The 103,608-nt window shown below is 49.7% G+C and overlaps 2 protein-coding genes across 11 annotated transcripts; one reads left to right on the forward strand and one right to left on the reverse strand.

The window, feature by feature from the left end:
- The first annotated feature begins 3,481 nt into the window (after window positions 1-3,481).
- Window positions 3,482-78,513, forward strand: CAMKK2 (calcium/calmodulin dependent protein kinase kinase 2). 10 transcript variants are annotated; one of them, XM_058424750.1, is made up of 17 exons: window positions 3,482-3,591; window positions 24,185-24,714; window positions 27,832-27,879; window positions 29,199-29,252; window positions 30,016-30,067; window positions 34,695-34,828; window positions 38,283-38,319; window positions 42,841-42,862; window positions 43,006-43,094; window positions 45,258-45,457; window positions 46,025-46,078; window positions 48,671-48,744; window positions 48,831-48,918; window positions 49,984-50,112; window positions 53,520-53,620; window positions 54,145-54,187; window positions 78,283-78,513. In XM_058424750.1, the coding sequence occupies exons 2-17, from the start codon at window positions 24,244-24,246 to the stop codon at window positions 78,382-78,384; spliced, it is 1,698 nt and encodes a 565-aa protein (XP_058280733.1). In that variant the 5' UTR covers window positions 3,482-3,591; window positions 24,185-24,243; the 3' UTR covers window positions 78,385-78,513. The 10 variants fall into 10 exon arrangements, with proteins under 10 accessions (XP_058280733.1, XP_032024377.1, XP_032024380.1 ...); XM_032168486.2 differs by lacking the exon at window positions 78,283-78,513 and adding an exon at window positions 57,901-61,078; XM_032168489.2 differs by lacking the exon at window positions 78,283-78,513 and adding an exon at window positions 58,228-61,078.
- On the reverse strand, window positions 63,746-85,488 carry P2RX4 (purinergic receptor P2X 4). Its single transcript, XM_032168496.2, has 12 exons — window positions 85,269-85,488; window positions 78,552-78,699; window positions 73,836-73,907; window positions 73,653-73,725; window positions 72,811-72,907; window positions 69,553-69,633; window positions 69,300-69,441; window positions 69,067-69,203; window positions 66,238-66,331; window positions 66,069-66,134; window positions 65,661-65,756; window positions 63,746-65,229 (listed from the first exon to the last, which is right to left on the reverse strand). Exons 1-12 carry the CDS (start codon window positions 85,400-85,402, stop codon window positions 65,203-65,205), a joined length of 1,167 nt encoding a protein of 388 aa, XP_032024387.1. The 5' UTR covers window positions 85,403-85,488; the 3' UTR covers window positions 63,746-65,202.
- Between the last annotated feature and the right edge of the window lie 18,120 nt (window positions 85,489-103,608).

The raw sequence follows: 103,608 nt of genomic DNA on the forward strand, positions 1-103,608 counted from the left end.
TGTAAACATACAGAATTGTTTAACAAGTACCAGGAAAAGACAACCAGTAACAGGAAAGGACACCCAAATCTATTTTGGTTACCTTAGTAAAGCAGGGTTGCCAAACTCTGTATTGCCCATAGGCTAAATCTGTCATGCCACCTGTTTTTTATGGCCTAAGAATGGTTTTTACGTTTTTCTTTTTTCTTTTTGTCAAGATGGGTCTTGCCATGTTGTCCAGGCTGGTCTCAAACTTCTAGGCTCAAGTGATCCTCCCCCCTTGGCCTCCCAAAGTGCTGAGATTGTAATCACGCATGTAGGTGTAAGCCACCGCACCTGGCCTTTCACATTTTTCAATGGTTAAATAAAAACCAAAACAGTAATATTTTGTGACTTATGAAAATTATATGAAATTCAGTTTTCAGTGTCTGTAAATAAAGTTTTATTGGAACACTGCCGCATGCATTCATTTACTATTTCCTGTGGCTGCTAGGATGGCAGGGTTGAGTAGCTGCATTACAGAGCCTACGGCTTGCAAAGCCTAAAATATTTACTATTTGGCTCTTTACAAAGTTTGCTGACCCTGCCTTAAAATGCCCCAGAGAATCTCCACCAGCCCTGACACATATTTTTTTGGGGGGGAGGAGAAAATATGAGAATATAGAAAAATATGGGACTATGCATCCCCCATTCAGAATTGACTGTTGCTAAGTTTGCCATTTGCCTCACAGCCATTTATAAGTACTAAAAGGAATAAAACTTTACAACATTCCTTATGCTCCCTGCCCCGTTCTGTGCTTTTTTCCTTCTTTGTGGCAGACTGTCATGAATTTAATGTATATTCTTCCCTTTGACTTTAAAAATCTTGTATGTAGGCATGTGTCCATGAACAGTATCTACACAAATTGTGCATCATGTTGTATTCTGCAACTTGCTGTTTTACTCAACATTATGTTTTTGGGATTTCCTTATGTCAGTACAGATCCAATACACCCCTTTTAACTATTAGATGGTATTCCATCAAACAACTATAATGAGTTTCATTTATCCATTCCTTTGATGAAGACATAGGAAGTTGTTCCCAGGTGGGGTTTTTTTTGTGTTTTTGTTTTTTTGTTTTGTTTTGTTTTGTTTTGTTTTTGAGATGCAGTCTTGCTCTGTCGCCCAGGCTGGAGTGCAGTGGTGTGATCTCGGCTCACTGTAACCTCTGCCTCCCAGGTTTCAAGCGATTCTCCTGCCTCAGCCTCCTGAGTAGTTGGGATTACAGGCGCGCGCCACCATGCCTGGCTAATTTTTGCATTTTTTTTTTTTTTAGTAGAGCGGGGTTTCACCATGTTGGTCAGGCTGGACTCGAACTCCTGACTTCGTGATCCGCCCACCTTGGCCTCCCAAAGTGCTGGGATTACATAGGTGAACCACTGTGCCCAGCCTTTTTTTTTTTTTTTTTTGAAACAGTCTTGGTCTGTCACCCAGGCTGGAGTGTAGTGGTGCGATCTCTCTGCCTCCCGGTTCAAGCGATTCTCATGCTTCAGCCTCCTGAGTAGCTGAGATTACAGACACCCGCCACCACGCCGGGCTAATTTTTGTATTTTTGATAGAGATGGGGCTTCACCATGCTGGCCAGGCTAGTCTCGAACTTCTGGCCTCAAGCGATCTGTCCACCTGGGCCTCCCAAAGTGCTGGGATTATAGGCGTGAGCCACCATGCCCAGCCTCAGGTTTTTGCCATTTCCAACAAATGCATGCATGTTGAGTAACATCAGAAGAGGTGGATGGCCAAGCGTGTTGGCTCATGCCTATAATCCCAGCACTTTGGGAGGCAGAGGCAGGAGGATCACTTGAGCCCAGGAGTTTGAGACCAGCCTGGGCAACACAGGGAGAACTCTGTCTCTACAAAAAATAGAAAAAATTAGCCAGGTGTGGTGGTGTGTGCCTGTAGTCCCAGCTACTCAGGAGGCTGAGGCTGGAGGATCACCTGAGCCTGGGGAGGTCGAGGGTGCAGCAAGCCGTGATCGTGCTACTGCACTCCAGCCTGGGCAACAGAGAGACCCTGTCTCAAAAAAAAAAAAAAAAAAAAAAAAAATGTAGAGGGCCGGGCGCGGTGGCTCACACCTGTAATCCTAGCACTTTGAAAGGCCAAGGCGGTTGGATCACGAGGTCAGGAATTCAAGACTAGCCTGGACAACATGGTGAAACCCCGTCTCTACGGAAAATACAAAAATTAGCTAGGTATGGTGGCCGGCGCCTGTAATCCCAGCTACTCGGGAGACTGAGGCAGAGAATTGCTTCAACCTGAGAGGCGGGGGTTGCAGTGATCCGAGATCGCGTCACTGCACTCCAGCCTGGGCGACAGAGCGAGACTGTGTCTCAGAAAAGAAAAAAAGAAAAAAAAAAAAAGGGTGGAGCTCCCATCGCTCATTGCATGTGAGTGTCCCTACGACCTAGAAATACCAGAGAAGCTCATCGGAACAGGCTGGAAATCCACACAGTTGACTAGAGGGCTTTGAACCTTTTATTAATTTGAAGGTCGACTCTCCTCTCAACTCGATTCCCTTTTGGCTGTTTGGCAGGGTCAGTGAGACATCCCCTGGGTCGCTGGACCCCGTAGGACGGTTCAGGGAGCCCTCCAGGTCTTCGTTTCCCCTCTTCCCCGCACAGTGCTGTTATCCAGCTGGGGGACCCAACGCACACTTAAGGCTCCAGCAAAGTAGGTGCCAAAAAGGGGAGAATGGGAAGAATATGCTGTATTTCACAAAAAGCATTTAAGTAGCCATCTGGAAAAGCCAGAATGAACTTCAATGGTGCATCCAGGTGGGCTGGGGATGGGAGAGGAACGCCTTCCCTCAGCCTTTAGGGCCGGCCCTGAGCAAGTGGTCAGTCGGCAGGCAGCTGCGGAAGGGGGCTCCCCGAGTCGGTGGTGGCCCGAAGTCCAGGCCGCATCCACCGCCCGGATCCTAGCGCAGGACAGCAGACGGGTCGCTAGGAGGGGCCCCGGGTGTTCTCGCCGGCTTGGGGAACTTTCCCAGGGTCAGCCCGGAGGCGCCCTGCAGCCCCGGCATTTGGCTAAACAAAGCAAGCGCTGCCTGCGCGGCCCGACGGAGGGCGCCGCGGGAAGAACCTGGGCAGGTGCGCGCCGCGGGCGAGCGGGTACAAAGTTGCGGCGCCCCCTCCCGCGCTCCACGCCCCTCCAGGCTCTCCTCTCAGCCGCCTCCGATCCTCCCGGCCGGGCCTCTCTTCCCCCGTTCTTCGTCTCCTCCCTTTCTTCTCCTTGCCCTCCGCCTCGCCGCTACTTTCGTCTTCGCAGGCTCCCGCCTCCCCACCCCTCCCCGGCGCAGGGCCGAGCCGGCGGGGGCGCGCAGGGGGCGGTGCGCGGCGGGCGCGGGCCGTTCCGCGTTCGGGTTTCCCGCGGCCGTGGCCAATCCCCGCGCTGCCCGGGGCGGCGTCGCGCCCAAGCCGAGCCGGGCGGCTCCTCCCGCCCCCGCCCCCCGCGCGCCCGCCGCCCGGGCAGAGAAGAGGAGCGCGCGGCCGCGCAGAGCAGGCTGCGCCGAGCCGAGCCGAGCCGAGCCGAGCTGGGGGCGCAGAGCGCGGGAGGCGGCGGCGGCGCGGAGCCCAGGTGAGCTGGCGGTAGCCGGGCCCGGGGCAAGGGACGGAGCCGCCGCGGCCCCGGGCGCCCGCTCCGTTTCCCTCTCGAGGCGGGGGACCGCCGCCGGGATGGCACACAAAGCCCCGAGGCTGGCCTGGGGCTCCCAACACCGAGGGACCCCACGTGTGCCTCCCCACTCCCCGCCACGTGGAGGGACACGGTCCCCGACAGCCCTTCCCCCGCGTCCTCTGGGCGCCCTGGGCCTCGGGATGGCCTCCTTGGCTGGGCCGCGCCCTGTCCGGGTTGCAGGGGCGGTCCTGGAGTTTGGAACCGCTGTCACCGGGGGCCGGGTCCGTCAGGGTTCGTGGAGGCGGCCTAGGCCCACCCCCTCGCGTTTGACAGGTGGGGAAATCTGGAGCGTTCCGGGGAAGAGAGGACCAGCGGACTTTGAGCACCCCCACCCCGCAGCCTGCCTGTCTGGGGGCAAACCCAGGCCCTGGTGGCTTGGACACCAGGTGGCAGGACCCTAGGCCAGCAGTTGTGGGGACCTAGGGGACGTTTGGCTGTCTTCGGTTTGCCCTTTGACCACCCCCACCGCACCTCTTCTCTCAGCCAGAGCCTCACAGGCTTGGTCCTTCTGACCTAAATTCACCTCGGGGTTGCAGTATGCTGTGAATGCGGAGAGGCGTCCGCCTGACTCTCAGGGACACTAGACCCAGTCCCTCTCAGCATTGGGGCTCGGTGCCTGGGGTGCCACCCGACCCAGCCTTGAGCTTTTCCTGGCTTTCCCCCAGCCCCTGCACTGCCTAGCTGGGGAAGTGGGGTGCTTTCACAGCTCTGCCAGCCTGCCCTCCTGGCCACTCTCACTTGGTGCTGGACAGGATGCAGCTCAGCCCCTTCAATCTCCCTCAGAAGGCTGAGCTTTGGGGAGGGCGTCTCAGTGCTATCAGGAAGAGAGGGATACCTGGCCTCCAGATGGGACCTGCAGCGTCCATCTCCCTACAGGCAACTTTTACCTTCCCCAGCCTGGTGTTTGGAGTCCCCACGCAGGGGATAGAAACTTCAGGTGCCCTAGAGCTGTGCTGCCATTTACCACTCCCCCTCCCCTAGCTCTGCCCCCAGAGGAGAGAGAAGATGATGGCTTTATGTCCCCATAAGCTCCTTTGTTCCTTGGAGGAGGCGGGGGCTGCAACAAGGGGAGGGCTTTGGGGGAGTTAGCCACCCTCTTCCCTAATCACTCCACAAAAACATGCAGTTTCAGAATAAATAGTGTGCATGCCATGCAAATGCAGCTTTAGGGCAAGCCCCACATACCCCTTCCAGATTGCTGCTCATACACCCTTCCTATGGAGGAAGCAGGCATTGGTGACACACACCCTTCCTATGGAGGAAGCAGGCATTGGTGATGAGGATGCAAAACATATTTTTGTAATGAAGAGTAATAGCCATCATTTGATGAGCCCCTAACTTGGATAATAATAATAATACTTTTTTATTTATTTATTTATTTTGAGACGGAGTCTCACTCTGTTGCCCAGGGTGGAGTGCAGTGGCACAATCTTGGCTCACTGCAACCTCCGCCTCCCGGGTTCAAGTGATTCTCATGCCTCAGCGTCTGCAGTAGCTGGGATTACAGGCACCACCACCATGCCTGGCTAATTTTTGTATTTTTAGTAGAGAAGGGGTTTCACCATGTTGGTCAGGCTGGTCTTGAACTCCTCACCTCAAGCGATCCGCCTACCTCAGTCTCCCAAAGTGCTAGGATTACAGGCATGAGCTGCCACCTGGCCCTGGACAATAATAATAATAACAGTATTAAAAACTAACGTCTATTGAGTTCTTGCTGCCTGCCAGATTCTGTGCTATGTGTTACATGCATTATCTCATTTAATGCCTACTAAATCCTACAACGTAGGGAATTTTAACCCATAGTAGATATTAGGAGTTTGAGGTTTACAGAAGTCCTGCAGTGTTGCTAGGATTTAGCCCCATTTATATAGAAGGGCTCAGAGAAGTTAAGTAACTTGGCCAGGGTCACACAGCTAGTGCGGCATGTCAGACCTTAGAACCTTTGTGCACCTGTTCAAGAGCAGAGACCCTGGCAAGGCTCCTCTGAGCTTCTTGAGGAGCCCAGGTGTTTGTTTTGTTTTGTTTATTCACTACATCAGTGTTTGCTGATGCAGCTCTATGCAGGGTCTGTAGTACTGCCCATCCTTAGATGTGGCTAGTGGGCTGGTAGCCAAATATAGTCACTAATAACAATGCACTAGTTCTCATCCGGGGGTGGTCCCACCGTTCTGGCAAGGATTTGGGAAAGTGTGGGGGCGACTTTTGGTTGTCAAAATGATGCTAAGCACTCCTGGCTTTTAGTGGGCAGGAGTCAGGGATGCCTACTAAAGTGTCCTGTAGGCAGGCCAGGGCCACGACATAAAGAATCACCCTCCCCTGGCCGGGCATGGTGGCTCACGCTTGTAATCCCAGCACTTTGGGAGGCCAAGACAGGAGGATCACCTGAGGTCAGGAGTTCGAGACTAGCCTGGCCAACTTGGTGAAACCCCGTCTCTACTAAAAATACAAAAATTAGCTGGGCATGGTGGCACACACCTGTAATCCCAGCTACGTGGGAGGCTGAGGCAGGAGAATCGCTTGAACCTGGAAGGCGGAGGTTGCAGTAAGCGGAGATCACACCATTGCACTCCAGCCTGGGGCACAAGAATGAGACTTCCTCTCAAAAAACAAACAAACAAACAAAAAACAAAAAAGAATCACCCTCCCCCAAATGCCAGCAGTGCCACTGTTGAGAAACACCACAAGGAATGAGTGCTGTTGCGATCGAAGGAGCACAGGGCACTGAGGGTTCTGGAGAAATCTCCTCAGACTGGTGTGAATCTGGGAGACTCCCTGAAGGAGTTGTCATTTGTGCAGAGCCTTGAAGGATGGGCCAGAAATGGGAGATTGGATGGGAGTAGGAGGGGTAGGAGATAGGGTGGGGTGACCTAGCAGGGAACTTTGTGCAGTAGCTGGCGGTTTCCTCTTTGAGAACCTCATCCTAGATGGAAGATGAGTGGCGGGACACCACTCTCAGGGGAGAGGACCAGGCCAAGTGGGGTAGGCCAAGCCTGTTTTCAAGGCGTTTTGGCTCAAATTTTAACATGGGCCACAGAATCACCATTATTCTATCAACTCATTTTATGGAAGGGCTCAGAGAGGCTGAGTAATTTGCTCAGGGTCACCTGCGATCTTCCCTCCCCAGCATACTTTCTTCTGGTGGTTATGGGGAACATTTCATTTCCTGATCCTGGGGATTTGGGGCAAATGCTATTTCAGATTTTCCTTTAAATCAGAGGGTCTTATATTGCTTATTGCTTTGTTTTGTTTCTTTTCTTTGAGATGGAGTTTCGCTCTTATTGCCCGAGCCAGAGCGCAGTGGCGTGATCTCGGTTCACTGCAACCTCTGCCTCCCGGGTTCAAGCGATTCTCCTGCCTCAGCCTCCCGAGTGGCTGGGGTTACAGGTGCACACCAGCACGGCTGGCTTAGTTTTTTTATTTTTAGTAGAAACGGGGTTTCACCATGTTAGCCAGGCTGGTCTTGAACTCCTGACCTCAGATGATCTGCCTGCCTCAGCCTCCCAAAGTGCTGGGATTACAGGCGTGAGCTACCGTGCCCAGCATTTTTTTCTTTTTTTTTTGAGATGGGATCCCGCTCTGTTGCTCAGGGTGGAGGGCGGTGGTGCTATCACAGCTCACTGTAGCCTCCAACTCCTGGGCTCAAGTGATCCTTCTATCTCAACCTCCAGAGCAGATGAGACTACAGGTGCATGCCACCACACTTGGCTAAATTTTTAATTTCTTTATAGAAACAGGGTCTTACTATTTTGCCCAGGCTGGTCTCAAACTCCTGGACTCAAGTGATCCTCCAGGCTCAGCCTCCCAAAGTGCTGGGATTGGATTATAGCCATTGTGCCTGGCCTACTGCTATTTTTCTTCCAGGTTTTGCTTTCCCACTCACTTCTTCCCTTTGGATGGGGTTAGAGAACCTGGATATGGGGTTCAGGCCGGTTGGCTGCATGGTGCTGCTGCAGCCTCAGCCTTGCGTCTGTGTCTCTTTCCTGACAGTTGAGGAAATTGCATTTCCCTTTTGAAATTGACTTTCTTTCAGGCTGTGTTTGTTACCTTACTGACCTGTTAGTAGAGATTCATAAGGGCTTCTTTTTAAAAAAAATTGAGGAGGGCTGGGCACGGTGGCTCATGCTTGTAATCCCAGCACTTTGGGAGGCTGAGGCGGGTAGATCACTTGGGGTTAGGAGTTCAAGATCAGGCTGGCCAACATAGTGAAACCCCATCCCCACTAAAAATACAATAAAAATTTGTCGAGCCTGGTAGCTTGTGCCAGTAATCCCAGCCACTCGGGAGGCTGAGACAGGAGAATCACTTGAACCCGGGAGGTGGACGTTGCAGTGAGCCAAGATCGTGCCACTGCACTCCCACCTGGGCGACAAAGCAAGACACCTTCTCAAAAGAAAAAAAAATTGAGGTGAAATTCACATAATATAAGCTTAACCATTTTATTTTATTTTGTTTTATTTTATTTATTTTTTTGAGACAGAGTCTCACTCTGTCGCCAGGCTGGAGTGCAGTGGTGTGATCTCGGCTCACTGCAACCTCTGGCTCCTGGGTTCAAGCGATTCTCCTGCCTCAGCCTCCCGAGGAGCTGGGATTACAGGCACGTGACACCACACCCAGCTAATTTTTGTATTTTTAGTAGAGATGGAGTTTCACCATGTTGGCCAGGATGGTCTTGATCTCTTGACCTTGTGATCCGCCCACCTCGGCCTCCCAAAGTGCTGGGATTACAGGCGTGAGCCAGCATGCCCAGCCTAAACTTAACCATTTTAAAGTGAACAATTCAGTGGTATTTAGTACATTCATAATGTTGTACAACCACTACTTCTGTCTAGTTCCAGAGCATTTTCATCACCCCCAGAGGAAACCTTGTACCCATTAAACTATCACTCTGTCTTCCCAGTGCCCCTCCCCGCAGCCCCTGGCAACCACCAGCCTACTTTCTGTCTCTCTGGATTTGCCTGTTTTGGACATTTCTTAGAATCATGTAATATATGACCTTTGGGTCTGGCTTCTTTCATTTGGCATCATGCTTTCAAGACTGATCCACGCCGTAGTGGCTGTCAGTGCTTCATTCGCTTCTACGGCCCAGTACTATTCCATTGTGTGGATGGACCGCATTTTGTGTATACATTCGTCCATTGATAGACATTTGGGTTGTTTCCACCATAAGGGCGTCTTAAGGCTACTTTGTCTATTCCAGTGTCTCCGTAGCCCCTCAGTTAATGAACTTCTGGGCATGAGACATTTTTTTGTCACTCTGTTTGGAGGGAGCAGGTGATGGAAGAAAGGTTTCTTGAAATCACTCAGGAATCAGTTTCCCAACCCAAGGTTTTCGGGATTCCCTTCATTGCACCCTTACCTACCCCTCTACAAGAATCGTGGCTCCCCATTTAAACCCATTGCTGGCCAGATGCAATGGCTCACGCCTGTAATCACAGCATTTTGGGAGGCCGAGGCAGGTGGATCACTTAAGGTCAGGAGTTCAAGACCAGTCTGGCCAACATGGTGAAACCCCGTCTCTACTAAAAATTTAAAAATTAGCCGGGTGTGGTGACGCACGCCTGTAATCCCAGCTGCTCTGGAGGCTGAGGTAGGAGAATCGCTTGAACCTGGGAGGCGGAGGCTGCAGTGAGTCGAGATCAGTATGACTGCACTCCAGCCTGGGTGACAGAGTGAGACTCCGTGTCAAAAAAAAACCCCACAAAACAACAACAACAACAAAACAAACCCATTGCCTCCTGGATCAATTCATGGTCATTTCATTACAATTTTCAGGGACAGTCTTTATTTTATTCAGTTCCATTCTTTTCAGTTATGGTGACTTTTTGTTTGTTTCTGAGATGGGATCTCACTCGGTCGCCCAGGCTGGAGTGCAGTGTTGCCATCATGGCTCACTGCAGCCTCAACCTCCCAGGCTCAAGAGATCCTCTTGCCTCAGCCTCCTGAGTAGCTGGGACTACAGCCCTGCGCCACCACGCCTGGCTAATATTTTTAATTTTTTTTGTAGAGACAGGGTCTTGCTTTGTTGCCCAGGCTAGTCTCGAACTCTTGGGCTCAAGTGATCCTCCCGCCTTGGCCTCCAAAAGTGCTGGGATTACAGTTGTCAGCCATTACAACCGGCCATGTTTTGTTAAATGAAGGTCCCCATGTGATTTTATTACTATATATTTTGTGAGACTTTTTTCCAGGTAAGTAAATCCACAAAGTAGAGAAAACCAGACAGATAGTGCCATGGCCCTGTGGTCATGAGTGGAGTCAGCCCAGTCTGTCCTGATAGCTTTGCCAGGAATACCCGCTAAGAAAGCAGAAATGGAAAGCTGGCCTGAGAGGAAGGCCAGCAGAGATCAGCTCCTGAACCCTTCCATGTTCCAGACCAGGGAAGCGGAGTGTAGAAAGGAAGGGAGGACGTGATCTTTGCAGAACAATTACCTTGAGCCACGCTGTGTACTAGGGACTGCCATAGAGAAGATCAACTCTATAGCCACCCTCTAGGTAGGTCTGGCACCATTTCACAGATGAGAAAATCAAGGCTCAAGGTCCTCTGGGATCTGTATCCTTTCCTGATGCACCTTCTCTTCCTGAGGTCTCAGGCCTCCCTTGGCTCCCCCCCGCAACCCTTTTTTTTTTTAAAGACAGGGTCTTGCTCTGTCCCTCAGGCTGGAGTGCGGTGGCATGATCTCAGCTCACTGCAACCTCTGCCTCCCAGGTTCAAGTGATTCTCGTGCCTCAATCTTCCAAGTAGCTGGAATTACAGGCACGTCCCATCATGCCTGGCTAATTTTTGTATTTTTAGTAGAGACGAGGTTTCACCATGTAGGCCAGGCTGGTCTCGAACTCCTGACCTCAGGTGATCCACCCGCCTCAGTCTCTGAAAGTGCTGGGATTACAGGCGTGAGCCACCGCGCCCAGCTTTGGCTCCTTATACTGGCAAATTATGCTCGTTTTCTGATGGAGTGGAGTCCACCTTCCCCGGGAGGTTATGGGATGGAAAGCATTTCCGAATAGTTTTGGGCTCTGAGAAATAAGATTTAGAATTATTATTTGTTTTCTTCCCTGATTGGACCCCTTTCTCAACAAAACCAAAATAATAATAATAAAAAAGACATCTTTAAAATAATGTGAGTTCTGTTAGATTTTGTAGGGAAGACCCCTGGCTCCTGCTTTCCCCGTCGGGGACGTTACTGATCCAAATGGGAAAGGGATTATTGTAGCTGCCAGTGTTTTCGGTTTCAGTCCTGTTTGTAGTATTGCCACTGAAGTTTTTTTTTTTTTTTTTTTTTTCCAATTATGAAACATTTTAAGCATAGAGAAAAGCCAAAGTTTTGCTTTGTTTTTTTGGACTGGCTCGCTTTTTGGAAAGCTGGAAGGAGGCCCAGGAGGTGACGGAAACGGCGCAGAGTGAGGCGCCCTGGCTCTGCAGCCTCAACCGTTCGCCCAGCCCGCTCTTTTGGTTGGGGTGGGGTAGGGGGGTTGGTGCTGGTGACAGGCTCTACCCTGGGGAACCGAGAAATGCTGGGACTTGTTTCCTGTCCCAGGTGAGTGGTCTTGGAGCCTTTTGGAAAAGATGAAGAATTCTGACATCCTTTCCCTTTTGAAAAGGAATGAAAGAAAATGAGAAGATTCTGTTGTGCCCCCACCCCCACCCCACCCCATCCTGAAAGCTGCTGAGCAACTATTTTTATGTTGCCTCTTTTTATCCTGGTGGCTTCTGTAAATAGTTGAGAGATGGCAGTTGCAAAGATAAAAATGCTAATCCCAACCTGGAAAAGAGAGGGAGGGTGGTCCTCGGAGGAAAAGGGGGTGGGAGTCAGTGGGGAGGCCAAGGTGTTGCCCCTCTGCCCACGTGGCTTAGGCATGAGGCAGGAACCCAGCGGGTGGGGTAGGAGCATTGTGGGTGGTGCCTGAGAGAAGCTTCTGTTAGAGAAGTTTAAATGGGGAACCAGTGTTTTGCGGGGGCCAGGGTGCAGGAGGGAGAGCACACTCCCTTTTTTGTTTTTGAAATGTGCTTTGGGGTATTGCCTTCAAGGCTTCTGGCAGAGAAATATTTTATTAGGTTCATCCCGGACAGTTCTGCCCTCTAGGTCCAGGTGTGGGGACGTTGGGCCCCGCAGAGCTGCAGAGCTGGCTCGCTGCACTCTTCTTGTCCCTCAGCTGAGGAGGCTTGCAGCTAGATTTAGCATGATGTCCAAAAGGTGGGGAGGAGGGAGGGAGAAGGGCCGTGGGTGGCCCAGGCACTGATATCAGCCTGTGGGTTTCGAGCTGGCCCTGTCCATCTCTGATTTGCCAAGAGCATGTTGGAGCATGAGTTTCTTGTTCATTACAAACTGAAATTCCAGTTGTTTTCCAACCTCTTCCTTTGGTTCAGTGAAAGGTTGGGAGGGATGCAGTGGGGGAAGAGGAAGGAAGGAAGATGGTTTCTACATTTTATTTCCAAATACCTCCCTCCCCTAAACATATACCCAAACTCACCCACACATTCGTAAGTTCCTCACACTTCAACGCTGGGGCTACCTATGCACACCTGGCTTTATTTTTATTTATATTTTTTAAATTTAAAATTTTTCGAGACAGAGCCTTTCTCTGTTGCTCAGGCTGGAATGCAATGGTGCAATCATAGCCCAATACAGCCCCAACCTCCCGGCCTCAAGGGGTCTTCCCACCTCAGCCTCCGACGGAGCTGGGACCACAGGTGTGCAGCACCACACTTGGCTAATTTTTAAATTTTTTTTGTGGCGATGGGGCCTTGCTATGTTGCCCAAGCTGGTCTCGAATCCTGGCCTCAAGCGATCGTCCTGCCTTGGCCTCCCAAAGCACTAGCATTACAGGCGTGAGCCACCACCGTGCCTGGCCCACAGCTGGCTTTAGATGGCTGACTGCGTGACTAGGGCCATTCTTCAGTGATATTTCATTATTGACTAAGTAATAGCTGCCTAAGAACTCTTCAGACAGTCGGCCCTGGCGAGCAGCAAGACAGGGGAGCTGCTTACTCTTTGAGCATCCAGGGCCTCAGGGGTCACTGGGCTGCAGGGCCGGCCACCTGGATCTCCTCCTGGCTCAACTGCGAGCCTGCTGGGCTGCCTGGATGAGGTCATCTCAACTTCTCTGAGTCTCAGTGACTCCATCTGCAGCCTCTGTTGCGCTGATTGCAAAAGCCATGTGAGAATGTGCTCTTATGACACATGGAAGCAAGGATGTGAAATGATATGCATATGCTATTTTTAATTTTGTAAAATGTGATGCATATGGACAAGGGCTAGAGGGGAAGATGAAGAGTTAGCATGGCGGGATTAGAGATTTAAGAGATTTTGTTTTAAAATAAATTGAAACCGGCTAGGCACAGTGGCTCATGCCTATAATCCCAGCACTTTGGGAGGCTGAGGCAGGTGGATCACCTGAGCCCAGGAGTTTGAGACCAGCCTGGGCAACATGGCAAAACCCCGTCTCTACAGAAAATACAAAAAGTTAGCCAAGTGTGGTGGTGTGTGCCTGTAGTCCCAGATACTCGGGAGGTAAGGTGGGAGGGTCACCTGAGCCCAGGAGTTCGAGGCTACAGTGAGCTATGATTGCACCACTGCACTCCAGCCTGGGCAATAGAGTGAGACCTTATCTCCCCCTCCATCCCCCGAAAAAAAATGGAAGCCAATTGAGGGCCGTGAATTCAATAACTGCCAAAGTTCTTTCTTAGCAACAGCTTCTATATAGTGAGCATTCACTTGTGCCCTCCTGAAGCACTCAGTAGCTGGATGATTGTGGGCAAGTCAGCCAGGCTCCCTGTGCCTCAGTTTCCTCACTGGTGGAACAGGGATAATAGCAGGACCTATTTAGCTAGGTGTAGTGGTGCGCACCTGTAGTTGCAGCTACTTGGGGGGCTGAGGTGGGAGGAATGCTTGAGCCCAGGAGATCAAGGCTGCAGTGAGCCAAGATTGTGCCACTGTACTCCAGCCTGGGTGACAGAGTGAGACCCTGTCTCAACCAAACCAAATCAAACCAAACCAAACAGTATCTATAACTCATAAGGTGGTTGTGACAATTAAATGAGATGACACAGGCTTAGAAGAGTGCCAAGCACTCATGAAGGCTAAGCATTAGTATCACTGCATCTGCAGCAATGCAATTCTTGTGTTGAAAATGCCAGTTTCTTCTCTCCCTGTTCATCAGCCCTTCCCTGCCCCATCCTTGATGTTTTAAGATTAAAAGAAAGAAGAAAAACCGTGTTGGAAGTGCTGGTTTCTGCCTGTCAAGGTGAAGGCTGTCCAGGTTGCCAGAAGCCTTGTAGCTGCCTGGCAGTTTGGCCTGGATGAGAGCCCTGGGGTGTAGGGAGACAGCAGCTTCCCTGTCAATCAGCTCTGTCATTTGTAAGTCAGGGCCTTTGACTGTAAATGAGGGAAAACTAATCATGAACTAGCTTAAGCAAAAATGGAAATATGTTGGCTCATGTAGTTAAAAATTGAGGTACATGAGCTTCAGGCATGGCTGAATCCAGGTGCCTAAACAGTGTCTTCAGCCTCAGCTCTTTGCCCTCCATTACCTCTCTTCTCTCTTCTTAGACTTCACTCTGAGGCAGGGTTCTCTCCAGCCCCTGGCAGCTTCAGGAATATATCCTCTGAACTCTAGGTTCAACAGAAAAGACATTCTTTCTTTTCAACACTTCCACAAAATCACAGAATAAGATCCAATAGACTGACTTGGGTCACACATCTACTCTCTTTTTTGAGACAGGGTCTCACTCTGTCACCCAGGCTAGAGTGCAGTGGCGTGATCATGGCTCACTGCTGCATCAACCTCCCCAGCTCAAGTGATCCTCCCACCTCAGCCTCCCTTGTAGCTGGGACTACAGGTGTATGCCACCATGCCCAGCTAGTTTTTTTTTTGTACTTTTGTAGTGATGAGATCTCGCCATGTTGCCCAGGCTGGTCTCAAACTCCTGGGCTCAAGAGATCTGCCCACCTCAGACTTCCACAGTGCTAGGAGCACAGGTGTGAGCCACCATGCCTGGCTCACACATCTACTCTGTTTCTTTTTTAGATAAGGTCCTGCTCTGTTGCCCGGGCTGGAGTGCAGTGGTGCAGTCTTGGCTCACTGCAACCTCTCCTCCTGGGTTCAAGTGATTGTCGTGCCTCAGCCTCCTGAGTAGCTGGGATAACAGGCATGCACCACCATACCTGGCTAATTTTTGTATTTATAGTAGAGGTGGAGTTTCACCATGTTGGCTAGACTGGTCTCGAACTCCTGGCCTCAAGTGATCTGTCCGCCTTGGCCTCCCAAAGTGCTGGGATTACAGGCGTGAACCGCTGTACCCGGCCTCACATCTATTCTTGAGTTACCCACTTGACCAGAGCAATTGCTACCCAGCTGGCCAGGCTTGAGTCACATGCAAATCTCTGAAGCTGATGGTGGGGTCAGCCCTGTAGGGCCACCTCTCATATGGAGGGATGGCTTCCCAGACATAAATTGGGCTGCTATTATCAGACTAAAGAAACGTCAACTCTAGGCCAGCTAAAGAAAGCTTCTGACCTTCTGAGTGGCCATGGGACAGAAGAAATAAACAACTTCTAGCCAGTATTTACTGAGTGCGAGCAGTGTCCTAGAAAGTTCTAGGCCTGGGAGTTCAGCTGTAAACAAGGAGGGCAAAGCCACAGCTCTCATGAGTTAGTCATGTCCATGTCCCTGTGCCCGAATCCTGTGCATTTCTCCTCCAAGCACTTTGAGACCCTGTGCTTTCGCTCTCTTCTCTCTCAAACACAGGTCGAGGTCCCAGGAAGGCAGAGGAATGGGCTGCGTGCTCCCCCTTGTTAGAGATTTTGGCCCAGTCTGGACTTTATTCAGGATGCAATATGTGGACATGGCAAGGCTGTGCCTGTAATTGTTGGCCCCTTCCTGAAAAACTCAGCCCAGCCGGGTGCAGTGACTCATGCCTGTAATCCCAGCACTCTGGGAGGCCAAGGCAGGTGGATCACTTGAAGTCAGAAGTTCGAGACCAGCCTGGGCAACATGGTGCCAAAAAATACACAAATTAGCTGGGCATGGTAGCGCACCTGTAGTCCCCAGCTACTTGGGAAGCTGAAGCAGGAGAACTGCTTAAACCTGGGAGGCAGAGGTTGTGCTGAGCCGAGATCATGCCACTGCATTCTAGCCTGGGCAACAGAGCGAGACTCCATCTCAAAAGCAAATAAATAAAAATAAACGAGAACAACAAAACTCAGCCCAATTGTCGCCCTGCCTAGAACCACTGTGTGACTTTGGGCAAATCAGTAAATCCTTCTGAACCTTCATTTTCCTCATTGGTGGAATGAAATGGTCAGAGCAGGTGACCACTGATGTGCACCTGTCTTTGCACTGACATTCAATGGCTTGAAAGCAGGGGCTGCAGACTCACACACCTGTAGCAGAGAGGCAGGGCATGAGATGTGGGCTGAGGGGAGGGCGTGGGCCGTGGCAGGCAGCCTGTCCTCAGCTTTGGAGAGGCACTGGGGAGTGGTGAGGACTGTGGCGTGCTGGCGAGTGTGTCCCCTGCCCAGAGCTGCAGAGAGTGGTTGCCAGGATAGAACACAGGCCCACTGCTATCAGTGTGCAGTTCTTCAAGAGAATCTGTAAATTTACACTTTTATCTGATATCTCCTGGCTCTGAAATGTTGGCATCTCATTCAAATATTTATTTATTTAGCGACAGGATCTCATTCTGCCACCCAGGCCGGAGTGCAGTGGTGCAATCGTAGTTCACTATAGCCTCCAACTCCTGGGCTCAAGCCATCCTCCTGCCTCAGCCTCCTGAGTAGCTGGGACTACAGGTGTGACTACCATGCCGAACTAATTAAAAAAATTTTTTTTGTAGAGATGGGGTCTCACTATGTTGCCCAGGCTGATCTTGAATTCAGCATCAAGTCATCCTCCCACCTCGGTCTCCCAGAGTGCTGGGATTACGGCCATGAGCCACCTCTTCTTCAAATAGCTTTGAACCTGGTGTAAGGCCAATATATTGGTGGCCAGATGTCACACAGGAGTCACCATTTGCAACGTTTTTGTTCTAGGGACTGTGATGAGGATGGGGTCTCTGAAGCCTGAGATATCTCTATTGCCATCTGACAAGGGAGGGCCTTTGTTTTTGTGGACCCAGTTGTTTCAGTGGCCCCAAATTAAAGAGTGTTGAAGGAGAGCCGGTTGTAACAGTTGGTGTCACTGGATCTGATAACCCTGCTTAGCTGGGCTAGGGCCCTGGGTCTGAAAGCCTCTCAGGTCTCCCCCTAGAACTTTGGGAAATGCCTCAGAGTCTGTGGCCTCCAAGGCAGCCGGGTTCTCTGAACCCCACTGGTTGGGTGGGGTGCTGTATTATCTTCCCAGAGAAGCCATGACCAAGTCTCACATGCTGGGCGGCTTAAAGAACAGAGATATTAGGCAGGGCACGGTGGCTCATGCCTGTAATCTCAGCACTTTGGGAGGCTGAGGTGGGTGGATCACCTGAGGTCAGTAGTTCGAGACCAGCCTGACCAACATGGTGAAACCCTGTCTCCACTAAAAACACAAAAATTAGCCAAGCGTGGTGGTAGGTGCCTGTAATCCCAACTACTCAGGAGGCTGAGGCAGGAGAAGCACTTGAACTTGGGAGGCGGAGGTTGCAGTGAGCTGAAATTGCGCCATTGCACTCTAGCCTGGGGGACAGAGCAAGACTCTGTCAAAAAAAAAAAAAAAAAAAAAAAAAAAAAACCAGAGATATATTCTGTCATTTCTGGAGGCCAGAGTCTGGGATCAAGCCTTGGCAGGGTTGGTCCCTTCTGAGGGCTCCGAGGGGAATCTGGCTGCTGGTGGTTGTTGATAATCTTTGATGCTCCTTGGCTTCTAGAAGGAGCATCGTCTCCGCCTCCATCTCTGTATGGCCCTCCCCCTCCGTGCTGGCTGGCTCTGTGTCTACCTTTCCCCTTTATTGGACTAGGCCTGTTGGACTGGGGCCCACCCTAATGACCTCATTTTAACTTCATAATCTCTGTAAAGACCTGTCTCCAAATAAGGCCACATTCTGAGGTCCTGAGGGTTAGAACTGCCACATAACTTTTTTGGGGGACACAGTTCAACTCACAGCAGGGTCTGAGCCCAGTCCCTGTAGCATTGCCCTGGGCTGCCCTTCGCCCTCCTCATCATCATCTACTTCCCACAAAGCTGTAGCCCCTTCCAGCCCCTCCTCCCCAACTTCGTTCCTGCTCCCGGCCTCCAGACCCAGGGAACTTGTTTCTGTTGCCTCCACTCTCCTGCCTCTTTTCCACAGGGGGCCTTCTCAGAAGCTGTTTCCTCTGCTGGGAACAAGTTCCTGCTCCTTTAGTATCTACTCACCCTGTAGGTCTCAGCCTAATAGACGTTCACCAAGAGGGGCCTTCTTTCACCCACCGCCTCCCTTCAAATCTAAAATGGTCCCCTCTGGTATTCTCTTTGATCACATCCTGGTCTTCTGCCCCAGTCTGTGCTTATAGATTCACTTGGGCCCTACTTTTTTAAGATGGAGTCTCGCTTTGTCACCCAGGCTGGAGTGCAATGGCCCAATCTTGGCTCACCACAACCTCTGCCTCCCAGGCTCAAGCGATTCTCCTGCCTCAGCCTCCCGAGTAGCTGGGATTACAGGCACCCGCCACCACACCTGGCTATTTTTGTATTTTTAGTAGAAACGGGGTTTCACCATTTGGCCAGGCTGGTCTTGAACTCCTAACTTCAGGTGATCCACCCGTCTTGGCCTCCCAAAGTGCTGGGATTCCAGGTGTGAGCCACGGCGCCCGGCCTTGTGCACCTACTTTTAAATGTTGGTCCCCCCCACTGGACTGTCAGTCCCCTCGGGGGCAAAAACCACATCTGTTTTGTTTATCCAGCACATGATCATTGCTTTATAATTACTACATGAAAGAACAAATGAATGAATGAATGCATTTCCTTGAGGACCCCCGTGGGCCTCAGTTTCCCCATGTGAGACAGGGTGTGGCTGGCTGAGCCCATTTTCCCAAGGAGGACACTGATGTCCCGGGCAGGACATCGTCCGTGGCCTTGGCAGGATCCTCAGAGCTGTTTTGGGCCTTTTTGTTGTGCCGGGGATGAGGCAACCTCAGGGGAGCCTGCACAGGTGTGTCCGGGCTTGGGAGCACCTCTTTGGCACCCACTGGCAGCTTGCTGCGCGGGAGGTAGCGGATGCAGGTTGGAAACAGCCCCTAGGAAATGAGAAGGTGTTTCCTGGAGGCCTGCGCCGCTCAGCTTCCTGGCAGAGGAAGGAGCGTTTCCCTCATCCTGGCCCAGGTCCCGGGTCCATCTGCTCTGGGAAGGCTCTGGTGGCTTGTGATGAGCTGCCCTGTGAGAGGGAACAGGGTAGAAGCACGGCCTTGGGGGATGGCCTCTGCCTGGATTTCATGGGGAAGGATGCAGGGCCGGGGCTGACATTTTGTCAAATCCAAGCAACTTTGCGAAAAAGTCCTCTCACGCTCCGCCCCCTGGAATCGAATGCTTCACTGTCCTTCCCTGGCTGAGGGCCCGGTCTTGTGAGGGTGACATGGCAGGCGGTTATCTCGGTGCTGGGTGCCTGGTGAGAGCTCAGTTGAATGTTAGCCGTTGCTGTTTCCAGGCTAAACTATTGTTTTTTTGCATGATTTCTTCTGCACAGAGTGTTGGTAGCTTTCATCAGATCTTTGCAGGGTCTGTGACCCCCAAACCGTTCAGGACACTGGCCTAGACTCTGTAGGTGTCTGTGAGGCCAGAAGCCTCTGGATGCATCTCTTCCTGTCAGGGCCTGCGTCCCTGGGGCTCCTCTCTGCTGAGCTCTGGGGTTTCATGCTTGCCCTGCCGGCGCCGAGGTGCGTGCCCTGGGTCTGAGCCGTCTCTCCTCTCCATCCTCCTCCAGACCGCAGAGGCCGAGACTCCGTCAGAGCTGTGAGGGAGGCCCGGGCCAGATGCCAGCTTGCCAAGGAGGCCGATTAAAAGCAGCCTTGCCGGGGGCGGATGGCTCGGTGCCCTTGGCCTGGTGTAGAGTTCGATAAGCAATTATTTTCCTGTTGGTGAGAAAAAAACAAATCTTCATTGACTTTCCCAGGCACTGCCGGGCCTCATTTTCTTCTCAGGAACTCTTGCAGCCCTATCAGAGGCAGCTCTAGGATGGGGGAGAGACTACCTGCCTGCCCTGGGGGACGCAGGCCACGCGGCCAGGGCTGAGGGACACACTCAAGAGCAGGCCAGCTCGCTTGGACATCAGTCCTCGTGGGAACATTCCAGAGCATAGGCTACCTACCAGAGCAGGCCATGGGCATCTGTATTAGTCCGTTCGCGCTGCTGGTAAAGACATACCCGAGACTGGGCAATTTACAACAGAAAGAGGTTTAACTAGACTTACAGTTCCACGTGGCTGGGGAAGCCCCACGATCATGGCGGAAGGCAAGGAGGAGCAAGTCCCATCTTTCCTGGAGGGCAGCAGGCAGAGAGAATGAGGAAGACCCCAAAGCAGAGCCCCCTGATAAAACCATCAGATCTCGTGAGACTTACCACCACGAGAACAGTATGGGGGAACCCGCCCCCGTGATTCAATTATCTCCCACCGGGTCCCTCCCACAACACACGGGAATTATGGGAGTACAATTCAAGATGAGATTTGGGAGAGGACACAGAGTCAAACCGTATCAGCATCCAACGGGTGTTTGTTGAAGTAATAGTTTTTGAGCACTTAACCACGTGCCGGGCATGATTCTGAGTGCTTGGTTCATCTAATCCTATGACTATCGGATGGGCACCAACTTTACAGGATGTCAATGACCTTAAGCTGTTGAACTTCAGGGGATCTGAGTTTCCTCTTCTGGGACATAAGGATCATGAAAAGGAGAAGTAAAGTAGCAGCAGCTAGGGCCACAGAGAAATATCAAACTTGAGTTGTATTCTCTCATTGATGGGGAAGCTGAGACAGGGACAGAGTTGATGATTTCTTTCTCGGATACAGTAAGGGGGAATGGGGGACAGAGAAATAGGAGATAAGACCAACTGCTCCCCTCTCCCGACCTCCTGCCCCGTCTGATCCCGTAGCATCCTAGGCCTTATCATCGTAACTTCGATCATGGTTACAGGTATTTTCTTTCCTTTAAAACACTTTTTTTTTTTTTTTTTTTTTTTTTAGATGGAGTCTCGCTCTGTTACCCAGGCTGGAGTGCAGTGGCGCAATCTCGCCTCGCTGCAACCTCTGCCTTCTGGGTTCAAGTGATTCTCCTGCCTCAGCCTCCTGAATAGCTGGGATTACAGGTGCCCACCACCACGCCTGGCTAATTTTTGTATTTTTAGTAGAGATGGGGTTTCACCATATTGGCCAGGCTGGTCTGCAGCTCCTAACCTCAAGTGATCTGCCCGCCTTGGCCTCCCAAGGTGTTGGGATTACAGGTGCGAACCACTGCATCTGGCCTGAATTTGACTATTCTAGATACTTTATGTAACTGAAATCTTACAACACTTGTCCTTTAGTATCTGGCTTGTTTCACTTACATACGTCTGCACGGTTCGTCTGTTTTGTAGCGTGAGTCAGAGTTTCCTTCTTTTTTGTGGCTGTATAGTATTCTGTTGTATGGCTCTGCCACATTTTGTTTATTCATTCATCTGTTGATGGACACTTGGTTATACCTTTTGGCTATTGTGAATGATGCTGCTATGAACATTAGTGTACAAGTATCTGTTTGAATCCTTGCTTTCAATTCTTTTGGGTCTATACCTAGGAGTGGAATTGCTGGTTATATGGTAACTCTACGTTTAACTTTTTGGGGAGCCACCGGGCTGCCTGACTGTAGTTTGAATTTGCAGTTCTCTTACTATGAGGTTGAACATCTTGCCACATGATTGGACTCTTTGGCGTTCTCTTACCACACACTCTGTGTGCATGAGTCAGGCCCGTGTCAGGGCTGGGACATTGGGTTTTTCCCTTTTGCCTTTCCTGTTGGGCTTCCCCTGCCATATGCCTGGCATAGTAGCTATTCCATCAGTTCTTCTGGAAGGACCGTTCCTAGAGCACTGAGGGACATTTTCTGCCTCTCAGCCAGATCCTCCAGGGAGCTCTGGCTTTCCGCTGTCTGTACCTTCCTCTGTGTTACCCCACTACCACCCAGTGTCATCGGAGATACCATTTTATTCATTCATAAAATCTCTGCTGAGCCCCCACTGTTTCCTGGGACATCTAGAGAGACTCCCCCCATCCTTTTTTTTTTTTTTTTGAGACAGAGTCTCCCTCTGTTGCCAGGCTGGTATGCAGTGGCGCAACCTCAGCTCACTGCAACCTCTGCCTCCCAGGTTCAAGCAATTCTCCTGCCTCAGCCTCTCCAGTAGCTAGGATTATGGGCATGCGCCACTACACCTGGCTAATTTTTGTATTTTCAGTAGAGACGGGGTTTCACCATGTTGGCCAGCATGGTCCAGAGAGACACTTTGTGATGTGGGTAATTAGCATGGAGTGGCCATCATCCACAGGTGTCTGTCCACAAATGTACTCCCTGAATTCCAGCGGTACCTGTGACATTTGTCCAGCAGAATTTGTCAAACACGTTAACCAAAGGTTAATGTTCTGTCCCAGAGACGGTAAGAATTGACAGCTTAAGGGGATGTGTTAATCTTTTTTATTTTTATTTTTTGAGACGAGTCTTGTTCAGTCACCCAGGCTGGAGTGCAGTGGCGCGATCTCGGCTCAGTCACTGCAAACTCCACCTCCCGGATTCAAGTGATTCTCCTGCTTCAGCCTCCCGAGTAGCTGGGATTACAGGTGCCCACCACCATGCCCAGGTAATTTTTGTATTTTTAGTAGAGACGGGGTTTCACCAGGTTGGCCAGGCTGGTCTTGAACTTCTGACCTCCGGTGATCCACCTGCCTTGGCCTCCCAAAGTGCTGGGAGGATTACAGGTGTGAGCCACTGTGCCCAACCTCTCTCTCTCTCTCTCTTTTTGTTTTTTTGAGACGGAGTCTCGCTCTATCATCCAGGCTGAAGTGCAGTGGCGCAATCTTGGCTCACTGCAACCTCCGTCTCCCGGGTTCAAGTGATTCTCCTGCCTCAGCCTCCTTAGTAGCTGGGACTATAGGTGTACGTCACCACACTCGGCTAATTTTTGTATTTTTAGTAGAGATGGGGTTTCACCATGTTGGTCAGGCTGGCCTTGAACTCCTGACCTCATGATCCACCCGCCCTGTCCTCCCAAAGTGCTGAGATTACAGGCGTGAGCCGCCGTGCCTGGCCTTTTTAAAAACAATTGAGATAAAAGTTCATATAACATAAGTTGACCATTTTGAAGTGTATAGTTCAGTGGCATTTAGTACATTCACAATGCTGTGCAACCATTACCTCTATCTAGTTTCAAAACGTTTTAATCACCCCAAAAGGAAACCCTGTGCCCATTAAGCAGCCATTCCCCACACCCGCTAGTGTCACCACCCCCATAGTCCTAGGCAACCATTAGTCTACTTTCTGTCTCTGTGGAGTTACGTGTTCTAAAAATTTCATATAAATAGCATCATATATATGTGACCTTTTGTGACTGGCTTCCTTCAGTAAGCATAATATTTTAGAGGTTCATCCATATTATGGCATAGACTTGATTCCCCCCGACCTTTTTTTTTTTTTTGAGACAGTCTTGGTCTATTGCTGAGGCTGGAGTGCAGTGGCATGATCTTGGCTCGCTGCAACCTCCGCCTCCTGGGTTCCAGCGATTCTCCTGCCTCAGCCTCCTGAGTAGCTGGGATTACAGGCACATGCCACCATGCCAGGCTAATTTTTGTATTTTTAGTAGAGACGAGGTTTCACCATGTTGGCCAGGCTGATCTGGAATTCCTGGCCTCAAGTGATCCGCCTGCCTTAGCCTCCCAAAGTGCTGGGATTACAGGTGTGAGCCACGGAGTCCAGCCCTGACCTGCATTGTTAATGTCCAGCATTTAAAAATAAAAAGTCAGGCAACCTTATTAACCTCCTTAGGGCTTCTCTTGGGAAAAACAAAGGGAAGACCAGCAATAGTAGGCCCAAATTCCTGCCGAGCAACAATTGGCTTGAGCTGGAAGCAGCTGTCAATTCTGTAGGGGACATGTGTGCTCTACTTGGGGGTTTTCTTATACTTGTTCCTATAGGAATTGAGTTAGGAATTATTGTCATGGTGTGTGAGAAGTAGTTCCAGCTACTTGGGAGGCTAAGATGGGAGGATCACTTGAGCCTAGGAGTTCAAGGGTGCAGTGAGCTATGATTGCACCACTGTACTCCAGCCTGGGCAACAGAGAGAGAGAGAGAGAGATCTTGTCTCAAAAAAAAAAAAAAAAAGACAAAAAGAAAAAATAATAAAAGAAAAAATATAAGAAGATGCAGACTGTGCTTTTCTGTATAGACTCAGAGATCGGATCACACCATGTTTTGCAATATTTTTTTAGGATGTCAACTAGAGGCAGGAATTAGACAGCAGCCTGGGCCAGGAGGAGAGGGGATCCTTTCCTGTCTCTGCCTGTAGGAGCTGGGCCGGCTGATCCTTTCTCTTTCTGCAGGTGGCTCCGCTGCCGGATGGGAGTGCCCCAGTGTGCTGGATGAAGCTGGCGCATGCACCATGTCATCATGTGTCTCTAGCCAGCCCAGCAGCAACCGGGCCGCCCCCCAGGATGAGCTGGGGGGCAGGGGCAGCAGCAGCAGCGAAAGCCAGAAGCCCTGTGAGGCCCTGCGGGGCCTCTCATCCTTGAGCATCCACCTGGGCATGGAGTCCTTCATTGTGGTCACCGAGTGTGAGCCGGGCTGTGCTGTGGACCTCGGCTTGGCCCGGGACCGGCCCCTGGAGGCCGATGGCCAAGAGGTCCCCCTCGACACCTCTGGGTCCCAGGCCCGGCCCCACCTCTCCGGTCGCAAGCTGTCTCTGCAAGAGCGGTCCCAGGGTGGGCTGGCAGCCGGCGGCAGCCTGGACATGAACGGACGCTGCATCTGCCCGTCCCTGCCCTACTCGCCTGTCGGCTCTCCGCAGTCCTCGCCTCGGCTGCCCCGGCGGCCGACAGTGGAGTCTCACCACGTCTCCATCACGGGTATGCAGGTGCGTGAGCCGGTGGTGAGCCAGGTCCTAGGGGTCCCCGGTACCCTTCCCTGCCCCCAGCAGGGCCTCTGTGGAAGGTTGGGTTCCCCCAGAAGGATGTGAGTGCCACGGTTGAACTAGGAGTTGACTCCAGGGAACCTGGGGGGCAGCTGGGGCCAAAAAGGGGCCCTAGTGGGTCGTGAATCAGCATGGGGAAGGGAAGGCGGTTAGCAAAGGGTGGGTCATGGAGCTGGTTACCAGTGTGGAGTGTGGGCCGCTGGGGCTTGTTCCTTCTGGGGGACCCTGGGAAACAGCACAGAACAGCAGCCTCAGAGTCATCCCGCCAGGGGTGAGGGAGCTGGGGTGTTTATACTCATGGGTGAGGGCTGCTGGGGCGGTGTGTGTGACCCGCTGCGGGTGTGGACAGAGCAGCTGCAGGGCCAGAGGGAGCCTCCAGCAAAGAGACGGAGGTGTGGGCGAAGGTATGATGGAATGAGGCGGGTCACTGAGAGCCTGGCGACAACCCGCCTGGCCGAGTGTGCGTTGGCACCAGGCACTGGGTTCAGCACTTCCTGTGCATTTCTCACAAGACCCTTACCGTAAACCCTGGGGGGATAGATTAGAACTCAGATCCCCACCAGGGTTCACAGGGCGCTGTGTGGTCTGACCCTTTCCCACCCCTCCTGCTATTCTGCTGCCAGCTCCCTAAGCTCCCTCCGTTCCTGCCTTCGCATTCCTCGGAATCCAAGCTCTTGCCTTGGGTCTGTACTCTCGCTGTTCCTTCTGCTTGGAACCACCTCCCCCACCACCCCATGCCAACTTTGTAAGGCCTATTCCGTCTAACGTCCAAGTCTCAGTTCCAGTATCACCTCCTCCAAAAGGCTTCCCGGGCCACCCTCCCTAAAGCACCCTCCAGCCTCTCTCTGCCCCATGGCCCTATTTGCTCTCCTTCGTAACATTCATCAGCATCTGATTATCTGTGTGTTGGTTGAGTTGTTCACTGCCTGTCTCCTCCGAGCCAGAACGTAAGCTCCATAGGATCCTACATCCACCCCCACACCCCATCCCATCCCCAGAGCCTAGCACAGTACCTGGCCATAGTAGGAGTGCAAAAATATTTGTTGAAGGAATGAATGAATTTAATTGGAAGAAGACCCAACATCAGAATGCCTTTCTAAAGGGGCTTTGTTGTTGTTGTTGTTGTCGAGATAGAGGGTTGCTCTGTCGCCCAGGCTGGAGTGCAGTTATGCAATTTTGGCTCATTGCAACCTCCACCTTCCAGGTTCAAGCTATTCTCCTGCCTCAGCCTCACGAGTAGCTGGGACTACGGGTGTGCACCACCACGCCCAGTTAATTTTTGTATTTTTTTTTTTTTTTTAAGTAGAGATGGGGTTATGCCATATTGGCCAGGCTGGTCTCGAACTCCTGACCTCAAGTGATCCACCTGCCTCAGCCTCCCAAAGTGCTGGGATTACAGGCACGAGCCGCTGTGCCCTGCCAAAGAGGCTGATTTTGAAGGGGCTATAGGGACTACATTTTGAAGGCCAGGAAAAACTTTCATAATTGGAGACGGGGCCCTGGAGAGTTGAGAGGAGGGAGAATTCACAGCATGAACCAAAAACAGAGCTAGGACCTATGAGCAATGGCTCCTTTTTAGCTTAGCTTCTTTCACAGCATCATTATTTTGGGATTTATCCATGTTGTGGCGTATATCTGTAGTTCCTTTTTATTGCTGAATAATTTCAGTTATATGGACGTACCAGTTTGTTTATTCATGTACCTGTTGAAGGACATTTGGATTGCTTCCAATTTTTTATTATTACAACTAAAGCTGTTATTAATATTTATATGCAATTCTTTGTAAACACATTTTCACTTGTATTGGGTGAATGGTCTGTGGTACGGCAGATGTTTGTTAAGAAACTGCCAAGGCCTGGTGCAATGGCTTATGCCTGTAATCCCAGCTACTTGGGAGACTGAGGCGGGAGGATCACTTGAGACCAGGAGTTTGAGACCAGCCTGGGCAATATAGCAAGACCCATCTCTACAAAAAACAAAATAGGCTAGGCCCAGTAGCTCATGCCTGTAATCGCAGCACTTTGGGAGGCCAAGGCGGGAGGATCACCTGAGGTCAGGAGTTAGAGACCAGCCTGGCCAACATGGAGAAACCCCATCTCTACTAAAAATACAAAAAATTTAGCTGGGCGTGGTGGTGGGTGCCTGTAATCCCAGCTACTCGGGAGGCTGAGGCAGGACAATTGCTTGAATCTGGGAGGCGGAGGTTGCGGTGAGCCGAGATTGTGCCGAGCCGAGATTGTGCCATTGCACACCAGCCTGGGCAGCAAGAGCAAAACTCCATCTCAAAAAAAAAAAAAAGAGCCAAAGTTTTAATTTTGGTGAAGTCCAATTTATCATTTGTTTCTTTTGTCTGTACCTTTTTTGTGTTATCTAAGAAACCCTTGTCTACCCCAAGGTTGCACAGACTTGCTTTTCTTGTATCCCTTTATGTTTTTACAGGACAATGTAGCCAAGGATTACTTGTTTGATTTAAAATTTATGTTTTAAAAGTAGGAACAACCTTCTTTAAAAAATGGGTTTTACAAGAGTCCACAGTGTGTGGTTACATTTTGACAAAGTACAACAAGCAAAATCAGTGTTGTTAGAAGTCAGGAGAGTGGCCACCCGGAGGAGGGCAGAGGTGCGAGTGGCTTCTGGGAGCTGGGGATGTTCTCTTTCTTGATTTGGGTTCTGGTTACCTGTATGTGTTTAATTTGGAGAAATGTATCTAGTTGCAAACTTTTTTTTTTTTTGAGACACAGTTTTACTCTGTTGCCCAGGCTGGAGTGCAATGGTGCAATCTCCGCTCACGCAACCTCCACCTCCCGGGCTCATGCAATTCTCCTGCCTCAGCCTTCTGAGTAGCTAGGATTACAGGTGCCCACCACCACGCCTGGCTAATTTTTATATTATTAATAGAGACGGGATTTCACCATGTTAGCCAGGCTGGTCTGGAACTCCTGAATTCAAGTGATCCTCCCGCCTTGGTCTCCTGAAGGGCTTATAGGCGTGAGCCACTGCGCCTGGCCTCTAGTTGCAAACTTAAAATTCATTTTCCACGTGTCTCTGCTTACTCTCTAGGACTGTGTGCAGCTGAATCAGTATACCCTGAAGGATGAAATTGGAAAGGTAAATATCCCTGGGGCTAGGCTGGCTTTCTGCATTCACCAGGGGCATTCAGATACTGTGGAGGGAACGGAGTAAAGCTGGGAGCAGGAGAGGAGTCTTTGAAGGCGAGGTTGGTGGAGAGAGTTTTGTCATTAATGATCTAGGTTTTTGGTTTAGTTTTGTTTTCTTGTATCTTAAAATTAAATATGTTTCTGCAGAAGCTCAGAAAGCTTCCAATGAAATTCCATATCGCCTTGGTGATAGTTACATCCCCAATACATTTGGGGTTTTGTTTCACCCCGAGGTACTCTGACATCTAGTTTTGCTTTTGTTTTAGCCAGTGGGGGGTATCATCACCATGGTCAAAAATCCGAATGCCAATAGAAAACAAGTAAGTAATATAAACGAGTGAGGCATGCCAGCTGTAAGGTAGTAGGGAGTGGTAAGGACGGTGGCAAACCATTAACATATGGAAATGAGGGCTACCTATAGCTAGATCTTTCCATTTTCTCAAAAGAAACTAGGAATCTTGATTTTATTTTATTTTATTTTTTTAGACAGGGTCTTGCTCTATCACCAAGGCTGGAGTGCAGTGGTGCAGTCTCGGCTCACTGTAACCTCTGCCTCCTAGGCTCAAGCGATTCTCCTGCCTCAACCTCCCAAGTAGTTGGGAGTACAGGTGTGTACCACCACACCTGGCTAATTTTTGTAATTTTTGTAGAGACAGGGTTTCACTGTGTTGCCCAGGCTGTTCTCAAACCTGACCTCGAGTGATCTGCCCGCCTTGGCCTTCCAGAGTGCTGGGATTACAGGTGTAAGCCACCATGCCTGGCAAGGAATATAGATTTTTATATCGGACTTTCTGTTTTTTTCGAGACTGAGTTTCACTGTGTCGCCGAGGCTGGAGTGCAGTGCCGCAGTCTTGGCTCACTGCAGCCTCCGCTTTCGGGTTTAAGTGATTCTCAAGCCTCAGCCCCCGGAGTAGCTGGGATTACAGGTGCCTGCTACCATGCCCCGGCTAATTTTTGTATTTTTAGTAAAGACGGGGTTTCGCCATGTTGGCCAGGCTGGTCTCAAACTCCTGACCTCCAGTGATCCGCCTGCCTCGGCCTCCCAAAGTATTGGGATTACAGGTAGGAGCCACTGCGCCCAGCCCAGATCTTTCTGTTTTTAAATCTTGGCAACTAATCCAAACTTTGTAAAAACCTGGGCTCCAATAAAATACAGTTGCGGGACAGATTTGACCAATGGGCTGCCGGTTTGCAACGTCTGTATTAGGGTTCTCATTTTGCAGATCTTAACTTCTGGATAGTATGTCATGGGCATCTCCCTTTATCCAGGGCTCCTATGGTGTCGTCAAGTTGGCCTACAATGAAAATGACAATACCTACTATGTGAGTATCCGCATTCTCCTCCCTGCCCCATCCTTATCCACAGAAGAGCCTCCTTTCCAGCACTCAGCTTCCTGGGAAGTTTTCCTAGCTGTTGTCTCATTTTATTCTTAGGTCATGTTTATTTTGTGCCTTAGGAAGGAAGTGGTATGCCCATTTTACAGATGGGAAAATGGGGAGGTGAGGGGATTGGCCCAGAAAGAGTTGCTCATTCAGCAAAGAGCTTTTATGCCCTTCCTCTGAGCTGTCATCTCTGCATCCTCCATAGTACTGAGAACAAGGCAGCAGTGAGACAAATGTCTGCGTGGGTGGCTTTGGAGTCAGTCCAGCGTAGTTTTGAACCTGACTCTATTGTGTGCCAACCATGTGACTTTGACAAGTGATATTTCCCCATGTGTAAAACAGCTGAGCCTCAGTTTCCCCATGTGTAAAACAACCAGTCCTGCCCCTCCTTTGCCCATCACTCCAGCTCACTTGTGTTTTGATTCGATGGCAGCAAGTCCCGAGGCTCGTGGTTTCCCAGCTGAGAGAGGCGACTGTGAGCCTCAGGAACACCTCAGGGCTGGAGGCACCCCAGGAGTCCAGCCTCCCTACAACCCCATGGCTGCTTGACCCCCTCTGGTAATGAGGGGCTCACTCTGTTGATCTGAGCCTGCCAGGGGGCCAGGAGCTTGGGCCGGCTTTGGAGTAGAGGAACCCCCACTGCGCCCTCCTTCCCCTTCTCCTCCCTGCTTTAACCAGGACCTGGGGTCTTTTTTTCCTGCAGGCAATGAAGGTGCTGTCCAAAAAGAAGCTGATCCGGCAGGCCGGCTTTCCACGTGAGTTTGGCAGGCCTTTGTTCTTAGGTACAGGGGCTGGGGCAAGATAGGGCAGAGCCCCCTGAATGGGAACCATTGCATTGGGCATGGTGGCACATGCCTGTAGTTCCAGCTACTTGGGAGGCTGAGGCACAAGAATTGCTTGAACCTGGGAGGAGGAGTTTGCAGTGAGCCAAGATCGTACCAGTGCACTCCAGCCTGGGTGACAGAGCAAGACTCTGTCTCAAAAAATAATAAAATAAAAATATTTATTAAAGTTATATAGGTATCAAGTCAAAAAATCCAATAGAGGAAAACACTGGCAATTCCTCAAAAAGTTAAACATGATGTTACCATATGACTCAGTAATTTCACTCCTACTTATATACCCAAGAGAACGGAACATCCATGTTCACACAGGAGCTGATGTGTGAATGTTCATAGCAGGTTTAGTCACAATAACTAAAAAGTGGAAACAGCACACACGGCTTCAGAGAATGAATAGAGTATATATGCATCCAATGGAATATTATTCAGCCACTAAAAGTAATGAAGTACCAATTCATGCCCCAGCACAGAGGGGTCTTAAAGACATTATGCTAAGTGAAAGAAGCCTGACACAAAAGGTCACATATTATGTGATTCTGTTTATGTGAAATACCCAGAATAGGCCAATCCATAGGAACAAAAGTAGATTTGTGATTGCTAGGGGCTCTGGGGAACAGGGGAAATGAGGGGTGAATGCTGATAGATATCAGATATGTATATAGATATTTAGGGAGGCATTGAAAATATTCTGCAGTTGGCCGGGCGTGGTGGCTCACACCTGTAATCCCAGCACTCTGGGAGGCCGAGGCGGGTAGATCACTTGAGGTCAGGAGTTCAAGACCAGCCTGACTCAACATGGTGAAGCCCCATCTCTACTAAAAATAGAAAAACTAGCTGAGTGTAGTGGTGTGTGCCTGTAATCCCAGCTACGCGGGAGGCTGAGGCTGGAGAATTTGCATGAACCAAGGTGGTGGAGGTTGCAGTGAGCCGAGATCACGCCACTGCACTCCCGCCTGGGTGACAGAGCAAGACTCCGTCTCAAAAAAAGAAAAAAAAAATTATGCAATAGATAATGGTGATGGTTGCACAACCTTGTCAATGCACTAAAAACCATTAAAATACACATTTTAAAATGGTAAATTTAGCAGGGCACGGTGGCTCACGCCTATAATCTTAGCACTTTGGGAGGCCAAGGTTTGTGGATCACGAGGTCAGGAGTTTGAGATCATTCTGGCCAATATGGTGAAACCCTGCGTCTACTAAAAAATACAAAAATTAGCCAGGTGTGGTGGCACGCACCTGTAAATCCCTGGCTGCTCGGGAGGCTGAGGCAGGAGAATCGCTGGAACCTGGGAGGCGGAGGTTGGAGTGAGCTGAGATTGCGCCACTGCTCTCCAGCCTGGGCGACAGAGTGAGACTCCATCTCTCAAAAAGAAAAAAAAAAAAGATAAATTAAAAAAATTTAAATACCACGAGGTATTTGAATTATATCTACCAAAAAAAAAAAAAAAAAGGCCAGAGCACAGGAGGGCTCATGATGGAGACCAGTTTCTTGCTGACCTCTTTCCTTCTCCTATAGGCAGCCTTGGCTTTTAGCACTTTTAGTTACTGGTAGCTCCTGTGTGTGGTCAGATGATAGGCTGCAGGTGAGCGTATTGGAGGCTGCTTCAACATAAGCTCCCTGTCAGCATTGCTGGGCAAAATGTCAGCTTGGGCCAAAAAGAGAAATTAGATAAGAACAAACAGCTGGGCATGGTGGCGCATGCCTGTAATCCCAGCACTTTGGGAGGCCGAGGCGGGTGGATCACGAGGTCAGGAGTTCAAGACCAACCTGGTCAAGATGGTGAAACCCCGTCTCTACCAAAAATACAAAAAAGTAGCCAGGCATGGTGGGCGCCTGTAATCCCAGCTACTCGGGAGGCTGAGGCAGAGAACTGCTTGAACCTGGGAAGCGGAGGTTACAGTGAGCCGAGATCGCGCCACTGCACTCCAGCCTAGGCAACAGAGCGAGACTCCATCTCAAAAGAAAAAAAAAAAAGAACAAACAAACCCCATCCTAACAGTAGGACCCTGGTTTATCCTGCTTATCGAAACGCTGCACCAGGTCATAATCCTGACATTACTATTATCAATTTTTGACATCTGCTTCTGGCTTCTTCCAGTGACAGTAGAGGATTTCGCTTGCTTAAACACTCCTTCTTACCTCCTGTCTTAACAAAATAACAAATGGTGTCCTGTAACAACGTACCAGAGACTGGGTGGCTTAACCTAACAGACATTTATTTCTCACACTTCTGGAGGCTGGTTCATAGTTAGCACCATCTCAGGCTGGGAGTGGTGGCTCATGCCAGCACTTTGGGAGGCCGTGATGGGCAAATCACTTGAGCCCAGGAGTTTGAGACCAGTGTGGGCAATGTAGTGAGACTCCTGCCTCTACCAAAAATTTAAAAATTAGCTGGGCATGGTCGTGTGCACCTGTAGTCCTAGCTACTCGGGAGGCTGAGGCGGGAGGATCACTTGGGCCTGGGAGTTCGAGGCTGCAGTGATTCTTGATTGCGCCACTGCACTCCAGCCTGGTAGAAGACCCTGTCTCAAAACAGACAAACAAACACAGGTAGTGCCTTCTGACCGCATCCTTACATGGCAGAGGGGCTAGACAGCTCTTTGGGGTCTTTTTTTTTTTTTTTTTTTTGAGGCAGAGTCACAGAGTCTCACTCTGTCACCAGGCTGGAGTGCAGTGGTGCAATCTTGGTTCACTGCAACCTCCACCTCCTGGGTTCAGGCGATTCTCCCGCCTCAGGCTCCCAAGTAGCTGGGACTACAGGTGTGCACCACCACATCCGGCTAATTTTTGTATTTTTAGTAGAGACGGGGTTTGGCCAGGATGGTCTTGATCTCCTGACCTCATGATCCACCCGCCTCGGCCTCCCAAAGTGCTTGGATTACAAGCCTGAGCCACTGTGCCCGGCCTGGGGTCTCTTTTATAACAGCATTAATCTCATTCATGAGAGCTCTACCCTTGTGACCTACTCTTCTCCCAAATGTCCCATCTCCTAATACCATCACATTGGGGATTAGGTTTTGACATATGAATCTTGGAGGAGCACAGACATCCTGACCATAGCACCTCCCTTTCCCCAGCAGGCAGTGGAACGCTCTCCTGATGGTCAGCTGCTCTGTGGACACACACCCACCACTTTCCCCTCTCTCCAGCTGTATGGCGAGTGTCTCCCACCTCCCCACGCCCTCCCTTTTCCTTTGAACTCAGCTTTCCTCCTTTCACATCCTCCCTCTGACACCTGTACTTTTGCCTTTCCTTCTCCAAGGCCGATCACATCCCTGTTCTATTCTGTTAGTCACACTTAGAGCCTTACTTACATGGGATGTGTGCCATCGTGAGGGTTTTCACTGTAGGCCTGTACATCCTTGTGACTGCCTATTGTTTACTGCAGGATGAAGCGGCGGCCTGAGTGCCTCTCCTTTCTGGATAGCCTTTTGTTTTTCTCTCCTGATGCTTGCTTCTTTTCTTCTCCCTGGCTTCATTTTACATCAGTGCTATTTCATTTTTTTTTTTTTTTTTTTTTGATAGGGTTTCGCTGTGTCACCCAGGCTGAGTGCAGTGGCATGATCACTTCTCACTGCAGGCTTGATCTTTCTGGGCGCAGGTGATCCTCCCACCCCAGCCTCTTGAGTAGCTGGGACCACAGGCATGTACCACCATACCTGGCTAATTTTTTGTGATTTTTATTATTATTATTATTATTATTATTTTTGAGATGGAGTCTTGCTGTGTCACCCAGGCTCGAGTGCAGTGGCGCTATCTTGGCTCACTGCAAGCTCCGCCTCCCAGGTTCACGCCATTCTCCTGCCTCAGCCTCCCGAGTAGCTGGGACTACAGGCGCCCACCACCACGCCCGGCTAATTTTTTGTATTTTTAGTAGAGATGGGGTTTCACTGTGTTAGTCAGGATGGCCTCGATCTCCTGACCTCGTGATCCGCCCGCCTCAGCCTCCCAAAGTGCTGGGATTACAGGAGTGAGCCACTGTGCCCGGCCCTAATTTTTTGTGATTATTTTTATAGAGTCAGGGTTTCGCCGTGTTGCCCAGGCTGGTCTTGAACTCCTGGGCTCAAGCAATCTGCCCGCCTCAGCCTTCCAAAGTGCTGGGATTACAGGCATGAGCCACAGCGCCCAGCCGGCCATCTGTGCTATGAGTTAAGGAGATAAGAGTTCATGTTTATGTCCATTTTATGGACTGCAAAAACTGAGCCCAGAGAGGGGAAGTGATTGGCTCACCCTGGGTGTTGAGATTGCTGAGCTAGACTGCAGTTGCCTCAGCACTCCTGCCTTTCACTGTGGACTGGGGCATGGACTGGGGATGTGACAGGAAGGAGGGAATTCACAGGACAGGCGAGGGCTCCACCCTTACTCACTTCCAGCAGCAGAGGAGACAGAGGAGGAGAGGGCTAGTTAAAGCCCCTGGTGGCAGCAGCCACTCCAGCCCTGCAGAGATCCTCCCCCTTTTGGCATCCCACCTGCAGCTGCCCTCTGCAGAGGAAAGTCTCTTTGCCCTGACCCTGGGTCTGTTTTTGTTTCCTTCAGGTCGCCCCCCACCCCGAGGCACCCGGCCAGCTCCTGGAGGCTGCATCCAGCCCAGGGGCCCCATTGAGCAGGTGTACCAGGAAATTGCCATCCTCAAGAAGCTGGACCACCCCAATGTGGTGAAGCTGGTGGAGGTAAAAGGGTGGAGGCGCCCAGGAGGGAGGGAGGCCCTGGCTTTGTTAATACCTAAACACCGCGCCCCTGGTTTCCAGGGAGAGCCAGGTCACACCAGACCGCTCACTGCAGGGCTGAGTTGTATTTACTGCTCCCTAAGACTATTTGTTACTCACATTAACTATTTTTCCCTTCTTTCTTTTGCCTGCTTTGTTCTTCTGTCAGATATTTATTACTCTCATTTTACGGACAAAGGAATTGAGGCTCAGAGGGATCCCTTCACCCATTTCTGTCTCTTTGAAGCTGGTTCTCTTTCTCCTTACACATATGGGTAGTTGTAGCGCAAAAGCAGCCACACACATGATGTAAACAAATGGCACGGCTGTGTTCCAGTAAAACTTTATTTCCAAAAACAAGTCCGGGTGCACTGGCTCATGCTTATAATGACAGCACTCTGGGAGGCCGAGGTGGGCAGATCACCTGAGATCAGGAGTTTGAGACCAGCCTGGCCAACATGGTGAAACCCTGTCTCTGCTAAAAATACAAAACAAACAAACCAGACAGAGGGCTGAATTTGGCCCACATGCTGTAGTTTGCCAGCCCCTGCTCTAGATCAGCCATTCTCGTACTTTTTGGTCTCAGGATCCCCTTGTACTCGATTAAAAGTACAAAAAAATTAGCTGGGCGTGATGGTGGGTACCTGTAATCCCAGCCACTTCGGGAGGCTGAGGCAGGAAAATCGCTTGAACCAGGGAGGCAGAGGTTACAGTGAGCTGAGATCACGCCATTGCACTCCAGCCTCGGCAACAAGAGTGAAACTCTGTCTCAAAAAAAAAAAATTTTTTTGAAGACCCAAAAGCACTTTCACTTATATGACTTATATTTATTAATATCTACCACATTATAATTTAAAACTGAGAAAATTTAAACTATTAATTATTTAAAAACAATAGGCTGGGCGTGATGGCTCACGCCTATAATCCCAGCACTTTGGGAGGCTGTGGTGGGAGGATCGCCTGAGGACAGCAGTTTGAGACCAGCCTGAGCAACATGACGAAACCTCGTCTCTACAAAAAATTTAAAAAATTAGCTGGGTATGGTGGTGCACGCCTTTGGTCCCAGCTATTCCGAAGGCCGAGGTGGGAGTATCGCTTCAGTCCAGGAGTTTGAGGCTACGGTGAGCCATGACTGCGCCACTGCACTCCAGCCTGGGAGAGAGAGTGAGACCCCGTTTCTAAAAAAGAAAAGAAAAAAAAACAAAAAGAGAACAATAAGCTTATTACGTATTAACATGAGTAATACATTTTTTTTCTTTTTTGAGATGGAGTCTTGCTCTGTTGCCCAGGCTGGAGTGCAGTGGCGTGATCTCAGCTCACTGCAACCTCTGCCTCCTGGGTTCAAGCGATTCTCCTGCATCAGCCTCCCAAGTAGCTGGGACTCCAGGTGCCCACCACCACGCCAGGCTAACTTTTTGTATTTTTAATAGAGATGGGGTTTCACCATGTTAGTCAGGATGGTCTCGATCTCCTGAACTCGTGATCCGGCTGCCTTGGCCTCCCAAAGTGCTGGGATTACAGGTGTGAGCCACTGCACCTGGCTGAGTAATACATTTTTATGAAAAATAAAAAGTAGAAGAGTGGCTTCGTTTTTCATTTTTGCCTTTTGTTTGGGTTACTGTTTGGCTTGATAGGAGACATTTGGATTCTCATATCTGCTTTTGCATTCAATGTGTTGTGACATCACATATCATCAGGTTTCTGGAAAACCCTGTAGCCTAGTGGAGAATGATAGTCAAAAAGGCAAATATTGTCTTCATTTTAAAGTGAAAATAGTGAACCTTGTAAACTCCCTGAAGCATCTTGGGGATCTGCAGACGTCTCCAGATCATGTTTGGAGCACCTCTGGTCTAGATGACGAGGACTTGTCACCGTGCTGGATGTTCAGAGTGCCATGGGAGTACAGAGCAGGGGCAGCCAGCTCACTGGGAGAAGCTGGGAGAGGCCTCTTAGAGGAAGCGATGTTTGAGATGGCCGGGGTGGTTCCTGGATGAGAAGTCACAGAAAGTCATTGCAGGGCAGGGAGCTGCATGTGGAAAGGGCTGGAAGCCTCTGTTTGGGGGAGTACACGGTCCCTTTGGGAGATGTGAGGGCTAGCTACCACCTTGCCTGGGACTCATCTGGTGCAGAACTCTAGGTGGACAAGGCCCTGGGTGTGCCTTCCCCACAGGGCATGGCTCAGGGCTTCAGGCTGCTTGCCCAGGCTCTGCCTAGAGTGCCTCCCTTTCCTGGGGCCTGTTGTCTTATTGATCTTGGGTGGCTGGAGAAAGCGGACATGATGGGGGAAGAATCAGGGGGACTAGTCTAGCCAGGGAGGCTGCACTTGTTTCTTCCCAAAGAAGAGAGATGGCAGTTGCAGGCCATCACCACCACCACTACACCAAGTGCCACAATCTCGACTCACTGGTGCTAGAGTTGGCCATTTTCGAGGAAGCCCAAGGGCATTTGGTTAGCGAGGGGCCCTGGGTCCTGGCAGGGTGTCTTTTCTCTCCGCTGCCCTATGGCATTTGGCCTTTTCACCCAACGAGACTCTCTGCCAGCCCATCTGTTTGTTCATTCATCAGATATTCCCTGGGCACCTTCTGTATGCCGTGCCCTGTACAGGACGCCACTGAGGAAACCAAGGTGGATGTAGCCTGCTGCCTGCCCTTTGGAAAGAAAGTGCTGTGGCTGTTCTGGGGAGGAAGACATCATTTCCTGTGGGGGTAGGGGCAATGGGGAGGCTTCATGGAGTCACTTGAGCCCAGATAGGATTGGAATTTTCACCCTGAACACCGTTGTCTCCTAGGAGATGGGTTGGATTCTTTTTTTTTTTTTTTGAGACAGAGTCTTGCTCTGTCGTCCAGGCTGAAGTGTAATGGTGCGATCTTGGCTCACTGCAACCTCCGCCTCCCAGGTTCAAGTGATTCTCCTGCCTCAGCTTGCTGAGTAGCTGGATTACAGGCATGCACCACCACACTGGACTAATTTTGTATTTTTAGTAGAGATGGGATTTCTCCATGTTGATCAGGCTGGTATCGAACTCCCGACCTCAGGGGATCCGCCCGCCTCGGCCTCCCAAAGTGCTGGGATTTCAGGCATGAGCCACTGTGCCCAGCCGGAGATGGGTTGGATTCTTATTCAAGCATGAGATATTTCCGGGGGGATATTTTGGCCTCTCCCTTTTGCAACCTTCTATCTGAGTGTTCAGATCCTTGAGGATCAGACAGAGAGGCGTTTATTTTCCAAATAGTCATTAGGATCTCACACTCTGGGGGTTTTCCCTATCCTCCATCTTAACTGGGAAACACACTGCCAAGTGCAGCCCTCCTGTTGGCAAATGCAGCCATGCGGATGCTGCCTCCTCCCTGCTCATATCTGTTCTCTCTTTTTCTCCCCCGCCGTCCGTCTCCTGCCTATTCCATGTGGCTGTGCCAAGGTCCTGGATGACCCCAACGAGGACCATCTGTACATGGGTAAGGAAGCCCTTTTCTTCTGCCACCCTCACCCAGGCACCACACCTGCCAATGCCCAGGGGTCCTCTCGAGGCAGCTTGTGCCCTGGCACCTTCCACCAAAGACAGCTTTCCCTTTCTTGGTCCAGCTGGCCCCACCAGAGGCCACACCCCTGGTTGGGATCAGGAGGTGGAAGGGAGTTCTTGCTGGAACTTTGTCTGGATTCCCTATTCATTCATTTGCATGTATTTATTTTTTTGAGTTAGGGTCTTGCTCTGTTGCCCAGGCTTACAGTTCAATGGTGTGATCACAGCTCACTGCAGCCTTGATCTCCCAGGCTCAAGTGATCCTCCCACCTCAGCCTCCTGAGTAGCTGGATTATAGGCATGTGCCACCATACCCAGCTAATTTTTAAAATTTTTGTAGAGACAAAGTCTCACTATGTTGTCCAGCCTGGCCTCAAATGCCTGGGCCCAAGAGATCCTCCTGCGTTGGCCTCCCAAAGCATGTATTTATTGACAACCTCCTACATGGTGGGCACTGTTCTAGGTGGTACATAGAAAAAAGGTAGAAAAACAATTTTAGATTTAATTTAACATTGTATAGGAAAAACTATAACCAGTACCCCAAGCTCATGATTTCATGGATATTATCATCTAGGACAAGGCTAAAAAACTGAAAACTGAGCCAATTTAAAGGAAAACATTCAATAAATAATTGATGTGGCATATAGGTATGGGCAGATTATAAACATAGTTGGCAAATAAATGAAGTTTGGGGAGATACAGCAGAAATCACAGTATGTCAAAAGTCATTTTGGCCCAGAATGGCATTTTTAGCATAATTCTCTCACTTGGGACCCCAGATCCAGGTCAGAATGGCTTTGAGCTCTTTCTGAGGCGTGCCTTTGTTCATTCAACAAATGTTACAATTTGTCAGACCCTGCTGTAGGTTCATCAGGGACAACATTCAAAACCACCTGTCCTTGGGGAGCGCACTGAGTGTGATGCATGGGTTTCGAAAGCAACAACACCGTAACAAAACGAAAACCCCGAGCAGGGCATGAGGGGCTGCCAGTTTTGGGTTGGGGGATGGAGAAATACAGTGGCTCCCCAGGGAATGTCTCACCAAGGTGACATTTGGGCAGAACAGTAAGGACCAGGTGGCAGAAGGTATTTTGCAACATTGTAAAGAACTTGGATCGGGCGCAGTGGCTCACTCCTGTAATCCCAGTGCTTTGGGAGTCTGAGCGGGTGAATCACCTGAGCTCAGGAGTTTGAGACCAGCCTGGGCAGCATAGCGAAACCCCGTCTCTACTAAAAATACAAAAATTAGCTGGGCATGGGGGTGTGTACCTGTAATCTTGGCTACTCAGGAGGCTGAGGCACGAGAATCACTTGAACCTGAGAGGTGGAGGTTGCAGTGAGCCAAGATGGCGCCACTGCACTCCAGCCTGGGCAACAAACTGAGACTGTCTCAAAAAAAAACAAAAACAAAAACAAAATTTGGCTTTGACTCTGAGGGTGATGGAAGCCATTGGGGGGTTTGAGCTGACGGGTGGAATGAGAATAAAGAGAACATGGTCCAAGCCTCAAAGAAGAGTTTCGTGATCTGCTTGAGCTGGGCAGCTGCAGGGACCGTTTTTCACTCCTCGAGGTGGCAGTTGCAGAAAGGAGCCATGCTAATTTGGGGTATGTGATTCCAGTGGTTTTGAAAATCCTGACACGGTTATATTTTACTTTCCAGCCACAGCCGTGTGAGCCTGAGACAGACAGGGCAGTGCATGAGGCCAGGTAGTAGGTTTCAAGAAGGGTCTGCAGCTACAGGCCTGACATGCAAAGGGCAGAAAACTCAGTCCAGGTGCGGTGGCTCATGCCTGTAACCCCAGCACTTGGGAGGCTGAGGTGGGAGGATTGCTTGAGGCCAGGAGTTTGAGGCTGCAGTGAGCTATGATTGTGCCACTGCACTCTAGCCTGGGCGACAGAGCAAGACCCTGTCTCAATTAAAAAAAAAAAAAAGGTGGGGGAGGGGGCTGGGCGTGGTGGCTCATGCCTGTAATCTCAGCACTTTGGGAGGCCGAGGCGGGTGGATCCCCTGAGGTCAGGAGTTTGAGACCAACCTAACCAACATGGTGAAACCATGTTTCTGCTAAAAATACAAAATTAGCCAGATGTGGTGGCGCATGCCTGTAATCCCAGCTACTTGGGAGGGTGAAGCAGGAGAATCACTTCAACCTGCGAAGCAGAGGTTGCAGTGAACGGAGATCGTGCCATTGCACTCCAGTCTGGGTGACAGAGCAAGACTTTGTCTCAAAAAAAAAAAAAGGTAGAAAACTCAATCTCTATTTCTAGAGGTTAAAATATTCCCACCCACTGCTCAGCCCCAAAAGTGGTTGAACTGTCAGCGACTGAAAATAGACCTGTTTCAACAGGCCACCCTCCCTCATGCCACCTGATTTATGGTGCTTGGGTGGGTGGGAGGATGGTGCAGAAATTCATGAAGTTTGCAAGTGAAGACTGAAATAACCAAGGCAGGAAAGGCCAGAGCTGAGGGGGCCAGCGCTGGGTTGTCTGTAGAAGCTGTACCTTAGCAGCATTGCCTTTGTTTTTAACTATGGCCTGAAGCAATGACAAATCTGCCCTAACTCACACTGGTTGATGAAACTGAAGATGGGGAATGCCTGGGAGAATTCAGTTCTTTTCCTGATCAGAACCTTTAAGCCTTCTTTTTGTCTGAGTAGCTTCCCTGTTCCCCTTGGCCACCTCAGCCCTTGGAGGGCTTTGAAACAACCCTTTGGTTTCATTTAAAAAAAATTTTTTTGCCTGTAATCCCAGCACTTTGGGAGGCCGAGGTGGGTGGATCACCTGATGTCAGAAATTCGAGACCAGCCTGACCAATATGGTGAAACCCCATCTTTACTAAAAATACAAAAAATTAGCCGGTGTGGTGGCAGGCGCCTGTAGTCCCAGCTACTCGGGAGGCTGAGGCAGGAGAATTGCTTGAACCCAGGAGGCAGAGGTTGCAGTGAGCCAAGATCGTGCCACTGCACTCCAGCCTGGACAACAGAGCAAGACTCCATTTCAAAAAAAAAAAAAAAGTTTTTTTAATTTTTGTGGATACATGGTAGGTGGATATAGTCGTAGGTTACACGAGATGTTTTAATACCGGCATGCAATGCGTAATAATCCCATCATGGAAAATGGGGTATCCCCTCTGGTTTCTGTTACATGCTCATCTCATCATGGGTGTATGATTCCAGAACAACAAGCAACCCCAGAGTCATCCTCCACTGGATTTTGAAATCGACGGTGCTCTTTTTTTTTTACTTCCTAAAGTACAGCCTTGTATTCCCATTTATGCTTGTCATAGCAGAATCAAAATAAATAACTATACCATGTGACCCAGCAATTCCACTCCTAGGTATATACCCAAAAGAACCGAAAACAGATATCCACACACGAACATATCCATGTACACGAATGTTCATTGCGGCACTTCCCAACAGCCAAAAAGTAGAAACAGTCCATATGCCCCTCGACAGATGAATGGACAAAGAAAATGTGGTCTATTCATACAATGGAATATTATTCAGCCATTAAAGGGAATGAAGCACTGATCCATGCACCAGTGTGGATGAACCTCAAAAACGTGCTAATGATGATAAGTCAAAGAAGCCAGACACAAAAGGCCACATAGTGTACAATTCCGTTTATATGAAATGTCCAGAACAGGCAAATCTATAGAGACAGGAAACAGCTTGGTGGTGGCCAGGGGATTGAGGGAGGGAAGAATGGGGAGTGACTGCTAATGGGTATGAGGTTTTCTTGAGGTGATGAGAATGTTCTGGAACTAGATAGTTGTGATGATTGCCCAACATTGTGAATATACTAAATGCCACTCAATTACATGCTTTAAAATGGGTAATTTTATGTTACGTAAATTTCATCTCAAAAAAATTTTTTTTTTGAGACAGTCTTGCTCTGTTGCCCAGGCTAGAGTGCAGTGGCACAATCTTGGCTCACTGCAACCTCCGCTGTCCAGGTTCAAGTGATTCTTGTGCCTCAGTCTCCCAAGTAGCTGGGATTACAGGCACCTGCCATCATGCCTGGCTGATTTTTGTATTTTTAGTAGAGATAGGGTTTTGCCATGTTGACCAGGCTGGTCTTGAGCTCTTGACCTCAGGTGATTCGCCCACCTCGGCCTCCCAAAGTACTGGGATTACACTGGCGTGAGCCACCATGCCCAGTCCCCTGCCTTGTTTTCTTTGACCAGTGGATCCTGGGCCCATTTGAGCACTGGAAGTCAAGCCAGACTGTGGGCCTGGGGACGTCAGAAATCCCTGGTTCTTTGCCTTCTGATGGAAATTTAGCAAAGCAGGACCTTGGCCAGCTTGGTTCAGTGGACTGTTCCTCTCCCCAGCTCTAATACTAGTTTCTGTCTTTCTTGGTGTTTCTGGAGGTGGTTGGGAGGTGGGGAGGACACAGAGAGAGATGGATGTTCAGTTTCCCATGTAACAGTTTCACTCCCTTTTCTTCCCTATAGTGTTCGAACTGGTCAACCAAGGGTGAGTGTCCCAGCTCCCGGCAGGGGTGATGCGAGAAGCTTCTCTAGCTGCATAGCTGAGTGAGGTGCCACTGGGCTCTGCTCATGGAGAGGGCGAGGGCTGGGCAGGTCGGTTTGTGTTTCACACAAGTGTCGACCTTTCAGGCCCGTGATGGAAGTGCCCACCCTCAAACCACTATCTGAAGACCAGGCCCGTTTCTACTTCCAGGATCTGATCAAAGGCATCGAGTACTGTAAGCAGGGCCTGCGGGAGGGCTCTCACCCAGTGGGTAGTTAGCATTCTGAGCGTGGGTGCAAATAGAAAGTGTCTTATTTTCTTCCTGGAGATTGGGTTTCTAGAGGACAGAATAATAGAGTATATATATATATATAATATATATAACATATATAATATATAACATATATAATATATATAACATATAATATATATTATATGTATAACATATATAATATATATTATATATAACATATAATATATTTATATATATATATATAATATATATTATATATAACATATATAATATATATAACATATATAACATGTTTATATATAACATATATTATATATTATATATAACTGTATATATAATATATGTTATATATATAAAACATATGTATATATAACATATATATGTTATATATATATAAAAGGGATTTTATTAAGTATTAACTTACATGATCACAAGGTCCCGCAATAGGCTGTCTGCAAGCTTGAGGAGCAAGGAGTGCCCATCTAACTCTCAAAACTGAAGAACTTGGAGTCTGATGTTTGAGGGCAGGAAGCATCCAGATAGGAAAAAGACATAGGCTGGGAGACTAGGCCAGTCTCACCTTTCACGTTTTTCTGCCTGCTTTATATTTGCTGGCAGCTGATTAGATTGTGGGTCTGCCTTCCCCAGCCCACTGACTCAAATGTTAATCTCCTTTGGCAACACTCACACAGACACACCCAGGATTAATACTTTGTATCCTTCAGTCCAATCAAGTTGACACTCAGTATTAACCATCATAGTGGGAAACAGAATTGTGTGAAATGCACAATCAGGGCCAGCTGCAGAGAGCCACCCTATGGCCATGGCCCAGACGAGCCAAAATCCTTCTTCCTGCCACTTGGCAAAATGAAGAGCAGTAGCAATAGTGACTATTTAGCACTTTCTATGTGCACCAGGCACTGTTTGGGGCTCTATTTTTTTTGTTTCTTATTCCTCCCAGTGACCCTGGGATCAGGGTCCTGTTAACCTCCTGGAACCTTAGCTTCCTTATCTGTAAAACGGGGATAACATATCTCTCACCAGGGCTGAGATCAGCCAGTACACATCAGTGGTTTGATTGGCAGGTGTCCTTTCTGCTTCTGCTTGTTAAACATCTTAGCTCTTTTTTTTCTTTGAGATTCTTGCTCTGTCGCCCAGGCTGGAGTGCAGTGGTGCTATCTCAGGTCACTGCAACCTCTGCCTCCTGAGTTCAAGCAATTCTCATGTCTCAGCCTCCCAAGTAGCTGAGATTACAGGTGTATGCCACCATGCCCGGCTAATTTTTGTATTTTTCATGGAGATGGGGTTTCGCTATGTTGGCCAGGCTGGTCTTGAACTCCTGACCTCAGGTGATCCGCCTGCCTTGGCCTCCCAAAGTGCTGGGATGACAGGCGTGAGCCACCGCACCCGACCACCACATTATCTCTTATCCCTGCCTGTCACATAGGATGTGACAGGTTTAATTGTGAGGTTTAATTAAATGTAAAATGTGAATGTGAAACACAACGCAGGGCCGGGCCCCTCACTTGGTGCTCTGCCCCTCACTTGGTGCTATGCTGCTGCTTTTACTGAAATCATCTTCATCATCATCATCACCCCAGAAATGGCAGTTGGGTCTTCCAGGCTGTAGAACTGTCCTGTACCATGGGCTGATATCCAGCCAGGAGGAGTTAGCCAAGCCCCCAGTTCTGTGTGTGGTTCACATTTCAAATCGGCATGCTCAGGTCATTGTCGATTTGGTAAATCAGTTGAGTATTGGCTGTTGGTGAATGAAACTATGTTTCACTGTCAGTTTTGCTCCTAGCTGCGAGTCAAGCCCAGCAAAAACTTTCCATGCACTGTCACTTGTGACTTAATAAATAACAGGCGATTACAAATTGCTATTGGCAGTGTTTTATGTGTCATTGTGGAGAGGGGTGGGGTGATGGTGGGCTGGGATTTCCTTGAAGACACTTTTCCTCTCATATTTTGGAGCATGTCAGTGCCCAGCGGGTTTGGGGAGCGGAAGGTTGGAAAAGGCCTGGGGCTGTGGGAGACAAGGCACCAGAGGGTGCCATGCCTGTGTCTCCAGGCCATGTGGCCGCATAGAGGTGCTCACCGGGTTTTCCTGTCCCCGTCTCTCACCTGCTGTCTACGCCTCCCCAGTACACTACCAGAAGATCATCCACCGTGACATCAAACCTTCCAACCTCCTGGTCGGAGAAGATGGGCACATCAAGATTGCTGACTTCGGTGTGAGCAATGAATTCAAGGGCAGTGACGCGCTCCTCTCCAACACCGTGGGCACACCCGCCTTCATGGCGCCCGAGTCGCTCTCTGAGACCCGCAAGATCTTCTCTGGGAAGGTAAGCTTGGGCCTGCCTCAGCCACAGAGTTCTGCCTGTGTTAGTGTCCTTTGGATTGTAAGCAGCAGAAACCCAATGCACACAGGCTTAAACAGTGAATCCACTGGATCAAGATACTGAGGGGTAGGCTTCAGGCTTGGCTAGATCCAGGGACTCAAACAGAAACCATCTCTTGCCATCTTTCAGTTGTTTTTCTTGTTTGGTTTCTTCCACAGGTGGGTCAGGCACCCAGGGACCAGGTTACTTTCTATCATTTGCCAACCTCAGTGGCAAGAGCATTCCTTCAGAGGAGCTATTCAGATAGCGCCTATGAAAACCCTGGGGTTGGCTCTGATTGGCCCAACGTGGGTCATGTGCCCATGCTTGAACCAATCACTGTGGCTGGGGGTAGTGGTGCTCTCATTGGCCTGGCCTGGATCCTGTGCCTGCCCCAGAGCCTAGGAGACAGGATTGGTCCCGCCCCAATTCCAAGGGCTGAGAGTCAAGAGGTGGCTCCCCAAAGGAAAGCTGGAGGATTGGAGGCTGGACCGCCCCTTGTGCCCTCACACTAAGCTCTTTTTCTTGCAGGCCTTGGATGTTTGGGCCATGGGCGTGACACTATACTGCTTTGTCTTTGGCCAGGTAAGAGGGTGGGGTATCCTGTCCCCTCAGCGCTGCTGGGTGGCCCCTGGGTTAATAGTCACCCTTGCCAGGAGACAGTACTTACTTAAGAGTTATTTTAGGCTGGGCATGGTGGCTCATGCCTGTAATCCCAGCACTTTGGAAGGCCGAGGCAGGCGGATCACCTGAGGTTAGGAGTTGGAGACCAGCCTGGCCAACATGGTGAAACCCCGTCTTTACTAAAAATACAAAAAATTAGCCGGGCATGGTGGCGCATGCCTATAGTCCCAGCTACTCAGGAGGCTGAGGCAGGAGAATCGCCTGAACCCGGGAGGCGGAGGTTGCAGTGAGCTGAGATTGCACCATTGTATTCCAGCCCAGGCAACAAGAGTGAGACTCCATCTCAAAAAATAAAATAAGAGTTATTTTATTTCTACACCTAGATCTCAATGTGAAAAAGGATGCCTTCCTAAATGTACATGTGTATGTATTTCATAATCATATCTATGAAAAAATGATCTGTTAAAACAGAAGGATTGGCAGAGGCTCTAGAGTTTATAAATAGTTGATAAATTTAGGGCAAGGACAGCAGTTCTGCCACCTCTCCCATTTCTGAGCCCAAGACAGACATTACTAATCAATAACTGTACTCGTTCCTCCTGAGCCTGATACTGCTCTGATGTTCTTTCCATCAGGGTATTCCTAGAAGCTTTTGTCAGAGGGGTAGCATTGGAATGGAAGTTAAAAGCTGTTTACCATTATTGATTTAGGGAGTGCTGTTTGGGCTTTCCTGTTGTTGTTATTTTGTTATTATTGATATCTAGGGGTTTCTCTATTTTTTTTTTTTTTTTTTTTTTGAGATGGAGTCTTGCTCTGTCACCCAGGCTGGAGTGTAGTGGTGCGATCTCAGCTCATTGCAACCTCCGCCTCCCGGGTTCAAGCCATTCTTCTGCCTCAGCCTCCTGATGCCAGCCACCACACCGGCTAATTTTTGCATTTTTGTAGAGATGGCGTTTTGCCATGTTGGCCAGACTGGTCTCAAACTCCTGACCTCAAATGATCTGCCAGCCTGGGCCTCCCAGCATTTGGGATTACAGGCGTGAGCCACCACGCTTGGCCCTCTCGTTTTAACTCTGAAGTTCAGTTTGATTATGTGAGCAATAAAAACGTAGATTTTTCCCTTTCCTGAGCTTGTATTCTTATTGAGGAAAGCCTAAGAAACTGGTCCCGTGAAGAAGTAAAGGAGTTTACAACGATTGCCTCTCAATATTTGATTAGAAAATTTTTCAATCGTGTAGCAAAGCTGGAAGAACTGTCCAGTGAACACCCACATACCCACCACCCGGATTCTACTATATTAACCTTTTCCTGTGCTTGTCTGTTCATTCCTTACCCATCCCTCAGTCCATCTGGTTTCTTAATATATTTCAGAGTAAGTTACCACCATCTCCGCTCTTCCTTCCAAATGCCTTAGAAGGCAGTGATTAGCTAGAGCTCAAGTCACTGCTCTTAATGAAATCGTTTTCCTTAGATAGGGGTGGTTCAGGTACCTCTCTGCCCCTTCTCCAACATTTTCAGTGCCCCATGTAAAGATTCCTTTTCCAGCACACATGACCGAGCCGCTCTTGAGTCAGGCCCTCGGCTGGGTGAAAGCATCGATTTGTCACCCAGAAGGTGGTGCAAAAATAGGCTTCGGAGTCAGCTGAATCTAGGCTTAAATCCCTCTTCGTACTTCCTGGGACACGTTATTTCTCTGAACTTCTGTTTTTCTCTTCTGTAAAATGAGAATACTGCTTATTATTTCTGATGGCTTCTGAGAGGATTGACAGAAATAATTCAAGTATCCATTAATTCAGCAGATATTTATTGAGCCCTTACTTTGTGCAGGAACGCTCCTAGGCACGGGAGAGTCCGCAGTGAGCAAGACAGACAGAAATCCCTGCTTTCTCGGAGCTAACATTCCCGTGGGAGGGGTTAAGCAATAAACAAATCTGTACGATAACGTCAGGGATAAGTGCTACGATGAGGAGTGATGTGGGCGGTGGCGGCATTGGGGGTTGTCTGTTTTAGACAGGGCTTCAGGAAGGCCTCCCTGAGAAGGTGAACTTTAGTCAGACACCTGCATGGTGGGAGAGACCAACCACGTAGATGTTGGTGGGAAGAACATTCCAGGGATGCGGAACAGTGAATGAAAACCTCAGGGCAGGGTGTGGCGTGGTCCAGGCTAAGCCCTTGAAAATCACTGCCGCTGCCACAGTCTTTTGTGTTATTCTTATTGTTCCTGTTGTTCACCTGGCAAGTGGGTGACGAGCAGTGTTTGCTTTGGTGTAAGGAGGTAAACTGAGGCCCAGCTACATAGGGAGGCTGCAGTGTGCTTGGGAAAGGCTCTAGCCCTTCGAGAGGGCCATTCCTGGCTCCGCCATGCGTCGGCCAGGCCCCACACCCCTGTGTCTGGGCCATTCTCGGGGAGAATGGGAGCTGCTTGCCCCCTAGCCTGGGCCGCGATTGTTGATTTCTCTGCTGTATCCTGTGTGGAGTGGCACAGCACAGGTGGCCCTCGAAGGGCAGATGTGGCCGCCATTGACCGCCACTCTGTCCCTGGCCTCTTTGCAGTGCCCATTCATGGACGAGCGGATTATGTGTTTACACAGTAAGATCAAGAGTCAGGCCCTGGAATTTCCAGACCAGTGAGTATCTCCCGCCGTCCAGCATCTCTCCTGTCCGAGTTCTTGGCGGTCCCATGTCTCCCACCCTGATGCCTCTTCATCCCCAGGCCCGACATAGCTGAGGACTTGAAGGACCTGATCACCCGTATGCTGGACAAGAACCCCGAGTCGAGGATCGTGGTGCCAGAAATCAAGGTACCCTTGGCTCGGCCTGTGCCCCCCATGCTTGGAATTGTTTGGCTCAGCCCTGCCTCAGCCAGACCCCACACCCATGTGTCCACAGTGCCGCACCCTCCTTGGCACCGCTGTTCTCCCATGCCCCAGGGCCTCTGAGCTGCTGGGGGCTGTTGAGGGCTGGGGAGGAAGATTTGGGCGTTGTGTGCACTGTGATTGTGGGAGTGGGATCTATGACCCGCCAGCCTGCACTTGCTCCGATTGGCGTGGGCTGATGGGATCCACCCTCTGCAGACCAGCATGGGGCCTCCGTGCTCCACACCCTGCTCCCAGAGCTCAGGTCCTTTGCAGAGGCCAGTCCCTTTGAGAAACTGCAGTGAGGATGGGAGGAAGTTAATGAGCAATTGGACCTCCCCAGCCTGCTGAATCCCACCCTCTTGCAGAAAGCACTTTTAGGAAAGTGTATTCGCCTACACATCTCCACTAAGGCCACACACATATATCTGGCCCTTTAAGAAATCTAGAGATTTGCCCTGGGACCTCCTAGGCAGCTAGCTAACTGGCATTTGAAGGTCTTAACAGAAGGCAGCCCAAAAAGTCATGGGTTGGGGTTTGGACCCCAGGGGGCAGACCCCTGCCTGGGTCCTCTCCTGGTCGTGTCCTGCCAGCTGGTCCCACCATGCCTCCAAGCCTCTCTCTCTTGCTGTGAGATGGGGAGAATGCTGCCTGCTGTGCGCTGAGCCTCCCAGGTGTCAGGGATCGTGGCTGAGGAGTGATGGATGCTCCTTGGGCAGCCAGGCAAGGCAGATGCCAAATTCCCATCACTTCGGCCAAGACCTGGGCCGGGTGGAGAATTGCCCCACTCCCACTTCAGCCTCGTAGCTCCTCCCGTCCTGTCTCTCCGTCTTCACGTCTTCACGTTTCCGCCCCTTCGCTCACCCCCGCCCTCTGCTCGCCAGCTGTTTTGCATGCCTGATCACAGGCCCTCGCCTCTCCCTCCTGCATGCCCTCGTGGCTCCGTTCGATGGCAGGGCCCTCCGGGAGCCAGCCTCACCTGCCCCTCACCCCTCCTGTCGTTCGTTGAAGCTGCACCCCTGGGTCACGAGGCATGGGGCGGAGCCGTTGCCGTCGGAGGATGAGAACTGCACGCTGGTCGAAGTGACCGAAGAGGAGGTTGAGAACTCAGTCAAACACATTCCCAGCCTGGCGACCGTGGTAAGGTGGATGGACCCCTGACCCAGAGCAGGGACCCAGGAGCCTGAGGCGGGGCCTGGCCAGGACAGGCCAGACACAGGCGGGTGCCTGGGAGTCAGGAGATGTCCGGGGGCCGCCCCTAACCCACAGCTGCTGGCCTCTGGGCCTCGGTCACGTATCAGGCCAGGTGACCCCTGCATCTTCTGAGCCAGGTTCCGTGTTACCATAGGGAGGGGGAGATTCTCCCTCTGGAATTCCTGCTTTCAGAGCTCATCAGGGGAGAGGAACTAGGAGAAGTATCAGGCAGGGGCAAGGGTTGGGAGCCGGAGCCGAGGTCTCTAAGCCAAGATTCCCGCCTAGCTGGAATTTTAGGCTCCAGGGTGGATGGCGTAGCACATCTCACATCCCTGCTGTGTGGGCAGCCACCAGGGATAGGGGCAGGGACTTCCACGCACATGCTGAGAAAGTTCTGCCCATCTCCTGAGAGTGAGATTTTGCTTAGGAGCCAGCAGGTCCCCTTTTATGGCCTTGAATTTGGATCCTGACCCAGGAAGAAGGAGCCAGAATGTAGAGTCGTCAGGCCTAACCTTGGAGGCTCTGGGAATCGCCACTGACCAAGTCCCTGTCCAGGAGGGCAGTTAGCTCCAAGAGGGAGACCAGGAGTCCCAGGGATCCAGGTTCCAGGCAGCAGGCTTGGGGACAGAGACCAGCAGGCTGTCCCACCACAGCCACCTCAAAAGGCCTGGCTGCAGTTGGCCAGCACTAGTCCCAGTGGGCTGGCAGGCCCCTGGGCTCTGGGAGGGACCCTTGAGACTGGCTGGAAAGGCACAGAAGGTCCAGCGGTGAAAGATGGCCCCTGTAGGAGCCCAGATGCTGCTCTTGCTCCTCCAGCTTTGCACCTCTCCTCCTTGCTTCCCCACACACTTCCTCTCTCCTCCTCGCTTCCCCACACACTTCCTCTCTCCTCCTCCCAAAGCTGAGCCCTGGCTGGGGCATCCATGCACATCTTCCTCCACTCTTTCCCCACCCAGGGCTGCGCATGACCTTCACTGTTGAAGACTCAGCCACACCCACTCACCCTTCCTCAGCCACCCTCCCACCCCCTGTGCCCGCAGGCGAGGAGGCAGCTGGCGTCGGACTCTGCACGCACCATGGGTTACTCTGTTCCAGGCTCAGGAGGTTCTAGTCCTGAATCAGTTGCCCTTCCCGGGTCTTAGGGGCAGGTTCTTGGGAGAAAGCGTCTGGCCCTGGAGGTCTGGAGTAGGCATTCATTATTCGGGAAACACTTGTTGAACACCAAGTGGTTTCTCAGGCCTGTGCTGGGAGCAGGGGCTGGGTGGAGTGATGAGAAAACCCCCATGGCCTCTGCCATGCTTGAGAGGCAGATGCTGGTCAAACCAACAATGTACGTACAGTGCAGTAGAGGGACTGCAGGACATGCCCCTAATGGAGGCACACTTGGCCCCACTGGGAAGAAGTGGATAGACACCGAGAGGATGGTATGGTGTTAACTCCGCCGAGAGAGGGCGGAGGGGCTAACACACTCTGGGTGGGGCCACTGAGCAGGGCAAGGAAGGTGGAGGGAGGGTGCGGCGAGGTTTTACATCTTTACTCCAAGAGCATGGGTTTGAATCAGGGTTTGAACCAGGGCAGCTGGAGCAGGGATGGGCGGGTAGATACTGGGAAGTGGTCTGACTTGGGACAAGATGGCAAGGTCCAGGCCCCCTGCATGTGTTCATCATTTAGCAAACACTCACAGAGCAGCCAGCGTGTGCCAGGCACAGGTGTCAAAGATGAGCTCAGCCCCGTGCTTGCTCTCAGGGGTGGGGGGCTGGGAGGCTGGGGGAGGGGCTTCTGGCCTTATAAGAAAGATGGACCTGGGAAGAATCAGCCTCCTGTGTGGTTAGAGGCCAGTGCAGAGAGATGCAAGGGCTGGGGCTTCACAGAGGAGGAGCTCCTGCTCTGGGTTGACAAGACCACAGGGGAGGCGGCAGGGTGGGCTCACCTGGGGAGTGACACCTGCCCAGACTCAGAGGAAAGAGGGGCTGGCATGTCCCAGTGACTGACTGTAAGAACCTCAGTAGGGGAAGACGCCTTCATTCTCTCTCTCTTTTTTTTTTTTAAGACGGAGTTTTGCTCTTGTTGCCCAGGCTGGAGGGCAGTGGTGTGGTCTGGGCTCACTGCAACCTCTGCCTCCCAGGTTCAAGCAATTCTTCTGCCTCAGCCTCCCGTGTAGCTGGGATGACAGGTGCCCACCACCACGCCCAGCTATTTTTTGTATTTTTAGTGGAGATGGGGTTTCTCCATGCTGGCCAGGCTGGTCTCAAACTCCTGACCTCAGGTGATCCACCTGCCTCAGCCTCCCAAAGTGCTGGTATTACAGGCATGAGCCACCACGCCTGCCCCCCACCCCCCGCTCCTTCTTTTAAATTGAGGTAGAATTCACATAACATAAAATTAAAGTGAATAATTTAGTGGCATTTGGGACATTCACAGTGACATGCAATTATCCCCTCAATAGTTCTGAACATTTTCATTACTTCACACCCCCGCCCATCAGCAGTGACTCTCCATTCGCCTTCCCCCAGCCCTGGGCACCCACTCACCTGCCCTCTGTGTCTATAGATTTGTGTATTCTGGGGGAATCCTACACTCTGAGGCCTTTTGGGCCTGGCTTCTTTGACGTGGCAGAAGGTTTTCAGGGTCCGTTCGTGTTGTAGCATGGATCAGTGCTTCACTCCTTATGGCTGAATCATGTTCCATTGCACGGACAGACCGCTTTGAGTTTATCTTCTTCATTTGATGGGCATTTGGGTGTTTGCATCTTTTGGTAAATCAGTGTTTCTTAAACACTTATTTTTCTTGTTAGCAGCAAATGCTTAAAAAGTCAGAAGCTCCGTGAATTCCCGAAACAGCTTGAAGGGGCACCGTGCCTTGGTTGGGGTGGGGTGAGGGGCCCAGTGACGCTTATGGGGCCCGCAGGCCATTCCCTTCATGGGAAATGGCAGCCAAGAGCATCACCAAGAGTGACTGGTTCACGTCCTTGCTCCAGAACTTTCTGGGACTCTCTGGCTGACGACAGCCCAAGTTCCAGACCCCTCTGGGTGGGGATTCTGAGTCAGGGAGTGAGGGGACCAGATCTAGGTTTTGGAAGGGATGGGAGGGAGGGAGGTGGAAAGCGGGGAGGCCTGGGAGAGACGCTGAGCAGTGGCTGAGGGTGTGGTGCAGGACAGCACCTTTTCCCAGAGGATTCTTTCGGCGGGGGTTGGTTGCGGGTGGTGCCGCCCAGTTTCTCTCAACGTCTGCCATCGGCCACCAGCCCTGGGAGCTGGCAGGGGCTGGGGAGAAAGAAGAGGGAGGATGTTGCCCGGAATTGCCCCCACCTGGCCAAGCAGTCGCCTGCCACCTCCTCTTTTCTCCCTCTTCAGATCCTGGTGAAGACCATGATACGTAAACGCTCCTTTGGGAACCCATTCGAGGGCAGCCGGCGGGAGGAACGCTCACTGTCAGCGCCTGGAAACCTGCTCACGTGAGTGGCCGCCTGCCTTCTTGGGTTGGGGAGTGGTGGCTGGAGGCTGAGCTTGGGGCAGCCCTGCCCAGACCACTCTGCACAGGTCCTCCCTGAAGTGGTGCCATCTGGAGAGACTCAGATGAAACCCACCTGGTGCACTGGGACAGTCAGCACCCCAACCTGGGCTCAGCCCACCTCCTTTTGCTGACAGTTAATCCACCTGAAGTTTACCTTTCTCGGGGACTTGCACTGTAGCTGGGGGGCTCTTGGTCAGTCAGAAGAAAAGCACTTTTGTGGCCCAGGAGCGTGAGTGCCTGATGGGGAGGTTTGAGGCTCTGTGCTGGGCGAGCAGTGTGGTCTCACTCAGGACCCTGTGTGTCCATGCAGAGAGGTGTCCACTCATCTGCTGTCAACGCCACCCTGGCTCCAGCTCTATGAAGCTGGTGTTTGGGGTCTGAGTGTCTCTGGGTGGGGGAACGGCCATCCTGTGGATCCCAAGGGTCCCTTCTCACTTCCCTTTTCCCTCCCTCTGGTGATTCCAGCAAAAAACCAACCAGGGAATGTGAGTCCCTGTCTGAGCTCAAGGTAACGACCGCCTGCCTGTGCCGTAGCCTCTGCTGGGGCCTGAGCGGGGTGGGTGGGCAGCTGCAGAGCACGGGGGCATCCCCACCCAGGCAGATGCTCCTTCCAGCCTGGGCTGCTGTGGCCCGGCTCACCACGGGCCTCCAGACCCAGTATTAGAACGAGGGGCCTCGGGGGCTTGGACCCGATGGTGGGTCATGCATGTGGGCTGGGGCTGCGGGTGCATGGCGCTCCAGCTGGAATGCCTGAGAATGCACCCAGGTCTGAAGATCCTGTGTGGCACCCATGTCTTCTCAGTGCACGTCAATGGCGTTGAAGCTCTGTCACGGGGCCCGTGGGTGCCCCCCAAGTCCGCATGGTCAGCGCATAGGTCAGGCATGCTGCACTGTGTGGCTCTTCGCTAGGGGCTCTCCAGCCTCCACTTCTCTTTCTTTGATGTGTTTAGACCTAGAAAATAAGTCCCCTTCCTGCCTGTTGCAAAGTAACGTAAGAGTTCCCTCACCCGAGTGGATGCAGACCTTCTTGCTGTCAGCCACTCTTCCTTCATACACATACCCAGCCCAGGTGACCAGAACCTCCCAGGACAGATGAGGCTTTGTGTCCTTATGAGACTGGGAGAACCTGCTGGGCACCCCTGCTGCAGGTGCTGTGGTGGGTGGGGACCCCACTGCCCTTCCCACTGAGCCCATCGTGGCCACCTGACTTGGTGGGATTTCCAGGCAGTCACTTCTGTTTCTTAAAAATAGCTTTATTGAGGTACAATTCACATACCATGTAATTCACCCATGGGAAGTGTATGATTCAGTGGTTCCTAATACAGACTTCTGCAGCCATCACCACCATCAACTTTACGACATTTTCATCAGCCCGAGAAGACACCCTACACTCCTTAGCTGTTTCCATCCAACTCCCCCATGCAGTAACCACTCATCTTTTAGTTTTCTATAGATTTGCCTATTCTGGACGTTTCGTATAAATGGCGTCATACACTACGTGGCCTTCTGTGTCTGGCTTCTTTCAGCATCATGTTTTCAAGGTTCCTCCATGCTCTACATGTACTAGTGCTTCATTCCTTTTTGTGGCCAAATAATATTCCATTGTATGGATGCACCTCACTTTGTTCATCCATTCCTCTGTGGATGGACTTGTCTCCACCTTTTGGCTATCGAATGAAGACTGATGCTATGAACATTCGTGTACAAGTGTTAGGAGTTGGCTTACGAGATGAAATGGATTGACCAGCAGGCTGGGTGCAGTGGCTCACGCCTGTAATCCCAGCACTTTGGGAGGCCGAGGCAGGTGGATCATGAGATCAGGAGTTTGAGACCAGCCTGGCCAATATGGTGAAACCCCGTCTCTACTAAAAATACAAAAATTAGCGGGGCATGGTGGCGCGCACTTGTAGTCCCAGCTACTCGGGAGGTGAGGCAGGAGAATCGTTTGAACCCAGGAGGTGGAGGTTGCGGTGAGCTGAGATCGCATCATTGCACTCCAGCCTGGGCAACAAGAGCGAAAATCTGTCTCAAAAAAAAAAAAAAAGGCTGGGCACGGTGGCTCATGCCTGTAATCCCAGTGCTTTGGGAGGCCGAGGCAGACGAATCACGAGGTCAGGAGATCGAGACCATCCTGGCTAACACAGTGAAACCCCATCTCTACTAAAAATACAAAAAAATTAGCGAGGCGTGGTGGCGGGCGCCTGTAGTCCCAGCTACTCGGGAGGCTGAGGCAGAAGAATGGTGTGAACCCGGGAGGCGGAGCTTGCAGTGAGCCAAGATTGCACCACTGCACTCCAGCCTGGGTGACAGAGCGAGACTGCATCTCAAAAAAAAAAAAAAAAAAAAAAAGAAAAGAAATAGAAATAGAAATGGATTGGCCACCCATCCCGTGGGAATCAGGGCTTATATGGTAATCTAGGAGGAACACCTGTTTGGGAATTCTTTATGCTTTTGAGAGAAATCTTGCCCTCCAGCATAGAGCAGGGAAAATGGCAGTCCTTCAGAACCGGTCTTCAGCAGCCTCAGAAGGTGGACACAGTCCCCAGCTTGTGCCCAGACAGATGCCTGAGCAGCCCAGCCTTGGGCGTGAGCCTCTCAGATGATGGAGTGGAAACCCAGCGGGCTGGCCTTTCCTCAGCCTTCCTCCTCTCAATCTCCATTTTAGGGTCTGCCAAACTGGGGCTGCCTCCTGTCTGTGAGCAAGCCTGCTGTTGGTTTCTCTTCTATTTACTTTCTTTCTTTTTTTTTTTTTTGAGACAGGGTCTTGCTCTGTCGCCCAGGTTGGAGTGCTGGAGTGCAGTGGTGTGATCTCGGCTCACTGCAACCTCTGCCTTCTAGGCTCAAGCGATTCTCCTGCCTCAGCTTCCTGAGTAGCTGGGATTACAGGCGTGTGACACCAGGCCCAGCTAGTTTTTGTAATTTTTTAGTAGAGACGGGGGTTTCACCATGTTGGCCAGGCTGGTCTTGAACTCCTGACCTCAGGTGATCCGCCTGCCTTGGCCCCCCAAAGTACTGGGATTACAGGCATGAGCCACTGCGCCTGGCCTTATTTTCAATGAGATCAAACAAGACACCAGCAGATGGAGACTGGCCCAAAGGGCTGTACTGCCCCTTCCTTCCCTCACCTGGGATCCGCTGCCCTCAGCCACCAGCAGGTGGGATGCCTTGGTCATGGGAGCTCACAGAGCTGATTCAGGCACTGGGGGTCTTGGACTGGAGGCCTGCCTGCCGTGTGCAGTGAGACCCAGCCCCTACCAACACGCAACTGCGAGGGCAGAGACTGAGGGCCTGACCTAACGTCTAGTTACAGCGCCCTCCTCCCCGGGGACCTTACCCGCGTTCTCCATCAGAAACATAGCAAGCCAGACATCATGCTTCCTCTTGCCTTGTGTAAGGACAGTCTCCCTCCTGGATAGGAGACACGGATTGTTGTTGGGGAAGGATAGTAACCCATGTGGCATGCCCAGTGGCATCCCTAAGAACAGGGGAGCTGTGTGATGGTGGTGAGGGGATAGGCCCCTCGGGGATTCCCCTCGCACCTGTCACACCATCCACGCTGTCACAGCGGTGGCTCCAGCGTGGGCTCTTCAGGGACACAAGGGCTCTCCTCCTGCCACTTCCAAGAAGGAAGGGGCCTCCTCTTCTGTCAGAGGTGCTCCTCCCTCAGGGCTGGCTGCAGGAGGGCTGAGGCGGGAGGATCCCTGGAGCAGTTGTCATCAGCCCTTTCTTGAGCGCCAGCTGTGTGCCAGGCCAGGCAGGGGAGGCTCTGATTACCCCCGCCCCCCCCACAAGGAACTCAACATCTGGTGACTGAGGACAAGCGTCACAGTCCCTTCCCTGTAAGAGCTCATAGTGGGGGATCGAAGTACCTAAAAACCTGGTATGACAGGCGCCGTGGGGTGGGGGGGTGCCTTCTACTTGGGATTTGTGCAGTGAATTTTGGTGTTACCTAGTTTTGGAACTGTTGTATAGTTCCTTGCTATTTTTGGCAAGTGATGCTGGTCTTTCATTTGCAGAGGGGTTGGGTGCAAAGTCTCCTTTGAAAAATTTATGTGAGCAAGGAAAAAGGGAGAGGATCTCAAAGACTGGGTTACGTAGATCACGTTCCAGGCGGTGCGCGACGGCCCACTTGGGCAGGGGGCCCAGATGTGGGAGCAGCTGGCTCAGGGCCTTGCTGGCATTTCTCAGAGTCTTAATGTTGGTTTTCTGTTCGGTGAGCAGGAAGCAAGGCAGCGAAGACAACCTCCAGGGCACCAACCCGCCCCCCGTGGGGGAGGAGGAAGTGCTCTTGTGAGAGGCAGTCCCTGCGTGGAAAGTTGCGGGGCCCCTGCCCCCGGCTCTCCCGCATGCATGCATCCACCGCGGCCGGAGGAGGCCATGGAGCCCGAGTAGCTGCCTGGATCGCTCGACCTCGCATGCACGCCGCGTCGCCTCCGGGGGGCTGCTGCACCGCGTTTCCATAGCAGCATGTCCTACGGAAACCCAGCACGTGTGTAGAGCCTCGATGGTCATCTCTGGTTATTTGTTTTTTCCTTTGTTGTTTTAAAGGGGACAAAAAAAAAAAAAAAAAAAAGGACTTGACTCCATGACGTCGACCGTGGCCGCTGGCTGGCTGGACAGGCGGGTGTGAGGAGTTGCAGACCCAAACCCACGTGCATTTTGGGACAATTGCTTTTTAAAACGTTTTTATGCCAAAAATCCTTCATTGTGATTTTCAGAACCATGTCAGATATACCAAGTGACTGTGTGTGGGGTTTGACACTGTGGAAAGGCGAGCAGAAAACTCCAGCGGTCTGAGGCCATGGAGGCGGTTGCTGCATTTGAGAGGGAATAGGGGGCTAGATGTGGCTCCTAGTGCAAACCCCAAACCACAGCACCTTCCAGAGCCGGGGTCTCAAGGAGTCAGAGCAGGGCTGGCCCTCAGTAGTTGCAGGGAGCTTTGATGCAACTTATTTGTAAGAAGGATTTTTAAATTTTGTATGGGTAGAATTGTAGTCAGGGAAACAGAAAGGGCTTGAAATTTAATAAGTGCTTCTGGAAGGGGATTTTCCAAGCCTGGAAGGGTATTCAGCAGCTGTGATGGGGCAGCATTTCTCCTGAAAGACTGAACGTGTTTCTTCATGACAGCTGCTCAAAGCAGGGTTTTTGAGATAGTTGACCGAGCTCTGGTAAATCTCTTTGTCACATTACAAAAACTTCAGGGTGAAATCCTATGCTTCCATGTACATTACATGGCTTAAGATTAAACAAAAAAGATTTTCAAGTCTCTAACTAGAGTGAACTCTGGAGCACAGTAGTTCAGAAATTATTTAGAGCTTCCAGGATATATTTCATGGCTTCAGGCATGTGATGAGTTACAGCCGATGAAACCTGTGCCCGCCTGTATATATTAGCAGCTTAGCTAGTTCATAACCTGTATATTCTAAAGACTGCTAAGGTTTTGTTTTCATTTTAAATCCTAGCTGATTGTTGTGGTCAATGAAATACCCAGTTTCTGGACGGCCAGGTGGGAAATGCTTTCACTGTCCAACACACAAATGATCATCCTGAGGATCTGAGCTTCCCTAGACTCCACACAGTAACCTTGGGGTACCCTTTTAGAGAAGACTGTTGAAACCCACAGCACTCCTCAGGGAATGAGGAAACCAGGGCTTGGCACAGGAAGTTCCCCTTTGTAGTTAAAAGTCCAGAAAGAAAGGGTTCATCTTTTTGACTTCCAACTGATATTGGGAAGTTTGGTTGAGGTTCAAGTGTGACTCCTTCCAGAGCCACAGGTAGGGGAGTGTGAAGTTGAGCGGGAGGAAACCTGGAAGGACTCTACCCTGGGAGATTCCCAGCTCTGCTTTCCAGCGCTTGGTGGAATCTGGGCTGGGGAAAGATGGCACCGGGAAACTCTGCTTCCCCATCGTTTCCATCTGATCAGCCGTGGTGTGAGGACTTCTGAGACAAAGGCAAGGCCTCGTGCCCCTGCCCAGCCTATTCATGGCGCCCTGGGCTTTCTTGGCTTCCGTAGATCCTAAGCTCTTGACTGTAGTTTAGCCAGACTTGTTTTGCTATCTTATAAGCAGTTCAGAATTAGGGAATGCTGGTTTTGAAGAGCAAAGGACAGGTAGTCTAGAGAGGGTTGTCTGGCCTCCTTGCTGGGTCTTTGTAACCCAGCACTTCCTCTTGCCCTCCTGGCTTTACATTTATGGGGAGAAGACTCAATAGCTCCACCCCTTCTGGCACCAGATGGGGCTTGGTTAGTTTGCAATAAGCACCTTGCAGAGGTTAAAGCCAGTGGGTCCCTAGTCTTAGGCCCAGCCTGCTTGTGTGGGCTCTGGCCTGGCCCGGTGGCTGGCCCAGGGGGTGGCAGTGCTCAGAGCTTCTGCAGGGCTTCTCTTGTTTACACAGCTGCATCAGACAATGCCATTTCTCCCCACCACGGAAACTTCCATCTAAGATTTCTTCCGGGGAATGCCAGCAATCAGGCAGCACCCAGCTGTGGGGCAGTGGGGTGGGGGAGACCCACATTGATGACTTTTTTTTTTTCTTTTAACGAAGAAACACCAAAGAAAGCTGTGGAAAGGACCTGCCCCACATGAAAAGGATAAGCCAAGATGGCTGTAAACAAAGCATTTGAGCTGCCACTCTTGGAGCATATTGATTTTTCAAAAGCCAGCTCTGTCAGGAAAGGAGGTGCTCTTATGAGCAGCTCTTCCACTGGGCAAAGAGGACGCCCATAATTTCTTCCATTGCTAGCTCATCTGTGGGACCAATTTGGTGTAAGCAACCTGTGGCCTGCACCTGTGGCCTCGAAGGAAGCACAAACCCTCCATCCACTTCCCATTTCCTCTGCCCTTTTCCACCTCCCCCTTCCATCCCACCAGCTTCCAGTGGCTCCCAGAAAGCCTTATTGAGCCCCTGTTGACACTTGGGGCTGCGGAGGCCTCTCCCCACTGGTCTGGCCTTTCCTGAGAGGCAGGTCTTCCGTCCTCAGAGCCTTTCTGGAACAAGGAGAATGCCTGTGCAGGTGGACACACAGGCTTGGCCTGTCGCTCTCACTTGTCTTCCAGCGGGGAGCTTCACGTTGCCGAGTGGAAGAACCATGACCTCCACTTGCTTCCAAGGTGCTAGGGAAGTTTCATGGTACGCTGGTTCCCCTCTCCAGCTGGAGGCCGAGTTTCTGGGGACTGCAGACTTTTCTACTCTGTGATCGATTCAATGCCCGATGCTTCTGTTTCATTCCCGACCCTTTCTACTATGCATTTTCCTTTTACCAGGTGTATAAAGTTAAATACTGTGTATTTATCACTAAAAAGTACATGAACTTAAGAGAAAAATAAGCCTTTCGTGTTTTTCCACAGATGTTTAAGCTTCTCTGTAAAGTTGAAATAAACAGACAGCAAAATGGTGCCAAGCCTGGGCCTCTTCGGGAGGTTTGTATTGGTGGTTGTTTATTTAGGCCGCCTGCCCTGATGTCTGTATTCCTTCCTCAGGCTGACAGCGAGGTCAGACGCCCAAGTCAAGGCTAATGTATTCAGCAAATCTCTAATTTAGAGCATGTCCTAGGACCTCGGTACTCAGTGTGGCTCCCAGACCAGCAGTGCCAGTGTCACCTGTGAGTGGGTTAGAAACACAGGTGCCAGCTGGGCACGGTGGCTCACGCCTGCAATTCCAGCACTTTGGGAGGCCAAGGTGGGAGGATTGCTTGAGCCTAGGAGTTCGAGACCAGCCTGGACAACATGGCAAGACCCCATCTCTAAAAAAAAAAAAAAATTACAAAATTAATCGAGTGTGGTGGTGCATGCCTGTGGTCCCACAGCTACTCGGGAGGCTGAGGTGGGATTGCGTGAGCCCTGGAGGTCAAGGCTGCAGTGAGCTGTGATCATGCCACTGCACACTAGCCTGGGCAACAGGGCGAGACCCTGTCTCAAAAATTAAAAGAAAAAAAGAAATGCAGATGCCCAGGCTTGGCTTAAGCCTGCTCCCCAGGTGACTCGTCTGCGTGCTGAAGTTTGAGCAGCACGGCTTTCGCAGGCAGGTAATTGCAAGATTCTGGTGGAGGCCAGACAGGTGGGCAGCCCCCGAGCAGTCTTAGTCACACTGAACTGTGGCCTAGTGTGCCACATGATACTTTACCCCACGAGGTAGGGATTAACCCCGTTTTATGGATCATCATCTGTGAGGCGAGGCTCCAAAAAGTTAAGTCAGTCAGTTGTCCAAGGGTTAGAATTTGCCAGCAAAACCCTTCTGGTTTTCTTTTTTGAGGCAGGGTCTCGTTCTGTCACCCAGGCTGGAGTGCAGTGGCAGTCTCGGCTCACTGCAACCTCCACCTCTCGGGCTTAAGTGATCCATCCACTTTGGGTTCCAAAGTAGCTGGGACCACAGGGGCCCACCACTACAGCAGCCCCCACACCCAGATAATTCTTAAATTTTTTATAGAGACAGAATCTCACTATATTGCCCAGGCCTGGTCTCAAACTCCTGGACTCAAGCAGTCCTCCCACCTCAGCCTCCTGAGTTGCTGGGACTACAGATGTGCACCACCATGCCTGACTAATTTTTAAATTATTTGTAGGGATGAGGTCTCACTATATGTTGTCCAGGCTGGTCTCAAACTCTTGGACCAAGTAATCCTCTTGCCTCAGCCTCCCGAAGTGCTGGGATGACAGGCGCGTGTCGCCACACCCAGCCTCCTGCTGGTGTTCGTGGCATCTAGAAACACACCCACCCCTCACCCCAACACTGACTTGCTTTCACATTTGCTTTAGAAAAGAGGAGGCTAAACAGCATCTCCCCCACTTCAGAGACAGCCAGTGACCATCACTCCTTGACGAGCAAGATCATAAACACACCCGTTGCCCTTAAGTCTGTTTTGTGCTGCTGTTATGGGACCTAAGACTGGGTAATTTATAAAGAACGAAAATTGATTTCTCACATTTCTGGAGGCCAGAAGTTCCAGATCAAGGTGCTGGCAGGTTTGGTATCTGGTGAGGGCTGCTCTCTGCTTCCAAGAGGGTGCTTTGGTGCTGCATCCTTTGGAGGGAGGAACACTTGTCCTCACATGGCAGACAGTGGCAAGGCAGACAGGGGATGATCTCCCTCTCTAGCCCTCGTATAGGGCACCGACCCCATTCATGAGGGCAGCGCAATCCTGACTCAGTCACCTCCCCAAGGCTTCGCCTCCCAATAAGGTTGCATTGGGGGTTAAGTTTCCAACATGTGAATTTTGGTAGACACATTCAGCCCATATCACCATTCCTAAACATTCTAGCTTCATTTGACCCATGTGCCTAAGCAAGCACTTTTTATTTTTTCAGACAGGGTCTCACTTTGGTGCCCAGGCTGGAGTACAGTGGCACCATCATAGCTCACTGCAGCCTCAACCTCCTGGGCTCAAGTGATCCTCCGGCTTCAGCCACCCAAGTAGCTGGAACTACAGATGTACACCACCACACCCGGCTAATTTAATTTTTTGTAGAGATAGGGTCTCACCATGTTGACCGGGCTGGTCTTGAATGCCTATGCTTAAATGATCCACCTTGGCCTCCCAAAGTCCTGGGATTATAGGCAACAAGCATTTTTTTTTTTAAAAGGCAGCATGAGCCAGAGCTTCAATAAAGGGAGTTGGTAAACTTTTTTTTTTTTTTTTTTCCAAAAGCAAGAAAAACCCAGGTTGGCCATTTATCCAGCAGAAGCGGAATAAGGATTCCCCTCAGTACTTGGAAGTGAATTCATGGCAGAGGCGAAGGGCAGACTGCTTCCTCTAGGGGAATTCTGAATACCTGATGGAGAATTCAGCTGGTGTGTGGCCGGGTGTGCTGGCTCACGCCTGTAATCCCAGCACTTTGGGAGGCTGAGGCGGTGGATCATGAGGTCAGGAGTTCGAGACCAGCCTGGCCAACATGGTGAACCTCTGTCTCACTAAAAATACAAAAATTAGCTGGGTGTGGTGGCAGATGCCTGTAATCCCAGCTACTTGGGAGGCTGAGGTAGGAGAATTGCTTGAACCCGGGAGGCAGAGGTTGCAGTGAGCCGAGATCATGCCACTGCACTCCAGCCTGGGCAATAGGGCAAGACTCTGTCTCAAAAACAAAAAAACACAAACATTTAGTTGGTGTGAAGTTGCAGCTGGAAATAGCTTCATCACATTTCGAACCTGTGCGGAGCTAGGTATGCGTGCTGCTGCTTTTGGTTGGAGACTTTTGGGAAGCAAATGGGGAGGGGAGAGGAAGCCACTTCCATGTTACCAAAAATTGTGTTACCCACAGCATAGAATTGTAATTTTATGTCAAAATGGAAGCACAGGTAAGATGTCACTAGAGAAAAAGTGTCCTGTGAACTGTATAGGAAGACAAGCCAATGACAGAAATTATTAGGCTTTAAAAAGTAGGCGGCTGGGTGCAGTGGCTCATGCCTGTAATCCCAGCACTATGGGAGGCTGAGGTAGGAGGATCGCTTAAACCCAGGAGGTGGAGGCTGCAGTGAGCAGTGATCGCACCACTGCACTCCAGCCTGGGTAATAAAAATAAATAGGCCAGGTGTGGTGGTGCACCCCTGTAATCCAATCACTTTGAGAGGCTGAGGCGGGTGGATCATTTGAGGTCAGGAGTTCGAGACCAGCCTGGCTGGCCAATATGGTGAAACCCCGTCTCTACTAAAAATACAAAAATTAGCCGGGCATGGTGGCACGCGCCTGTAATCCCAGCTACTCGGCAGGCTGAGGCAGGAGAATCGCTTGAACCCGGGAGGTGGAGGTTGCAATGAGCCGATATTGCACCACTGCACTCCAGCCTGGGTGACAGTGAGACTCTGCCTCAAAAATAAATAAATAAAGAAGTAGGGGAAAATGTGCATAAGTGCCAGAAATAGACCATCCCATGGACCTTTTCTGAGCACAGTGAGCCGGACAAGTGGATTTACTGGTTGTCTTAAAAGGGTAGGAAGGAAAGTTCTAGCACATGCTACGAGACAACAGACAGGGATTAAGAAAATCACGCTTTAATGTCTGGTCCTCGATCACCTTAGCAGAGCGCTTCTCTGAGGAGAAATGCCAGCTCTGCCTCATGGCTGCAGTGAATGGTCGGGGGAAGCCTGCAGCCCAGGCCTGCTACAAGTCTAGTGACTGCAGCCAGGCGGCCTCCCCTGCCGCATGAAGTGCTTGAACAGAGCCGCCGTGCCTCAGAGGACTGGGCCTGTCCTGGAGACAGCTGGAGACAGGAGGCTTCTGAGCAAAGCCAGCTCCAGCCCTGAAGGCCACAGCAGTGCCACTGCCTCGGGCCCGTGCTCCCTCGACAACCCCAGGTTGCGGGAATAACAGAGTTGACCCAGCCAAGAACAAACTGGTGACCTCCTGGGCCCAGTGGGCAAACAGATCCTGCACACAACACACAGGAGCTGCTGGGGAACCCTGAGTGCTTGTGGAGTGGAGACTCAATCAGATTCCAGAAATTTCTCTGGGGTGATATGGCAGCCATTTCTCCCTCCTCCTCCTCTCTGTTCTTCGATGGGGCCGTGGAGAGCCCAGGCGTGGGGTAGGCCTCACTGGTCCAGCTCACTAGCAAGACCCTGCAGAGAAGGACACAAGCAGATCAAGGTGCCCCCGGGACCCCTTGCGGCAGGCAGGAGGGAGGTGCGCGCCCGGGAATTCACCGCCAGGGGTTCTCAAGTTGGTCCCAGGCCTGGAACCCAACGCTTCCTGTTCGGCAAGGTGAACTGAAGTCGTGTGTGCACACAGGCGTTCTCAGAGCATGCACTATCATCACCAACCTGAGATGTCGCTCATTGAAACGAGGCTGGGTTTAAAGAGTCAATCTAGTACAGGGGCTTAGGGATGGCGCAGCTGCTGAGAGTGGCGAGACTGCCTGGGTTAATGGGGGACACCACGCCACACTGGTGCCAGCCTCTGCAGAAGGGCCTCCCCAGACGGGCCCACACCGAGGGCTCCCACACCCGGGAGATGAGAGGTCTGTGCCTGCTGGGGGCCAGGAGGGGCCTACCTGCTCGTAATCTTCCACATATTTATATTTCTTCTCCCGATAGTAGAGTCTTTTCTTCGTGCAGTAGAGGACTATGATGTCACACAGCACGGTCGCCTGAATTTAGCACAGGGTGAGAGTAAGCCAGGATGCTTGCAGCCCATCTTATTCTTTGCATGCCCCTTCCTGAGAAGCCTGGAATCTTTACCGGAATGGAAAGGCACTCCCATCTCTTGGGAGAAGGCTGGGACCCGAGGGGGGTAGTCTTGGCGAAGGGAAGGTGGGAGGAGGGCTGGGGGCCAAGGGAAAGAAGGTGGGAGGGTCAAGCCTAGAAACTCATCTGAGGTCTAGGGCCCAGGGCCAGGACCAGGACCCCAGCCCAAGGTCTCACCTCACCGTGAGGGTGAAGGCAGGGCCTAAACCACTCACCATGCCTAACAGCGCCAGGCCAGAGCCGATGTTGATCATAGTGGGGATGATGTCAAATTTCCCTGCCTGCCAAGACAGAGAAAAAGAAAAAAAGTGTTTCTGCAGGGGCAGGGAGAGGCCCCTTGTCCCTGCAGGGAGTGACGGAGGGGAGCCAGTGGCGGCGAGCTACCTTCCCAAACACGATGATATCGAAGCGGATGCCATAGGCCTTGATGAGCGTGCGCTGCTCGTTGCCAGCCAGGTCTCTGTAGTACTTGGCAAACCTGAGGGGAAAGAGGATGGATCGGGGAGATGGCTAGGGCAGGACCTTGGGCCCTGTGAGAGGATGTTAGAGTGGAGCTGGCACAGGCGAATGGTCCACTCTGCCGGCTGAACGGTTGCTGGAGCGGCTCGGGGCCTCTCCTGGCTGAGGCAGGCTGTGCAAGCAGGAGGATGCGGGGCCCACGAGGTGGAGGGGCACAGGGAGACCTCCTCCTCCAGCACCGCCGTCCTCTCCTGAACCTGAACAGTTTGCTGTCAACATCCCACCTGGTACATCTTGCCTGCCTCCCTCAAGGGACCCTGGCCTCCAACATCCAACAGTAAGACTGTGACCAGCCAGCATTGCAGGAGGGGACTAAGCCAGCCCCAAACACAGCATCAGTGCAGGGCCTTTTTTTTTTTTTTTTTGAGATGGTCTCCCTCTGTTGCCAGGCTGGAGTGTAGGGGCATCAATCTTGGCTCGCTGCAACCTCCACCTCCCGGGTTCAAGCAATTCTCCTGCCTCAGCCTCCCGAGTAGCTGGGACTACAGGTGCACACCACCACACCCAGCTAATTTTTGGATTTTTTAGTAGAGACGGGGTTTCACCAAGTTGGCCAGGATGGTCTCAATCTCTCGACCCAGGGCTTTTTTATTTTTTTATTTTTTCAAAGAAACATTGATTCTGTGCACGCAGTCTTCAAGAACAACAACAAAAAGAACCACTGATTCGTCACGCAGATAGATGAACGAAACGTCGTCTGTCAACACAACAGAATATTATTTGGCCATAAAAAGAGACGAGGTACTGACACAGGCTACAACATGGATGAAGCTTGAAAACATCAGGCTAAGGGGAAGGAGCCAGACGCAAAAGGCCACATATATATATATATATGAGAGAGAGAGAGAGAGAGAGAGAGAGAGCGAGAGTGCACATGCGTGAGCAGGGGATGGATGGTTGGTGAAGAACCATCAAGACATACCATCTGCTGCCCCGTGTTCTCCAGGGACCCACCAGGAGCCTCGGCCCACACCCTAGCTCCATGCTCTATCTGGCCCACAACTTCCATGCCATGGGTCAGGCCTGGGAGACTTAGGCAGGACCTGGTGCTGCCTGAGGTTGGGGGATAGGCGTCCTGAGGTCTTTCTGTTTTAGGGCTCTGACCTAAGCTTGAGGTTTCCACAAGAAGTGTGTGACAGTAAGAGATGGAATAACACAAATCTAACTGCTAGAAAAGAAAAATTCAAATAGCTGCTTTACTCAGTGAGCCAGAAGTTTCAAAAGGACAGCAGATCCTACAATTACAGAGGTCTTAGGATCCCGTATGGATCGGATTCCACACGTCACCACTAGGGGGAGGCAAGTGCAGCCCAAAGCACCGCTGAACGCGCCCAGGAGCGTCCTTGCAGGGCCTCTTCCCCCCCGCCCCCCCAGACGAAGACTTGCTTTGTCGCCCAGGCTGGAGTGCAGCAGCGCCATCTCGGCTCACTGCAACCTCTGCCTCCCTGGCTCAAGCGATTCTCCTGCCTCAGCCTCCCAAGCAGCTGGGATTACAGGCATGCGCCACCATGCCCTGCTAATTTTTGTATTTTTTTTTTAGTAGAGACGGGCTTTCGCCATGCTGGCCAGGCTGGTCTTGAACTCCTGACATCAGGTGATCTGCCCGCCTTGGCCTCCCAAAGTGCTAGGATTACAGGCGTGAGTCACTGTGCCTGGCCTGGAGGGCCTATTTTTTAAGGAGTGTGAAAAATGCAACAAAGGGTACATGGAAATGTACCTGGCTACAGATTCTGCTGCCTCGAGGAAGTGGCAATAAGACCCCATCATGAGATCATCAGCTGTAGTGGGTTGAACAGTGTGTCCCCAAAAATTTACATTTACCTGAAGCCTGGGAGTGTGACCTTATTTGGAAATAGGATCTTGGCAGACGTAATTTGTTAAGATGAGGCATACTAGAGTAGGGTGGACCCTAAATTCAGTAACTGATGTCCTTACAAGAAGAAAAGACATAGAGACACAGGGCAGAAGGCCTCATGACGGCAGAGGCAGAGACTTGAGTTATGCGTCCACAAACCAAGGAATGCCATGGGCTACCAGAAGCCAGGAGAGACAAGTAAGGACTCTCTCCAGAGCCTTCAGAGCGCGCACGGCCCTGCTGATGCCTGGATTTTAGGTTGTGGCCTCCAGAACTGCGGCAGAATCAAGTCCTGTGGTTGCACGCCACTGTTTGTGGGACTTGCTTACACCTGCCCCAGGACACCGAGATGACAGCATTTGCAGCAGGGAACCCAGCAAGGCCTTTCAGGGGCCTCAATCCTGTGTCCCCTGCACTCTGGAGATTCTGGCACTGGTTCAACCTTCGAGAAACCAATTCCTGCGCCAGGCCCCAGAGGCCTTTGGACTGGAGGATCACGAGATCATCCGCTCCTCGAGACAGTGAATGGAGGTCATGGCTGAGCCTGGCGCCGGAAAGCTCGAGCCCCCAGCCTCTCCTGGCTGCTCTAAGAACCATCTCAACACGTTTCTTGCGGTGGGAAAGGGCAAGGAGGGGTCTCGGGGGCCGGGATGGCCCCGGAGCAGGACACTACTAAGGGCCTTTTACCAGCATGGCCTTCCCGCCGCCTTGGACGGGGGACCGGCAGCCTGCCCATGGGGTGCTGCCTGAGTGCTGGTCTTCAGTGGGCGGCCCACTGGCGCGTACCCAGCCACCAGCACCCCCCACAACATGAGCGAGGGGCCCAAGCTCACGCCCACCTGAAATTGTAGCCAGGAGACACGTTGTGCTCGACGTCCCGTGTATCCAGGCGGCGGAAGGAGTACCTGGGCAAGCAGTGGGAGGCGGCTCTGTCCAGGTTGCAGTCCCAGTTGACCTGGATGCCCATGATGCCTCCCTGGGGGTGAGCAGCAGAGACACGGCAAGGCTTTCCTCAGCGCCTGGCACGAGACGCCTCCAGGGCCGGGTCAGGAGAGCCAGGGCCCGCACCCACCTCCACAGCCATGTCCTGGAAGCTGTGTCCTGCGTTCTCCACTATTTTGCCAAGATGGAATATGGGGCAGAAGGGATCTGTTTTAGCATCATAAATGCACGACTTGAGGTAAGTAGTGGTGATGTTGGGAAGGATATTCCTCCTAAAGTCGAGAGGAAGCAGGAAATCAGAGCGACAAAAACCTCAGAGAAGAGGGAAGAGCCGTAAGTTTCTCCAATACCCTGGTGAACTCACACACCTGGCCACCACTTACTTGCTGAAGTTAAATTTGGGATACCAGATGTTGTTCTTAACCAAAAGAGTGAAGTTTTCTGCAGCCTTTAAAAAAGCAGGTCTGAAAAACAATGATAACATTACTGTTAATAAAATACAAATATATACAAATACTTACATACCCATGTGCTATATATATATATATATATATATATATATATATAAATATAAAATATGTATAGTGTGTATGTGTACATATATATTTTATTTATTTATTTTTTTGAGATGGAGTCACTCTGTCACCCAGGCTTGAGTGCAATGGCACGATCTCAGCTCACTGCAACCTCAGCCTCCCGGGTTCAGGCAATTCTCCTGCCTCAGCCTCCTGTGTAGCTGGGATTACAGGCGTGTGCCACTATGCCTGGTTAACTTTTTGTGTATTTTTAGTAGAGACGGGGTTCCACCATGTTGATCAGGCTGGTCTCCAACTCCTGGCCTCAAGTGATCTGCCTGCTTCAGCCTCCCAAAGTGCTGAGATTACAGGCATGAGCTACCACGCCCAGCCTATGTATATTTTTGAGACAGGGTCTTGCTCTGTTGCCCAGGCTGGAGTAAATTGCATGAACACGGCTTCTTGTAGCCTCCACCTCCCAGGCTCAAGGGATTCTCCCACCTCAGCCTCTCAAGTAGCTGGAAATATAGGCATGCATCACCATGCCTGGCTAATTAAATTTTTTTTTTTTTTTTTTGTAGAGACAAAGTCTTGCTACATTGCCCAGGCTGGCCTGGAACTCCTGACCTCAAGCGATCCTCCCACCTCCGCCTCTCTGTGCTGGACTACAGGAGTGGGCCACCATGTTCAGCCCCTATGTAATATTTTTAAAAACATATACACACATCTTACAATGCCATTTTGTCAAGAAGATGAAACATGTCTAGCATTTTCTACTCCCTTCTGCATACACACTCTTCTTCTCTTCCAAGAGAAGACACTGAGCCAAGCCTTCCAGATTCTTCCTCTCATGGAAGAGCAGGCCCTCTCCCCCAAGGCAGTGAAAACTGAATTGCTAACCAGGGAGGGGAATGGTGGCCTCACAGTAGGCCAGGCTTTGGGGCCTCAGGTGTTCTCCAGGGAAAGAATGAAGGCTGGGCAGATCCGGTTTTACAAGTCAAAGCGAAAGTAAATTTGCCTACAGGCTGGATCCTGATCTGTCTGAAAAGTGCACAAAGCACCTGCCAGCAGGTGCGCCCGCCTCTTGTCAGAAGTGCCACGTCAGCTCCTGGCTGACAATACAAGTTGAATCTGTCCCCAAGGGGACTCCATTTCTTTGGTGAATTTCTCCTGGAGAATCTGGCACTGTACGGCTAACTCTTCTGTGGGGGATGTTCCCCTGATCCAGGTGGGATCTTTGGAATGACAACGTCAACAGTCTTCCCAGCCCTGAGACAGGAGCAAGGCCAGTGATAGGGCCGCACTCTGAGGAGAGCTGAGCCTGTCATTGCTGCTGTCAGAGAAAGGCTGGGACCAAGGAGCTTCTCTCAGGTTTTTTTTTTTGAGATGGAGTCTTGCTCCTGTTGCTCAGGCTGGATTGCAATGCCGTGATCTCGGCTCACTGCAACCTCTGGGTTCAAGTGATTCTCCTACCTCAGCCTCCCGAGTAGCTGGGGTTACAGGCATGCACCACCATGACTGGCTAATTTTTTCATATTTTTAGTAGAGATGGGGTTTCACCATGTTGGCCAGGCTGGTCTCGAACACCTGACCTCAGGTGATCCACCCACCTCGGTCTCCCAAAGTGCTGGGATTACAGGCATCGGCCACCATGCCTGGACTTCTCTCAGGTTTTCAAAGTCCCCACTCCCTCAAGAGGGATGGCTTACAACAGGGGTGTTCAAGTTTTTGTCATTTCCTATACCATAACACCCACACACACACACCTGTGTACCTCATATGTAATACTTTAAGATCAACTCACCTTTTTAGAGAAATTGAGATGAAATTCACATAACATAAAATTAACCATTTTAAACTGGACAATTCTGTGGCATTTAGTACATTCGTAATGTTGTGCAATCATCACCTCTATCTAGTTCCAAAACGTTTTATTTTTTGTTTTGTTTTTGAGACAGAGTCTTATTCTGTCACCCAGGCTGGAGCACAGTGGCATGATCTCGGCTCACTGCAACTTCCATCTCCCAGGTTCAAGCAATTCTCGTGCCTCAGCTTCCTGAGTAGTGGGATTACAGGGGCGCACCACCACGCCTGGCTAATTTTTATATTTTTAGTAGAATCTCCAGGGACAGCTGGAAAGGGAGACTCAGCCTTGGGGGCTGTAAGTGCAGCGCTGCCTCCTGGGCTATGCTGTGGGTCCTGTGAGTGAAGCTGGCATGGAGGGACGCAGAGCCAGGAGGGGAGACTAGGGTGTTGTCCTTTATCCCTCATTCTGTCGCCCAGGCAGGAGTGCAGTGGCCTCTGTTGCCCAGGAGGGAGTGCAGTGGCACTATCTCAGCTCAGCAACCTCTGCCTCCCAGGTTCAAGAGATTCTTCTGCCTCAGCGTGGCACAAGATTCTCATGGCCACGCTGGATCTTTTTGGTTAGCCGAACAATACACTGTCCCCCGCTGTGCATGCATATGTGTGTGTGTGTGTGTGTGTGTGTGTGCGCGTGTATGTGTGTGTGTGTGTGTGTGTACATGTGCTTAAGGCACTGAGAACTGTTTCCTGTCAGTTATTTGCAACTGACAGAGTCCTAACATACAAGGAGGTCACCTGCACCCTTCTCGTGAGTGACAGACACTTGTGGCCCACCTTGCCACTGATGGTCGCTGCCTTGTGGTTGAGAGCAGCCATCCTAGGGCAGCCTGACTCCACACAGACACCAGAAACACACAGGTGTAACTCCTTGACCACCTCTGCTCAAGGCTGACACCCAGAGTTGAAGGTGCTTCCGGCTGGGTGTGGTGGCTTCCGGCTGGGTGTGGTGGCTCCCGCCTGTAATCCCAGCACTTTGGGAGGCCAAGGCAGGTGGATCACTTGAGGTCAGGAGTTGGAGACCAGCTTGGCCAACATGGCAAAACCCCGTCTCTACTAAAAATACAAAAAATTAGCTGGGCGTGGTGGCGGGCGCCTGTAATCCCAGCTACTCGGGAGGCTGAGGCACAGAAAATCGCTTGAACCCAGGAGGCGGAGGTTGTGGTGAGCCAAGATCGCACCACTGCACTCCAGCCTGGGGTACAGAGTGAAACTGTGTCTCAAAAAAAAAAAAAAAAGCACTTCCTTCCCTAGGGCTGGACTCACTGTGGCACGCGTGTGTCATCCTCCACCGGGCACCAGGCTGCCACCTCACACGTCTTGACGGACCGGTCGAAAGGTACACATCTGCCTGTTGAGACTCCTACAAGCACAAGGAGGGGTCCCACGTCCACAGGGGTCTCCTATTTTCTACCTTTTTGGAGTAGAGAGTGAGAGTCCCATCCAGCCTCCCACGTGCCAGTCTTGAGCTGTGCAAATCTGGGATTTAGACAGTGTCAGTGTCCAGGAGTTCCAATCGGCACCTGTGTGCTGGCCACATCTCAGCTAGGGTGATGCCAAGCTAAAGAATGGGACAAGAGACCAGGCACGGTGGCTCATGCCTGTAATCCTAGCACTTTGGGAGGCTGAGGCGGGTGGATCACGAGGTCAGGAGTTCGAGACCAGCCTGGCCAACATGGTAAAACCCCATCTCTACCAAAAATACAAAAATTAGTTGGGCGTGGTGGCGCATGCCTGTAATCCCAGCTACTCAGGAGGTTGAGGCAGGAGAATTGCTTGAACCCGGGAGGTGGAGGTTGCAGTGAGCCGAGATCACGCCACTGCACTCCAGCTTGGGCGACAGAGCGAGACTCTGGCTCAAAAAAAAAAAAACAAAACCAAAAAACCAAAAACCAAAAAACAAAACTGAGAGTAGGGCAAGAGCTGGGATGGTTTGTGGGGCTCCAATGACAGCAGTGAATGTAGAGAGGGTTCCAGGACCCCAACCTTGACACCTGGCTCATCCAGGGTCACGTGAAGGAATTGGGAGGATTTCTCTATCAGAGAGGCTCCACAGTGGGGGCGATCTGCTCAGGGGCTGCCCTCCCCAGGAGGCCGCAAGCTCGTACCGTTGCTGTGGGTGCCAGCAGAGCCGGCAGTACAGCTGGTATCTGATTCACACACAGTGGTCTCATCTGGAATCTGGAAAAAGAAGGAGTGAAAACAAGGTCCACGTGGTCAGGCCCCACACACAGGTGGACAGGCGTGGAGAGGGGTGTGGGGCCTGGAGCTCTTCCCGGGGGGCCTCCTACCTCGGGGCACAGGCCCTGGGTCTGGTTCATGGTGAGGATCACGTTGGTCATGACGAAGACGGAGTTTTCCTCCTGCAGAGGGGAGAGAGCACGGGCAAGTCACGCTCAGAGGACTCATGGAGAGCCAAGAAAGACAGACGCTGACTGAAGAGGACAACTCAAACACTGACCGCATGGTCTCCAGCTCTCTCCCATCAAAGTTTATAACCTAATGGAAAATGGCGACTCAAACAAGTCCTTGTACATAAATGTTCAGAGCAACACTTTTCACAAGAGCCAAAAGGTGGAAACAGGTCAGGCGCGGTGGCTGAAGCCTGTAATCCCAGCACTTTGGGAGGCTGAGGCGGGCGGATCACGAGGTCAGGAGTTCAAGACCAGCCTGGTTAACACAGTGAAACCCCGTCTCTACTAAAAATACAAAAATTAGCCAGGCGTGGTGGCGGGCGCCTGTAGTCCCAGCTACTTGGGAGGCTGAGGCAGGACAATTGCTTGAACCCAGGAGTCAGAGGTTGCAGTGAGCCGAGATCACACCACTGCACTCCAGCCTGGATGACACAATGAGACTCTGTCTCAAAAAAAAAAAAAAAAAAGGTGGAAACAGCCCAAATGTCTGTCCTAGTCTAGTCACACAATGGAATGTGATTCAGCCATGAATGAAAAGGAATGAAGGGGCCAGGCACGGTGGCTCACACCTGTAATCCCAGCACTTTGGGAGGCTGAGGCAGGCGGATCACCTGAGGTCAAGAATTCCAGATCAGCCTGGCCAACATGGTGAAACTTCGTCTCTACTACACACACACACACACACACACACACACACACACGGAGCCGGGTGTGGTGGCAGGCACCTGTAATCCCAGCTACTCAGGAGGCTGAGCCAGGAGAATCACTGGAACCCGGGAGGCAGAGGTTGCAGTGAGCCAAGATCACGCCAGTGCACTCCAGCTTGGGTGACGAAGTGAGACTTCATCTCAACAAATAAAATAATAAAATAAAGGAATAAACCACTGACACAGGCTACAACATGGATGAACCCCAAAAACATGATGCTGAGTGAAAGAAGCCAGACACAAAGGCCACACAGGACACGATTACATTGATGTGAAATTTCCAGAACAGTCAAGTCCGTAGAGACAAAGCACTTAGGGGTTGCCAGGGAGTGAGAGAAGTGGGGAATGGGGAGTGGTTGTGTAACATACGAGGCTTCCCTTTGGGGTGATGGAAATGTTTTGAACTAGATAGAGGTGATGCTTGCATAACACTGAATGCACTAAATGTGCTGAATTTTTCATTTTAAAATGGTTAATTTCTTTCTTATTTACTTATTTATTTATTTATTTGAGATGGAGCCTTGCTCTGTCGCCCAGGCTGCAGGGCAGTGTCATGATCTTGGCTCACTGCAATCTCCGCCTCCTGGGTTCAAGCGATTCTCTAGCCTCACCCTTCTGAGTAGCTGGGACTACAGGTGTACACCACCACACCTGGCTAATTTTTGTATTTTTAGTAGAGATAGGGTTTCACCATGTTGGCTAGGCTGGTCTCCAACTCCTGGCCTCAAGTGATCTACCTGCCTCAGCCTCCCAAAGTGCTGGGATTACAAGCATGAGCCACTGTGCCTGACTTAAAGTGGTTAATTTCTGTAAGTGAATTTGACTGCAGTTAAAAAAGGGGGGGGGTCTGCAAACTGAAACAATGGTTTCTCAGTCAAACTTGACTTATTGAGGGAAAGAGCCAACAAGTGCTAAAAACATTCCCTGCCAACCAGATGATCTCAGAGGAATAAAAACATGAGGCCTCATGGGGCTCAAATCTGGCTGGTTTTCTTTCCTAACTGAAATTATAAATAAAACATTCTAGAGAAGACTCGGTCAGGGTCAGCAAGTGACATTTCTCTTTGAGAAGGTTCTGTTTCCTCCTTATACGTATAAAGGTGCCAAATAATTGATTTGGAGTTTCTGGAAAGCAATTTGCTAGGGATGAGACTGAAAAATTGCTGATAATGACCTCCTCATATAAGGAATAAAAGGCAAAGACCCCAAAAGATTCTAGTTGGATCCTCCTCTCATTGGGGGCTGGTATCCATCTATCTAATCTAATCTATCTATTATCTGTCTGTCTGTCTCTCTATCTAATCTATCCTATATCTATCATCTGTTTTCTATTGATCTATTATCTATCACCTATCTAATCTATCCTATCATCTATCTGTCATCTATCCTATCTATTCCTTTTCTTCCTTTTCTCTTCTCTCTTTTCTTTCTTTTTCTTTCTCCTATCATTTATCTATATCTATCTATCTATCTGTCTATCTATCTATCTATCCATCCATCCATCCATCCATCCATCCATCCATCTATCCATCCATCTATCCACCACCCATCCAATCAAGATGGGGTCTCACTATATTGCCCAGGCTGGTCTTGAACTCCTGAGCTCAAGTGATCCTCCTGCCTTGGCCTCCAAAAGTGCTGGGACTACAGGCGTAAGCCACCGTGCCTGGCTGGGCCCAGGCATTTTAAAAGGAGATGCCCAAAGCTTTCAGCATTTCATACTGCTGAGAAGAACGGTCAGTAGTGGGAGCCATCTTGAGGATCAGGGCAACTCAGAAACCAACCAGTCTGTAGACATCCCCAACCCCACGTCTGACAAGTGATGGAAGCTCTAGGAACAGCTGGCATCCTCCAAAGGCCTAGGGCAAACGATGTTGGGAGACAAGGAGAAGGCCACAGGAGCAGGCGTGAGGACGTGGCATGAGCTGCAGCCTCTCTCCCGCCACGCTGTCATGTTCCCAGGTGTTCAATGTACAAACACACTCCGCGTTTGGTGTTAGAGAAGGCCGCTCCTACGACTCTCCTGAGTTATACTTGGAGCAATCCAGTATGGTCTACTTTTTGTTTCCTATCTCTCCTTCTTTCTCTCTCTTTTAGAGTTGGGGTCTTGCTCTGTTGCCCTAGCTGGAGTGCAGTGGCGTGATCACAGTTCACTTCAGCCTCAAACTCCTGGGCTCAAGCGATCCTTCTGCCTTGGCCTCCAAAAGTGTTGAGATTACAGGCATGAACCACCACATCTGGTCTGTTTCCTATCTCTTATCTACTTCAAATTAAGGGGAATTTCAATCTGGAGATGAGCCAAGGGGCTGCCAATAGATGACTGTGTTCCATCTACGAGGAACACAGATGTTGTGAAAGCTCATGAGGAAAGCCCTGGGGAACTTACACAGTCCCTGCCCAGATCCACCGAAGGCTGAGTTGGGGGTGCTCCTTTCCACCAAAGGACAAAAGTGGGGCTTGTGCCCTTCCTCATCCGTCCAGTAAACACACCGAGCATGACATTCCCAGAGCTCACCGGGACAAGGCTATGCCTGCACAGGAGGCAGCTGTCTCTCTGCTGAGACAGGTGCATGCTAACAGGACTGCCCCCTCCAGCCAACTACAAATCCCCTGTTCCACTTGATCTTTTTTTTTTTTTTTTTTTTTTTTTTTGAGACGGAGTCTTTCTCTGTCACCAGGCTGGAGTGCAGTGGCACCATCTTGGCTCACTACAACCTCCGCCTCCCAGGTTCAAGAGATTCTCCTGCCTCAGCCTCCCTAGTAGCTAGGACTACAGGCGCCGACCACCACACCCCGCTAATTTTTGTATTTTTAGTAGACAAGGTTTCACTGTGTTAGCCAGGATGGTCTCAATCTCTTGACCTCGTGATACACCTGCCTCGGCCTCCCAAAGTGCTGGGATTACAGGCATGAGCCACGGCACCCAGTCCTTCCACTTGACATTTATGGCTCAATAGCTTGGTCTCCTCTCTGGACACCCCAAAAGACCCTTCTCTTGAGAAGGCAGGGGGAAGAACACACCTGAAGAAAGAGTTTCTGAAGTCCTTGTTTTCCCTGGCAAGAGCTGTGAGCCAAGAGTTGGCAGCTTATCTATACTGGTCACCCTCGGTCCCTTAGCACATAGGCCATCTGGAGGGCTATGTTAGGGTTTGACTGTGTGGTGCAGAGCTGTTACCAGGACTAAAGAGTCAATGTTTAACTTGGAGCTTTGCAGATTAACAGCCTGAAGACTAGTATGCAGCAGTAAACAATGTCTTCCCTTCCCTTTGTTCCCGATGGAGTCCTGTGCTGCTGTCTGTGTTTCCTTCTTGTTTGGGTTTTGGTCTGTTTTTCTTTTTCTCTGTCTCTCTTTTTTTTTTTTTTTTTATAGAGACGGGGTTTCACCACATTGCCCAGGCTGGTCTCGAACTCCTAGGCTCAAGGGATCTGCCTGCCTCAGCCTCCCAAAGTGCTGGGATTACAGGTGTGAGCCACCGTGCCCAGCCTAAAGTTTTTACACTGTCTGAAAAGATTTACCTTGTGGATTTGGGACAATAACACAAACCCAAATGTGGAAAGGTGATATTTCCACTTGAATTTTTATCAGGATTTAAGACATTTGTTTTCTCATCTTTCAGGGCCTGAGACAGACCGAGATGTCTACCTGGAAGGCTTCCTGTCTTTCAGCCTGTCATGCTTTCAGGCTGAGGAACCACAGCTGCCTGGATACACTCTGTTAGATCCTAAGCTGAAAAGAGATCTGGCTGCACCGTTTTCTTGGACTAAAACAATCATTCTGGGCATCGGCGATGTCAGGACTTAGGCCACGTCAATCATTAATCAAGTGTGCAAAGTCAGTAAAGAGCAAGGTGTCAGTGTTAGACAGAAGACACAGTGGGAGACACACCTGAGCTGGTATCACATAATCTGCCACATCCCAGATCCGGAATCCAAGTTTAGAAGTGTTGGTCACAGCCACGCCCTTGACCTTGGTGGTAACGGAGCTGACCACGGAGTCAGTTTCCTGGTAGCCCTTTTCCCACACAAACACCCACCTATAAAATAAAACAGGCCTCTTAAATTGCCATTAGGATTCAATGGATTTGAATTGATGGGGAAGCTTCTGCTGGCCAGTGGTGGGAAGTCCGGTGTTGACTAATTACATGACTTTCTACAAGCTACGTACCTTCCAGGGGGCTCCATTTCCACTTCTGCCAAATGGGGATGGTAGCACCTAAACCACAGGAGGGTTTGTGGGAAATAAATGAGGTGGTGCAGGTAAAGCACTCAGCACACTGATGGCACAGAGAAAACACTCGATGAATACTGTCTTTATGACATTTGAGCACTTTCCTTTTTTTTTTTTGAGACGAAGTTTTGCTCTTGTTGCCCAAGCTGGAGAGCAATGGCGCGATCTCGGCTCACTGCAACCTCCGCCTCCTGAGTTTAGGCAATTATCTTGCCTCAGCCTTCCAAGTAGCTGGGATTACAGGCATGTGCCACCATGCCTGGCTAATTTTGTATTTTTAGTAGAGACGGGGTTTCACCATGTTGGCCAGGCTGATCTCGAACTCCTGACCTCAAGTGATCTGCCCACCTCGACCTCCCAAAGTGCCAGGATTACAGGCATGAGCTACCGCACCTGGCCCTTTGAGCACTTTCAATGCCTGTGACCTATGGGAATCACCAAGGGATAATACAAATTATAATAGTTACCACTGGAGTGTTTATAGGCACCAGGCACTGATCTAAGCTCTTTATATGTATTAACTCATTTAATCCTGACCACCTTATGAGACAGGTATCATTATTATTATTTCCGTTTTACAGAGGAGGAAATGGAAACACAGAGAGGTTAAGTCACTTGCCCAAGGTCACACAGCTAGTGAGTGGCAGAGTCAGGATTTGAACTCAAGCCAGAAGCATCTGAAGCCTCTTCTCTCACCCACTATGCTCTACTCTAAGCTTGTCCAGCCCACAGCACACAGGCCACATGTGGCCCAGGATGGCTTTGAATGAGGCCCAACACAAATTCGTAAACTTTCTTAAAACGTTGAGTTTTTTTTTGTGATTAAAAAAAATTTGTTTTTTAGCTCATCAGCTATTGTTAGTGTTAGCATATTTTATGTGTGGCCCAAGATAATTATTCTTCTTCCAACGTGGCCCAGGAAAGCCAAAAGATTGGACACCCCTAGGCTCCTCTTTCTAAAAAAGAGAATTCTACCTTTTAAGGAACTTTTAAGAGTAGTTTCTTACTTTTCCCCCAAGAATTCTGGTCACATATATGGTTCTCTCCTCTGAAGTGGGACTATGACTACCAGTTTGAACAATTAAAAATCCAAAGGGGCTGGGTACAGTGGCTCACGCCTGTAATCCCAGAACTTTGCGAGGTCAAGGGGGGAAGATCATTTGTGCCCAAGAGCTCGAGACAAGCCTGGGCAACATAGGGATCCCTACAAAAAATAAAAAATTAGCTGGGCATGGTCAGTTTTGATTATAGCAAGATGGACAAAAGCAAAGCATTTACTGCTTTAAAGATTCTCATGACTGAGATAGTGAATACGTCATAAGGAATCCTACAGAGCTGTGCTGTCCAATAAAAATTCCAGCTACTTGGGAGGCTGAGGTAGGAGGATCACTTGAGCCTGGGAGACAGAGGCTGCAGTGAGCTGTGATGCCACCGCACTCCAGCCTGGGCGACAGGGCAAGGCTCTGTCTCAAAAACAAAAAACAAAAAACCATCTACAGGCATTAGCTGATAGGGGTTAGGACAGACTGGAGGCAGCAGGTCTTGGTTCATGGCTCAGCTCCACCATTCACGAGGCATAACTTTGGCCAAGGTGCTTAACCTCATTGTGCCTCAGTTTTTCCCATCTATAATCTGGGAATGATAGTAGAACTTCACAGGATTCTTGTGAGGGTAAATGAATTAATGTATGTCAAATGCTTACAACAATGTTTGTAAGTCATCGTTGGTCACGGAGCAAGTACTGACACCATGGAAATTGGCCAGTACTACAAATCAGAACCCCTCCCCTTCGAACTGCTGTTAAACATCTACTAGAGACTATCAGTGTTGTTATTTATAGAATCAGGAAATGCTAGGTTTCTCCTTCTTCTAAGTCCTAGATGCTGAGACTTCAGAAATTCACTGATTTTGTTGAGGTCAAGAGTCTAAGACCAGCCTGGCCAACATTGTGAAACCCCGTCTCTACTAAAAATACAAAAAATTAGCTGGGTGTGGTGGTGGGTGCCTGTAGTCCCAGATACTTGGGAGGCTGAGGCAGGAGAATCACTTGAACCCGGGAGGTGGAGATTGCAGTGGGCTGAGATCATGCCACTGCACTCCAGCCTGGGCAAGAGTGAGACTCTGTCCCCCTGCCAAAAAAGAAAAGAAATTAATGGTTTTGGTTACTTATGAGTGTGTGTGATCAAGCAGTCTCCAAGTTCATTGCCCAGCCTAGAGATGGGCTTTCCCCCGATGGTCTTTTCCCCTGACAAGTCCAGGGCTTCTAGGAATTCAGCTGCAGTGTAAGCTTCCATTTAATTCCAGTCTGACACACAAAAGCTTGGGGCAGGAAGACTGATGTACTCATCAAGTACAGTGAGTTGCTTAATTTAGAGACACAGGGTTTCATGCCACTCATTATCATGTGATTATTTCCTCATCATATGATTGTTAACAGACTTAGATGAGAATTGCATGTTCGGTCTCTTTTTGAGGAAGTGTTGCTGTAGGAGACCACAATTTCACCAAGATGAGTTGGATCAAAAAGTTAAAGAGATGAGGTTAAAAAAAAAAGAGCCTTAATTCAGGTCCTGAGTCAGTTTTGATTATAGCAAGATGGACAAAAGCAAAGCATTTACTGCTTTAAAGATTCTCATGACCGAGACAGTGAACATGTCATAAGGAATCCTACAGAGCTGTGCTGTCCAATAAAAACATAATGCAAGCCACTTTTTTTTTTTTTTTTTTTTGAGACAGGCTCTCGCTCTGCTGCCCAGGCTGAAGTGCAGTGGCACAATCTCGGCTCACTGCAACCTCCACCTCCCAGGCTACAGCAATCCTCCCACCTCAGCCTCCCAAGCAGCTGGGTCTACAGGTATGCGCCACTATGCCAAGCTAATTTTTTGTATTTTTGGTAGAGATGGGGTTTCACTATGTTGCCCAGGCTGGTCTCAAAATTCCTAAGCTCAAGGGATCCACCTGCCTCAGCCTCCCAAACTATTGGGATTACAGGCATGAGCTACCACAGGGCAAGACCCTGTAATTTAAAAGTTTCTAGCAGTCATGTCAAAAAGTAAAAAGAAATAGAAAGGGCCGGGCACGTTGGCTCATGCCTGTAATCCTAGCACTTTGGGAGGCCGAGGCAGACAGATTGCTAGAGCTCAGGAGTTCGAGACCAGCCTGGGCAACATGGAAACCTCATGATTGTAGAGATGAGATTTCTCATCTCTACAAACAAACAAACAAACAAAAACACAATAATTAGCCAGTCATGGTGGTGTGCACCTGTAGGCCCATAATTCCAGAGGCTGAGATGGTAGAATCACTTGAGCCTGGGAGGCAGAGGTTGCAGTGCATTGCACTCCAGTCTGGGTGACAAAGCAAGACGCCGTTTAAAAAGAAAAAAAGAAAAGAAAAGAGACAGGAAAAATTAATTGTAATGATATATTCTGTGTAACCCAATATATCCAAAATATTTTAACATGTCATCAATAAAAAATGTATTCATGTGATAGTGGTACTCTTTGTTTTTTTTGAGACAGTGTCTTGCTCTGTTGCCCAGGCTGGAGTGTGGTGGTGTGATCACAGCTCTCTGTGGCCTCAACCTCCCAGGCTCAAGCAGTCCTTCTGCCTCAACCTCCCAAATAGGTAGGCCTATAGGTGTGTGCCACCATGCCAGGCTAATTTTTGTATTTTTTTGTAGAGGCAAGTTCTTGCTATGTTGCCCAGGTTTGTCTCAAACTCTTGAGCTCAAGCGATCTTCCCACCTCAGCCTCCCAAAGTACTGTGATTTCAGGCATGAGCCACTGTGCCCAGCCTCTTTTTCTGTACTATGTCTTTGAAATCCAGTGTGTATTTTATGGTTATAGCACATCTCAGTTTAGAGTAGGAAGAGTTAAAGTGTTCAACAGGTACAAGTTACTAGTGGCTACTATACAGTGTAACACCACTATGGATATTTTCTACAGTCGTAATTTTACAGGTACCCTAAGGTAGATGTGCACTGATCCTCCCACTAGCAGCAAACGCCAAAAGCAAAAAGCTGCAGGGGAGCTCCTGCCCCCAAATGCTTCAGGTCCAACCAGGGATGTGAGTTCAGTTAACTGGCTAAAAAAAAAAAAAAAAAATATATATATATATATATATATATATATATTTTGAGGGATTTTTTTTTTGTCGAATCTCGGCTCACTGCAACCTCTGCCTCCTGGATTCAAACGATTCTCCTGCCTCAGCCTCCCACGTAGCTGGGACTACAGGCATCAGCCACTAGGCCTGGCTAATTTTTTGTACTTTTAGTAGAGATGGGGTTTCACCATGTTGGCCAGGCTGGTCTCGAACTCCTGACCTCAGGTGATCCACCCTCCTCAGCCTCCCAAAGTGCTGGGATTATAGCCATGAGCCACGGTGCTCGGCGAAAAAAAAAAAAAAAAAGTCTTTTTTTTGCACACCTCCATCAGTACAATTTACCATTTTAACCTTTATTTTTCTCTTACAGATGGGGTCTCGCTATGTTGTCCAGGCTGGTCTTGTGTCCAGGCTGGTCTTGAGCTCCTGGCCTCAAGCAATCCTCCCACCTTGGCCTCCCAAGGCACTGGGACTACAGGTGTGAACCAATGAGTCCAAATCTGGGTGTGGGCCAGGTGGTTCTGATGTTGAGTCTGCACCTGGAAAGCCATCCTCTTGAATACTGTCTGTATCTACTGCTGCTGCTGACAGATATTGGAAGCCAAACCTGCTTGGGCTTCCCTTGGGCACTGTTAAGATTCCAAACCTCACCCCAAAGAGGGGGAGATTTGTTACTTTTAAACAATTCCTCAGATGAGTCTTCCATGATCAGGTAAACTTGGGAAACACAGTTCATTGGTTCCAAAATGTTGCTGAACATCAGAATCACCTGGGCAGCTGATCATACTCTACAGCAATTAAATCAGAAGGTCTGGGGATGCGTCTGGGTGCGGTGGCTCACGCCCGTAATCCCAGCACTCTGGGAGGCCAAGGCGGGTGGATCACCTGAGGCCAGGAGTTTGAGACCAGCCTGGTCAACATGGTGAAACCCTGTCCCTACTAAAAATACAAAAATTAGCCGGGCATGGTGGTGGGTGCCTGTAATTCCAGCTACTCAGGAGGCTGAGGCAGGAGAATCGCTTGAACCAGGGAGGTGGAGGTTGCAGCGAGCCAAGATTGCACCACTGCACTCCAGCCTGGGCGACAGAGGGAGACTCCATCAAAAAAATAAAAAAGGGTCTGGGGATGGGAGCCAAAGATTCCCAGATGGTTCCAATGTGCAGTTTGGGGACCACTGCACTAGGCAATAAGTGTCAGCCCAGCAGCTGTAGACACCAGAACACCCCAGGTAAGCCTTTAAAGTGGCCCCAGGTGGCAAGGTAATTCTCATCTTCTCTCTCGGGTTGTATTCAATTGTAACAAGTGCCAGCCCGGTGCGGGGTCTCACGCCTGTAATCCCAGCACTTTGGGAGGCTGAGGTGGGCGGATCACCTGAGGTCAGTTCAAGACCGGCCTGAAACCCTGTCTTTACTAAAAAATACAAAAATTGGCCGGGCGTGGTGGCGGGCGCCTGTAATCCCAGCCACTCGGGAGACTGAGACAGGAGAATTGCTTGAACCCGGGAGGCAGAGGTTGCAGTGAGCCGAGATCATGCCTTTGCACTCCAGCCTGGGCGACAAGAGAGAAACTCCGTCTCAAAAAAAAAAAAAAAGTAACAGGTGCCTTCAAGTACAATGGCACATTCAGCGAGGCCTGAGGGCGGCAGGGCATCTCTAGCCTAAGGGGGCAGCATGGGGAATGACTGACTAGGCTAGGGCAGGTACCACAAAAAGCTCCACAACCCCACAAAACAAAGGAAGCAAACTTTAAACACTCTTGAAGACTGACCTCGTTACTACCACATAGTGACACCGCATAGTGATCAAAAGAAATGACCAGAAGCCACCGACCCATAAGGAACCAAGTGGAAATTCCAAGCTTTGGTTTTGTCAGCAAATCAGCAAGATGGGAAGTGGACCCCAGGCACGCGCCACCAGGCCCGGCTGATTTTTAATTTTTTGCAGAGAAGGGGTCCCACGATGTTGCCCAAACTGGTTTCGAACTCCTGGGCTCAGGCGATGGTCCCACCTCGGGCTCCCAAAGTGCTGGGATTACAGGCGTGCGCCACCGCGCCCGGCCCAGGCTGTGGCTTTAAAACAGCAGCAAGCAGCCTCCCGCCCCCGGGGCCCCGGCGCGGCGGCTGGGGCCCAGGGAAGGTGTCACCGCCTCGGCTCGCCGCTCCCGGACTCGCCCAGGTGACCGAGGCCGGGATGAGCCGCCGCACGGCGCGGACCCGAGGGTAGCAAACGCCGCGCCCCCTCCGCGTCCCCCGCGCGGCCCCGTGCTCACCCGATGACGTAGGCCAGGATGAGCAGCTGCACGGCGCGGTTCATGAGCCCCACTTTGCGGCTGCGGATGAGCACGATGCGCGGCGTGTCGTACTCGAACAGGAAGGCCGCCAGCGCGGCGCAGCAGCCAGCCATGGCCGCGCCGCCCGCTCCGCGTCTCCTAGCCGGTCTGGGTCCCAGTCCCCTCTCGGAGCCCCGCCCAGTCCGCCCGGCCTGCTCGCGGCGCCGTCATCACAGAGGAGGGTCCGGAAGGAGGAGGCACGGGCGGTCGGGGCCCCGGGCCTGGGGGAGGGCGCCACCTCCCCGTAGGGAACTATGACCCTCTAGGGGGCATGGAACTCGCGGGGAGGGAGTGGCCTCGCCCTTGAGGACGAAAGGCTCCTTCAAAAGGCGGGCGAGGGGCCGGGCGCGGTGCCTCACACCTGTCATCCCAGCACTTTCGGAGGCCGAGGTGAGAGAGGTGAGAGGATCTTGAGTTAGAGACCAGCCTGGACAACATAGCGAGACCTCGTCTCTATCAAAAAAAAAAAAAAAAAAGCGGGCGTAGTGGCGCTCGCCTGTGGTCCCAGGGAGGCTGAGGTGAGAGGATCGCTTGAGCCCAGGAGGTAGAGGCTGCCATCGCGCCACTGCACTCCACTCTGGGAGACGAAGCGAGACGCTGCCTCAATAAACCAGAAACCAAAAAACAACAAAAAAGGCGAGTTGGGGAGTAATGACCTTCTCAGGAGGGCTAGAGAGAACAAGAGACCCTTTCGGGGAAGATGGGGTTCGCGAAGAGAGAGTGACCTCCCATTTGGGACAGAGTTCAAGTGAGGGGTAACGAGCGACCTCCCTTAGGGGTCCTGATAGGTGCCAGGGACTTCCGTAGAGGACCCCGGGGCTATGCGGAGCAGCCATCACTCACGAGTGCGGGCTCCTAAACTTGGGCAGCTGTGGTTGGGGGAGCTGGGGCCGCGCTGTCCTCAGCCTCTTGGGGAACAGCCTAAATATCAGGTGTCCTGTGAGCCCTGGGTGAGAGCCACACGCCCTGTAAAATGCCCCTCCTGGATTTGAGGCCTGGTCGCGTTCTCACTCCAATTCAAATACTTCCTTAGTTGCCGCCCAGGGGAGATGATTCTGTGGTCATCCTTTCCACTGAGAAAATGCTATCACAACTTTAGGAGAGAAAATAGTGAAAGTGGGGGAAACAGCCACCGTTCTACCCCATGAATACAATTTTGTGCATGCATATTTGTTCATTCCCTTCAGATACGTTTTTTCTTTTTCTTTTCTTTTTTTTTTTTTTGAGACGGAATTTCACTCTTGTCCAGTCTGGAGTGCGGTGGCGCGATCTCGGCTCACTGTAACCTCCGCCTCCCAAGTTCAAGCAATTTTCCTGCCTCAGCCTCTTGAGTAGCTGGGATTACAAGTGTCCGCCACCACGCCCAGCTAATTTTTGTATTTTTAGTAGAGACAGGTTTTCACCATGTTGGCCAGGCTGATCTCCAGCTCCTGACCTCCCATGATCCACCCGCCTCGGGCTCCCAACGTGTTGGGATTACAGGTGTGAGCCATTGCGCCTGGCCCAGATGTGTTTTCATAGGTGAATGTTATATTTAGTTTCCTAGAAAATATTCATAAGCACATCCTTTATGCCAAGTACTGTCCAGTGAACAGGACAAGCAAAATATCCTGCCTTCATGCAGCATAAATTCCAGCAGGTAATTGGTATAAAGTTTTGGTTTGTAATCATAGTCAATGGCTGTGCTTTTCATTTTCTGATTCACACTACTTGGTTTTTATGTTGCTGCAGACTCATCATAATGATAATTTTTAATCCATGGACCATTTCTTCCGGAAAATATTACCGTATCTCTAACTGCTCTCATCTGCTTGCTTCTTAGTTTGTGGATCCTATGCATAATCTTTGATACAATATTTTTAGTTCATTTCCTGGATGTGAGATTCCTAAGTAAGCCACACCAACTTGTTTTTCCAAATATAGAAAGGTGAATAATAAAATTTGCAGAAAACAGGCAGCATCTGCCTCTAGGAGATGGAATTCTTAAGTTAGAGGGAGGAACAGAGATGCCCATGCCAGCCTTGGTCCAAAATGGTCTCAGGAAAAGCTGGTGGTATTTTATTCGTTCATTTGGCAGAAATTTACTGAGTGCCTGTTGTGGGCTTGGCACTTTTCTTGATGCTAGGGATATGGAGTGAACAGACAGGTGAGGTCTCTGCCCAAATGGAGCTTGGTGCAATTGGGAAGCCTCAAATTATCTGTAGAAGAAAATTCCATTGCTAAATCCTCATTGGAAGGGGACTTAAAAATCATTTCCTTAAGAATCAAAACATGGCTGGGCATGGTGGCTCACACCTATAACTCCAGCACTTTGGGAGGCCGAGGCAGGCGGATGATCATGTGAGGCCAGGAGCTGGAGACCAGCCTGGCCAACATGGTGAAACCCCATCTCTACTAAAAATATAAAAAACTTAGCTGGGCGTTGTGGCAGGTGCCTGTAATCCCAGCTACTCGGGAGGCTGAGGCAGGAAGAATTGCTTGAACCTGGGAGGCGGAGGTTGTAGTGAGCTGAAATTGTGCCACTGCACTCCAGCCTGGGTGACAAGACTCCATCTCAAAACAAACAAACAAGCAAAAACCCCCCAAAAAACAGCAGGCACGGTGGCTCACGCCTTTAATCCCAGCACTTTGGCAGGCCGAGGTGGGTGGATCACCTGAGATTGGGAGTTCAAGACCAGCCTGACCAACATGGAGAAACCCCGTCTCTACTAAAAATACACAAATTAGCTGAGCGTGGTGGCGCATGCCTGTAATCCCAGCTACTCAGGAGGCTGAGGCAGGAGAATTGCTTGAACCGGGGAGGTGGAGGTTGCCATGAGCTGAGATCACGCCATTGCACTCCAGCCTGGGCGACAAGAGTGAAACTCCATCTCAGAAAAAATAAAAGTAAAAAATAATGGCAGCAATCAAAACACATTTCCAGCCTTCATTCATACTTACCCTATAGTAATGAGTTAGTCCCAACCTTACAAATCTTGAATTTAGATGGTTTGCTTGTATTTTGGCATGGGGTTAAGAAAAATGTAGAAATGCAAGTTTTCATAAATTTCTAGTTGGTAACATCATTAGGCCTGACCAAAGAAGCAGATCCTAAAAAATGATTTGGAAAAGAAAGTTATTTTGTTTACACTGTTGCCCTTGGTTTGTCTCTTTTTAAAAAATAACTTTATTGACCAGACATGGTGGCCAGTCCTATAATCCCAGCACTTTGAGAGACTAAGTTGGGAGGATTGCTAGAGCCCAGGAGTTTGAGACCAGCCTGGACAACATAGGGAGACCCCCATCCCTATAAATACTTTAAAAATTAGCCAGCCATGCTAGTGCATGCCTGTGGTCCCAGCTATTTGGGAGGCTGAGGCAGGAGGATCACTTGAGTTTAGGAGGTCAAGGCTGCAGTGAACTGCAATTGTGCCACTGCACTCCAGCCTGGGTGACAGAGTGAGACCCTGTCTGAAAAATAAATAAGAAGGTCGGGCGCGGTGGCTCACGCCTGTAATCCCGGCACTTTGGGAGGCCGAGGTGGGCGGATCACTTGAGCTCAGGAGTTCCAGACCAGCCTGGGCAACATGGTGAATTTTTGTACTTCTACAAAAAGTACAAAATTAGCTGGGCATGGTAGCACGCACCTGTAGTCCCAGCTACATAAAATTTTTAAAAAAATAAATTGGCCAGGTGTGGCTCACACCTATAATCCTAGCACTTTGAGAGATGGAGGCAGGTGGATCACTTGAGTTCGGGAGTTTGAGACCAGCCTGACCAACATGGTGAAACCCCATCTCTACTAAAAATACAAAAACTAGCTAGGTGTGGTAGCGCATGCCTATAATCCCAGCTACTTGGGAGCGTGAGGTAGGACAATTGCTTAAACCCAGCAGGCGGAGGGTGCAGTGAGCTAAGATCGTGCCACCGCATTCCACCCTGGGTGACACAGTGAGACTCTGTCTTAAAAAATAATAATAAAAATGAATTAATAAGGAAAGAGAGAAAATTAAAAATGGATCAAAGACATAAATATAAGAGCTGAAATTATAAATCTCTCTGATGAAAACATAGGGGCAAATCTTTGTGACCTTGGATTAGGCAGTGGTTTTTTAGATTTAGAATTTGTTGCCTAAAGCAAGGCAACCAAAGAAAAAAATAGATAAATTGGACTACTTTGTCAAAACCGAAAAGTTTGTGCTTCAAAGTTACCATTAAGAAAGGGAAAAACCCACAGAATGAGAAAAATATTCACATATCCTGTATCTGTTAAGGATCTAGTATTTCAGATATTGTAAGAACTCTTACAACTCACCAATAAAATGACAACCCTATTTAAAAATGGGCAAACATATCTGAATAGACCTTTCTCCAAAGAAGATATACACATGAGATTAATAAACACGAGAAGATTCTCGATATCATTATCGTTAGGGAAATGCAAATCAAAGCCACAGTGAGATACCATTTCCTCCCCACTAGCATGGTTATAATTAAGAAGATGGACAATCAAAAAGCTGGCAAGGATGTGGAGAAACTGGAACCCTCACACATTACTCGTGGGAATGTAAAATGGTCCAGCTGCTTTGGAAAACAGCAGTTCCTCAAAATGTTAAACCTGGAATTACCGTAGGACCAAGATATTCCTTTTCTAGGATTTCCCCAGAGAATTAAAAAGATATGTTCTGGGCGGGGCTCAGTGGTTCACGCCTGTCATCCCAGCACTTTGGGAGGCCGAGGTGGGTGGATCACTTGAGGCCAGGAGTTCGAAACCAGGCTGGGCAACATGAAGAAACCCCATCTCTACTGAAAATACAAAAATTAGCCAGGCATGGTGGTGCATGCTTGTAATCCCTGTAATCAGCCACTCAGGAGGCTGACGCAAGAGAATCACTTGAACCTGGGAGGTGGAGGGTGCAGTGAGCCGAGATCGCACCATTGCACTCCAGCCTCGGTGACAGAGTGAGACTCCGTCTCAAGAAAAAAAAAAAAAAAAAAAAAGAAAAGATATGTTCGGCATTTGACCTTGTCTCTTTAACCTTCCCATGCCCACTTGGGTCTCTTCCAAGTGCAGCTTCCTTTCCCGTTCTAAGGCATTTCAAATAAACTTCCACCCCTGCTCTGAAAAAAAAAATGTTCATGCAAAAACTTGTACATGATTATTCATAGCAGCATTCATAATGGCCAAAAATGGGAAACAACCTAAATGTCCGTTGACTAATGAACACATAAACACAATGTGGTCCATCCATACAATGGAATATGATTCAGTCACAGAAAGGAAGGAAGCGCTGACACGCGCCACACCACAGATGACCCTTGAAAACACCACGCTGAGTGAGAGGAGCCAGATGCGACAGGGCACTTATTCTATGATTCTGTGTACAGGAAATGTCTGGAATAGGCAAATCCATAGAAACTGAAAGTAGAGGCCGGGTGTGGTGGCTCACGCCTGTAATCCCAGCACTTTGGGAGGCTGAGGCGGGCAGATCACCTGATATCAGGAGTTTGAGACCAGCCTGACCAACATGGAGAAACCCCATCTCTACTAAAAATACAAAATTAGCTGGGAATGGTGGTGCACGCCTGTAATCCCAGCTACTCTGGAGGCTGAGGCAGGAAAATTGCTTGAACCTGGGAGGCGGAGGTTGTGGTGAGCTGAGATCGTGCCATTGCACTCCAGCCTGGGCGACAAGGGCAAAACTCCGTCTCAAAACAAAACTGAAAGTAGATTAGTGGTTGCCAGGGGCTGGGGGAAAGAAAGGATGGAAAGTGACTGCTAATGAATACAAGGTTTCCATTTAGGGTGATGAAAATGTGCTGGAAAAGAAAGTGGTGATAGTTGCGGAACCTGTGAATATACTAAAAGCCGCTGAATTGTACATTTAAAAAGAGTAAATTTTATGGTATGTGAGTTATGTCTCAGTAATAATTCCAATAAACGGAGTAAACAATCAAGGTCTCAAGAAAAGCAAAGTATATACCACACATCCATGGGGCCAGACGTCATATTCCTTCTTCATAGGGGAGCATCTCAGGCCCTCACACCAAGCTTACCTTTTTTTTTTTTTTCTTTTTGAGACAGGGTCTCACTGTGTCACCCAGACTGGAATGCAATGGCGTGATCTCGGCTCAGTGCAACCTCCGCCTCCTGGGTTCGAGCAATCCTCCCACCTCAGCCTCCCAAGTAGCTAAGACTACATGCACGTGCCACCATGCCCAGCTAATTTTTTGTATTTTTGGTAGAGATGGGGTTTCACCAGGTTGCCCAGGCTGGTCTTGAACTCCTGAGTTCAAGCGATCCATCTGCCTCGGCCTCCCAAAGCGTGGGATTACAGTCGTGAGCCACCGCACCCGGCCTCCTTTTAGTTCAGATGCGATTGGAGCAGTTTCAATTTTCTGGTTCTTTTGTTGCTGGTGAAGCCAGTTCATCAGTATTTGCTTTCTCTAGGCTGTCATTTCTCGCAGAGGTGGTGCAGCAGCTGTTTTTATACTATGTGACCTTATCCTCCTGGCCACAGCTGACTGGACCACAGGTGGGAAACTGACCCAACCGGGCCAGTCTCTCCTCTGGCTTTGGCATTGGGATAGTGACAACTCTTTCTTCTCTGCAGATGACTGGAACTGATTTGACATAACCATCGTATGCATGGAGGAGCTGAGAACAGTAATCTGCAGAAGCAAAAGTATGAAACAGCTGGACAAAGATGCACAGAGGTGAGAGAGACGAAGAGAATGGCCTCTGGTTTCTGCTGAGCTTCCACTTCTTGGTTCTGCCCCTTCCCCCCATTCACCTTTACCTTTGAGATACCCCCATAATCTTATAAAAAACATTCATTTTTTACTTAACCTAGTAGCCTTCTGAAACTTGGAATTAAAAAGACTATGGCTATGGCCCTAGGATCTAACAGATGAAAAATGTATTATGTCACCAGTAACGTAGGTGGTAAAACAAACATTTGTTTGAATGCAGCAAATTAGAAAGAGATGGGACTCATTGCCCAAGGCCACCAATACTAAGAGCAGCGATACACAAATAGCCCATAAAAAAAGAAATGTTTCTATAAAAAGCAGAGCCAAGAACTCCAAAAAACTCATCAGTCTGGGGCCATTTAGTTTAGAGACCTCAGTGTGCCTTAGGGTGTCATTTGGTTATAGTTATGTAAGACTAACATTTGTCACAATGGCCTTCAGCCACAAAAGGCCAGTCGGAAGAGACAGTGTCATTTGTTCAGGAGAATCTATAATGAAAAAATGTTTAAATTAAATGTTTAGGCATTTAAAGATGTAAGACTCGCTTATCTGGCACATAGACATTGTGAAATACGTCATTGTATAACAGAATGACAGATACGTGTGGCACACAGTATAATTATACATACTTCCAGAAACAGAACGTCTAAATAAAGAACAAGTTGATAGCAGAAGTGAGGAATAAATTATTTTATAATTTTGCTGTTGCTTTCCCCGGGTAGTCCTTGAGACTGAATCTATTGTGGAACAAAAAAAAAAAAAACAAAAAGCAAAAAAAACAGAACAGAAAAACCCTGACTCTTATCTAACAGGCCATATGTTGATCACAGATAATCCTCTCAACCCCATCAGACCCAACGTCCTTTTTGTTTTTTTGACACAGGGTCTGTCTCTGTTGCCCAGGCTGGTGTGCAGTGGCAGGATCTCAGCTCACTGCAATCTCCGCCTCCCAGGTTCAAGCAATTCTCCTGCCTCAGCTTCCCAAGTAGCTGGGATTTCAGGCACCCACCACCATGCCCTGCTAATTTTTGTATTTTTAGCAAAGACGGGGTTTCACCCTGTTGATCAGGCTGGTCTCGAACTCCTGACCTCAGGTGATCTGCCCACCTCGGCCTCCCAAATTGCTGGGATTACAGGCGTGAGCCACCATGCTGGCCACTTGTATTATGGCTTTAAAGTGTAAGACTTCTTTATATATTCTAGATACAAATTCCATATCAGATATATGATCTATAGATGTTTCCTCCCATTCAGTGGGTGGGAGGAATTACAGGTTGTTGAAACTGAGGAGAAGGGGAAGGATGATATTCCTGCAGATGAGCTGGACCTATTCTAATACCTGGATCTTGACATCTTAGTACATTTGACATTCGGTCTCTAGGCTGTAAAAGACCTCAGAGATCATACCCTTTGATAGGCAGCATAGAATAAAAGGTGGATGGGGAATAACCTGTGACTGCAAGAGGCAGTGTGGGGGAATTGTCTGATACTGCTGAAAACAACAGGCAGCCCCAAATTCATCAATCCAGTATGTGATTTTCACAGCAAATTTTTGTTTGTTTCTTTTTTAATTTCACAATGAAATTTCATGTCACTGTGCCACAAAGAAAAAATTGTAATACATAGAATGGAAATAATATAAAATCTATATATTTTATATTTGTTTTAGTTAGTTGAAAATGTATAACATTTATGACTTTTTTTTAGTTTTTAACTTTTTTTTAAATTTTTTTTTTTTTTTTTGAGATGGAATTTCGCTCTTGTTGCCCAGGCTGGAGTGCAATGGTGCAATCTTGGCTCACCGCAACTCCTGGGTTCAGGCAGTCCTCCTGCCTCAGCCTCCCAAGTAGCTGGCATTACAGGCATGCACCACCATGCTCAGCTAATTTTGTATTTTTAGTAGAGACAGGGTTTCTCCATGTTGGTCAGGCTGGTCTCGAACTCCCAACCTCAGGTGATCTGCCCACCTGGGCCTCCCAAAGTGCTAGGATTACAGGCGTGAGCCACTGTGCCTGGCCTATTTTTTAAAATTCTTAAAAAAAAAAAATAGAAATGGGGTCTCACTATGTTGCCCAGGCTGATGTCAAACTCCTGGTCTCAAGCAATTCTCCCAGCTGTGCTTCCCAAAGTGCTGGGATTACAGACATGAGCCAGTGAGTCCAGCAAGGCAAAACTGTTGAAAAGCTTTTTTATTATTTATTTATTTTTTTTTTTGGAGATAGAGTCTTGCTCTGTCCCCCAGGCTGGAGTGCAATGGCGTCATCTTGGCTCACTGCAACCTCCATCTCCTGGGTTCAAGCAATTCTCCTGCCTCAGCCTCCCAAGTAGCTGGGATTATAGGTGCCCACCACCACGCCTGGCAAATTTTTTGTATTTTTAGTAGAGATGGGGTTTCCCCATGTTGGCCAGGCTGGTCTCGAACTCCAGACCTCAGGTGATCCACCTGCCTTGGCCTCCCAAAGTGCTGTGATTATAGGTGTGAGCCACCGTGCCTGGCTGAACAAGGCTCCATCTCAAGATAAATAAAATAAAATAAAATAAAATAAAATAAAATAAAATAAAATAAATAAATAAAATAAAAATAAAATAATAGTATGATGTGGAAAGATATTCGAGATAATTAAATGAAAAAAGATTACAGGGCAATATGTGTACTGGTCTTCAAATTTTTGTGTTTATAGAAAAAAGTGTGGCAGATTATAAATTAAAATCTTAACTGGTTTTTCTGGGAAGGGTAAAACTATAGATGATTTTTGCTCTGCATACTTATCTGCATTTTTTAAAATGTCTACTCTGAAGTTGATTACTTAAGAGAAGGCCGGGCACGGTGGCTCACACCTGTAATCCCAGCACTTTGGGAGGCCAAGGTGGGCCGATCACGAGGTCAAGGGATTGAGACCAGCCTGGCCAACATGGTGAAACCCCATCTCTACTAAAAATACAAAAATTAGCTGGGTGTGGTGGCGGGCACCTCTAGTCCCAGCTACTTTGGAGGCTGAGGCAGGAGAATCACTTGAACCTGGGAGGCAGAGGTTGCAGTGAGCCAAGATTGTGCTGCTGCACTCCAGCCTGGGTGACAAAGCAAAACTCTGTCTCAAAAAAAAAAAAAAAAAGAAAAGAAAAAACAATTTTAAAGCTACTCCTAAAAATGTTTATGAAGTATATTTAATTATTGGAGGAAATGCTTATGCTGTAATGTTAAGTGAGGAAAAAAGCAAGGCAAGATGCAAAAGTGTTAGAATCCAAATTATACACATCAAAAGAAGAGAAGCATCTTGCTTCATCTTTTTTTTTTTTTGATAGAGATGGAGTCTCACTGTGTTACCCAGCCTGGTCTTGATTCCTGGGCTCAAGCAAACCTCCTGTCTTGGCCTCCCAAAGTGTTGGGATTACAGGTGTGAGCCACCGCGCCTGACCGGAATGATTCTTTGAATCAATCTCTTTTCTTCCCTAGTATTTGTCTTTAAAGTGCTAGATTAGGCCAGGTGCGGTGGCTCACGCCTGTAATCCCAACACTTTGGGAGGCCGAGGTGGGCAGATCACGAGGTCAGGAGTTCGAGACCAGTCTGGCCAATATAGTGAAACCCTATCTCTACTAAAAATAGAAAAATTAGCCAGGCATGGTGGCACGCACCTGTAGTCCCAGCTACTCAGGAGGCTGAGGCAGGAGAATTGCTTGAACCCAGGAGGCGGAGGTTGCAGTGAGCCGAGATTGTGCTGCTGCACTGCAGCCTGGGCAACAGAGCGAGACTCCATCTAAAAATAAAAAAAAATAATAAAAAAAGATAATAGTTGGTCGCTAAGAGGGAAGGAAGGAAAGCAGGACTCCTCAGACTCCAAAACTATCAACGTGTTATAACATTTTGTGTTTTAGTTGTTTTACAGGTTGATAAGAATAACCTTTAAGTCCACATAAGAATCACAAAACTTTCTGTTGAGATTTTCCTAATTATTATTATTATTATTTTTTTTTGAGACGGATTTTCGCTCTTGTCGTCTAAGGCATTAGGTGCGTGAGCTACACCCCAAGTCATGAGATACATGGCGTGCCGTGATGTCAGCACAGCCAACCGGAAGTGTTTGTGGAGAGTAGCGCCCTGTCCCTTTCTTCACTTGCTTCCCTTTTTCTCATTTTTCCATCTCATGAGTTCCATTCTCTGGGCAATAGGAAATTGAGAGGGAAGTGGGGTGACTCAGTACAGTTAGTTTCTTTTGGCTTTCTTTGAAGCCGCCCTGCTTCTTGTAATAGCTCCTTCTTTTCTAACAGATCTGGGTCAAGTTTAACTAGCACAGGTTTAGCTACTGTCTCCAGAGTGAAGCTTGGGATGGACAAGGGGAGGGGGAATGGGCATCAAAGTAGGAAATTGAGTGGGAAGTGGGGGACAAAGTACAGTCAATTTCTTTGGGTCAGTGGAGGATAAAAGTTGCTTCTTTCCTGCCCTGAGAAATATCCAGAATGCTCATCTCTTGCCTTTAGTCATTTTACCCTAACCCAATTAGGGTTAGCATTAGGGCTAAGGTTAGGGTTAGCCTTAGGGTCAGCCTTAGCCTTCCATTTGGACAAAATCTGCCATTTGGCAGGGCGCAGTGGCTCATGCCTGTAGTCCCAGCACTTTGGGAGGCTGAGGAGGGCAGATTTCTTGAGGCCAGGAGTCCGAGAACAGACTGGCCAACATGGCGAAACCCCATCTCTACCAAAATACAAAAATTATCTGCATGTGGTGGTGCACACCGGTAATCCCAGTTACTTGGGGGGCTGAGGCAGGAGAATCACTTGAACCTGGGAGGCAGAGTTTGCAGTGAGCCAAGATCACGCCACTGTACTCCAGTCTGCACGACAGAGTAAGACTACAGCTCAAATAATAATAATAATAATTATAATAATATAAAAATAGTGTGAACCCGGGAGGCGGAGCTTGCAGTGAGCCAAGATCGTGCCACTGCATTCCAGCCTGGGCAACAGAGCAAGACTCCATCTCAAAATAAATAAATAAATAAAAATAAAAATAATAATATAAATATAAATATAAAAAATAAAGTTCTGCTTTAGCTGTGCCACCGATTTTGACATATATTATATTCATTATCCAGTTCTATTGAGTCATTTAGCAATATTTCTTACAATATTTCAATCAGCTTCCAAATATTTTAAAAATCTACCTTTTAAAAGTTAATTTCTGGCTGGCGTGGTGGCTCACCTTGTAATCCCAACACTTTGGGAGGCTGAGGCAGGCAGATCACCTAAGGTCAAGAGTTCGAGTCCAGCCTGGCCAACATAGCGAAACCCTGTCTCTACTAAAAATACAAAAATTAGCCGGGCGTGGTGGCAGACGTCTGTAATCCCAGCTACTCGGGAGGCTGAGATAGGGAGAATTGCTTGAACCCAGGAGGTGGAGGTTTCAGCAAGCCGAGATTGCACCACTGCACTCCAGCCCGGGCGACAGAGCGAGACTCTGTCTCAAATAGAAAAAAAAAAAGAAAAAAAAGAAAATGAATTTCTAATTTCCTTGAAATGTGGTTAGAGAACCTGGTCTGTATCATATTGCTGTTGGGAATGTATTGAGGAAAATACATGATCTAATGCATATCTGTTGTTATAACCCTTCCTTGTGCATCCTAAAAAAGAATGCATGGGCCAGGCACGGTGGCTCATGCCTGTAATCCCAGCACTTTGGGAGGCCAAGGCGGGCAGATCACCTGAGGTCAGGAGTTCGAGACCAGCCTGGTCAACATGGTGAAACTCTGTCTCTACTAAAAATACAAAAATTAGCCGGACACGGTGGCAGGCGCCTGTAATCCCAGTTATTTGGGAGGCTGAGGCAGTAGACTTGCTTAAACCCAGGAGGCAGAGGTTGCAGTAAGCTGAGATCGTGCCACTGCACTCCAGCCTGGGCGACAGAGCGAGACTCCATCTCAAAAAAAAAAAAAAAAAAAAAAAAAGAATGTACCTTCTATATCTGATAGCTTGAGTGAGGCCCTCTCTGAGGAAGTCCATCTGAGCTGAGATCTGGATGTCAGGAAGAAGCCAGCTCTCTGAATACTTTTCCTAGGAGAAAGTATTCTAGGCAAGGGAATAGCAGGTGCAAAGTCCCTGAGGTAGGAATGAGCTTGATATGTTCCAGGAACAGAAGGAAAGTCAATATGAATGGAGCATAGTGGGCAAGGAGGAGAGTGATGTGAGCTAATCTCTTGAGAGACAGTCAGAGGCCAGATCGAGTAGGGCCTTCGAGGCCAGAGTATGGACTTCAGCTTTAGCTAATGCAGTACATTCACTGATACCTATGGGTGGTTTGCCAAGCACTTCATAGAAGCATAATGTCAGGTACAAATTGGTCTCATCTTATACAATGGAGAGAGCATTTTGAGATTATTATTATTATTACTTTTTTTTTTTTTTGAGACAGAGTCTCGCTCTGTCACCTAGGCTGGTGTGATCTTGGTTCACTGCAACCTCAGCCTCCCGGGTTCAGGCAATTCTCCTTGCCTCAGCCTCCGGAGTTGCTGGGATTACAGGTGCCTGCCACCACACCTGGCTCATTTTTGTATTTTTAGTACAGAAGGGGTTTCACCATGTTGGTCAGGCTGGTCTTGAACTCCTGACCTCGTGATCCGCCCGGCTCAGCCTCCCAAGGTGCTGGGATTACAAGTGTGAGATTTTGTAATGCAAAAGTGTTAGAATCCAAATTATACACATCAAAAGAAGAGAAGCATCTTGCTTCATCTTTTTTTTTTTTTTGATAGAGATGGAGTCTCACTGTGTTACCCAGCCTGGTCTTGATTCCTGGGCTCAAGCAAACCTCCTGTCTTGGCCTCCCAAAGTGTTGGGATTACAGGTGTGAGCCACCGTGCCTGACCGGAATGATTCTTTGAATCAATCTCTTTTCTTCCCTAGTATTTGTCTTTAAAGTGCTAGATTAGGCCGGGCACGGTGGCTCACGCCTGTAATCCTAACACTTTGGGAGGCCGAGGCCGTCCCATCCTCACATTTTCAGATTAAGAATACCTTACAGGCTGGGTGTGGTGGCTCATACTTGTAATCCTAGCACTTTGGGAGGCCAAGTCAGGAGGATTATTTGAGCCTGGGAGTTTGAGACCAGCCTGTGCAATATGGTGAGACCTCGTCTCTACGAAACATAAAAAAATTAGCCAGGCATGGTGGCATGTACCTGTTGTCCCAGCTACTTGGGAGGCTGAGGCAGGAAGATCAGTTGAGCCCAGAAGATTGAGGCTACAGTGAACTGTGTTCATGCCACTGCACTCCAGCCTGGGTGACAGAGTGAGACCCTGTCTCCAAAAAAAATCAAATAAATAAATAAATAATTTAAAAGTACCTTAGAGATCATGCTTAGCCTAATCCTTTTTCTTTTGCAAATAGGGAAACTAAGAAGCGTTCTAAAGTGTTCTCACAGCCAGGGTCTGCGCATCCCTCTGCCTCTTCCATAGACAAGCTCCTGAAAAGGAGGACTCAGTTCTTACAATTTCATTCAGATGTTCTTGAAGGAATCTTATCTTCTTATGAACTCCTTTGTAAAGCAAAAATTACTCTCGCCCCTCCCATTTACTTTTTTTGTAAATGTAGATTTTTATCAATCGGCTTTTCTTTTTTTTTTTTTTTTTGAGACGGAGTCTTGCTCTGTCGCCCAGGCTGGTGTGCAGTGAGTGGCATAATCTCGGCTCACTGCGACCTCCACCTCCCGACTTCAAGCGATTCTCTTGCCACAGCCTCCTGAGCAGCTGGGACTACAGGTGCATGCCACCATGCCCAGCTGATTTTTGTATTTTTAGTAGAGACGGGGTTTCACCATATGGCCAGGCTGGTTTCGAACTCCTGACCTCATGATCCACCCGCCTCGGCCTCCCAAAGTACTGGGATTACATGAGCCACCGCGCCGGGCCCATTAACTATCTTGCTATGGCATCATTTAAAATAGCTGCATACCCTTCTGTTATATGACTGTGGCATAATTTACTTAACCAATCTCCTCCTGTTGGACTTAGAGGAATTTTTAAAAATTCATTTAACCAGGCTGGGGGTGGTGGCTCACACCTATAATTCCAGAGCTTTGAGAGGCCCAGGTGGGAGGATTGCTTGAGGCCAGGAGTTTGAGGCCAGGAGTTTAAGGCCAGCCTGCGCAACATAGGGAGACCCTATCTCTACAAAACAAAAACAAAAACAACAACAACCAAAAAAACAACAACAAAACCCCCCCATATATATATATATATCTTCCTTTTCTATGACCACCAATTCAGTAGCACAGGTGGCTTACTGAGTCACTCCTATATAATCCCAGCTGACTTCTAAATGATGTCACTTCCCAGGCTTCCCCTCCCATCCCATGTCCTCATGTCAGTCTGAGGGATTTTTTTTTTTTTTTTTAAGTTTTTGAGAAGGAGTCTCGCTCTGTCACCCAGGCTGGAGTGCAGTGGCGCGATCTTGGCTCACTGCAACCTCTGCCTCCCGGGTTCAAGTGATTCTCCTGCCTCAGCCTCCCGAGTAGCTGGGACTATAGGTGCATGCCACCACCCCTGGCTAATTTTTTGTATTTTTAGTAGAGACTGGGTTTCACCATGTTAGCCAGGATGGTCTTGATCTGCTGATCTCATGATCCGCCCGCATCGGCCTCCGAAAGTGCTGAGATTACAGGCGTGAGCCGCCGCACCCAGCTGGGATGTTCTCAAGTCACTGCTTTTCTCATATCCTCTGTCAGCCCCAAGAATGGCTCCATCTTAACTTTGCAACTGGTTCAAACATCTCAGCCTTTTTTTCTTTTTGAAGGTTTCCCCAAATCAGTCCCATTTAATCTCCCTCCACTATGATAGTCATTTGTTTCTTGGCCTGGCTTGTGCCGCTGGTCCTGTTAGGAATGCCTCCTCTCATCCCACTGTTTCCAGCCCCTTCCTCCAGTGAGGGCCCGCTTACATCTCACGAGCTTCATAACCCTCCCAAGGCTGTGCTTGCCTGTGTGAATTTCGCCTTTCTTTGAGCGTCTGTTTCAGTGAGATGGAACCACCCAGTTTAGGAGGCAGTAAGAAAACAAGCAAGCCTGTGTCTCTCATCGCATAGTTGCACTGGCCATCTGACAGTTCCTGGAGCACACTAATTTCTTTTCTTTTCTTTTCTTTCTTTTTGAGATAGATTATTACTGTGTTACCCAGGCTGGCCTCAAACTCCTGGGCTTAAGGGATGATCTCTTGTTGCTGGGACTACAGGTGTGTGCTTCCGCACCAGGCTCTGGAACACTCTTATTTCTCTCTCACCCCTCAGTTTTATGTTTTCCATCCCTCTTCCTGGAATGCCCTTCTTTCAACTCATTACAGCTGGCTCCTTCTCAATATTCAGATCTAGTGTAAATGTCACTTCCTTGGAGACACTATCCCTGCCCCGTCAGAAGTTAACTCCCTTGCTCCTATCACAGCATCCTGCTTGTTTCTTTCAAACTCTGTATCCCAAGCTGTCCTCGCCCCATTTCTTTTCACCGTGATTGCCTGTCTTCCCCACTGCACCTAACCTCCCAAAGAGCCTGTCTTATTCACCTGTTCATCCCTAGCTCCTGTACAGTGCTGGGGTGCTCAGTAAGTGTTTGCTGAATGAACAGATGAGATTGGACAGAATGGGGAAGGAGAAGGGAGACATCAAGGTGTCCTTTGAATTTCTGGCTTGGGAAGTTGAACTGATGGCAGGTGGTGCTACTGGCTGATCTTGGGAGCTCTGGAAGTCACATGTGGGTGGGGTGAACTGAGATCATGATTTGTCTTTTGTACCTGTTTGAGTTGCCTCTAAACCACTTAAGTATAGAATATCTGGAGGTGGTTAAATATATGGGCCTGGAGCTCAAGAGCAATGCTTGGGCACCATCCAAATCATAAGAATAGCTACCATGGCTAGACATGAGAAGACGCCCAAAGCCATGTATTAGTCTGTTCTCACGCTGCTAATAAAGACATACCCAAGACGGGGTAATTTATAAAGAAAAGAGGTTTAATTGATTCACAGTTCCAGAGGGCTGGGGAGGCCTCACAATCATGACAAAGGCAAGGAGGAGCAAAGCCATGTCTTACATGGTGGCAGGCAAAACGAGAATGAGAGCCAAGCAAAAGGGGAAACCCCTTATAAAACCCTCAGATCTTGTGAGACGTATTCACTACCACGAGAACAGTATGGGGGAAACTGCCCCCATGATTCAATTATCTCCCACCGGGTCCCTCCCACAACACATGGGAATTATGGGACCTACAATTCAAGATGAGATTTGGGTGAGGACACAGCCAAACCATATCAGGCCACTTGGCCAATAAGTCACCAAGCCAGGATTTGAACCCAGGTGGTCTGTCCAGTGTCCACCATACCACTGGGCTGAGATAGGTGTGTAAGGGACAAAAACCAAGATGAGTTCCTTGCCTCTGAGGGTCTTATTGTTTTTTGGGGGAAATAAAACATAAATACTCATAACTTACCAGACTGGAAGGGCTTGCATAAGAGCCCTGTTAGTTTTAGTTGACCCTTATCCAAGCTTAAGTGCGGTGATTATTTGGTTAAAATGGTAAGCCAGAGTCAGCCACTTCCTCTGATTTCTGAAGCCTTAGGATCATGTGACCATGATAATTCATTAAAGTTAGCTAAGGATGTTGGAAATGCAAAATCCTCTCCATAGATCGTCATTTATTTTGGAAATATGATTCATAGCCCTCAGGAATGGAAAATAGGAAGCTGAAAAGTCACAGTAAAAGTCAAAGAAAATAGGAACTTCTAATCTATTCAAAAAAGAGAAGTTGAGTCAGGGGATCCTCAGGGATTCCTGAATGACAACTGCATGGGATTAGAACATGGGTTGAGAAACATATAAGCAGCAGAGGGTGAAACCCCACTCGGTGCATTCCAGTGGTAATTTGAATAAATGGGGGTGGTGGTCATGGTTCCTTATTGCCTCTAGTAGGCAGGGCTTTGTGTAGACCATGACTTTGGGCAGAAGCCAAACCAAGATTAATTTTTTAGGGCTGCTGGTTGGCCTGGAATTAGGGTGTTTTTTTTTTTTTGAGACAGAGTTTCGCTCTTGTTGCCCAGGCTGGAGTGCAGTGGTGCAATCGTGGCTCACTGCAACCTCCGCCACCCGGGTTCAAGCGATTCTCCTGCTTCAGCCTCCCAAGTAGCTGGGATTACAGGCGCCCGCCACCACGCCCGGCTAATTTTTTGTATTTTTAGTAGAAACAGGGTTTCACCATGTTGGCCAGGCTGGTCTCGAACTCCGGACCTCAGGTGCTCCACCCACCTCAGCCTCCCAAAGTGCTGGGATTACAGGCGTGAGTCACCGCACCCAGCCGAATTAGGGATGTTTTAATAACCTCTTTACCTCAGTGGTGAGGGAGGGATTCCCAGTTCCCACCCCAGGGTTATGGCGGTGGCTGAACACATGACACCCAACACTGGGCAAATGAGATTGGCAGCAGTTTTTGGTCACACACACAGCTTGGGGAGGAAGACCCCACATGCCGTGCAGGGCTACACAGAAACAGAGCGAACAACCAGGGCCAGTAGGGGGCAGGCTTT

The sequence above is a fragment of the Hylobates moloch genome, unplaced genomic scaffold (genome assembly GCF_009828535.3).
Source record: "Hylobates moloch isolate HMO894 unplaced genomic scaffold, HMol_V3 SCAFFOLD_12, whole genome shotgun sequence".
In the NCBI taxonomy this organism is placed as follows: Eukaryota; Metazoa; Chordata; class Mammalia; order Primates; family Hylobatidae; genus Hylobates; species Hylobates moloch.

What these genes read in the sequence shown, in the direction of transcription:
- CAMKK2 (XM_032168486.2), top strand. Translation starts at nt 24,244, where the DNA reads ATGTCATCATGTGTCTCTAGCCAGCCCAGCAGCAACCGGGCCGCCCCC. An exon ending in TCTCCATCACGGGTATGCAG is followed by an intron (nt 24,715 to 27,831) that starts GTGCGTGAGCCG and finishes CTTACTCTCTAG; the next exon opens with GACTGTGTGCAGCTGAATCA. An exon ending in ATGTGGTGAAGCTGGTGGAG is followed by an intron (nt 34,829 to 38,282) that starts GTAAAAGGGTGG and finishes GGCTGTGCCAAG; the next exon opens with GTCCTGGATGACCCCAACGA.
- P2RX4 (XM_032168496.2), bottom strand. Translation starts at nt 85,402, where the DNA reads ATGGCTGGCTGCTGCGCCGCGCTGGCGGCCTTCCTGTTCGAGTACGAC. An exon ending in CCCAGGGCCTGTGCCCCGAG is followed by an intron (nt 73,726 to 73,835) that starts GTAGGAGGCCCC and finishes TTCTTTTTCCAG; the next exon opens with ATTCCAGATGAGACCACTGT. An exon ending in TCCAGGACATGGCTGTGGAG is followed by an intron (nt 69,204 to 69,299) that starts GTGGGTGCGGGC and finishes GCTCACCCCCAG; the next exon opens with GGAGGCATCATGGGCATCCA.